The sequence below is a fragment of the Tachysurus vachellii genome, chromosome 10 (genome assembly GCF_030014155.1).
Source record: "Tachysurus vachellii isolate PV-2020 chromosome 10, HZAU_Pvac_v1, whole genome shotgun sequence".
Classification (NCBI taxonomy): domain Eukaryota; kingdom Metazoa; phylum Chordata; class Actinopteri; order Siluriformes; family Bagridae; genus Tachysurus; species Tachysurus vachellii.
Window position 1 is genome coordinate 24242080 of NC_083469.1, and position 115000 is coordinate 24357079.

At 40.6% G+C, this 115000-nt stretch overlaps 6 protein-coding genes across 13 annotated transcripts in view; 2 read left to right on the forward strand and 4 right to left on the reverse strand.

The window, feature by feature from the left end:
- Positions 1-10958: 10958 nt before the first annotated feature.
- cep295 (centrosomal protein 295) lies at positions 10959-22069 on the reverse strand. 4 transcript variants are annotated; one of them, XM_060880423.1, is made up of 25 exons: positions 21211-22069; positions 20827-21027; positions 20240-20364; positions 18898-18991; positions 18422-18535; positions 18066-18206; positions 17765-17948; positions 17437-17622; positions 17120-17344; positions 16942-17036; positions 16648-16845; positions 16473-16555; positions 15646-16327; positions 15412-15562; positions 15101-15274; positions 14822-15019; positions 14663-14697; positions 13417-13534; positions 13135-13263; positions 12542-12706; positions 12227-12441; positions 11657-11705; positions 11386-11479; positions 11194-11278; positions 10959-11105 (listed from the first exon to the last, which is right to left on the reverse strand). In XM_060880423.1, the coding sequence occupies exons 1-25, from the start codon at positions 21310-21312 to the stop codon at positions 11070-11072; spliced, it is 3879 nt and encodes a 1292-aa protein (XP_060736406.1). In that variant the 5' UTR covers positions 21313-22069; the 3' UTR covers positions 10959-11069. The 4 variants fall into 4 exon arrangements, with proteins under 4 accessions (XP_060736406.1, XP_060736408.1, XP_060736407.1 ...); XM_060880425.1 differs by having other exon boundaries at positions 14663-14691; positions 15412-15565; XM_060880424.1 differs by having other exon boundaries at positions 11386-11476; positions 15412-15565.
- A 3098-nt stretch (positions 22070-25167) lies between these two features.
- gjb9a (gap junction protein beta 9a) lies at positions 25168-33931 on the forward strand. 2 transcript variants are annotated; one of them, XM_060880427.1, is made up of 3 exons: positions 25168-25227; positions 29516-29594; positions 31863-33931. In XM_060880427.1, exon 3 carries the CDS (start codon positions 31882-31884, stop codon positions 32686-32688), a length of 807 nt encoding a protein of 268 aa, XP_060736410.1. In that variant the 5' UTR covers positions 25168-25227; positions 29516-29594; positions 31863-31881; the 3' UTR covers positions 32689-33931. The 2 variants fall into 2 exon arrangements, with proteins under 2 accessions (XP_060736410.1, XP_060736411.1); XM_060880428.1 differs by lacking the exon at positions 29516-29594 and having other exon boundaries at positions 25172-25227.
- A 1788-nt stretch (positions 33932-35719) lies between these two features.
- LOC132852908 (uncharacterized) lies at positions 35720-40550 on the reverse strand. The gene is made up of 2 exons (XM_060880426.1): positions 40291-40550; positions 35720-39718 (listed from the first exon to the last, which is right to left on the reverse strand). Exon 2 carries the CDS (start codon positions 38818-38820, stop codon positions 36211-36213), a length of 2610 nt encoding a protein of 869 aa, XP_060736409.1. The 5' UTR covers positions 38821-39718; positions 40291-40550; the 3' UTR covers positions 35720-36210.
- A 387-nt stretch (positions 40551-40937) lies between these two features.
- Positions 40938-65982, reverse strand: si:ch211-266o15.1 (zinc finger MYM-type protein 4). Of its 2 annotated transcripts, XM_060880429.1 has the most exons (29): positions 65583-65982; positions 64044-64356; positions 63266-63317; positions 62486-62677; positions 62326-62381; positions 62031-62198; positions 60765-60837; positions 60060-60666; positions 59771-59936; positions 58726-58932; positions 58392-58539; positions 58081-58196; positions 57304-57579; positions 57063-57213; positions 56230-56402; positions 55900-56044; positions 55672-55788; positions 55549-55592; positions 55318-55462; positions 54886-55016; positions 54625-54760; positions 54355-54546; positions 54172-54239; positions 44780-44909; positions 43801-43952; positions 43184-43298; positions 42690-42941; positions 42435-42558; positions 40938-41762 (listed from the first exon to the last, which is right to left on the reverse strand). In XM_060880429.1, the coding sequence occupies exons 1-29, from the start codon at positions 65588-65590 to the stop codon at positions 41555-41557; spliced, it is 4665 nt and encodes a 1554-aa protein (XP_060736412.1). In that variant the 5' UTR covers positions 65591-65982; the 3' UTR covers positions 40938-41554. The 2 variants fall into 2 exon arrangements, 1 of the variants encoding a protein (XP_060736412.1); XR_009649138.1 differs by lacking the exons at positions 40938-41762; positions 42435-42558; positions 42690-42941; ... (1 more) ...; positions 43801-43952; positions 64044-64356 and adding exons at positions 46506-46902; positions 47256-52215 and having other exon boundaries at positions 44797-44909.
- A 5892-nt stretch (positions 65983-71874) lies between these two features.
- rtraf (RNA transcription, translation and transport factor) lies at positions 71875-77840 on the forward strand. Its single transcript, XM_060880434.1, has 8 exons — positions 71875-72047; positions 72574-72698; positions 74144-74243; positions 75605-75688; positions 76468-76556; positions 76638-76706; positions 76824-76872; positions 77321-77840. Exons 1-8 carry the CDS (start codon positions 71987-71989, stop codon positions 77473-77475), a joined length of 732 nt encoding a protein of 243 aa, XP_060736417.1. The 5' UTR covers positions 71875-71986; the 3' UTR covers positions 77476-77840.
- Positions 77841-78292: 452 nt separating this feature from the next.
- The window catches only part of nid2a (nidogen 2a (osteonidogen)), a 39912-nt gene continuing 3204 nt past the window's right edge, over positions 78293-115000 (reverse strand). Inside the window, exons 2-30 of one of the 3 annotated variants that reach the window (XM_060880430.1) lie at positions 114261-114563; positions 111313-111554; positions 110659-111155; positions 109757-109906; positions 107798-108043; positions 106019-106219; positions 105075-105302; positions 100111-100257; positions 97922-98050; positions 96070-96195; positions 95721-95957; positions 94459-94695; positions 91069-91296; positions 90756-90977; positions 89465-89692; positions 88897-89124; positions 87523-87759; positions 87210-87431; positions 85297-85524; positions 84754-84981; positions 83893-84120; positions 83136-83366; positions 82803-82972; positions 82258-82387; positions 81949-82120; positions 81064-81221; positions 80756-80879; positions 79585-79697; positions 78293-78771 (exon numbers count right to left, since the gene is read on the reverse strand). In XM_060880430.1, coding sequence (XP_060736413.1) covers positions 79586-79697; positions 80756-80879; positions 81064-81221; positions 81949-82120; positions 82258-82387; positions 82803-82972; positions 83136-83366; positions 83893-84120; positions 84754-84981; positions 85297-85524; positions 87210-87431; positions 87523-87759; positions 88897-89124; positions 89465-89692; positions 90756-90977; positions 91069-91296; positions 94459-94695; positions 95721-95957; positions 96070-96195; positions 97922-98050; positions 100111-100257; positions 105075-105302; positions 106019-106219; positions 107798-108043; positions 109757-109906; positions 110659-111155; positions 111313-111554; positions 114261-114563 — 5889 coding nt within the window. In that variant the 3' untranslated portion in view covers positions 78293-78771; position 79585. The remainder of the gene's footprint in view (positions 78772-79584; positions 79698-80755; positions 80880-81063; positions 81222-81948; positions 82121-82257; positions 82388-82802; positions 82973-83135; positions 83367-83892; positions 84121-84753; positions 84982-85296; positions 85525-87209; positions 87432-87522; positions 87760-88896; positions 89125-89464; positions 89693-90755; positions 90978-91068; positions 91297-94458; positions 94696-95720; positions 95958-96069; positions 96196-97921; positions 98051-100110; positions 100258-105074; positions 105303-106018; positions 106220-107797; positions 108044-109756; positions 109907-110658; positions 111156-111312; positions 111555-114260; positions 114564-115000) is intronic. The other 2 variants (XM_060880431.1, XM_060880432.1) reach the window with 2 other exon arrangements.

Here is a 115000-nt window from a genome sequence, read left to right on the forward strand (position 1 = left end):
AGAAGGTCTGGGACTATTTTATTTTGTTTAAAGAAAATGCCGACTTCAGGCAGCAACAGGCTGGAATGTCTGTGATGTTACTCTGCTTACTGATAATTTGCAAGAATGCCAGAATCTTACAGTCAGTCCAATCACTTTATCAGGGTAAGGGTCATATTGGATTATTCCAGGAACACTAAGCATGAGGTGGTCCTGGAATTCACCCTGTGGTCATATGGACAATAGGTGAGAGGTTGGAAGAAACCAGATAACATGGAGAAAATCCACATGGGAATGGAGCTGACTTAAAGTCAACATTAAGTAAATAGAGCTCTAGGTTAAGTGGGGTTATCCTGGAGCTATGACGATGCAACAGTCCCATCTGTGAAAATGTGGTTGGTGTTGGACTAAATGAAGCTGACTTGATCAATATCTGCTTTGAGAGGAGAGAGTAAACCCACATTGGAATGGGGTAATATATAAAAGTCCACAAAAACAGTAACTAGAGATCAGGGTCCTGTCTGTCTGTCAGGTCTCCTGTCTGTGCCACTTTTGTTAGTGCTGTTCAAAATATCAGCTTTGCAGAGGTTCCTGAGTCTACAAGGTGATGCCTTGAGGATGTTAAAAGATTACGAACGCATGAATAACGAAAGTTTGAATAACTATTGAATAATGATGGGACTGTTGTTGAGTCCCTAAACACCATTCTTAAAAGGAAAACCCATGTGAGCAGATCCAGGAAAAAATATGAGGCTAGCAAGATTTATATAAAGGGTGCCTTCTCTGACCTTTTAAATCTTCCTCAAGAGCTGCTTGTATTTACCAGTAGGAGAAACCCCTGTTGAATAGTGCTTTCTGTTCTTCTCGATCAAACTCCAAGTGTGGACATCCACTAAGACCCTTCATTATCAGGGTTCAACATCAATTACACTCAAGAAAGAATGTATCTGGTTTGTCAGCATGGGCTGTAATCCTACACTGGGGAAAACAATATGCTTTCGAAAAAGCTTGTTTCAGTTTTGATATGGAGTAAGCTTTACTTTTTTTCTACTAAGGGATACAAAAGACCACAGACTTTTAGCTCAAGTCAAGTCAAGAAGCTTTTATTGTCATTTTAACCATATTTAGCTGACTCAGTACACAGTGAAATAAAACAACGTTTCTCCAGGACCCTGGCGCTACATAAAATGACATAAAGCTACATAAAACAACACAGCGCTTAGGACTTATGTCCTAGAGCACCATTTAGTATCTGGCATGGCCCCTGCGTGTGACTCTATCTTGGAATCTTACTCCAATCACTATACCAACCCAGCCAAAATGTCTAATATATACTGTTAGTGACAACTATTCATTTTATTCTGAATAAAAGGTTAAACATGGTCAGTTCCCACTAGTGTGTAACCAGCAAACTAGATTGCTAGCAGTTATCTATCTAGAGCTGGCAGGTGGATATGGGAGTGTTTGCAAATGTCTAAATTGTAACATGTGGAACGGGATGGTGTTTGCAGGTTTTCACTCCAAATGAGCAGAAGACGCACCTAAATCTACTGAAAGCCAAAATTAACATGAGGAATCAGATGTAGCTCCTGCAAGAAAACCTGCACCCACACCAGGCCTCACCACACGGATCATGTTAATGTTCATCATTGTTTGTCCTTCTAATGCAGTAAATGAGTTAGAAAGCTAATCTCATTAACCAGCATTGGCAGGTTTTAGCAATAACTTCTTCAAATATCATGCAAAAGACCTGGAACTCATCCAAACATTGCAGGTATTGGGAAAGGGAGATCCACTGCATAGAGAAGTGTGGAAAACCTCCTTCCTCCTTCTCTTTCTTCTTCTTCCTCTTCCTCCTTCCTCCTTCTTCCTTCTTCTTCTTCTTCTTCCTCTTCCTCCTCTTTCTACTTCTTACTCCTTCTTCCTCCTTCTTCTTCTTCTTCTTCTTCTTCTTCTTCTTCTTCCTCATTCTTCCTCCTCATTTTTCTTCTTCTTCTTCCTCTTCTTTCTAGGTTATCTAGAACAACCGATAAAAACCACAACACAACTTTTGTGTCCATGTGTCAAAAATGTAAAAACCTACACATTAAAGTCTAAATTCCATGGGTCAAGGTGAGTCCAATGCACCAGACGACATCCATTTTTTTATAGTAAGCTAATTAGATTTTCTGCCACCTTGAAGAGAAAAAAAATGTCCAAGAAAATTTTGGCTATTTCTACAAATTTTGTCTAATCATCACTAAATTGTACACGTCATCTTCAGATTGCACATGTTGAATACTCCAAATGGCCAATAAATCTGACCGCCAAGGACTTGACAGACTTGCATCTAACTTTTTTGCTGCTCATCCTAGATATTTCCTCCTACGGTCTTACGGAAACTACGATTCACTCTTCAATTTGTTTGCTTGCCAAATTTTGTGTGACTCCTTATGTCCATATTATATAAAACAGCCCTACATCTAACTTAGTAATTTAAGGGATGTGACTGAAAGCATATCTATTATTATTAATAATAATTCTTTGTAATAATTCTTTGAATATGAAAAATGTATAGTACCTGTATTTTTGAATGACAAATAAAACATACAGTAATAAAAGAGAATGTTAAAAAAATAAACTGGTTTTTCTATAAAGTGTATAATTTATTGCATGTACCAATAATTTATTATTATTGGTACATGCAAATAAAGCAAAGCCTGAAATGGATAGTTAATTATGTTATTGTTTTCCCACTCTTTTTTTTTTTTTTTTTTTTATCTGTTTATTTGTTTTCCGGGTATGAAACCCCAGATGAATACCGTAACGGATACAGTGTCCTGTGCTCTGTACATCATTCTGTTTTATCACTGTTTGGAGAGAACTGCAGATGAATTTCCATAGACGTGTGGCTTTCTAGTTTTATTCATCATCAGTTCTTTTTGTTGCTTTCTTTGCTTTCTTCTGTATCAATATGATGGCAGAGAGAGAGAGACACAATAGCCAAGGTTTTTAGCTAGAAGTTTTCTCCCGCATCCTGCCTTATCTTTACATCCTGTATTTTCAACATGTCTGCTTCTCTTTATGCTTCTTCTCTTTATCTCGATCATCTCTGCATTATTCAACATCCAACTGGAACTTTAAAGCTGCAGTACAAGAAGCCCTGCACCCTTTCATTTAGCACACTGTTCTCACGGAATAATCACGGAACACCGTGATTACAGGACCATAATGAATTCTGAAATATTGAATCCTTAACATATATTTTTCTTCTTTTTAATTCTATAGTCAGATCAGGGTATGTTAATAAATGTAAAAAAAAAACTAGACCCCAGGTGATAATCCTGCTAACGTATGATCCAAAGCAAAATGTTCTTCTAACTCTGGAGGATTCACACAAGCCAATGTTTAGTAACATTTCAGATGAGGAATTTTAAGGTGGATATAGAATTATATGAAATGAGGGTCCTAGCTATAGATGGAATGTTGGATGGGTGGGTGAGTGGGTGGACGGATGGACAGACTGATTGGGTGAGTGGATGTATGGGATGGGCGGATGGCTGGACAGATGGATGGGATGGACGGGTGGGTGGGTGGGTGGCTGGATGGGTGGGTGGCTGGATGGGTGAGCGATTGGACGGATGGATGGGTGAGCGAGTGGACGGATGGATGGGTGAGCGAGTGCACGGATGGATGGGTGAGCGAGTGGACGGATGGATGGGTGAGCGATTGGACGGATGGATGGGTGAGCAATTGGATGGGTGAGTGAATGGACGGATGGATGGGTGAGTGAATGGATGGGTGAGTGAATGGACGGATGGATGGATGGATGGATGGATGGATGGATGGATGGATGGATGGATGGGTGAGTGAATAGATGGATGGATAGTTGGTTGGGTTGGTGAATGGGTAAACAATAATAATCGAACAATGGATGGATTGAGATTATAGAACAATGGATAGATGGGAGGATAGATATAGTTTATGAAACAAGGTACTGTATATGCAACCAAATATTACTTTACTCCACTTCAAGATTCCTGTCAGATGTCCTCTATGTTTTATGTTGTTTAACAAATGTAGGTGTAAATACCAGGGAAAAAAATGCTGAAACACTAAACTCTTGTCTCATATCCATCTTTTATCTTCCATCCAAATGTTTTTGTTGTATCGAACAAACAAATGAATTGGCCTTGCTGTTCCAATAGTTTGGGAATGGACTCACTCACTCATTTTCTACCGCTTATCCGAACTACCTCGGGTCACGGGGAGCCTGTGCCTATCTCAGGCGTCATCGGGCATCAAGGCAGGATACACCCTGGACGGAGTGCCAACTCATCGCAGGGAGGGAATGGACTGTGTTTCGTATTAATATAAGATTGTGTAATTTGCTTTAAGTTTGAACTGATTTGAGCAAACTGATTCTAAGCAATTTTTCAGTAACGTGTGTAACAGCCGAATAGTCTGATCTTGAACTTGAGTCTGGTCTTGCTGGTCTTGATGATTTCTGTTTTGACTTGGACTTATTGACATTGTATTTGGACTTGTCTTGGCCTGATTTTTTTTTTGTCCTTTGTTTAAATCTTTAATTTCTGTAGTTAAAAGCCTCTTTAACTCTCGGATGACTTGTTGAACTCTTAACAGCGTCTTTATTAGCCTGGAATTTCTGAATGAGCAAATGGTGGAATTATAATCAGGCTACTCAGATCTGTGAAAGGACCAATAATGAGTGTTAAAGAGAGATAATGTGGTGCATCCAAAAATGACACTAATCGTATGAGTTAAAAAAAAAGTCTCGGTAGATTGATTGGTTATTAAGTGTGGGGATAAATAACACCCAATGGGATGTGCTCTTAAAGGGAAATAATCAATTCTAATTCCATAGCAAGTATTTTGTCACCTATTACAAAGCTTAATCTGTTAAGATTAATCTTTTATATATTTATTATTATTTGTTACCATGGTTACTAAACTTGGCTAACCTCGCACTTGTGGCGCTGATAGTTAGTGCTGCTTAAGGTACGAGTTATCTGGAAAACTTCATCAAAGAAAGCATTTCCTTTTGAAAATGTAGTGAAGTGCAATTCTTCCATGGTTAAATGTTTTTGTTTTTGTTTGTTTTTTTTAAAGAGATACTGTATTCTACATGTATTTGTGTTAAATATACAAAGTGTTACTAATTTAGTTCATTCTGTTTTCTTATTTTTTAATCTAAAAGAATAAACGTGTTCCATTAAATGCGACGATCTCACGGTTTCACCTTAAAGGAAATCAGGGTGGATCGTTTCACCCAAATAAACATTAAAAGTACTGTAAATGTTCAGTCCAATCATTCCTATTCATAGTCTAAGCAATGTCTGCATTAATTACTCTCATCACACCGGTTGTTTTCTCCACATGCTGATGATCTGAAAACAGAGAGGAGGCGTGAATAAAATGCTAAACTGAGATTTAAATCGTAGATCTGCAAAATTTTGTTTGAACAGAAAGGCACGGTCATGAGAAATGTGTTGGGTGACCCGTCTCCATGGTGATGTCACCAGCCACAGGGGTCCACCCTCCTCATGGTACCATCAGGCTTCAGGGTTATTTTTTTTTAATAGTTTAACTCGTTTTGAGTTTGTTTAGAGTTAATTAGCACATGATTTAGGAACATGTGAGGAAATAAATAAAAACACTGAAGGAAACTCAGAAGAAAAAAAAGGCAGACTAAGACTGTGTAATGCTCTTAGAGGTCACCAGAGGTCATATTAGAGGTCACCAGAGGTCAGCTTTCATGACTCGGAAAACAGCAGACAACACTATAAAATTAAATATTACGTAATCAAGTTGATCTTGGGTTCAACGCAGGCTGTCGGTGCTGTTTGGCGTGTTCTTGTGACAACACTGAATAATTTGGCCATCTGCGTGCACCATTGCACAGTCAATATTGTGTAATTCTCAGTGTATTGTGTAATATTGTATGTGGAATATATTGTATTACTTGTATATTTTGTATCACTTAAGTAAGATTCATGAAACAAATGAAGTCGGATAATTGGATAGATGTTACTTAGGCATCCAGAAGAGTCAGAGTCTAGTAGTAATGACAAGTTCAGAAAGTTCTAGAATCTCTAGACACTTTAGTAGCCACTTTATCACAGGGCTTATCTGGGATACACCCTGTGCAACACACACATGCATACTGTACATGTACACATTTAGGGGCAATTTAGTTTAGCTAATTACCAACCATCATGTATTGAGGAGCTAGGATTAAAAGAAAAAACTGAATTAAACCCATTAGTTCACATACAGAATTCTACTGTATATCATCCGTTTTCTGCATTATTTATCATACACAGGGTCACTGAAAACCTGAATCCTATTTCAGGGGCACAATTCAGAGGAAACCCTAGACATGGTACCAACCCACCACAGGCCACCAACCAACACACTACAGATATTTAAGAGATGCCAGTCAGCCCTCAGTCAATGTCTTTGTACTAGGGAAACACGGATGCTCTAAGGTAAATATTTATTTTACATCCTTACATTGAGAAGAAGACAAAGAAGCATTTATTTTATCACACAAACATTACAGCACACTGAAATTCTGTTCTTTGCATCAGCATCAGAGTGTAGGGTCAGAAGTGCACCTCTGAAGCAGAGCAGGTTAAGGGGCTTGATCAAAGGTCCCAACTGTGGTAGTATGGCAGTGCTGGGGCTTAAACCCCTAATCTTCTGATGAGTAAAACACACCACTTTAACCGTTGCTGGCATGGTGGCAAACGAGGTAGCATTGCTGCTTGAAATCTCCCGGGTCCATTATTTGCTCCTGAGCCAGAAGGTAGCTTGAGTCTGTTAAATTGCCATGTGTGTGTTTGTGGTGCTCTGGTAGAGCATCTAGGGTGTATTCAGACCTCATAAACAGCCTTCCAAAAATCCATTGTGACCAAATGGATATTTGCAGAGCAGATAATTAATTAATTCATTCATTTTCTACTGCTTATCCAAACTACCTCGGGTCATGGAGAGCCTGTGTCTCAGGCGTCATCGGGCATCAAGGCAGGATACACCCTGGATGGAGTGCCAACCCATCGCAGGGCACACACACACTCATTCACTCACGCAATCACACACTACGGACAATTTTCCAGAGATGCCAATCAACCTACCATGCATGTCTTTGGACTGGGGGAGGAAACCGGAGTACCCAGAGGAAACCCCCGAGGCATGGGGAGAACATGCAAACTCCACACACACAAGGCGGAGGCGGGAATCGAACCCCCAACCCTGGAGATGTGAGGCAAACGTGCTAACAACTAAGCCACTGTGCCCCCCAAGATAATTAATTAAAGGTGAATAATTACTGATGACAAAGTCACTTGAACTTCACTGTAAACTTTGTACTTATTTTATCTCCAGCTTCACTGATCCACCGGACGTTGTCTTTTGACATCTCGTATATACCCATAAAACACCTGAGTCCTGATTTAAGGTGCTGCTGAAGGTGTTTACCAGGTGATTATGATGATGAAGTATTATTGAAGTACCACCTTGTACTAAATGGTTTCTTCATTATCGCATATTCAAATCATTGTTGGCAGCCTTGAAAAAGTGTCTTTAAAATGAGCAAACGTGTTATCCTTTTATGAAAAAAGATGCTTAATTGTTAGTTAGGTGGTGATGATGATTAAATGGACCTCCGCTTTGTTAAATGGGTTGATTTGCTACACACACATTTACCATTCATGGCAATGTGAGATGAGAGAAGTCTCTGTAGTGAATGAAGTCATTCAGAGTCTGAGCATAGAGGAGCTACCGGAAAGCTCAGGGAGAGAGGAGGAAAAAACAGAGAATAAGAAGCTAATATTCCGAGAGAGAGAGAGAGAGAGAGAGAGAGAAAGAGGTAAAAAGAACAGAACGTGCTTGAATGCAGCTGTAAGAGAACGTGCAATTCTTCTGCCAGGGAAAATGCTAATTCCTGGGGGTTTTTTTCTTGTCTATAGGTAAATTTCCTTTTAATGCACCACCACCAGAATGTGAAAAGAAAACTATGATGCTGAGTTCTAGAAAATATTTTTGTTCTTTTTCTGCTAGCTTTTCCCCTTTAAGAAATCATATAGTAAATACTAAATATTTTATTAAAATTAGTATTATTTAATTTAGGCTAATTATTTCACAAATTGTTTTTTCCAGTGTAAATTAAGTGTACAAATACTAACATCATAATAATAAACATACGGTTCAGCTTGTATTCCTTCTGTATGAGGTTAGCATGAAGAGATCAATAGAGAAAATAGATAGATGATGAGCCTTGTGTTTAAACGCAGTCAGTGACTTTTACCTCAAGTGATGAGACCGACTGATGATGTGGACGAAGCAACAGCTCCTTCCCTTTTGTAGTTATCTTTAGATTTGCTCTGCATCATCTTTTTTTTTTTTTTAATTAGTTTATATGTGTAGAAGTAGATGTGTCTTTCAGTTGAGTTGAAATAAAAACTGAAACACGATTTTTCAGTTTTTCGGAGGGGGATTTTAAACGACTAGAACGAGATTTACTTGAGATCCTGAAATAGAAATGTATTACAGTTCAGAAAATTCTGTGTACTTTATGCAACATACTAATGTATCTTTACATGGTAGCTATTACACACACACAAGGATCAAGCAGGCTTTTGTTTCCGATTATGAATGTTGAGTGCCCTCTTGAGGAAGAAGCCAAGCTTGACAATTGTTGCTCTCAAGACCCGTCTCCATGGTGATGTCACCAGCCACAGGGGTCCACCCTCCTCATGGTACCATCTGGTCCAAAGCGGAGGTGGAACTAGGAACCCTGATGACCTCACACACACACACACACACACACACAAATGAAACAGGAATCCCATCTGTTTTCTCTTGCCTTAACCATATGACTCATCCATTACACTGATGACACACATTTATATAGGATTCCGTTCAAAATTCAAAAACACATTCATCCATCTTCATTGACACACCTGTGCACATTGGTGGATCTTTCATTTCGTCGCCGCCTCACAACTTCAGGGTGTTCGATTCAGTCCTGAGTTTGAGTTACTGTTTTTTGGGAGTCTCAAATGTTCTTCCAGTTTCTGTGTGACTTTCCTCTGCTATTCTCCTACCTCACACTAAAGATAAACACTGAAGACATATGATGTTTAAATTCGTATATCAGCCCAAGTAAAGTGCTGATCATCTCTCAAACTTGCCTTTCTATAAAAGCCATCATTTTGTCAAATTTGACTGAGAAAATATGCAAGGTAATAATTTTCTTTTCCTCAGAATAATCCCAAGGCTTCAGGTAGAAAGACTGTCGGTGCTAGTGCATGTTCAGCATGGTCCTGCTATCACACAAGCAGCGATCCAAATAAAATAAGGTAAATCTTCCTCAGAGGCAGAATGGAATTGAGAGACTAAATACGGCCTCAGAGGCAGAATGCCGTTCCACAATTTTAATAACCTGTTGCTTTGTATTGCATCGACTGAATGTTAGCAGCAAGCTAGAAAGACAAAAAGGTTCATAGCTAACAGCTAGATAGCTAGGAAGCTAACAAGCTTGCACTTTATTCATATATTTATACAATTATTTATACAAGGTTTCTTCATTACTTATGAGGTCCACTTTGCTCATAAATAAGTGTTTTGTTTCTTATTGGGTTTTCTTTTTAGTATAGAAATAGCAAGTCCACAATATATGGCTAATTAGCATCCTTGCTAATGGGATGAAGACATTAATGACATTCTAATGATTTTCTCTAAAATATAATCATCTCTCAGTGACTTTACCAATAGGTAATAAAAATGATTTCTGGAATGTAGCAGCTATTTTGCAGAGGGTGTTTGTCTTCAGGTTACAGGACAGGATGAATGTTACGATTGGAAACTGTTAATGAATAAGTGTGTGTGTGGTCCGACTCTTTCAGACTCATCAGGAACATTCTTCCTCTAGACTTATTTTTGTGCTCTCTGTCTCTCTTTTTCTTTCTCCTTCTGGCATGTAGAGCGAGGCAGTGAAGCACAGCGCAGCAAGTTTCTGTCTGTCACAATCACACGTTTCCCATTAATGTGACAAACACTGTTGACATCCAATTCCCCCCCTGTGCGTTCCTGCTTCGTACAAAATGGATGATGAAGCTGGGAACCAGTTCAGTGGAAAACCCTGTTTCTCTGTCTGTCGTTTGGGGACAAATCTACACCCATAACATCATCATGCACATGAATGACATCTCATTTGATAATAAGTGATAGACTACAAGCTATGATGAAGATAGAGAAAAATGTGCAATGGCAGGTTGTCACTGTGTACATGCTCTCTACTGTAGCCTCTCACACACACACACACACACACACAGAGCTACAATCTGTTGTTGTGAAACATCTTTACTTCCCGTCAGAATGATCAAAAATCACTTTTTGAGTCCTGAAATTCTCTCTGGGCTCTTTGGACTCTAACTTCTTGCAGGACTCATTTTATTTGGCTTGAATATGGAAATGTGACACTTTTTTTTTGCTGAACTGGATAGAGATGATGTACTAATACAAACACTGTGTGACCCACAGCAAAGTGGAAAAGCTTTATTTACTAGGAACCACTGCCATCTCCTGGATGGTGTCAATGGCATCACATATAAACACCAGTAGTGTTTACGCGTGTGCTATAGTATTCACTGATTTTGATATAAAGAGCCATCTAGCACAAGTAGCCTTCATTTTAAGTAAGGAATAAAACACTCAGGGTGTGAGGGTGTTAAGTAATAGGAATTTTACGTCCCAACATGTTTGATGTCTCTTGCACCTCCGCAGTTTGGGATATTGTGGTTAGGATGTTGGGTTACTGATTGGCAAGAAAAAAGAAAATCTTACATAACAGATTAAGAGTAAATAGAATTTTTTATTTTTTTTTTACAGATGTCTAAATTTCCCTAAGGTGTGAATGTGTGTTCATGCTGCCTTGAGATCCCCAGATAAACGGGTTTAACAGATCGCACACAATATGATGGTAAGTAGAACCTTTTAATATATAAATAAAAATTCATTTTAAAAAAAGTGTTAGCAGAACATAAACATTAACGATATTTTTCAAATAAAATCGACAGGAATGTGGATTATCTTCGTTTGGCCCTTAGTTTCTCCAGGGTTTTCTGTTGGAAAGAGAAAAAGATGTCGCACTTTAGCCTCTGCAGTCAGTACAGTTTAAATTCACACACAAGCAGTTCAGCTGCTCCTTACCGTTTTGAACTCTTTTGCTTTTTCTCGGTTCTTAGCATAAGCATCTTGGCAGCTGTGCTTCACTTCCTTCAACTGACTGCATGACCTGTATAAAGGGCACAGCGAAAACAGGCTCCAATTAAAAAAATCATTGGAGTACAAATGTAAAATTCTGCTTTACAACATTTCTAGTCCTAATTCTAGTCAATGTACCTAGTGGTAGACTGGGATAGCTCGGGTTCCTCAAAGCTTTTTTCTGGAAGTGCGCTAATCCTCTCAGCAACGTTCTCCAAACCGGACACTTCTACTGAAAGAGAAAAGGTGTGTCAAAAACACCTCTAAATTTGTTAGATTTTAAGATTAGCATGACTGCTAAGCAATGCTAATCTTAAAATCTAACAAATTAGGTTAAAACTGTGGCAACTAAACTTAAAGAAACTATACTTGAGGGTACTTTGAAATACTTCAGTCGTCTTGTTCTTACCTTTATGTGAGACGGAAGCTTCTAGAGTCCTTAATTCGCTGTTGCTGCCCTGCAAAGGTTATTCAAATGAGAAATTATCCTCAAAAAACGCACTCGCGGATGTTATCTTTACGTATAGAGCGTAGAGTAAAATAACATTTCCGACTTTCCAATTAAAATGAACTGTTTTTAGACAAAATACATTACATTTTTAAATGCCGATAAACAAATTTTAGAATATTCTAACTCTGGAGACTCCTTCAAAAACATAGCACACCAACAATTACGCAATTAAATACTGCATTAGACTTATTTTAGAGGACTAATAGAACATAAGAGGATATTTCTAAAAAAATGGACGTACTATTTGCATTCACAACACAAATGGGAATTTTCTCCATTTTATCGTACACAGAGTTGCAGGCAGCCTGGAGCCTGTCGCAGGGGACTCGGTACACAAGGACACTGGACAATTTAAAGATGCCAATCATGTCTTTGGACTGTGTGTGTTTTCCCCCAAACTATGAATCTAGCACCGTATCTATTACTGCTCAAGAATCTCATCAAACTTCTAGAAACTTTTGAATTTACCAGTGTCCATTCCCACTGTGGAAAGCCTGGAGACGATGACTGGTCATCTGTAGTGGAGACGTGTTGGGAAAGGCCACAATCGAGCCAATCTGAGGCAGTTGTCTCTGTGTTAGTGTTAGAGGTCTCGAGAGGTGGATTTAACCCAAGTTGGAGACTTACGGAACAGTCAGTCATGTCGTTGTTTGTGATCTCAGGAGAAAGAGACTGGAAAGTATCTGATTTGATGCAAGAAAGGAACAAAAAAAAAAAAAACGTGTCACAAACACACTGTACAAAATAATAAAAATAAAAGCTTATAGATGACAAAGTCCTAACCCTGCACAGTGGTGTTCATGGAATTGCTGTCCTCCAGGTTGCACTGTAATGGGAGCGTTGGTGGTTGTACTGTTTGGAGCGTTCCAGCGTCAGTGTTCTGTTCTGTACAGATGCTGAAAGCTGTGGTCCCGCAATCTGGAGCAGTTACTACAAAAACCCCGTCTCCTAGAGACAATATAAAAGAAGCACAAAGCTGAGGAGGCTAGCATCTATAAACACAGGCAAAACACCACACAATTTCAGAACACACCATTCTATCAATGCAAGGATCTGACTTACAAACATGCTATAAGTAGAGAAAACTTATATGTATGTATGTGTGTGTGTGTATATAAAATATATATATATATATATATATATATATATATATATATATATATATATATATATATATAAATATAAATATTATATATATATATATTTTATATACACACACATACATATATATACATACACACACAAACTGTCATTGGTGAGATTTGGCAAGTTTGTGGAAAACAAACTAAAACTTGGTTTCGCCTTGTCTGTGTTCACATCAGTGCTTATTTTAAATGTCCAAACCTACTCTAGATAAAATGGGTGGCTTCAATTACCTGTATGAACCGATCGGAGGGATTTATCCAGCTCTTCTGTGTATTTATCGATAATGTGCTGTAGACTGTTACTGCTGCTGGAGCAGGTGAGAGATGCTCCAGGCAACCCATTACTGAACAAAGAAGAATCTGAGAAAAGGGATGAGAAAAAAAAATGTGCAGTGTCTTAGATAAGGCTAAGAATAAATCCGTTTGGGAGGGAAATCTGAGATTTTGATATTTTAGCATGGTAGCAATAGTATCATAAGGGTTCTTTGGTTGTATAATTGATCATAAACATACCTGTAATGTTGAAGTTGGGATCAAGCTCGCTAGAGAAGTAGCTGCCTGTTGAGAGGGTGGTCGAGGAGAGAAAATCTTTCATACCAGATGCTCCATCATGTGGTAAGACCAGCTCCAGCTGAACACACATGTTAAATGAACCATTTGCTCACAGCATATATTAATTATTCATAAAATAAACACCCTCTAGTATGAAAATATTTCTACACCGTTACTATATACACAGCGTGCTTTCTCGTACATGAATACGTGCACAACATTTATCTAATAATCATACAGGGTCGATCTGTTACATAGCTGCAGGGTTTCTGCAGCGTTTAATCAGTCAAATTTAAGACTTTTTATGACAATTATGATTTGAATTTATGACCTACACGAATTACGATAAATAACTTCCTATAAATAACGATAAATAGTCTTTATTATTGACTTTCATTGAAAGTAACAAGTTTTATTATTTAAAGAGTAATTCTATTATTTTAAGTATTCAACACCCACAGGACCTCCGCTTTCAGTGTGGATGTTGATCCGAAACCACTGTGTGTGACACTGGATGCGACAGAAACGGAATCCCGCGCTGTACTTGGACCGGGTAACGTTAGTGACGGAGCCGAACAAAGCTGACGGATCGCCTGCACCCGCTGCAGGCCTTTTACAGCAACGATATGCTTTTCCGACTTTGCATGCGACTTCAAGGCTTTTATGCCTAAACTAGACAGCTCCAACGCTCTTCTTACACAGAGTGCAATAGGCTTGATACCGATTGTTAGCGACGGGCTTGAGCCAGCTACTAAACGCACCGTCTTCAAGCCACAGATCGTTAAAGGTACATTTTCCCATTGTGATAGTCAGGATGATTTAAATTAAACTAAGCAGTGACTCAGTATGATACAGTATGTTCGGAGTTCGCACGGGTTTCTGTGAAAGTCCTTCCGACAAGTCTGTATGCTGCCGCATGGACCTTGTAGTTCTGGAACGCTGTGATACCAGTGTGATACCACCCAGGTTCCTCATACAGAACTACAACAGGAGAAACAAATGAATGCCATTGCCGCCGCGAGCGCATTTTGATTGAAGAACAAATTAATGGACGAGCGGATCAATTTAAGACGTGGCTAAATGTTTTTTATGACCTTGTATGGAAAATCCGGACGTTTTTATGTCTTTTTATCTCCTTAAATTCTTATTGTTAAATTTATGACTTTTTAAGACCCCACGGAAACCCTGAGCTGGATGACGCACTCACCTCCTCTTCATGGTGCTGCTCTGTCGAGTCTGTTGCAGAGGAATGAAATCACAATTAAGACTGATTTGGGGAAAAAAGGCTCAATATCCAGAGTTATTCTGATAATATTGTTGATATGCTGATTTAGAGCATAGAAATCAGGTCGCTATAAGAGTTTACCAGTGGCCGATTCCAGCTGGAGCATCTCTTTCCATGACAGTTTGCTGGGTCTGTGTGTGCCGTCTTCTGACCTTATGACCTCTGAGCTTTGCCCCTGACTGCTCCCTGAGCCCAGGGTGGGTGAAGTCATAGACAGACTGTAGGAGACGGAGTAATCAGAGCTCTCGGCTGACGAGCTCTCCATACGCACCTCAGCAGCTGAAATGAAGCATAGAGACAACAGTCTTTACTTTTCATTAATAACAGCCTTGTTTGGAATAAATGTTCATGAGTACACACCTGTATCCATGGTAACATTAACTGGAGTATCAACCTCCTCAATGGTGCTGAGTTTGTGCTGCTCGAAGTCATGCAGAAGGATTTGGAGCGTCCGCGGTGGGCAAGAAACCGGTGGATTGACTCGAGCATCCCTTGTTGACTCGCACAAATAATGTTGTGTAGATCCAGAACTTGCTAAACAAATAATAAATACAGGATCAAGACCTGTGATACGCTATGAGGCGATGATGCAAAGGAAGCTGTTCATGGCAACAGCTCAGTGACGATTGTACCTAATAAACCAGCCGAAAGATAAAAACATAGTGTCTCACCAATAGACCCATACAAAGGAGTTTGTTGGGTATGGACATGGCTCTGACTCGGTGTTGTAGAGACCAGAATCGGTTCATTACTCCTCTCATGAGGCTTTACAGAAGCATCAATAACAGAACCGTCACTGTCATGCATTCCCAGTGGGACTGACTGCTAACACAACAGAGGAAAGAATATTTCAGGATCGTAAGACGTACCATATCTAAACATATCCAAGCTTTAATCCTGGTTACCTTTGCATGCTGTGCTCTTAGTAATGCGTGTAGGGCATCTTTTTGTTTGCGCAGCCGATCTCTGACCTGCTGATTGTTCTCCGCTTCCCGACACGGGTCGCTGTTCTCGAGCTTTTCCTGCAGCAAAACACCAAGATCTTTTGTGCCCTGCTGAGAGCCTGGAGGCAGGTGCGTGGGTGGTGCCTGAGAACGCCTGCTTCGCATATATTCCAGAAACACAGCAGGGGGGAGAAGAGGAACTTCATGACGCTCTGAAGTACCGTCTGAAGGTGTCTTGTCTAATAAAGTGCTGGCTGCTGGATGTGGAATCAGAGCCAAGCCGTCCTCGTGCACCGAGTGCGAGATAGGTTGATCCATTACATGGGTATCTGGGTGTGTAGATGTGGCGGAGCTGGGACCAGGTAGAGGAGGCTGAATAAGAAAAGCTGGGTCTGTTTGTACAATATTGTTGTGACTTTGCTTTATGTTCACCGCCGGGGCCTCACGAGAGGTTTGAAATTCAGTGTCGGTATTTAAAACGTGCGAGAGAGTCCTTCGAGGAAAATCTGCAAAAGCGCAAGTGCCTTCTGAAGGTGATGGCGTTTGTGCTGCTGTCATGGCAACAGGAGCATAGCGCATCTTCAATGTCTGCTTGTATTCCTCAAGATTCCGACGAGCTTCGTGAATAGTCTTCTGATGAAGTCTAAAACACACAGATAATTTGTGACATGCTACAGACTCATGTCAAATGACATAAAAGACAAGACGACTTCACAAATTATGTGAGTACTCAGAAAAAAAAAGAAAGAGAGAGAAATGGCAGTCAATTACCACATATACACACTAACCGGTTCTGCTTCAGGAGTCTTTGCTGATATTGTTGGAGTTTCTGTATGTGTACGCTGTCAGACACTGCGGCTGAAACCTTCACCTGGTCAAACACACAATACGATGATTTCCCTTTAATACCGGTATGAACAATACAATGAATCCAGTTTGCGCAGCCATCATTTTCAAACCCACCTCAGGAGAAGGTTCAGAAACCATTTCCTCCTGTGGTTTCGAGGTTTCCTGTACGCTACAGATCCCAGAAGACGCGTGTAAAGCATCCTGTAGCCTCTGCCTACACAGTTGTGCCTCCTCTAGCTGAAGCTCCAAACTCCGCTGTTGCTCCTGTAGCAGGTCAAACTCTTCCTCTTGCCTCATCTTCAGCTCTTCTTCCTGGACAAAAAAATGAATGGTTTCACTGTCCAGCTACAACCAAACCTGACTAAGTGTATGCACTAAAACAAGCCCAGTTTCCCCTCTTCCACTCACGCTGCTCTCTCTCAGGTCCATTTCTGTGGTCTGCTGGTCTGCTTCCAGCTTGGGTCCAGTTACAATAGAGTCTTCACTCATCTTGGAATCTGAACCTGAGAAAAAGCAAGTTAGATCCTTTAACAGCTTAAAATGTTAACACTAACAAGCCCAGGTGAAATAATACAAGCAGACTAACTGTTTTCTGCCAGCGATGAACCAACTGTTCCTTCCTCCAGACTAGATGCTTGCTGCCATTCCAGACCGCTCGGTGATCCATCTTTGTTGACGGCGTTCTCCAATCTGTCTCCTCCTTTCCCTTCTGCAGGATCCCTCCTGCTCCACTGATCCTTCTGTGTCCTGATGCGATCCAACAGCCTCCGCAGTGCCACCCTACTCGTACCCTCGGCAGGTACCGAAGAGCCTAAAAGCATTTCCAGAGAAAGAAAATAGTGCAAAGTTACGAGACCGAAATTTAGCATAAATATTAAAACTAAACAAACTTCATTTCCTCACCTTGAGAAGAAACAGGCTCCTGTCCTGCATCTTCATCTTCCTCCTCATATGGCGTCTCCTTGGGTTCAAGGGTCACGTCCAGGTCCACATGACTTTCAGGTCTACTGTCGGTTTTAGCAGACGGAACAGGAGGAGGAAGAGGAAGAGGCTCAGACACTAACCGCAGGACCAAGTCATCTCTGATCACTGAAAAAGACGAACCATTATTACAACCCGCTTTATTACATTTAACTAAAATGAATCCGATTTTCTTTGTATAGCGATTGTAGAACAGTGAACCTTGTCGCAAAGCAGCTTGAAAAGTGCGTTGGGGGAACGACAGGACTACCTTTATCTTCAGTGCACAAGTCCTGAAAGGCATTTTCCAGTTCTCTCTGCTGCTCAGCTCTCAGATCATCGTGCCTGTAAAGCGGCTGGAAGATCTGCGCTGGCACGTTATTCACCATGTGTCTTCGCCGCTGCAGCTCGGCCTGCTGCAGCCGCTCCAGCTCGCACATCAACCTCGCGTTGTCCTTCAAACACACGTTTTTATTCAGAATAACATTGCAAAACATCAGAAATTGGGAAATATGATATGCATATAAAGTAGATCTATGTACATATCTAGGAATACATCTCTCTTAGATCACCTGGATGCCTTTTTCCCTACAAAGAGCACGGTTTCCTCTAAGCCGTGCACGTTCAAGTTGCTCCTGCCTCCCGAGGGCTTCTTCTTTCTCCAGCTCCTCCGACCGCCGAGCCTCTGACGCTGCTGCCTCCTGAGCATCCGGCTGCAGGAACCGTGTGGGAACAAAAATCATCAGAGAAGTGATCTATATCCTTGTGATTTTGGGTGATGGTTCATGTTTTAAGTGAACGCTTGCCTTTTTTTTTTTTATTGCTGAATTTATGACCAATTAGAAAAAAATAAAGATTTAAAAAACTATTTTAAATCCCTCTGGCAAGATACTCGCTTGTTTGAGACGTACACAGATGCCCTGTTTACCTGCTCTGTATCTGCTTCTCTGTCCACTGCTGTCTCTGGGACGTGGTGGTGGGTGATGGAGTAATGCAGCACGTTGGATATCTTGGGTTGTAGTGGAGTCTGAACCGCAACACTCTGATGATAAAAAAAAAATAATAATAATAATTAAAAAAAATTTTAAATAAATAAATAATTTTTAAAAAAAAGGAAATTTCAGCTTCAAAATATTTTCCATTGTGTGTGTGTGTATATATATATATATATATTTCATTATTTATTTTTTTTCATCCAATGATGTGTGTGTGTGTGTATATATATATATTTTTTTTTTCATCCAATGATGTGTTTAAAAAAATAATTGAAAATTAAGGGATAATTTGGCTTTTGAAATATCAGATTATAAAGAGTCAGCATTAATTGTTAACCCCAGGTATGAAATAATATAGCGCAGGACTTTGAGGTTTTGAGGACAATACTGTAGACAGTTCAGGCCGTACCTCTATAGGGTCAGGGGCGGATTGAGGAAGGCCGGCGATTTTTGCTGCTCTCTCCTTCTCCACCGTCAGAGCCTTTTTCCGTGCCTCGATGTGTCTGTTAGAACGGAGCAGAGCAACAGCTGCTATTAACAGAGCTTTATTTATCACAGGACACATTACAGTGGGCTTCAGTCTCATCTGTCATGGGGAGAAACACACGTGCTGAACTCAACCATCATCGAATGGTGACGTGAATAGGTGAAAGAGACGTGAATGGGTGACGTGAATAGGTGAAAGAGACGTGAATGGGTGACGTGAATAGGTGAAAGAGACGTGAATAGGTGAAAGAGACGTGAATGGGTGACGTGAATAGGTGAAAGAGACGTGAATGGGTGACGTGAATAGGTGAAAGAGACGTGAATAGGTGAAAGAGACGTGAATGGGTGACGTGAATAGGTGAAAGAGACGTGAATAGGTGAAAGAGACGTGAATGGGTGACGTGAATAGGTGAAAGAGACGTGAATGGGTGACGTGAATAGGTGAAAGAGACGTGAATAGGTGAAAGAGACGTGAATGGGTGACGTGAATAGGTGAAAGAGACGTGAATAGGTGAAAGAGACGTGAATGGGTGACGTGAATAGGTGAAAGAGACGTGAATGGGTGACGTGAATAGGTGAAAGAGACGTGAATGGCAAATAAAAAGGAAATCTACCCACTACATGCCATTATGTAATATAAGGCTTTTTATTTTATTTTATTTTATTCAGGACTGTAAACCACATTAATGGACAAAGACCCAAAACAGCTCAAAATCAAGCTGCAAAACTCTGAACAGTTTTGTCTGTCTATCTGTCCATCCTTCTCTCCATCCATCCTTCTCTATAAAAAAATTCAGTTATCTATCTATCCATCGAATATGCTGAAGTTATCTATGTCTCCATCTATAAAGTTCATATATCTGTCTGTCTGTCCATCTGTATAGCTGTCTATCTGTCAAGCTGAGGTTATCTATCAATCCATCCATCCATCTAAAGTTCATATATCCATATATTTATCTCTCATATCTGTCTATCGATCAATCCATCTGTCTTGCTCATCTATCTATCTATCTATCTATCTATCTATCTATCTATCTATCTATCTATCTGTGCCTCTCTGGGGTGAATGATTGTTTTGTTATTTATGAGCTCTACCTTTTCTTTTACGTAACTTCTCTAGAGGACAAACTAAAACGCCCAAATGAGAAAACTTCTGGTAATTCACAGCCAGCAGCACCTTTGCGCCTCTGCAGTTATATAACCAAAGGCCATTATGTGTGATATCATATCAGATCCAAGCCCCATAGTCTTCATGAACATCTTACCGGTTGCGTTGATCTGCTTCAGCATGTCTTTGTGTGATGAGACTCTGAAGAGCCTTCTGATGCCTTTCTGCAGCTCGCAGGTCATTCTGTTCCTTTTTCAGAGCCAGCGCTTCTCGATTTGGCTCCTGTACACAAGTACATCACTAATACTGAGCAATGGTGGGTTAAGGGCCTTGCTCATGAGGATGTAATAGCCTAGTGGTTAAGGTGTTGGGCTACCGATCGGAAGGTTGTGAGCTCGATTCCCAGGTCCACCAAGCTGCCACTGCTAGGCCCTTAACCCTCAATAAAATAATAAAATAAAATAATATATGTAAATATCTATAGTAAGTCTTAGATTGTGGGATGTGGTAAAGGTGTTTGACTACTGATCGGAAGGTCATTGGTTCGAATCCCAGGTCCACCAAGTTGCCACTGCAGCGCCCCTGTGCAAGGCCCTCATGTATAAACTGAAATAAAAATGTGAGTCACTCTGAATAAGTGTGTCTGCTAAATGCTGTAAATGGAGATGCTCAGGGGCCCAGCTTTGGCAGAACTGGGATTCGAACCCATGACCGTCTGATCCAAGTCATCTCTTTCCCACTCACGTTTTCTTTGGCACTGCGGTGGCCCTGACCCACATCTCTGAGGTTTTCCTTGTAGACCCTCTCCAGGGTTTGGATCCTCTCTCCTCTGTGTTTCTGCCACTCATCCCTGAGACCTGTGGCGAGACTCTGCAGCTCTCTCTCTCTCCTCTCCTGCACCTCACGCCGTACGTGCAGCGCAATAGAGCGCTCTTGTTCCCGTACCTACATTTTTCAAAATAAAAGCACGTTTATTATAATTTTTCAACACTGTAAAAAAATAATAAAAAAATAATAACAAAATAAAAAATAAAAATACGCTAACACAATAATAAGTCTGTGATTTAAACCTGTAGAAGATTTGGGCTGGGTGAGATTTTTTTGTTTGAGTGCAGTATTTTAACTCACTTGCTGTAATCTCAGTTTTCTTCTTCTCTGCAGTTCTTCTCGCACCAGTTGCGCCTCCTCGTTAGGACTTAGTCGACTCACCTTTATGCTTTTTCCTTTCATACTCCAGTATTTTTCTGATTTAGCGACTCTTGTGATCAGAGTCGACTCAACTGTTCAACACCCAAAGTAATAAACCGATATTTAGCTAATCCACCGGATCACTAGTTTTATCTCCGTGGCTAATATCTGACTGGTGTAAACATGCATCAAGAGCACTGACTTATAATAAACACCTGAAAACTGTGTTCGATAAAATCCATGACAACGATTCAAGGGCGCTATTGAACGCGCCGCCAATCCAAGAAGAGCTTGACAGTTAAATAACTTGCGTAGATACCAGGGTTGCCAGATTTGCGAGACAAACCCCTAACTAGTGAACACATCAAACTGTATATTCACTTCAATATCGATAATAAATTCTACACAATATTTCATCATTCAACGTAGCATACACAGTCCGGATTTACACATTTATCACTCACTCACATGGTTTATCAAACGCATGAATAAAGTAAAACTCTCAGCAAACTGACACGCAATTCAACATTACAATCTGGCAACCCGAGTATCTCCTACAACGTATTAAGAATAGTTTGTTTATTTCCGGTCATCAGCTAACTAGCCAGTTAGCACAACGTATTTAATTCGCAGTAGCTCATCAATTACCAGTGTTAGATATAATCCATCATTTTGAAAAAGGTTTACAGTTTTACATTTGAATTTAGTCTTTGTCTATAATCCATATTAAGAACTAATAAACAAAGCAAACCGTTTTGAATAGACCGCCTAGTCTTGGCTCCAAGATGGCGGCTGCTAGAGCCGGAGCTGATTTCTTCTTCTTTGAGTTGCCAAAAAGATTTTTTTAGCGCCCCCCGGTGGACTGGATGATTGATGTTGTTGTATGACGGGCTTGTTGGAGATGGTTATGGTTTCATTAGAAATATCTGAAAAGGCACAAAGATGTCGCTTTAATTTAAATCCTAAACATTCGGGTCTCTTAAATGTTATTTTGAAGACCAACGATTTATAAATCATTTTTGAACATACAAAATGAACATAGACGCTGTTGATAAACCACAAAAATATAACTAAATAATCTTCCCACCAAAATAAATAAAATAATAATAATAATAATAATTATTATTATTATTATTATTATTATTTAAAAAAACAAGGCTTTCAAATGAATATGGCCAAAAAAAATATGAAATTGAAATATTTTTCTATATTTCTAATTTTCTGAATTTGTGTATGCAGAAAGCTAATAGAAGTTCATAACAGCAAATAATCTAGCCTAGAGAGTTAGAGTTTACAATAATGTTCTTTCTTTCTTTCTGTAAGTAAAAAAACATAGATGTAAGTGAAACATACATTTGAGTGAATCTTCTCTGCTTTTATATGTTAGCCTTTATAAGTATTAATTCACATATTAATATTTAAAATTTTTGTAATCTCCATTTTGATTTATAACAGGACCTTTATTTTGACAATGATTGTTTTCCTGTTGTGGCCAGTAGCACAATCTAGTGGCCTTAGCTGTTACTACAACCTTATTACAGCTGACAAATCGCAGCTTCCTTAATATTATTCTCTTATATTTAGTTTATATTTCATTGTTTTTTGTTTAAATTTGTACATTTTCAAACTTTTTAAAAGAACTTCTCGTTTTATCATCAATAACATTTTGAATACTTTCGAGCTTGTAGTTTGATTCCTAAAAATCCTAAATTCAGTTTTATTTGTAGAGCTTTTATTTCACAGAAATTCTAGTTTTAGATTTTGTTTTAGATTCTTAATGAAAATGCCAGAGGTACAGGGTGAGACCAGATTAAAGGGAAAATGAAACTAACTAAAGTATCCATGATGCACACAGGTATAAAGGAGTGCAAATAAATCATATTAAGAGTGTTGACAGTGTGTTCATTAAGCTGATTGTTAGTAAGAATCCTGAAATGAGTGCATGTATGATTACAGCAGCAGTGTTTAAGTACAAATCTGTAGTATTCAGGTGAGATTAAGATGTACACTACAATGTACAGTAGTGAGTGTACAGCTTGAATAACAGTGTACATTTGCTGTCCCCTCAAAATAACTCAACACACAGCCATTAATGTCTAAACCGCTGGCCACAAAAGTGAGTACACCCCTAAGTGAAAATGTCCAAATTGGGCACTGCCTTAACCCTCTTGGGCATGAAGTTCACCACAACGTCACATGTTGCCACTGGAGTCCTCTTCCACTCCTCCATGACAACATCCCGGAGCTGGTGGATGTTAGAGACCTTGCGCTCCTCCACCTTCCGTTTGAGGATGCCCCACAGATGCTCAATAGGGTTTAGGTCTGGAGACGTGCTTGGCCAGTCCATCACCTTTAACCTCAGCTTCTTTAGCAAGGCAGTGGTCGTCTTGGAGGTGTGTTTGGGGTTGTTATCATGTTGGATTACTGCCCTGCAGACCAGTCACTGATGGGAGGGGATCAAGCTCTGCTTCAGTATGTCACAGTACATGTTGCCATTCATGGTTCCCTCAATGAACTGTAGCTCCCCAGTGCCGGCAGCAATCATGCAGCTTCACACCATGACACTCTCACCACCATGCTTGACTGTAAGCAAGACACACTTGACTTTGTACTCCTCACCTGGTTGCCGCCACACACGCTTGACACCATCTGAAGCAAATAAGTTTATCTTGGTCTGATCATACCACAGGACATGGTTTCAGTAATCCATGTCCTTACTCTTTTCTTCACCAAAGAGTTTGCGGTCTATTTGATACAGTGTGCAGCATATGGTCTGAGCGCTGACAGGCTGACCCCCCTTCAAACCTCTCAGTGTCAGGGTCTTGGCAATCTTCTTATAGCCTACGCATCTTTATGTAGAGCAACAATTCCTTTGTTCAGAACCTCAGAAGTTCTTTGCCATGAGGTGCCATGATGAACTTCCAGTGACCAATATGAGAGAGTGAGAGCGATAACACCAAATGTAACACAACTGCTCCCCATTCACACCTGAGACCTTGTAACACTAACGAGTCACATGACACCAGGGAGAGAAAATGGATAATTGGGTCCAATTTGGACATTTTCACTTAGGGGTGTACTCACTTTTGTGGCCAGCGGTTTAGACATTAATGGCTGTGTGTTGTTATTTTGAGGGGAAAGCAAATGTACACTGTTATACAAGCTGTACACTCACTACTTTATATTGTAGCACAGTGTCATTTCTTCAGTGTTGTCACATGAAGATATAATACAATGTTTACAAAAATGTGAGGGGTGTATTCACTTCTGTAAAATTACTGTATAAAGTCTTCACACCCCTGATAAACTGGCAAAAACATGAGATCAAGATCGCAGCCTGCTTCAGATAAAGACATCCATTTTAATCTTAATAATTTTAAATACATTTATTTAATTATTTTACCTGTCTACACAATGCTCAGTACTCAATACTATCAACGATTGATAGCACTTAAAATATTTTACAGATACACCTTTTCTCTTTTTTTAATGCTTTGAAAATGGAAGACAACCGATTTTTGGACCTAAAAAAAAAAAACTAATTCTATTGCATATTATCCTCAAATGATCTAAACACAGTGACCATCACAGCAGTTGAAACAACACAGAATAAACTGCTCAAAGTTATTCTGTCTTGTGCAACCATTCACATTGCAAAGACATTTTTGTTAGAAAATTGCAGGTAAGAAATGCTTCGTTTTTGTAAATATCAATGATTGGCCTTTTAAACCCTGGTTACTGCTTATATATCAGTCAGTGTGAGATGAGATGGTGGTATGTTTGGTTTTGTAGGATCATCTACATCCTGTGTAAAACGATACCCAATACATACAAAGCACCGCCCTGTACTTAGGGCCGTGTGATTTTTATTTAGGTGTATGTTCAGATCAGGTTTGACAGGATTTTATGTCATACGCACTGATAGTCTGAGCTGTGTTTGATACTGTTTACGAGAAGGTAAGCTTCAGTTAAATAACTTTCCTTTTATATTTAATATATGTATTTAATTTATTAAATGAAGTTTTAGTATTTTTTGTACAGTATAGTAAATTTAGTAAATTTGTATATCAATAGCATTTATTTTTAGCTTAGTTTCACTTTACAGATGTGTGTGTATAAAACAAAGGGTACGCTTTCAGTATACCGTAAATGCTGTACATAAATGTAGTAAATAATCTCTAACATAAAAAAAAAATTCTCCAGATTTATTAAACACTTCATTTGTTTGCTGAAAACATAAACCATTGCCATTGAAATAATCATAAGCTAGTTTTAGAAAGTTTCGATTTTATTACAAGAATGTACGTGTTTATGTTCAGCTATGAATGACATCCGAGTAATTTGGAAGTTCAGAAGAGTTGGTCAGCTATGAGTCATACTGTTTATATGCAAATCTGTCTTTAATCATTGGTTGGGAAAAAACAACACTGCGCTGAAACTTGTGGATCACAGATAACACAGAGTGTGTATGTGTAGTTGTGTGTGTGTGTGAGAGACAGAGAGAGAGAGACAGAGGGGGCGAGAGAGAGTGAGAGAGACAGACAGAGAGAGGGGGTGAGAGGGGGTGAGAGAGAGACAGAGAGAGAGACAGACAGAGACAGAGAGAGAAATAGAGAGAGACATAGAGAGAGAAAAAGAGCATGAGAGAGAGAGAGAGAGAGAGGGCCAGAGAGAGAGAGAAAGTGAGAGAGAGAGAGAGAGAGAGAGAGAGAGAGAGAGAGAGAGAGAGAGACGAGACAGAGGGGGCGAGAGAGAGAGTGAGAGAGACAGACAGAGAGAGGGGGTGAGAGGGGGTGAGAGAGAGACAGAGAGAGAGACAGATAGAGACAGAGAGAGAAATAGAGAGAGACATAGAGAGAGAAAAAGAGCATGAGAGAGAGAGAGAGAGGGCCAGAGAGAGAGAGAAAGTGAGAGAGAGAGAGAGAGAGAGAGAGAGAGAGGGGGCGAGAGAGAGAGTGAGAGAGACAGAGAGAGAGGGTGAGAGGGGGTGAGGATGAGACAGAGAGAGAGACAGACAGAGACAGAGAGAGAAATAGAGAGAGAAAAAGAGCACGAGAGAGAGAGAGAGAGAGAGAGAGAGAGAGAGAGAGAGAGAGAGAGAGAGAGAGAGACGAGACAAAGTGAGAGAAATAGAGAGAGAGAAAGAGAGAGACAGAGAGAGAGAGAGAGAGAGAGAGCCAGAGAAAGAGAGACAGAGAAAGAGAGACAGAGAAGATACAGAGGTGCATTCCGTGTGTATTACATTAGAGAAAAAAGTTATAATGTTAGTCACAGCCACTGGATTTTTTAAAAAATTTTTTGCATCTGACAAAAAACATTCTATGACTAATTCATCCTTCTGGCTTTGATTCTGTGAAGCTCTGACAGGGTGTTATCTTCATTCCAATTCTTGTCTTGTGCTTTTCATTCTTATACATTTGCATATTCGACTGTCATCTGTCATTGTGTTTAATACAATCAACATAAAGCTAAGAAAAATAAAGCGTATTCTTTACAGACAAGGAACCTCTTTTAGTGTGTTATACCTGTTATACCTTTATAATACAGATAAAGATTATTCCAATATTATACAGTAGTATAAATGCTTTTTGGAGTCCAAATATAAACTAAACTAAAACATTTATCAAATGTTTATTATTATTATTATTATTATTATTATTATTATTATTATTATTATTATTATTATTATTGTTATTATTATTATGTATTAGTAGTATCAGTATTAATTAGTATTAATTATTAATTATTATTATGACCTTTTTTCAATCGTCTTATACTTCAAACACAAATAGTTTTTTATTAATATAAGAAAACCATTTGTGATGAAAAATGAGCTTGTAGGAAGCTGTGTTGTGCATTACTGAGTGCCTCACTTTGATTTTCTACCAAATGATTCATTGTCACATTATAGACATTTTCTAAAAAGCCCATTAATGTTTTGGGTTAATATTAGATTAAATTTATCATGCTAAATACCAGGAGACTGACTGACCCAAACTATGTCCTGTTTTTGTTTTCCCCAGTGAATTCATGACTCCATCATGACTCATGGTTTATTTAGTTCATCTTTGCAATGATGCTAATTAATATTTGATATACAAATCTCTATCGTAAAACAATCTTCTTGTATTTCATTATACATACATACATGCATGCATACATACATACATACATACATACATACATACATTACACACACCTTTTTTTTTCAGTAAATTTATTTCTAAAGGTTCTATTGACATGAAATTTTCACCAGATGTTGGTAACAACCCATTCAATACACACATGCAAAGAAATCAAACCATAGATGTCTGTGAATTAAGTTATGTTTAATAACTATGACAGCTTCAAGACAGTAATGACCGCTTCAAGACGCCTCCTGTATGGAGAAACGAGTTGTATGCATTGCAGAGGTGTGATTTTGGCCCATTCTTCTACACAAACAGTCTTCAAATCTTCTATGAACTCTGATCTTTAGTTCTTTCCATAGATTTTCAATTGGATTCAAGTCAGGTGATTGGCTGGGCCATTCTAGCAGCTTTATTTTCTTTCTCTGAAACCAATTGAGAATTTCCTTGGCTGTGTGTTTGGGATCATTGTCTTGCTGAAATGTCCACCCTCGTTTCATCGTCATCATCCTGGTAGATTTTTTATCAAGAATGTCTCTGTACATTTTCCCATTCATCCTTCCTTCAATTATATGAAGTTTGCCAGTACTGTATGCTGAAAAACAGCCCCACACCATGATGTTCCCACCTCCAAACTTTACAGTTGGTACAGTACTGTATGGTGTTTTTGGGGTGATGTGCAGTGCCATTTCTCCTCCAAACATGGTGTGTATTATCCAAAGAGTTCAATTTTGGTCCCATCTGACCAGACTATATTCTCCCAGGCTTGTCCAAATGTTGTGCAGCAAACTTTAAACGAGCTTCAGCATGTCTTTTCTTCAGCAGTGGAGTCTTGCGTGGTGAGCGTGCATACAGGCCATGGCGGTTGAGTGCGTTACTTATTGTTTTCTTTGAAACAACTGTACCTGCTGATTCCAGGTCTTTCCACAAGTGAAGCTTTCCACAAGTGATCCTTGGCTCTTGGACAACACTTCTGATAATTGTTTTCACTCCTCTGTCAGAAATCTTGCGAGGAGCACCTGGTCATGGCCTGTTTATGGTGAAATGATGTTCCTTCCACTTACGGATTATGGCCACAACAGTGCTCACTGGAACATTCAGAAGTTTTGAAATCCTTCTGTAACCATCAGAATGTTTTGCAACAATAAGGTTGCGAAGGTCTTGAGAGAGTTCTTTGCTTTTACCCATCATGAGATGTTTCTTGTGTGATACCGTGGTAACGAGACCTTTTAATAGGCCATCAGTTTGGACAGAACCAGCTGATATTAATTTGCATTGACAAGGGGCAGGATTGCTTTCTAATTCCTGATTGTCTTGGCTTTCCATGCCTTTGTGCACCTCCCTTTCTTCATGTGTTCAATACTTTTTCCCTGTGTCATTTAACATTACTAAACATAACTTAATTTATGGACATCTATGGTTTGATGGTATGGTTTCTTTGCATGTGTGGATTGAATGAGTTGTTACCAACATCTGGTGAAAATTTCATGTCAATAGCACTTTTAGAAATAAATTTACTGAGAAAAATGGTGGGGCACGGTGGCTTAGTGGTTAGCATATTCGCCTCACACCTCCAGGGTTGGGGGTTCGATTCCCACCTCCACCTTGTGTGTGTGGAGTTTGCATGTTCTCCCCGTGCCTCGAGGGTTTCCTCCGGGTACTCCGGTTTCCTCCCCCGGTCCAAAGACATGCATGGTAGGTTGATTGGCATCTCTGGAAAATTGTCTGTAGTGTGTGATTGTGTGAGTGAATGAGAGTGTGTGTGTGTGCCCTGTGATGGGTTGGCACTCCGTACAGGGTGTATCCTGCCTTGATGCCCGAGGATGCCTGAGATAGGCACAGGCTCCCCGTGACCCGAGGTAGTTTGGATAAGCGGTAGAAAATGAGTGAGTGAGTGAGTGAGAAAAATGGTGATGTGTTCAATACTTATTTTACCCGCTGTACATACATACATACATGTGTATTCCTGCAAGTTGGGCAGAAAATATTAATTTATATTTAGTTAGTTTGGTTTTAGTTTTATCTAAAAAACTACAAACTCAAGTCACTTGTAGCGTATGATCAATGATGAGGTTTACCAACCTGAACTTTATTATCCATCCATCCATCTTACACAGGGTCACGTGGAACCTGGACTCTATCCCAGGGGACTTGGGGCACAAGACAGGGGACACCTGGACGGGGTGATAAACCATTGTAAGGCACAATCTCTCTCACACACACACACACACACACACACACACACAATTTAGATTCGCTAGTCAACCTACAACATGTGTCTTTGGACTGGGCGAGGAATCCCTGAAGCACGGAGAGAATCAATCCCCCAAGCTTGATTATTTTATTTTAGACCGCAGATCTTGAAATGTTTTATTGCTTTCATACAACAGGAAGTTGCCAATGATACTTTTTGTCATTTAAGAATGACATATTGTACTTTTTGGCCATTTATAGTTAGGTTTAACGTTCCATAACATCCACCAAACAAGACCATTCCTATTATCAGTTATGTTAAGCTATTAAAAGTTATTTTTATCGCTTTCGTAAAGTTAATAAGGCAAAAAAAAAACAGCTTGCCATTTTACTGAGAAACCGTGAAGCCATCTGTCATGAAGACTTAGACAAGTTATTTTCATACGGAAGTTTCATATAGAAATCTGTTCAAGTACACTGAAAATTCAAGGCAAGCTTACATCCTTTTCACGAATTTGCTCACAAAACAGTAACTGATGTTTATACTGGTTAAACAGCAAGGGGAAATACTTTGTCCTTTTTTTCTGTGACTCCTGGATGATGATTTGACTCTCTGTAAACTGCTTCACAAATCATATACCTGTGTCAAGGCTATAAGAAAATAAAGGACAAATAATGATGATGTGGACTGACTGAGCCAAAAAAAAAAAGTCATTAGGCTTTGAGAAATTGCGTGGCTATTGATTATATCTACATCACCACACCAATGGCTCCAGTATGGCTTGTTCCAAGATTTAAGTAAAGTATAAATTTTTAAATGAACATAAAAATATGTGGGGGCAAAAAACCCTGATTGTAATCCATGGCATATGCACAAGTTTGTGAAGGAGTTAGTTATCTCATTATGCCTTAATTGACTCATTAGTACTCATTAAGATTCATTAGGCAGGTCAAGAATTGTCATTAGAAACACCAATTCCAGAACAAAATAAATTATTCTGCTTACCCTCAACATCCATGGGCTCCTTTACTGGGCAGCTGCACAAACATGGAAGACTGCATGGAAGAGTAATCAGAAGGAAACCTTACTTGCTAACCATACAAGCTGAATCTTTTGGAATGATCCTCACAGTCATCTGATTTCAACATCAGAAAGTCTTGGATCTTAGCGTTCTGAAGGAAGAGTGTGTGAAAATTCACCTCGATACAGAGGTTGTGTATACACTTGTTCACTTGGATAGGGATGCCTAAACTTTTGCATGCAACTATTAAAAAATAACCACCAGGTCACTTCAGAGGCTCCATATAAAACTTTGATTACCAAAATGGAAAAATATATATTTAGTGGAATTAAGGAATGTGGGAAATGCTGGAAAAAATAGATTTTATGTGCATTACCTTATGTTGGCCTACATAAGCAGCTTTTTGTCATCCTGAGTTGAATATATGACTGGTTAGACAGTAATAGGGTGTTTTGAAGAATAAGGGGTGTTGACATTAGGCAATGTGCTGAAAGAGTTCAGAAAAGTTGATCAGAACTGGAAAATGTGTTCAAAGCAGCGACAATGTTTATACTTGTCAAAGTAATCGTATTTACATGCAATCATATTGGCAAACATTTGAAATGAACTGATGTGCTTAGCTGTGTGTTTGTACTAGGGGTGTAATACAAGTATTATTATTCACAACAAACAGACAATAAGTTCTATACAGATCCAGACATTAATATTGTTGATTTTTTATTTTCAGAAGGTTTCACAGGGCACGTGGTTGAGGCTAGGGCAAGTAGGCTAGTAATCGCCTGGCGAAGGTCAGAACGGTTTAAATTATGCTACTAATTTAGTAATATTTTGGAAAATATTTCAAAAGTACAAACTGGTATGGGTGCAGGTTGTCAGTCTAATCAAGCAGGAGACACACTGGTTTGATCAGTTGGCTTTAAATAGACCAGATCAGATGTGGCTTCTGCTTGGATGGAATGAAATCCTGCTCCCATCGGACTTCCCTGTAGTAAACAGATACAAATACAGTGTATATCCAAGTAAAAAAAACAATAATGGCTACACCGCTTGACAACTTAAATCTTACTTCATAATAAGAGCTATTTATCAATACAGTATATCAAATACATGTCAATAAAAAGGATGGAGTACACACAAGTCATTCTGCTGTAATCTAGATGTTTGCACTAGCACAATTGCATGAGAAATTTATTTGCACATCTTAATATTTGTACTGATGCTTTGTTTGTCTGTGTTTGTGTGTTTTAAGGTATTGACACAAATTGGGAATGAACTGGTCAGCACTGCAGATCCTCCTCAGCGGGGTGAGCCAATACTCCACTGCTTTTGGTCGTGTTTGGCTGTCCGTGGTGTTTATTTTCAGGGTGTTGGTGTTTGTCGTAGCAGCACAGCGCGTTTGGGGCGACGAAAACAAAGACTTTGTGTGCAACACAATGCAGCCCGGCTGCACCACTGTGTGTTACGACAGCATCTTTCCCATCTCCCACGTTCGCATCTGGGCTTTGCAGCTTATCTTCGTCACCTGCCCATCCCTCTTAGTGGTGGCTCATGTCAAATTGAGAGAAGAGAAGGATAAAAAGTTCACAGAATTTCACAAGGGTGAACATCTATACGCCCACCCAGGGAAAAAGCGCGGTGGGCTTTGGTGGACCTACATGCTCAGCCTTTTCTTCAAAGCAGGATTTGATTGTGCCTTCGTCTACATCCTGCATCATATCTATAACGGCTTTGACATGCCACGTATCTCCAAGTGCTCACTGGATCCGTGTCCGAATACGGTGGACTGTTTCATCTCGCGGCCTACAGAAAAGAAAATCTTCACAATCTTTATGGTGGTTACGTCTGGATTTTGCATTGTGATGTGCCTGTTTGAAATGAGCTATTTGATCGGAAAGAAAATATTCAAAGCCATAATTAAGCGAAAGGGTCCTGGAAGGGTGCCTTGTGAGCACTACGATGCTACAGATCATGCAAATCAGAGACGGAAAGGTAGAATAGATCCTACACTCACCAGTGTGGAAAACCTCACGTTGTTAAAGAAAACAGACCAAACTCCTGAAAAAAGTGCCATTTAGTGAGGGGTTATTATCCTTCTGAGCAGTAAATCCACTCACTGAACATGAATGAATGAATCAGATGCTAAATTTTAAAGCTGGTATGATATATATGAATATACATACATGGATATACTAACACTGATGAACACATTATGGGGAATTGGTCAACACTTTCCAAAGAGTGTATAACATTTACGTCATGTAATTTGGTGAGAAGAGAGCTTGAAATGAAGCTTTTTCTAACCATGAAATTGATCACAAGCTTGTCAAGTTTCAAAGATAATGCACAAATAACTCTGTAAACGTATTATTGTAAAGTTTACAATACTTACAGCTTAACAGCCAAATGAGTTGGGGGTGAATACTTATGCAACCAACACATTTTTTCCCCTTTTCTTTAATTAAACTGTGGATCACAATGATGATATTTCGCAGCTTTAAATTTCAGACATATTGTGTAGATCAAATGGTTAAAAAAAAATACCAATAAGCCCGGGGTTGTAAACTGTAGAGAAGTTCTTGGGGGTGAATACTTCTGCATTCACTACGCATAGCACTTATAAAGCCTGAAATCTCTGAAATCATAAAAACTCAGGTAAGTTGTAAATAGACTTTCAGTGAAGTATTAAGATAATTTTTTGAAGAAATAAAATGAAGTTCATTGATGGCTTAAATCACGTTTTTAAGCGGTTCTGGAAAATGTTATTTATTATGCTTTTGTTACATTGAAAGAGATTACAGATACATTTGGAAGAGCAGAGCAAACCTTCTGCTGATGGTTCTGTTGTTGCATGAGGATAAGTGATTGTGGGACTGTGGGAGGTGCGACAACTGTTACGAAATCCTTGAAGAGCGCTGTGAACATAATAGGAAATATAAGCATAGTTTGTATCTCTTTACCCACAGTAACCTCAAACCTGATTATTTCTCACGGGTCAGTTTTTAATTCGACTTGTAATTGATGAAAGAATAAAAACCAGGGTCAGTGCAGTGACTATGATTTATTCAAATGAGACCTGTGGGATGTGGTAGCTCAGTGGTTAAGGTGTTCGGCTACTGATCGGAAGGTCATTGGTTCGAAACCCAGGTCCACCAAGCTGCCACTGCTGGGCAAGGCCCTTAACCCTCAATTGCTCAGATGTATAAACTCTTTATAAAGTCTTTGTGTTAATGCTGTAATGTAAATGTATGCATGGCTGTGTTCAGTGTGTACTATCTGAAATTTTCCTCTATGGTATGTTCCAATAAAAATCTATTGAAATTCCGTGTAGCGTGTTTAGTTTGTGGAGGCGGGGTGGAATGTACAGAGTTAACCTTCTATAAACAGGAGGCTGAAACCTAAACATTGAGCTCATAAACAGTGCCTGTCATTGTATGTTTCTAACAGACTTTCTGAAAGTCTTTGTCTTAGACACGGTTCAGTTCAACCCATTTTACTGTACATTACAGTCCTATCTTCAATATTTAATATATAAATAAAACTGTGCAGCATGAGAGACTTTATTTGTTACATAAAAGTCACCTCTTGATCTTTCAGTAACGATCAAATCCCTCCTACATGTTTTATGGTGCGCGCACAAACACACACACACAAGGGCCTTTTCACTTAATACTGACTACAAAAATTCATGCTCTCTCAATCAAAGATGCCCCTATTTCCAGGCAATATGAATATTTATAAGCAGCCTCAATAATCTCCTAATCAGTAGAGCTTTAGTGGAAGCACACAAAGAGTCATACAACAAATCAATACATCGCACTGACCAGAGAACACAAAAGCCAAAAAATAAAAATAAATAAATAAAAAGCCCACTCACTGAGTCACCCACTCAGCTCAGCTCCACCTACACATGTGCCCTAGCTTTGGCTCACACACACGAACACAGTGAAGCATCCCACACACACACACACAATCACAGAGCCAACATTTTCTTTCTGAACCGCTTTCTTTTGTTGTCTCCACAACATTCTGGCTTCTGGTAGGAAGGATATGCTTTGTTTATTTTACAACATATATATCTTCAACCAAAAATGCTCTCTAGTTTTTAAGCCATTTAGGTTTACAGCTCCATTTTCAATAAAACACATCACACATATAAGATGGAGATTCCTGTAAAGTAGTAACATTTCTTAGTAGAGGACACCTAAACATTACAGGGAGTTAAAAGTCTGACCTCAATCTGAAGTTGGTCTTAAACATAGCCGCAGGATTTGCTCTGAAAGCCAAAATAAATTAACGGTGCTCCCTGAGAATCATAGAACATAGTGTGGAACAGATGGGAGATACCATACTGAGTGCAATGTGGGTTGCTGTGAAGCAACAAAAGGTGCCAGAAAGTCATGGACAACGATAGCACAAACACAGGAGCATGATGTCATTTGTTCTGACCCATTTGTGTTTTATACTAGTGCACAATGCATTACAATTTCGGCCTCATTAAGACTGAGCTAATTAATTTGTCCTAAAATAGACCTATTTGGCCACCCATATTACCCACTCATGTCCTCCCTTCCTACAATACACATGAGAAATCATATATTTCTAGGGCATGAGACAGATGGAGAGAGAAGCTAAAGGCAGGAGGAGAGACCGAGAGGGAAGCTGAGGTGGAGTAAGGAAGAGGGGAGTTATAGCACACTCAAGATTTCCTGTCAGATTTTCAGCAAAAAATAGCTATAGGAAAAAGTCCAATGTATATTTCTGGTCTTTCACAGTTGCTTTATTGACAGCGGCTTACAATAATGCATTTCTATTGCCTTGCTGATATGCTTACAGGTAAAAACATATGACCCTGTAAATATTTGTGGCTGGCAAGTTGTGCAAAAATAACTCGGCTAACATCTCCAGCAGCAATGAATGTTGTCATTTATACTGTAATTAAAATAAATAATTAAGAAAAATGTTCTTCTGATCACTCATTCAGCACATTAACATAAAGCATTAACACTTGCCCTGCGCGCACATATTTTATATATATATATATATATATATATATATATATATATATATATATATATATATATATATATATATATATATATATATATCCTATATATAGCAAATATAGTATTGTTTTTATATTGCACTGATTTTGAGCTTGGAACAATTTTAAAACCCTCTGATGAAAACCCTTATAGTAAATATCATAATAATAATCACATAAAAACTGCCACTATAAATTGTTCAGTTAAATATGATCCACATAAGCAACAAAATTATCAAGCTAATAAATCTAAGCAACTCACAATCACATAGGTCTAGATAGTACAATTACTGCTTAAATAGGAGACCTATAATGTGCTTGTCCAGGGGTGGATTTTAAAACACTTCTTTCCCTGATTAATATTACCCAATCATTACCAAGAGGTCAAGTTTCTAAAATGAGTGCATCTGTTTTGTCTTTGTGAGCAGAGTTGTTTGGACAAAGATTCTATCTCCATGTGTGGCTCTGCCCCCTGCGTGTACTGTGAAGACACCCCAGCATTATCCTGCTCAACATTAGCAGCCAACTCTGCACGCTGGCAAGAAATCTGCCATGCTTACTTGTCATGGCACTCTTTGTCCATTTCAGATTGGTCTTCGCAGAAAAGCCCCTGAAGGACTTCCTGTTCCAGCTCTTCCCAGAGGTCCCATTCATGATCCGAATCGGTCAGATCAGAGTCCCAGTCACTGTCTCCAACTGTGGAGGCTTGGACAAAGTCTGCTCTAGAGCCACTGTCCTCAGAATCAGAGTCCTTTGAATCATATACAGAATGACCTTCGGCAACCAGCAGGTGACAATCTGGGGCAGCCAGGTAAACAAAACTGTCAGTGGAAAGGAAATCACACTCATCAGGATAAGGGCCTGGTTTTGGAATGGAGGCAGGGAGTAAGGGCTCTTTTCCAGTTGGAATGGATACACCTTCCTGATGTGGAATGGGGCGCTTGGTTTGGGGAGGTGGCAGGACTGAAACTGCGAGATAGACAAAGCTGTCGGTTGCAACAAAGGGATCCAAATCACCACTATCCAGTAAAGTTCCTCTGATATCATGTTTTGAAGGAGTCAGGGGTAAAAGGACATCAGTCTTTGATGTCCTCACAGTGTTACAGATCTCTTGCCCCAGAGATCCACTGTCCATGGATTTGGAACTGTTTATGCCTTTGGTTTGAACTTTTTTCAAATGAATGGCTTTGCTTAAATCTGTGGTGACAGATGTTTGCTTTCTGTCAAGAGTTGAACATTTACGGTCAATTATTTCTGGTTTAGATGCCCCAGTCACTCTTGCAATAGCTTGATCATTGTGTCCTTTATGAGGTAAAGCCGCAATTGCCATTTCTAATTGATACACAGATCTGTCACCATCATAGTTAATGTCCTCTTTACTGGTCTGGCTGGTATTAGACATAAAAACCCCACTGGAGTCTGAGTCCAAAGTAAGATTGGAATCTGGTGATTGAGCATCATTATTTTTCAGTTGAGCCCCAACAGTACCAAGATCCAGTACGGTTGGAATGCTAGTTTGATGAAGATGTCCCATTGGTTGTGTGACAATAACATTGCTTTTGTATTCATTGAGCTGTGATTCAGACTGTGAGTGGAGTAGGTCACTGAGCTCAGAATCTATAGAGTCCTCTCTACATATCCTTTCAAGCTCCAGTAGATCTTCAGCTCCTAACTCTGAACTTGTACCAGAGGGAGCCTGTGAGCCACCAAAACCTGAAGGAGGATTCAAGAGTGGCCAGTGTCTCAAAGAGCCTAAATTCTGGGAATCTGAGTCTTTCCATGTTTCATCCCAAAGCGAGTTGACCATCTCAAGCACAGCCTCCCAGTTTTCAACCTCACATTCAGATGTGACATTTTCATCAACACTTTCCTCAGGTTTCTCTTGAAGAGGTGACATTTTACCGGAGTCCTCCATGAATTCCATAGTTTGTAGATCATATTTAGTTGATCCAGCTTTACGCTCTTCTATTTCCCTCAAAATCTTCCAGTCTTGCAAAGAACAATCCTTCAGTTCGTTTTTTAGCATAGATTTACTGAGATGTCCCTCCACTTTTCCTTGGTGCTCAAGAAAGGGGGAAAGTCGGGGTGTTGGCTTTTTATCTGAGACACTCCTTATGAGCAGAGAGGGCAATGGAGGAAGAATGGGAAGGTTGTGAACTGCCCCACCTTGTCTCACTGTCCTCCTCCTACCAATGAGCCTCCGTGGCCAGGTAGACTCCATTGAAGTTTTGCAGATTGTTGACACTTTAGGAACCACAGGGTGCAAAAGAGGTGCAGTATCATGTTCAGGTTCTGGTGTGGAGGGCTGTTGCTCATTGATGGGCTCAATAGGCTTGGGTTTAAAAGTCTCAAAATGTCTCTGCCCTTTTATGACATTCTCATGTCCCCTTATCTCCTGCTCTTTCTCAATTACCTTGTGTATATCTTGGCCACCCATGAGAGCACTAACTGATAGTTCAGAAAGAGGTGGTCTCGGAGATGAGGGCTGAGTAGGCAAAGACTGTCTGTGGAATTGCTGACTGTAAGGAAGGGGAGAAGGGGAAAAAAAGACAGATGGAGTGTGTGTGCCAGTTGAGAAGGGGGATCCAGAAAATGGGGATATCTGTGGAGAGGCTATGCTGCTTGGAAAGAACGCCACTCCTGGATTTAAGAAGTTCTTTTCTCCTGGAGAAAGCTCCAAAGGCTCAGGAAACTTGGGAGGCGTAAGAACCTTCCACGAGTGCCGACACAGACTGTCCTTCTTACCATTATCCTGATGGAGATGCCTCTTGTTCATTGACCCACCAGGTGCTGAAGAACATGAAACGCTTGGGGAAGCTGACCTAACAAACCCTCCCGGTGATCTTAGTTCATCATTAGCCAGTTTCAGCGAGTCAAAAATGAACCGCTCGTCCAGTCTTCTTCCACCAGATAGAATCACAGAAGATCTGGTGTCAAACATGTCTCCACCCAGGGAGCCATTACTGGAGAAATCAGTCTCACGACCTCTCCTCGACCCCAAAGTGCTGTGTGCTGAGCTATGGTCAATCTGCTCATTGATGCACATTGTATCATAGATGGAGCGTTGAGGGATATATCCATCTTCATTGTAGCCTTCTCTGTCATTTTTCTTTGAGCAACAAGGACTCTGGCGCAGGCAACCTGGTCGACTCAGTGTTTTGCCCATTGTAGAAAAAAAATGCAAACAATTTCAAAATAAGCTTCCACAGAAAAAATGTTTATGGTTTAAAAATTTCCAAGTCACAGGTTTTGCGTGTCAAGTCATTTTCACTACTTCAAAAAAAAAACAACATCCATAACTTTGTACATTACAGCAGTAATTAAAGGTAGAAGTGCAAGCAACTTCTTGAAATAGACAGAATCACACTCAGGTAAGTGCAAGACCGTATCTTTGGAAATCGATATAAATAGATGTGTACCTCTCTTCACTGCACATCCCTTCACTGCGCTCTGTATTACCTATTCACCATCTGCTTTGATCGGCAAACAGAGCTGATATTTGTGACGCGTTCACCATACCTTTACAGTATGTTTAGTTGTTTGAATGTTAAAAAGAAATGTGTAACAAGATAAAAAAAAACTCACTGCTGATCCAAATTTGGCTAAATTGGAGTCTCTGCCTACTTTGCCCCTTCGTAGTGATAATCATTTCCATCACTTCTATTAGTGGGGATGAGAATCCCCCATCCAGAAATCATAGCATCACTGCCAAGGACAGATGGACAGCCCCAGTTTCTCATGCTTCCTTGGTCCGAGCGTAAAAACTGTCCAGGAAACGCGAGTATAGTCCACATTCAAGAATGAGAACTCGGTCTTCAGAATATCATCCTATTTTATAGAGAAACACTGACGGCCTCTTATTTCCACACCATCTCTCTCTCTCTCTCTCTCTCTCTCTTTCCAGCTCCCTCCTCTCACACACTCTCTCTCTGACTCTCTCAATCACTGATTCCCCTCCCCCAAGTACTGATGCTGCTTCAGGGCTTTCGTACTTATCAGGACTTTTTTTGCCCCTTGCTTCTTTCACCTGATTTTAGTCATTTTCATCTCAGTGTGGTTTCGATCTGTAAAAATATCCAATAACTCCAATTACACAATAGTAAATTACAGCTTTATGCATCATAACCTTTATAGACATTGTAAAATGTTTGAATGATTAAGTTGTGTAATGCTTAAGTAACGATAATTTAAAACGAGTGTGGTCTTGGCCTTGATAAAACCAACCGTTTAATACTGTCAAAACTAGCCTCGTTTTGTTAGCTGGCCTTAGATTCCCACTCTGCACCCACACACACACACACACACATACTCAAAAGCTCTCAACTGACAACTCTTGTGCCCTGTGCACACACCCACACACACTTCTGGTGAACACAAAACGTGATTAGGTTATGAGTTATTCCATTTTGTTCTAGTATATCGTGACAAGTCAGGAAAACAGAAACACATACATCTCTAAATAATTGAGCATCTTTGCAGATAAGAGAAGAAAAAATCACCACCAGATCAAAGTACAACTTATCCAAGATATCCTTGTCTGACTTTACAAGCTAAGAAATCGAAATGTCACATTATTAAATAAAGCAAGTTTTCACACTTTTAATACTGTAATCATGATGATTGTCTGCATCCTTACCACTTTTGTTGCTCGTGTCTCAAAACCTGCAGAATCCAGCACAGCGCTCAAGCAAAAGCCTTCCACTCGGTTACCATGGTAGCAAATGACAATTGGCCTCACATCGTAGGCAGGCACTGGATATATCTTGTGCAAATATCTGCATAATCTCGTGGATAAACATTGCAGAACTAATTTGGCCTCTCTTGTGACCGTGTGGTCCTTTGCTGCTTAAAACTAAAACAAAGTATGTGTGCCACATATTTAATCTTTTGGCAGTTATGTAAAAAAAAAAAATATATATATATATATATATATATATATATAAAACGACAGGCAGGCTGACATAACTAAGTAAGAATAAATATGAATGAATAAAAAAAGAACTAAGAACATGAGGCCATTAATTTAAGGAAGCAATAATAATAATAATAAGAAGAAGAAGAAGAAGAAGAATTATGAATTATGATGTGTGTGAATAGTCTGTAGAACTGTTCAAAGCTCATGACAGTGCAGTGTTGGCAAAAATAAAATTTAAAATAAAAACCTTTCCACAATCGAGCCACGGTTTAGAAAGAATTCTTCCTAAGCCTCTCTGCCAAAGAGACACGAGACACAATATACAAGATTTGGTCAGAATGGGTCCAAAGAAACACACATACACCTGCTTCATTATTTAGTGTTATGAAATAAAATATATTTCTCCTCATGGTCTCTCTCTGGATCTTTCTCATCTCCTCAATACTAAATCACACCATGGAGACATCTAAATCAGGTTATGTTAAATAGGTGGAAGTTTCAAATAATGGGAGAAATAATCAGATTTTGGATGAATTGGACTGCATGAGAGTTTCAATTATCCTTATATTCTGAATGAATGACACAAATGCATTACAAACTAATCCAATATGTAATCATGTTTTGCCATTTTTTATAATACAGACTTTTCCACAACACACGTTTTTCCACATGGAGTCTGCACTTATTAAAGAGTGACATGAACTCAACAGCTTTAGAATTAAAGTCCAATTAAAAGAGAAAAAATTATATATGATCGCAAACTAGAAATCTTTTACTAGAGCATGCATTCGTAACATCATTGTAAGATCATGACTTTAAGCAAAAGAATAAAACCGATCCATGAACGTTGAGATCTGTCGCTCAGCGTCCTCCGGAACCCATGCAGCGTGTAGGCGTTTGATTAGTCACATTTCACCCCCGTTCATTGTTTCATTGTGAAGAACAGCAGCGCATGTGTGACGTCTCACAATTTTCAGTGTGTAATTTACGAGGTGTCTTCGTCTGAAGAGCTCAGCTGCTGCTGCTGCTTAGGTTCCAAATGGACGTCCCGAACGGCAAGGATGCGTGATAGCATGCTGTCCAAAATGATGCCATCCAGAGACTGGGAAGAATACCAGACGGAGCTGCCTGGGTGGCAGGAGCTCTCAGGCTGCAGGTAGAAAACATCTGGACTTTCCTTTACAGAATCCGGACTGTGGGTTAAAGAAAGCGGCAGAAATACATTTTTTTTTTAGTATGTTAACTTACAGCACCTAAAGTTAGGGGGCGTGGTTGCTCATTTCACTACTGAGGCAACCGCCCAATCAGAACAGAGTAACAAAAACATCCTGCTTATTCCTGAAAGGTTGGAAAATTATGTGAAATGTAATTACAAATGTTCAAATTAGATTTAAAGGGGGAATTAATTACATATTAAATAAATATATAAAGGCGTATGATAAAAGAAGAAAACAGTAAGAATGTCGGACACACCGCTATACTTAATGCCATAAAATAGCACTTGATCCAGTATTTCCTATTATTTTGCATTTTCTTTCAAATCATGCACTGATGTATTTGTGAAATGTGTGTATGACTTAATATGGAGACAAAATACCAAATCAAGCTCATGAATTTATAACGTGTGTAAGGCAGGCCTCTGCTTGATGTCAGCACAGCAGCAATATTTTGGCATTAAATCCTTACTACATGCAAAAAAATAAAAAATAAATAATCTAATCTGACTTCTGCTCGGTTGGACCGAAAGCCTGCAGCTACATTGGAAGCCCTTTGTGGACAAGATTGTAGTCTTGTACTCTTATGACTGGGAGCAGATGTGCAGATGTTGACTAACTGTGTGAGTAGTAATGATCGCTGTGGCTCACCATTTAGAAAGGTAGAACTCATACAGTCTGACAGGACAATGTAAAGGGTCGTCTGTATTCTCAGGCATCTCACCGTACTCCACATTCTCCTCTGCATCTTCTCTCTTCCTTTTACCAAGTAAAACTGGAAATTATGAAAAAAAAAATAATCAAAACACATTGAGTGGTCTATTGCATGGCTGACGTACAATTAATACAACGTGTATTTAACAACGCTGACAGAAATGTGCAAGTCCTCAAAATATCCGTCCTCACCTCGCTTCTCATTTTCCGCTTCGTCTTTGCCAGCAAGTCTGAACTTGAGGTAGGAGGACTTGCCGTGCTTGGTGCTCCTCGAGCAGCAGGTGATATCGGTAAAGGAAAGATGCTGATGCTGTTCTGCAGTTTTTAGGTTGAGATGTTTAACCACGAAAAAGATCAGAGTGTTGAGCAGCACAAATGGAGATAAAGCGCCCAACTGCTTACATTCCCACAGGAAACTCTCCTCGATGCGGGACTGCAAGAAACCTGCATACACACACCAACGCAGGCAGCATCATTTGGCTTGGAGCCTAGGCCACTTAAACAGTTTAATAAAGTAAGGAATCTTAATTGCCTCATTTCATATCTCTAATAAGCACTCAATGAAGTAAATAAAGTGACTGCTATATTGGGCTGTGTCCCAATCCTCTTGTTGACACACTCTTTTCTACTTGGTATAACCATTTCCTCTGTGTGTGTATACTGTAAGTTTTAGACAAGTGTATTACCAATTGGTGTTAAGGTGCATTCCCAGTCTTTTATCATCTTGGTCATATCTGTGGTAAACTTGTTATAAAGAGGATCCATGAAGATGTTCTCCAGGCGACCATTTTCAAGAAGGTGCTGTTTTTAGAGAAAAAACAAAAACAAAACGTAAGCACATACAAATATATTATACGTCATAATAATCTAATATAATATAATATAATATAATATAATATAATATAATATAATATAATATAATATAATGATTGAATGTTTACTTTCAGTCTTTTACTGCAATGAAACATGAAAAACACATTGTCCAACTTTAAGAAAAAAAACAACAACAGATGAATCATTAGACAGATCAAGCACCATGCTAGAAAGACAATGAGCCTCGATCGATATTGATCTGTTAAATGGAGTTCTACAGTCTGGGGGCAAGAACGCTGAACGATCTGGTCTTAGAGAGCAGTAGAGCAGAACCAAATGGCTCAAAGCTGTGAGCTGAATGGACTGTCGATGCCATGAAGACCCTAGCAGCTGAGTTATAAATGTACATACATCTAACACACACACACACACACACATTCACAGGAGCTTGATGGATTTGTCAAAAGTCAAATGATTCCAAAAAGCAGACCTGCTGGATGCCCAAGCAGAGATAGTAGACGCTGTCAGGTGCATAAGTTTGGCCATTTGGTCTGCGAACTTCACTGATGAAACGACACAAAGCATCACCAAGATCTTCAGAGCTGCAATCCAACATATCCTCCTGCACAGTGAGAGCGCTCCCTAAAATAAATAAATAAACAAACAAACAAAGGCAGAGATGGAGATGATAGTAAATGTCAGAAACGCACACAGTGGGTCACTGAGACAGTGACATTTAGTATTGACACATTCCTCTACAAAGAAAGAGGAAAAAAAAAAATGCAGAGGTCAGGAAAGAAACCCAGAGGCTTACGGAGTACTTAATAAATGTACAAATATTTTCATTTTGCTTTAAAGTAATGAAGTAAAGGTCAAAGTCATATAAGATGTTTATCTTCTATGGAAGGAGTCTGCAGTTTCAGTGCTTTGCATCATTCAGTAACTTTACACTTTCTTAACACAACAAACAGTTTTCTGTTATTTTTTCTTCTGTTTTTTTTTTAACTTCAAAACAGATAATTAAATGAAATAATATTTAATTAAATATTAACGGTAACTATAAAGTGACAAAGGCTTGAAATGTAATAATAAATACAATTCTACAATAGGAATTGTCAAAAAGTACAAATTTCTGCATCATGCCGCTGTCGATTTTTCCCCCTACATCAAAACAGAAACTTCAGAAACCTGTGTTTTGATCGTTGTAATGACGAAAGATTTCCCTCAATAGGAAATAAAAATATAGAATAACTGTGGAATAATAGTTAAAGAAATAATCTTTTAGAACGAGCCGTCAGAGACAAAAAGAAAAAAAAAAAATATTCATGTTTCTTCACACTCAAGCACTTTGTACCAAGACTGTTGCTTAGCAACATCGCTGTTGGAGACAGCAGGCTAGGTGCCGCACATAACAAGAGCATAAAATAAGAATACAAAGTGTTAAGCAGCAGCACGTGGGTGAAGCTCACCATCAGTGTGTTGAGTCCTCCACTGCACCCAGCTGGCCCAGGCTTTCACACCATACATTTGGTGGAGTTTGGAGCTGGGTGGAGTAGAAACCATGCCGCTCGCCACATCTGTTACCGAACGCCTTCTTCCCTGAAAGAAAGGCAGAAAGGCGCCGGTTAGTGTTTATACAAACGGTGTTTTATTTCAAACCAATACTGAGTCATTTAATTACAACCTTGAAAGCATTTAAAATTGACATTTAGTCTTCTGATGATGCCAATATTAGCATGAATAAGTGAAGAAGTCAAAAAGGTAGACAACATTTAAATTGTGCATTTGTTTTAATATAATCTCCATGAAAAGAAAAAGAAGGAAAAAAAAAAAAAACACACACTGCAACAAAGGTAAGTCCAACATTACAATGTGATGATGAACTAAACGTTGAAGTCAGTCTTAATTTCAGCGACGATCCAACACTCAAAAAGATAAATAGCAACTAAGCATAAAATAAAAAAAAAAATAAAAAAAACATTACATATCATATGAATAAAGAGCCAAAATTGTCCTCAGTTGTACCTAAACAAAATTTACGCATATTGTTAAATTGATGGTCTTTAAGAGTTCGCACAACGGAATGATAACGTCAAAAAAGCAAGTCATTAATCACATCACAGCAGGATGTGAACAGACGAACAGATTATTATGAAAGAGCTAAATATATCATCTGGAATATCTTTCTTAATAAATACAACACACATCTGTTCCTGATGTCATCAATGCCTCAACTGAAGAAAATGACAAATGATGAAGAATATCAGGGCTTATTAATCGACTTAATAAAGTAACGAAGGAATTAATTTTGTACTTAAAGTGTTGTAGTGCTGCGTGTAATTCGAATCGAAGCTTTTCATCTTAATACTTTCTCGTTTAATAAAACGAGATATGGTTGCAGCTTCATGTATATAAGTTTTATGCTTATTTTTATTAATTCATTTTCATTTTATTAAGTTGCTGTCATTTAACTTCAGAACAACAAAATAACTGTTGCTCTGGTGAAGCTTACTCTAAGATGTTTGGTTAACATTTATGGGAATTTTCATCATCATTAAAAAAAAAAAAAAAATTATAACAAAAATTTTCACAGACGTTCTTCAATAGTAAATGTAAAATACATAAAGTGTCTCTTTTGTTTAATAAATGAAAAGCCTTAAAAGTGCCATGGTATAAGAGAAATGTAATACTTATATACTCTTTTGTCTTTGAAAAAAAAAATCAATTCCGAGGCCCCAAAGTACCATGAGTGCAGTAAGAAGGTTATAACAACATCAGTGTTATATATTACATCCAAGTATAATCCTATCGAATTGCAATCTAATCTAATGCAATACATAGATATATTAAATATCAAAACAACAAGCTGCATACTGCATGTTTAAATGCCAGGAATAAAAGACAATCCAACAGCAAGCTGAGATGCTCATCTACAGAGCTGGTGACTGAGGGGGAAAATAAACGTTGGCCTCATACAAGAAAGTGCTCTCAGCTTCTGAGACTTATGCAATTCATTAGCAGTCAGGTGCTGACAAAATCAATAGAGGAATGAAAAATGTGAACTAAGGCTGTCTTCTAGCTCTAATATCATCCCTCTGGTTCACACAGGAAAATGTTGTCTGACATTAAACTGTCAGATCTGTAATATCCATTGTGATTTTCTTAGTAAGCTCAAACTGTTACCATCAAATTCACCTCCAAACGTGCAAATGTGGCCCAATACAACGTGCATATCGGTTGTGTTATGTTCACATACGCCGTCTTCGCCTTCTTTTACGACGAGGTCTTTTTGTGGCAGGCTCCATGGCAACAGCTTCACTGAGATCATCTTTGTCGCTTTCACTGTCCATCTGCCTCGAACGCTTTCTCTTCCTTTTCTTTGACATTATAGTGTTATGGACGTAATTTTTGACGTCCCGCCACGTTCTTGTCCTGAGAGCCTCCGGATCGGTCCCAATGCAGTCCAGACAGTCCTTTTTGCCTGGCACTTTATTGATGGATATATAATTTCCCAGATGCTTCCTCACAGCTTGTTGTTCCTCCTTGTTCCATTTTTGTCTTTTGCATCTCAGTGCAGGAGCATCGCCAAGACCTAATGTACAATAAAGAGCAATGAAATTAAAGGAAAGTTATTTGTGCTGCATTAACACTGAGGTTAGTAGAACTCATGAAGTAATATTCTCAAATTCTGTTCGCTTCTATAGGCCTGAAAACCCTGAAGATGACTCACTTGTCTAAAGTAGAAGCTGGACTGTGAGCATACAGTATATGGCGTTTTACAGTGACCCTAAGGCGCTTGGGCAGCGGAGGAAGGAGAGAAATTATAATCAATGTGGGAAGTTTTTAATTGGGTGGACGGGATACTGTACGTATTCTTGATTCTGCTTTGCTTTTAAATCCTCTACAAATAACATGTATAAGAAAATACATTAAAAAAGAACCCACCTGTGTCCTTGTATGCACCAGGTCCATCGTCCATTGTTTGCAACAGGTCGCAGACCTTTGCCAACTGTGTCAAGTTTTCATCCAGTGTTTGAAGTTCAAAACTGCTGTCGCCCACAAGTGCAGATACCAGCTGCTTTTCACTGCCGCTAAGGCTCCGTAGTTGGAAAATAGTAGCCACATACTTATGCGTATGAACTTCAAGCTTGCTTACACCACATTTTTGGGCAAAGATCCTTATGCAGTCGTGTGATCTTATGTGAGCATCAGCTGTCATTTGAGGAAACATGTAAGGGTTGTCCGCGAGAACACCTACATCCTCACGGTATTTGATAAGAATGTCCAGAGAAGATGCCATCCTTACAGTAAACAAAACAGGAACCCAACTTCCATCTTTATTAGTGACTCCCACACTTAGTAACGCACTGCTAAGAGCCTGTTCAAGCTTTGATAGGGGTTCACACATTTTTCCATGGATAGGCTCTTTGTGCCTCTGTATGTACTCCTCAAGCAGCATTTTCTCAGCTATGCTCCTCCGTCCTCTGTTAAATAGTGTCAGTTCAGCCAGAAGGATTTCACGTAGCATTTTCCATGATTTATGATTAGGATGCTCCGTAAGTTCCAAAATGACTTTGTCTCCGGTATTTTTCAGGAACTTCTGTAGTTTGACAACATCATCTATCAGATGTATTATATCCGATTCAGTTTGCTTACAGGTATTTGAAGGTTCATAAGAAAGCCAATCTGTTCCCAGCAGTTCAATGAATTTTTTGGCATGATTTCTAGCTTCATCAGCCATATCATTTTTTTCCAAAGCAACTTCAATTGCACATTTCAAGGAATAACCCATTTTCGATGCCCCCGATTTTTTACATTTGTTAGAATGCGAGTCAAAACAGCCAATCTTCTTGAGAGCTTCCAAAGCCAAGCTGAACCTGGATTCAGTACATACTTGATACAGATCCTCAACATTGCGATCCAAATCCCTCACGGCCAACATAAATCTACCTAGTGCTCTCATTTTTTGTGAAATGTATTCGTGTCCTTCCTTTTCGTGTCCATGTTTTTCATAAAGTCTATTTCCAAATTGGCAGATTAAGGTATCGTTCCTTAAATATTTTGAGATGTCATCGTCTCTCATGTTGCGGACAACATTTTTGCAGCCCTCGGAAAGACAGTCGTGCAAAACAAAATCCTTAAATAAGGCTGACCGAGACCTCCTTCTACGAGGGGCATTTTTATCATCCGTCTTCAAGTTGCATGATCTTTGATGTCTCCACAATTCACGTTGGAGGAAATAACCCAGACAGTGAGTGCAAGGTTGGTAGGAATTCAACGAATTGTCCTTTTTTTGGCGTCTCAGGGGGACAATTTCCCCATTTCCAGTTTGCTGAACTTTGATGTTATGCTGGTAATTACCTCTATTACGAAGCTGTTTAAGCAAGCAATGGCGAGTTTTGGATCCCTTTGGGTGGCTGAAGGCATGGGCTACGTCCTTTTCTTTCGCATGAGTCCGAGACAAGTGCCTTGCTAATTTGATGAAGGGTTTCCTACAATAGACACAGAAGTGTTTTTTCCCACCTTTTGCTGTCCTTAGTAAAGGTAACACTTCTGAATAAGACTTTCGAGACATTGGAGATGGTAGACGGTGGTGTGCTCCAGGGTTGGTAGACGGCACTACGACATTAGTGCTGCAAAGTAAATTCTCATTACCATCCACATATTTGCCTTCATCTTGACTACGGATTGGGGCGCACAACTCAGGCTTGAGATTTTCCCTGGAGTTGCGTGACACTGGAGATTTCTCTTGACATGCAGACAGTGCTGCGGTATGCTTGCCTAAGCAACTGTGGACCACAGTGCTATCAGGATCGACTAGGTCGGCGTTTCTAGCACAAATCCAATTTTTCTCGAGAAGCCCAATAAACTCTTTAACATTAGCAACGGTCTCTGTATCCCCCTCCATAATATTCTCACCACAAATAATTTCAGCTGCTTGTCTTATGGAATTGCCAATTTTGAACGCCAGAGATGGCTTTTCAAATTTGCTCAACGTTTCATCAAACCCACTAACTACCTTTGCACCTTTAATGACTAAATCAAGCCTGGATGGAGTGCAGACGTGATGCAGATACTGAACACTTCCGTCTAACTCTTTTACGGCTAGCATAAATCTCGCCAATTCCCTCATCTTCTGTGTTACATATATTTGATGCTTTTTACCATGTCCAAGCTTTACAAAAAGCCTAGCACCATACTTGCAAATCAGAGTATCGGCTCTTATATGATTCAGGACACTGTCTTGCTTCATACTATGAATAGCTTCTTCCAAGTCTCCAGAAACACCACCCTGCAATGGAAGCAACATTGATGATGCAGTCCTTTTAAGGCAAACATTCGTTCTCACTTTGCAACGTTTTTCATGCCGCCACAGATCATGGCGGATATAAAACGCCAGGCAATACTGACAAGGCAGGTACACACCCACAGAATGATCTTTAGTTGCTCGTTTACAGGTGATCAGCTCTCCACTTCCGTTTTTAAGAACTTCAACGTTATGCTGATAATTCCCTTTCTTTCGAAGCTGTTCGAACAGAAGGAGCCGTTTTTTAGACCCCATTCTAAAAGTAAGTGCATGTGCTACATCCATTTCCTTTGCATGCTTCTGGCTCAGATGCCGTGATATTTTGACGTAGGGCTTTTTACAGTAAAGACAGAACTGCTTTTTCACCCCTAACCTTCTACCATCTGACGTTTTGTTTAAACTTATCTGTTTGGACAGCTCTGGTTCAGATGAGGTGTTACAGATCGAACTGGAATTGGAACTAGATTGTGGACTCGACTTCAGGCTTGAAAGTGAACCAGAACACTTTATGTGCTTTAGAGTGGATGCTGTCCCACACTGTGAACTGGTGTTCGTGATAGACGATGAGTCAAAAGTGGAGTCTCCGTCAACAATTTCAATAGAATTCTTTTGATACGTCAAGCTTTCTGCAGGAGACATGACTGGGCTATCAGCATTAATCAAATTGCACTCAAGCCCACTTGAGGCATCGGAGTCCAGGCAGTGGGAGCTGGCACTGAGGATCTGTGGTATAGATTCTGTATTACCCTCAGGACTGCTGGGTGTAGGTCTGCTGCACTTCACACCGGATGTGAAACAAGGCTCAATAGTAGGTTTCATGTTCGACTCAACCCCTTGGTAGTGCGAAGATTCAGGAGCAGGAAAGAGACTGGTCTCAGAACTAGACTGGAAAACGGTCTCAAAGCAGGACTCAAAAATAATCTCAGGACTATCATCTGATGTTTCAGGGCTATTTTCATGGCTGGAGGAGAGGCACAATTCAAAACTGGACTGACTGGGATCTGGGCTGCAATCATCACTTGGATCATCACTGCAATCATGGCTTGCTTGGTGGTGAGATTTAGGACTACAATATGGACTTGTTTTCAGGCTTGATTTCTCAGCGTGTGTGCAAGATTCAAAGTTTGATTGGATGGTAGATTCATGACTCAAAATGAACGTGGTTTGATTAGACAATTCCAGACTAGGTGGTGGCCTAAGATCACATCCCAAACTGGTTAGAAAGCAGGACTTCACACTTGGTTGAGTAGGATGCAGGCTGGACATTTGACTGGCAGTGGTCTGATGAAATGATTCAGCATTCAGATTTGCACTGCTAGATGCATCAGTGTACAACATACTGGGTACAAGACACGATTCTAGAGTAGATTTTATGCTGGATTCATTGATGCTGCAATATTCAGAAATACTTGGGAGACTGGTTTCAGGACTGGTCCTCAAAACCTCTTCAAAGCACAAGTCAACGCTTAAATGACTAGGACTTGATTCAGGATAAGGCAGTGAGAGAGGTTCAGGAGTGGATGGTAGGCACTCAAAACTCTCTCTGTTACTTTCAGCAGTGGTTAGAAGGCTACTATGTTCGCAATGTTTGGGACTAGGATGACTGTTTGCAGTACTTGATAACTCTTTGGACTGTAAGTGGGATTCAAAACTAGAATGAAGGCTAGGTTCATTACTAGATGTTATGGTGCATTCATCAGAAATGTTTGCCCGATCAGGAAACAGTCTAAGGTCAGAACTGGTTGAAAGGAAGGGTTCGGGACTAGACTGAGTAAACATGTTACTTGGTCCAAGGCCAGGTTTTAGATCCGTCTGATCAGAAAATTCAGGACTTAATTGAGCACTTGAGAAAGAGCAGGTTTCAGTATTATGGATGGCTGATTCTGGATTAAGATGTTCAGAGCTGGAACCTGGGATTTGCAAATGCACCAAGTTGACAAGTGGTGGCGCATTTAGCTCTGTAGTGGACTGGAAGCAGGAATCATTTTTAGAGGCCATTTGCTCCAAAGACTCTGAACAAGATTGTGAAAGCATTTTTCTCCTGCATGAGTATTCGTGTTTCTCCAACCCTTCCCGTAGAAAGAAAGCTAGGCAATACTGGCAAGGTAAGTACTCCCTCACAGATCTTTTTCTTTTTGTTTGTTTTTGCATAACAATATCCCCACTTCCGTTTCGAATAACTTCAATGTTATGCTGATAATTGCCTTTCTTGCGAAGCTGTTCAAGTAGCATATGTCTTCTTTTAGATTTTTTAGGAAAACTGAGGGCATATGCTACATCTGTTTCATTTGAATGCAATCGCTCCAAGTGCCTTGCTATTTTGGTATTTGATTTTTGACAGTAAACACAGAACTGTTTTTTGGTACATGACGTCTGAGCTCTAACTGTTTTACTCGCTGTTTTCCGACTTGTCCTCGTAAGCTCTTCCAGCTCATCTTCAACTGGAGCGCATTCTGAGCTAATGAAAATACTTTTCCCCGGTGTTCTACCATTTTGGCAAGAATCCGCAGTGAACTGCTTGGTATCAGTGTCCAATATGGACTTTGCAGCTATGTCCAGTTCTTCTTTGAAACTCTTCAGTTCTTCAACATCAGATCTCTGATCGAGACGGGAAAGAACACCAGTATTTAAAATAAATGAACTTTATTAAATTTAAAATAATGTAATTTATATTTTTTTTTTGCAAGGTCACATTTTGGACAGTTGCGAACAAGGGCAAAAAATACATTAAGGTGCCTGATAGAGCCGTATATTACTTCTTTTACTTAATACATGAATGGGTCATTATAGCTTGTCAAATGAGTATAAAATAACACTAAACAACAGCTCCTTTCACTAAAAAGTGTGCAAAACATGGTGAATTTAGTAATCTATGCAGATACGTCAATATAGCTAAGAACTGAGTAAGAATTAAGGTACAAGTGTGCCTTATGGCGGGTATTAAATGCATGAGAAAATAAGAAATTTTAATATAATAATAATAATAATTCAGTATATATGAACATTCATACTATAATTACATATATATTTATATGATAAAACATCCCCTCCAAAACTATAAAAAAGTATAAGAACAGCAAGCCCCCCGTTTTTTTTTTCCTTCCATTGTTTGCTACACACTGTAGACATTTTGGTTTGAGGTCAATAGATGAAAACGACACAATAGATCAGAATCTCAGCTTTAATCTCCTGATAGTTACACCTTGATATGATCAACAACTTCGAGCATGCAACCTTTTGATCAAAAATGTTGAAACGTGTCTGTAAGGTGTTTCCTTTTGCTCAGGTGTTTCTTCTTAGACTGACTGTTTAAACAGTTATTAGCTCGAAACGTCTTATCTTGGTTTGAGCCCTGGGGATCTTCTGTGAAGACTGCATTTACTGTTAACAAGGACTAACATGAAGACCAGAGTGCTGTCTAGGGAAAAAATGCAAGCTATTCTGAAGCTTAGAAAAGAGGAGAAATTGATCTGAGCCATTGCACAAGCACTGGTCACAGCTAATATAACAATGTCCTGAAAAAGAAAGAAACCACTGGTGTGCTAACAAGTCGGCATCAAACTGTTATAGAAGACCAAGACATAAGTAGTAAGAATTTTGTATTCGTCTCTTGATGAAACAAACCCAGTCTTCAGTGTATAGCAAAACAAGTAGTCTTGTCGTTCCAATACTTTTGGATGACTGAGTGTATTTCATATTATTGTATATTTTCAAAAACCAAATCATTAACCGGACGCCCAATGGACTAATTCATTAAATGCAGGAAATTCTAAACATGCACTAAGAAATATTCTGGATTAAAACAACAGAACTGTTATATAAAGAAAATAGAAAGTTTTGAAACAGGTTAATCTTACCTTAGGATGATAATGAGTCCTTGTGGTAAAAAACTTGCGCAGCGCAACGTCATCGGCGGTTTACGTGAAGCTTTTGGTAATTTAATTTGACAATTTTGACGTAAAAATATTTAATGAAATAAATTAGCTTGAGTCGTGTTTATACCGTTGTTCGCAACTTCCACTGCTTTAAACTCTTCGAACTGAGCACATTTGTATAGACATCTTAAAGTAAAACCATATCAAAATATAGCACAGAGAAGAACTACTTGTAAAGCATGTACAAGATTAAATCTGGATAAGATGTCCTCCTATGTGTAATAGAGAGATTAAGTGAGAAAGACAAATTTATTATAAATTAGAGCAGGCTTTGATAAAATCTCTAAACCCTCAGCTCTAATGGTCAGCATGTGCTGTGCATTACACATAGTTTGCATAAAAAACAACAACAAAAAAAAACAACAAAAACAAAGAGATTTTAGTAAACATCATTTTGGATCCAACATCGAAAACGTTAACGTTCATGTTTCTCTTTCCTCCACCCTTACACAGCCAAAAATACAGATGCACACCCACATCCGGACTGTCCAAACAATGATGCCAGATGGGGGTGTATATGAGTCACACTTTCTCTTGCCTCCCTTTAACAGGGGAAAGTTCATATACACTGTATGCAATAAACCTAGGGTAAATGCAAACATACAACTATAAAACATACCTTCTTTCCTCTCTTGCGCCGTTTTACTGATGATTTCTGCTCTTTTGTTGCTTCCTGATCATTTGATGCTAACAAAATAAAAATGAGCAATGAGCATCCTGCAGCTTAAAGGGTATTCATTTTTCATGGTATGCTTCAAATTACTTAAATAAATACTTCTATTTCTGAGAACTGACAACTAACCAAGAGGAATGTCCTTTTCCAAATCTATTAATGTGGACGCTGTGGATTTAATAGGAGCATCTTTAGGTCCCTCTATTTCAGATAAAGGGACTGATGGCTTAAGATTGTGTGAAGAATCTTCAGGATCTGCCCAACTGAAGGGAGTAGACCTGGCCTCTGATTCCAAATCTCCACTGTATGTACTGCCTTGGTCTGAACAGACAGAAAAGCTACATTAATCCGTGCACAAATATGATCTACTGATTGTTCTTATAATGGTCATTCACGTACCTCCATGGGACAGGGGCCTGCTCTTGCCCTTTTCCGCATCTTCGTCCTCCACTGAGCTTTGTGATGGGACGCTGCCTTTAGTGGAAGTTGGCTGTGCGGATTCCTGAGAAGCTGGCACGACCAGTGGAACAGGTATCTACAAATAACAACAAGAAATAGGAACATCCCAATGACCAGTGTCACTACAATACCCAATATTGTAGAGATGTCAGAAAAACAAGTAAAGTTTAGGTATGAAAGAGCGAGGATTTAAATACACACAGGAACAGGAAATCCCAGCGGAAATGGTGTGTACTGAGTGTACAGATGCATGGGCACGGGAATGTACATGGGTGTTGGAATAAATATAGGCACAGGGATCAGTTTCACTTTCTCTCCGTTTTCATCAATAACTGTGGAGATAAAGAGAGAAAAAAAAAAAACAGCATTTGCCAAAATCCATCATGGTGCATACGAGAATAATTAAATGCTTAAAAATCCTCAGTATGTTTCAAAGGAATGCAATTTTGCCAAGAACCTGGACACAGATCACAGGTGTATTTTAATGTGCCGTTCTAGCAAATAATTACAGCAGAAACAGCTCATTCACATGGGTGTTAATGATCGGCACTTCATATAGCCTAAGCAGAATAATAAAAGAATTGATAATGGGTCATCACTTCACAAAGATGACGTGGTAAAATAGAAACAAACCGGTGTCTGACAGTAGTCTTGGAGGCTCGAGATCACACTGGATGCTCTGCTCATCGTTGATAGGTTTGCACATGACGGCTTTATTCTTCAGCATCCGTCGCTGCTGAGGATCGCCGTTCACCGCGGCATCCGTTTGGGTGCTTGCCTAGAGACATGCAGGATAAAGGTTAGCAGAAGTAAATTGAAAAGTTAAGAATTCTCATCAGAGATCTGGTAGATGCTTGCACTCACGTCGCCTATGATCTTGGAGCTGGCGTTTGAGGTAGGCAGCGCTCCTGTGAACAGAAAGTTAACTGCAAGGTTACACTTAACATTAACATTTCATTTCTGTAAAGTCATTAAAAAGTGAGTTACCTGTGAGTGCAGTGTTGGCAGCCAGCGCAGAGGCTAATGACACAACACCCCCAATTACAGGCATGTCTTTGGATAGAGTCAGTGGGGCCTGGGCCGGGGTGACAGCAGTGTTAATACCTGGTGTAGTGAGAGGAAAAAGGAAATTAAATAAATCATTTCTCTATGGTTTTTAAATGGTCCGAAATGCGATTTAATATAAAAATATAATGAATATAAAAAGTGTTGTACCATTGCTGTTTGGCTGATCAGGGATGATGCTCTTGGAGCAAAAATGCAACAGACAGTGCAGGTTGCAGAAGTGTCGGACAGTTTCATCCCATCTGATGCTCTCCTTAAGTGGTCCCTGATTCTTACAAGCATGACACTTTGCCATCTATCGACAGAAACAAGCAGAACAAATAAGAATGTGTGTGGAGATGGCACATTCCTGCAGTTATCCAATCAGCTAATCATATGGCATCAGCAGCAGATACAGGTCCAGATTACTGTATATACGTCGAGCATGACAACTATCGCACGTGTCAGGACGCCGTAAACGTCGCAGTATGCGGCTCTGACCTCGTAGAAGAGAACGGTGTAGAGAGACATGCACTCTTCTGAGCAGAACTCTTCCAGCTTGCCTCCAAAGTGATTCTGGATGGTTTTGTGGGTCACGTTATAGCAGAAAGCACAAACTCTGCACTGACCCCCGTGCTGCTTGGCGTAGTCGTGTTTGTAGAGCAGTTTGCAGCCTGTTCGAGAAAAGCAGGTGAATGTAATCATTGCCAGGACAGCAAAGAAAATGAATTTTATTTATTTAAAAATAAATCATTTATTTAAAATCTTTTTATGATGTTAAGGTAATTGCTGATATTAAATATTTACAATTATTTTTTTATTTTATTTATTACTTTTTCTAGTATTATTAGCGATAAATATTTGTGTATTTTATTGTAATCCTTTTAAATAAAATGAATTTATTAGAGTAATAAATAACTAAAAAGAAATAATGGAATAAATGTTTAAATTAACAATAGAATTTTTTTAGAACATAATTTTATATATATAAAATTGGCCTTTCATTATTTTTAACATTATCTTTTTTAGATTACCTTTAGAAAGCAATTTTAACACATTTTAATGATTTTATAATTTACATCATGAATTCAATTAATACAGATTTGTTGTCACCCTCAGCCATCTGAGGTGTTAAGAAGTAAAACCGTTTAAAAGTCTTTTTGCTTTTAAATATTTCCTCAATCGAATAATTAAACCCGGCACCGATGACGCAGTGTTACTTGATTCAAAACGATGCTTTGTTAAAATCAACGTGAAGTAACAAACAAACAAACAAACAAACAGTGATGTGCCTCTGAAAAATCAGCTGAAATGAAAAGAAAGCTAGACCCGACCTTCGCAACAGAAGGTCCGCGGCTGCTTCTCGTAGATGACAATTTCCTTGGCCACTTTTTCTTCTTTGCAGTACCTGCACACTGCTTTGACATCTCTTTCCCTTTTATACATGTCACAACAGAGGCGGGAGCAGAAGAGGCCCGCGTGATTCTGACAGACGGAAACAGGAACCCGAGTCTATTTCAAATACGCATTTGGCATCAAACAAAACAAGTGCATTGCTCGGTGACCGATCTCTACCTTAAACTGTAGGACCTCGGGTTTCGAGCTGAACTGCTTCTGGCACTGTTTACAGGTGAGTTTGACAGGGCCGAGAGCTTCTAGCTGCTGCTGGGGGTCTTGTGGGTTTGTCGGTCGGCAAGATGGCAAGACGGTGTTTTGATTCGAAGCAGGCACTGCGTTAGAAGGTGGATTAAATCCTTGAGCAGACGGATGATGAGGTACAGGAGGATGTGGGCCTGTGTTTGGACTGTGATAGTATCCACCGTTCATTTGAACTGACCTCTGCAGCCTCTCCTGGAAAAGATTTATAAAGAAATATCTTTGCCTTATTTATATTTACACAGCAACAGACTTTGCCAATTTGTACGAAGATGACACGCATCACCAGTTAAGGGCAGAACACACCAGAAGTATGGAGTGAAATGATGTGAGAAGATATCCAGGAAAACAGGTTTAAAAAAGTTCTTGCAGGAATAAAAAAATTCTTGCAGCCAAAAATATTTGATTCTATTGTGATTTTTTTCATAATTTGAGATTTGCAGAGCTTTTTGTGCTTTTTTCTGCAGAAAACTACTTAAACATGTGAAAATGCACCCACAGGATTCTTTATTTAAAACTCCTTCCAGTGAATACACATAGTATGTCATACAATGCATTTTGGCCCAGATCTGTGATCAATTTGAAAAACTGCGAGCTCTGATTCTGGACAGACTGCCAATAGATTTGACAAACAGAATTAATAAGTGTGAAAGTAGTATTTTCTTCTGACTGGATATTGGGCTTTATGTGAAGTACCTGGAATCTGCCAACACAGTCGTACGAGCAGAAGTTCCTAATGGCTCCGTCGGGCATCACCAAGTGATACTGAGGAACAGCTAACGTCTGGCAATTTGTGCACGGGAATGAAGCGCCTGCGTTAAACACAAAACGTATTACATTTGAATTCACGACTGACGATTTTGCAATTTAACTTAATTCATATTCAGATACCTTGACGGACAAATATTATGACTCCGGTTACTGTTTCAATCCGAATAAACTGGGACATAAGTTAGAGTCACGTTTAAGACCAATTTGACCGCGAGGGACCCCGGAATCAAACCTACCTGACAAAGTGCAGGACGCCTGGCTATTAGCCACACATCTGGAGGAGCAGTAGAACTCTATGACTCCTTGAGTGTTTGTGCCTTCCAACATCTGATCCATAGGTTTTAAATCTTGACAGCAGGGGCAGTAGACCCTCTTACCACTTTTCTGTAAGAAGCATGTAAGCAACATGTTAGTAATTCAGAGAGGAGACAAGAGGAGCTAACCTGTTTCTCATATTAAGGAACAAGCGCAGTTCAGGTTCAGGTTCAAGACAATTTTATTCTAAAACTCTACGCAGCCTTAGGTCAAGACATACAAATAAAATAAGCCGAGTGAATCAGCAGCGCCGACCTGTTTAAAAGCACTGATGCAGGCTGGGCTGCAGAATTTCTTAACAGCGTCCTCTATCTGTACGAGGTGGTAGTTTCCTGTCACGGTACAGTTGCCGCAGCTCTCGCAGCAGCTCATGGACAACCGTTTGGAGGATCGGAAACGTGAGAAGCACTCGTCGCTGCAGAGACGGTGCAGAACGCCCTGGTGATTCACTTCGTGTTGGATCTGAGAAAGAGAGAGAATGCGCACAAATAGGAACTCGTCTGGTTCTGCAGAATATAAATAAGAATTGGAAATTGATGAGAGATTTTATGTGAGAGCTCACTGTACAAACTGTTCTGATAACCAATCGAAATTTATCTAAAGCATATATACCTCTATGACAAAGACACTGAGATTCCCTAACTTTGGTCAAGAATTTGCGCCTCTCCTTCTAAAGTTTTTTCATTTTTTTAAAGCCCTCTGTATATGTATTCTTTTAATATAAACTATTCAGGGACGGACGCTTGCTGGGAGCACATTAAGGAAATGAGTTTATGGTTTAATTTCCCAGGAGAAATTTGCGGTGAATTTCTCCTGGAGCATTCAGCATTTATAAGTCCATTTTGGGACAAGACACCAAAGCACAAAAAAGCACAGTCCTCTAGTGGATAAAACAAGACCTGCGTGTATGAGGCTAAGCCAGATTAGGACACCTAATCTGTTGACCGCATGTGTTATGTCATCATGTAGAGCACAGGTCCCCAATCCTGTCCTGCATAATTAAATGTCTTCCCTGGCACCGACACAACTAATTCAACACATCGCCTGTTTAAGATTAAGACCCTTCACTAATGTGTGGTAGAGCAAGAAAAAAAAAAAAGGAGATATTATGTAGATTATTTTAACAATAGGTACTTTTCATGTTTCTGACAACCCTCTCTAATACTGCTGCGGAAACTCTCAAGGTCGAATCCTAGTGTGTTTCAGTTCTGTATGTAGGTTGAATTGGTGTTTTATATAATACTTAAATTTCATAGCACACATTTCCATACTGTAGATATCCCGACTCCTTGAAGCTTACCTCACTGGAATTTCTGCACACGGAGCATTTAACGACGGCATCCTTTTCGGTTAAGCCTTCAACTCTGGACTTGTAAATGCTCAGACAAGACTGGCTACAAAACTCCTTCAAGGTGTTCGCTGCGTCGACCGGAACTGTTATCAAGTCTTTGAGATTCCCAATTACCCTTGAAATAAAGAATAAAAATGTTTAAAAAACAACAACAGATCTTTAATTCCTGACAAATTGAAAGCTAGAGTGTATAAGCAGAGAGGGGTGATAATGGGATCAGACATCATATGTGACTCACTTGAGACAGAGGTGGCAGGTTTTCTTTGGGGCGATATTGGGGGCTGGAGGCAGGTTGAATCCAGTCAGACACACAGTAGAGCAGAAGAGCTGATTGGAGCCTTTCTTTTGAAACGCGGTCTGACCTTTCTGAAGAACCTTAGAGCAGCCTGAGCAGCAGATCCGCACAGGAGCAGGAGGTGGGTGATGCTGTGGTGGGGGCTGAGCCTGGAGGAGGGGTGGCGGTTGTGTCTGAAGCTGAGGTGGGGTCTGTGGTTGGAGCTGAGGTGGGAGCTGGGGCTGGAGCTGGGGCGAGAGCTGCGGCTGGAGCTGCGGTGGGAGCTGATGTGAGAGTTGTGGTTGTAGTTGGTGTGGGAGCTGCGGTTGAAGCTGCGTTTGAAGATGTGCTTGAAGCTGCGCTTGGAGTTGAAGTTGAGGTTGGAGATGAGTTTGAAGCTGTGCCTGAAGATGAGTTTGCAGATGCGGTTGGAGCTGGGCCAAGGTCTTGGGTTGAAGCTGGAGGTGTGCATGAAAATGAGGCTGCATTTGGGCCTGCAGGACTATAGGAGGTGGTCTGATGGGCTGAGTTACAGCAGAGAACGGGAGCGGTTGTGGGGCTGCCACAGGAGCTGGAAACGGTCATTCAGACAGAGTAGCTCATTTAGTAGCTTTTCAGTTAAATCATCATCAAATCATCCACTTCACTCAGATCCACTCACTTACTCACCAGTAATGGCATCACTGCTTCCTCTAACAGAAAAGACAGAGCTGATCCTCAATTCATCCAGAGGAACAGACGACTGAAATAAAATAAAGCACCCAAAGCAAAAAAATAAAAAAAGATTTACAGAATGTACAGGATAAAGTGCATTTCAGCAAAGCATGGAATAAAAATGTTCAAATGTTTAATCATTAACATGATGTGTCCTGGGGAGAGCACAGTCGCCTCCAGCTAACTAAACCTCACAATCCTATTACACTAGGCCTAACTTACGACAAAGAAACAAGGCCTAAAGGCGAGTACACACATGCTTCGGCGGATAGCTTAAGCTTTGTCACATATAAAATAACTATTTTCTTGTTTGATAACAGTAGAATTCTGTTCAAAGAAAAGTGCCAAGTACGACAGCCGAATGATTTAACAAGACCTCTTCCAGGAAATGAGGATGAGTGACAGACCCACATCCTTCATCTTCGCTAAACTGGTCAAATTATAGCTAATTTTAGCAATGTGTACAGTTACAAGCAATAAATATTGATAAGCTATCACATCCATGGTCTATCTATGGCTACTTTCCCGACGCACGTCCAGATCTTACCCAACATTGTTTTGAGCAATTGTTAAAAGGTCATAACAGAGACTTCTCCTTGAGCATGCCTGCACCCTGATTTAGAAATCACATGAGACACCTTAACACGGTGTCAGACTGCATACCCACTTAAAGCAAAAGATGGGAAATTTCACCCATGATGCTTTATGGCTAACTGGCTAAATGAAAATATAGGACCTCTTCAAATGGAGGGTGGGTTTAAAAAAGTTACTCGAATAGAAGCCACACCGGTTCGCAGAATGAAGTATTCCTTAACATCATTAACTGTAAATAGGAAGGAGAACACATTTGTTAAAGATTTTTGGTGTTTGCCTGTAAGACTTGAAGCAGCATCCGCCTCAGCAAGTTCTTTTGGTTCCGCAGAACGGAAGGGGCCGAGGAACCGAGAGTTCTGTAAGAATGGAGAGAAGATCTGGCAAAAGTGACAGCCTACATGTCCCTGTAGTGCATTAGGTACTGTAGTGCTCTAGTGTCTAGGGGTTTAGGTGTTATGATGACGGGCCCATGTGTGTAACTGTGGGGAGCCAATAATTCTGATCGCGCTGCATGCTACGTTTCACAATCCACACCTAACAACACTTTTTCCGGAGCTGTCATTTCTCGTTCCCATATATTGCCGTTTGGCTCTGCAAGAAGCTGTATATAAAATAAACAAACCTTACCTCATGATCTCCGTTCTCGAGCTCCTCTTTAACACGGCTGATGTCCGAGTGCGAAGAGCTGATGAGGGCTTTATCGTAATCCTCGTCTATGGGTTCGTCTTTTATTTTCTTCAACGGAGAACACGGGATTTCCTCCCTGGTTCTTTCACCCTTTTCCTGTGATGATGCCTGGTCAAGGGAAAATAGATGTGCGATCATTCAGTGTCTTTGAAAAACACATTCAAATAATAATAAATGTTTAAGGGGGAAAAAAAAAAGGGTTAAAGCAGTAAAAGAAGCTTGTTTTATAACTTACACTGCCTTCATTTTGTGAGGGTCCAACCTCCTGCTGAGAGCTCTGCACACCTTCACCTGGAATAAACCACAGAAAACATTGATCACATTTAACAGTTATATCACATGAAAGAAACATCAGGTTATCTACACCATCGACACCAACATCTGCAGCAACTCGCCTGCTTCGTTATCTTTAGGCGAGACACTGTATCTGTTTCCGTTCTCGCCCGTTTCATCAGCCTGCTTGTCTTTGTGAGTGGAGCCGCTCTCCGGCTCACCCTCTTCATCATCCGCTCCAAAAACAGGAAGTCCGTCCAGCTCGTCTTCCTCGATGCCTTGCTTGGACGGATCGCATTTCGAAATCTCCGCACCTGGGAACGAACAATGAACAAAGCATCGGTTATCGGTCGTACTGACAGAAAAAAAAAAAAAACTGCCATGTCCTGAAAGGGTCATGTGGTGTGACCAGGAATAGGCGTACAAAAAGACATTTCCTTTCGTTTTAATCTGAATTATTACTGCTTATTATACACAACACTTGCATTTAATAATAAAAAAAAACAGGTATTTTTTATGATTATTTTGATCGGAAGGGAATAGTTGTTTCTCTGACTTCTCTGTATGACGTATAAAAATTATTAATACATACTTTTAAACTATAATGAATCTACATGACAGGGAGCATTTTGTCTTTAATCATTTTCGATATCTAACTGCTGCAGTTGAATATTTAAAGCGGTCATCATTTGGCTAATACGGTAATGATGACTACAGTCTGTCGATCCGGATGGTTTTAGAAGCAGTCCTTCGTTTCGTGAACAGGAAGTAATATTGTGCAGACATGCCTCAATTTTGTGGTTCAGTAGCCACTGGGACCAAGAAAACATGTTCCCACCCAAATGCGCCAAACGTTTGTTAATTTCTAGTCATTTTTTATAGTTCGCCTTGTAATCGCTTACCTGATGACGACTCTGTCTCATTCTGTCTTTCTTCTGTCACGCTACAGATGCTCTGGAATTAAGAAAACAGTTTAAAAAAAAAATTATCAAGTATTGTTGTTGACATTAACGAGAAAGTGTTAAGCTAAATGTCACAGGAAAACTTAAGACCCAGATTCCGGGTTAAACTGAAAGAGCCAATTGTTTGTTTCCAGATTCTGCATGCAGACTGATATTCGAAGGTACGGCGGATATAAGAAGTCTGAGCACCCCTGTTAAAGGTGTAGGGTTTTTGGGATGTAAAAGAAACGAAACCAAGATAAATGATTTAAGATTTTTTTCCACATTTAGTGTGATATAGAAAACCAACAGAATAGAAGAAAAAAAATCATACATTTAAAGAGGTAAAAAAAAAAAAAAAAGAATAAAAATGTTGTGCTTTAGGTCATTATTGTCCAGGAAGGGGAAATCTTTCCTCATCTTCAGCTGCTTAAATTGGTTCTTGGAGCTATCCGTGATCCTGACTAGAGCCCCAGTCCCAGCTGAAGAGAAACAGCCACACAGCATGATGCTGCCACCACCATGCTTCAATGTAAGTATGGTGTACTTTGCATGACAAGCTACGTTTATGGCCAAATGGATCAATAACACATTTCTCCACATGGTTTGCCAAAATTTAAATGTATGTTGTTTATATTTTTTCCTGAGACAGCGCTTCCATTTATCCACCCTAACAAACAGCCCAGACATGTGAAGAATATAATAGACGTATCACATGCAGGGAGTGACCAGTACTTGCCAGATATTCCTGCAGCTCCTTTAATGTTGCCGTCGGCCTCTCGGCAGTCCCCCTGATACGTATTTGTCTTGTCCTTTTGTCAATTTTGGAGGGACGTCCTGTTCTCGGTAACGTCACTGTAGTGCCCCACTTCTTCCACTTGTTGATGATGGCCCTCACAGTGCTCGACGGTATATTTAATAACTTGGAGATTCTTTTGTAACCCTCTCCTAATAGATACCTTTCGACAACGAGGTCCCGCACGTGCTTTGTAAGCTCTTTGCGAACCATGGCTTCAGCAGTCCGGTGAAGCAGAGAAGATGGGAAGGAAATCCTATAGAAACAGCTGATCTTTATTTGCGGTTCACGGACGGCGGGTGTGCGATAATTAATAATAATCGGGACATGATTAGTTCATTCTGAGCACCGTATTATTAAGGGATGCACAAACTTATGTAACCAGGCAATTTTTTTCTTTTTCTTCCTAAAAGGTTTCTGTTTCTTTCAGTTGCTATTTGGCATTAAAGGTGTAGACAGATGCGACATGACGGAACTTCGTATTTTCATATCACAAGCAAATTTTAACAGGGGTGTGTAGACTTTTTATATCCACCGTAGCAGTGTGAAAATTAGGAGAGCGAGTTGTTCGGACAGAAGAATAAAGCAGAATTGAGTTGTGAACGTGTTTGAACAGTGTTTCACAATAACATGCCGTCTGCATTTTCACATTAGAGGAAAACTCCCACCCTGAAACAACCTACATAGTAAAAGTTAGATCATAAACATGTGATCCATGACGTCTAAGATTTAATATAGGACGAAATTCCCAGTTGCCTTTTTTTAACTGCTTTAAATTAATCTCCATCATGTTAACAATTACCCACAATGCCTTTCAGCTACCTGCTGTTCATGGCACAAATCGGTCCACGCGGCATGTGCGTAAACTCATCAATGCAGCGGTGCTTTAGTATTTTAATCTATCCGTACTATCATGACCTGTTGGCATGTACACCCTTTTCAAACACTTCCAAATCTTCAACTTTTATGTTCTTTTATTTTCTCTCGCTCTCAAACACCCCCCCCCACCCCAATTAGTTTTAGCCACGCCCCCTCATTTAACCATAGTCACCTGATGACGTCAGAGCGACACCAAAGCTTTCCTTCTCACAGCAATAACAAAAACATCAGCAGCTAAAAACAAACAGCAGCAGAATCCATCGAGACGTCACAAATAACAGAGAATAAACACGTTTCATGCGTTTCAGGGTGGATTTTTCCTTTAATAGCACAAACAACTCGGTGTTCTCAAAAGCATGCAAAATACCAAACAGCAGCAAAAGGGAAATATTTGGATGTTTTCTGCATGAACGAATGAATAACTGTCATTCTACTGAAACTTTAACTGACGTTAAAACAAATACCTCTTGGAGTCATTAACACTTTAGCTGTAAAAAAAAAAAACAAAAAAAAAACAGCTGCACTGGGGTTCATTAATTTCCTGTCAGTTAACGAGGCGTGTGTTGTTTTTCAGGGGTTTGTGCGCGAGCGGTTGTTTCTTACCTCTGCATTGTTTTCCGCCATGTTAATAACGCTGAAAGTACAAACTCACTTAAACTGAGAAAACCAGAGAGGACGTCAACATCCAAACAGGCTTTAAACCTAATACATCTACACGACTAATTATTTCAACACGTTATATTATAATGCTGCTCATGTAGCATCGGCTAACTGCTAACGGCTAACATGCTAGCAGACAAAGTCGGGGGGGGGCAAAATAACAAAGGACTATTTTTTCCAGAATAAGCAATAACAACATGTAAAACTACACCAGCTTGCATGCAAGTGCTTTGTGGGTATTTGTGAAAATAACCGCTTCCAAAAAAAAGTATATAGAAGTATTAGAGTAGAAATATTTAGTGTTATCGAGCTCACAGAGCATCTATCCGCAGTGCCTTTCTCTATCTTATTCCGACACCACGCTCCACCCTCGTGTGCGCTGATTGGCTGCTTGGTCAGACTGACAAACAAGTGGCCAATTAGAATAATGTAGGATTGGGTATTAGCCAATCCTAGAAGGAGAGGCGGGATTTCTCTGAATATGGGTGGGAGAAAAAATAACGCGCGGATGAGATTATGGAGCACTTCTTCCACGCGTGCAGTTTTTAGTTAAGGGTTTTAATGCATCCGCCCTCTAGCGAAGTGGAGGGTTAATGACATCTGCCTCGTCGAACGCAACTGCTCAGGGGTCTCATTTATAAAACTGTGCGTAGGATCCCTACTAAAAGTTTACGTACACCCAAAAGCCAAAAATGGCGTACGCCAAAAAAAATCCGATTTATAAAACCGTATATCCGTATATAAAAGATCACCCGTAGATGTGCGTACGTGAAATCCCGCCCTGTACACGCCCATTTTTAACCATAAATAGTCAATGCAAATCACTGCGCGTGCACGAGAGTGGACCTCGTTATAATGAGTTTCCTCTGCGCTCTGCGGGTTTAAAAATGGGGTGAGGAGTCAGGAGTCTCAGGGGGTAGCCACTGTCACCTGCAGGTTATAATTATATTAAAAACAAAATTGTTACAGTTTCTACTTTTTAATATAGTTAAACTCACCAAGCCATCACGTACTGCGCCTGCATTTAGTCTGTTCCCTACACTGCTATGTGTCAAGATAAAGGAATCATGTGTTGAACCATGCCAGCGTGCCACAATGTTTGTGAGAGTCATGTTGGAGTCACATATGATTTAAGTATATCACCGTAAGTATACCATTCAAAACGACAGATATTATGGCACTCAGGGGCGGCTGTGATATACCAGACCTATAGGGTGAGATGATAGATTCCAATAGAATTATTTCATATACAAAAAGGTCTTAGAGACAAAGTTGAGGATTACTTATAGTTTTTTTTTTTTTATATAAATAATTTACCTGTCTGCCGATTCCCACTGGAAACAGCCGGTTGCAAAGAACCCCATTGTGGTGAGGACTTGTATTTGGACTGGGATGGCATGGTTCCGGCGTGTTGCCCTCTCTAATACTGGACCCAATTCAGCACATAGATCTAAGAGCACAGCTCTAGGGAATCATAATGGGCCAGGATATCATCATGGTCCCTGAAAACTCGTTCTCTCCTTATTCTGCCATTGGCGTCATCCTCCAACAGTGCCAGCAGTGCCATCATGAAGCATTACATACCCAGGTCACCGGAGGATTTATATGTTTCTAGCAATTAGACTGATCGTTAACATTCATTCATTCATTCATTCATCTTCTACCGCTTATCCGAACTACCTCGGGTCACGGGGAGCCTGTGCCTATCTCAGGCGTCATTGGGCATCAAGGCAGGATACACCCTGGACGGAGTGCCAACCCATCGCAGGGCACACACACACTCTCATTCACTCACGCACTCACACACTACGGACAATTTTCCAGAGATGCCAATCAACCTACCATGCATGTCTTTGGACCGGGGGAGGAAACCGGAGTACCCGGAGGAAACCCCCGAGGCACGGGGAGAACATGCAAACTCCACACACACAAGGTGGAGGCGGGAATCGAACCCCCAACCCTGGAGGTGTGAGGCGAACGTGCTAACCACTAAGCCACCGTGCCCCCTCCTGATCGTTAACACCTTGACAAAATCACAGAATTAATTTGTGGGCGAAAATTTAAGACGAAAATGTTATAGTGAACACATGCTTCTTCATGACGGTTTTGTAATGAACACCGTAGGACCGATGATGAGTAGCGATTGTGCTTCATGACTGTATTTGCAGACTTTGACATTTTATGATAGCTATAATGTACATTAAGGAAAATATTTCGTTTTTACCCTGTGTTCTGCAGTTCTCTAATAAAAGGGTATTTCATGCTATTTTGTATCACATGTAGTCGCGCCATCTCCTCCTGCGCTCCCGTTGTGGACAATGTGACTGTAAGGCAGCGCTGATTATTCATTCATTCATTCATTCATTCATTCATTCATTCATCTTCTACCGCTTATCCGAACTACTCGGGTCACGGGGAGCCTGTGCCTATCCTCAGGCGTCATTGGGCATCAAGGCAGGATACACCCTGGACGGAGTAGCGCTGATTATTATTATTATTATTTTATTTTTAATACATTTTGAATTACGTTTGGATTTTACTAGATGTATATAGCCTAAAACAATCGGCACAAATAACACTGTTGGATTTAATCTTCATGATAATGTAAATATAACGTATGAAATGGAGTGAAAATTAAATGTCATTAATTCTTATAATAGGGCGCACGGTGGCTTAGTGGTTAGCACGTTCGCCTCACACCTCCAGGGTCGGGGTTCGATTCCCGCCTCCACCTTGTGTGTGTGGAGTTTGCATGTTCTCCCCGTGCCTCGGGGGTTTCCTCCGGGTACTCCGGTTTCCTCCCCCGGTCCAAAGACATGCATGGTAGGTTGATTGGCATCTCTGGAAAATTGTCCCTAGTGTGTGATTGTGTGAGTGAATGAGAGTGTGTGTGTGTGCCCTGCGATGGGTTGGCACTCCATCCAGGGTGAATCCTGCCTTGATGCCCGATGACGCCTGAGATAGGCACAGGCTCCCTGTGACCCGAGGTAGTTCGGATAAGCGGTAGAAGATGAATGAATGAATAATTTTTATAATCGTTCTTCTTACATGTATTTTCTACAATCTAACTTCAGTTCACGACCTCACCATCTGTGTCGCCAATTCCCTTAGTCTCCAGAATGTGCGTACGCACGTCTCAAAGTTTGCTTAAAGGTGCGCACATTCTCCCGTCAAGTTTGATTTTTATAGATCACAACCTTGGCGCGAAAACTGGCGTACGCACGTTTCCAGCCCCGTTTTGTGCGTACGCACGGTTTATAAATGAGACCCCAGGTCAGTGATGGCGAACTGAAGCTTTCTTGAAGCAGTGAAGCTTTCAACCCAATTGTATCGGAAAAAAGGTTCATTACTCGAAGCTTTTCAAATCAGCGCTCGATGAGGACCTCTGCTGGTGAAAGTGCTATCACAGAACGTTCCACAACCAAACAACGTATTCATTTTAGAAGCAAAAATTAATGGATTGACAAATTAAGGATAGATTAATAAATAAATAAATAAATAAATATATTAAATACAATAATGTACGTTCTTATTGTATTTCTATAATTTACTATTTTACTTTTAATTATGCACAATGTACTTTGTATAAATTTAACTTTTTGTACTATTTGTATGCAGCACGGCTGCAAATGCTTTGGTAATACAAATGTGCAGTTTTTGTCATGCCAATAAAGCACACTTAAATTGAAATTAAGAGAGAGAGAGAGAGAGAGAGAGAGAGAGAGAGAGAGAGAGAGAGACTTTGTTCCTATTTTGATAATAATAAAATAACAGCATCAACCTGGATGATGTATTATTATTATTATAGGCCAGCTGCTGGGAGCAAATCAAACACTGGACCTAAAAACAGATTAAGGATAGACCTTGTCTCAAAAGTATAAAGTGTGAACCATTTTCATTTTTCAACTTATTACTACCATCCAATATATAATGACAAAATATACGACATTAAATGTTACACTGAATCGTATAATTGCCCAATGATGAGGCTTTAGTTATAAATATAGGCTTCACTACAAAACCATATATATCCACCTTATTGGGCGAAATCAAATGAAAGTGTTCCCACATTTCAGAACGCGATATTTTTGTAACAGGCTCCATTGACAACTCGCAACAATAAGCTCTCCTATACAGTAATAGATTCCATGTAATACTCCAATACAACACACGAGGGCGCGCCGCGTGTCGCGCACAATTTTAAAACCTTTGAATCAGACAACGAATCAGTCACGTGGGTGTGTGTGAAATGAAGCTTCGGACATCATTGTTCACGTGATTTTACCAGAATGAATCAAGCTTCGATACAAAGCTTCAATGAAAATCGGTTCATTTTTTTGACACACGCCTCGGAGCTTCAGTGTCACTGGTAACATCACTAGCTCAGGTGTATAAAATGAGATAATATTCCTTAAAGATGCCCTGCCACACTTATTTCATTACTTTTGTGGTAATGTCTGAAGTTTACCATGGACTCTGTAACATTTTTTTGTGGAACAAATGCCTTGGTTACCTTATTTCAAGCCATTCTAGTGTGGTATAGAAAGCCTGCAGGAAGACTCAGCTCGATTTGCGCCAGTTCTCATGAATATTCAAATGAGCTATGCTGCTTGGCTCCGATTGGCTAACCGCTAGGATATGAGAGCATGACTATTCATTCACCCAGCGCAATAAGTAGCCTACTGTACAGTAGGCTTGGCAACCGCTGTTATCAACTAATTTTAGCTTTATGGGATGAACTTAGCTTGGCTAGAGAGTGCTAGTATTGTCCAAATGAACGTAAAACATGCTAGGCTAGCGAGTGCATTAAACCTTTATAACATAGCATTTCCTATGTTAATTGTTTTACTTACGGACTGGGCACTGGCCGTAGACTGGCGCGATGGTACTGCACCAGGCTTCAACCTCAACCGTTTCCTGTAGCCTCTGCTGTACTCCCCAAAGTTGATGAAGTCACTCTCTTCAAAATGCGTTGAACAGAGAACTAATTTGGAATTATCCTTTGGTGGCATTGTTCCAAAAATGAAATGAAGCCATTTCACCCTCAACTCTGGGTTCTTGGGCAACTTGTGCATTGTTGCACTTCTATCCTTGCATAGAACACAAGCCCGTTGACGTTCAGCCATCCTTGCTGTATAGGAAACTCACTGAGCTACACGAATTCTGGGGGCGCGGTCTCAAGTGGGAGAGCTCATGAATAGTAATGAGCTCAGTCACTCTGACGTCAGAGTGACCAGCTTTTCCAACTGACCTGATTTCTCCCCTTATTTCTTTTAAGTAGCTAGAACTGACCGGGGAGGTAGGAGTTCGTTTTCACATTCACGACACAACACAAACACATATGGACCTAACACATATCAAAAAATCCAAGTAAAACGGTTTTGTGTGGAAGGGCACCTTTAATAAAGCAACACACCTACAATATATCTATAGATTAAATGGTGAAGCTTTTTTTAAGATGTTTGTTTAACAAATATGGAAGGAGTCTGACAGTTTAAAGGTGCCCTTCCACACATATGTGTCTGACGTCAGAGTGACTGAGCTCATTACTATTCATGAGCTCTCCCACTTGAGACCGCGCCCCCAGAATTCGTGTAGCTCAGTGAGTTTCCTATACAGCAAGGATGGCTGAACGTCAACGGGCTTGTGAAGAAGCCGTTCTGCCGCAATTCAAGGTGATTGTAAACAAATTTCCTCTAGCCTAGGCTACTTATTGCGCTGGGTGAATGAATAGTCATGCTCTCATATCCTAGCGGTTAGCCAATCGGAGCCAAGCAGCAGAGCTCATTTGAATATATTAATGAGAACTGGCGCAAATCGAGCTGAGTCTTCCTGCAGGCTTTCTATACCACACTAGAATGGCTTGAAACAAGGTAACCAAGGCATTTTTTCCTACAAAAAAATGTTACAGAGTCCATGGTAAACTTCAGACATTAGACATGGCAGGGCACCTTTAATACCTTTATTAAACACAGTGGACAAATACAGAAACTGCACACCTGCAGTTTAATACACATTTAATACTAATAAGATTATTTAATACTAAATATGCTGTTCACATAGTAATGAGGTTTACAAATACAGACAATGCTAAGAAGAAGAAGAAGAAGAAGAAGAAGAAACAGAACAAAAAGAAGAGGCAAATGTGAAACCTTTATTTTGATATAAAGTTTTTTTCAGCACCTTTATTTTGAAATCCATCCGGCGTGATAAACCGGAAGTCAGCTACAGAACGTAGCAATCGTTTGCTTGTTGTAGCTCGCTTCACACAACTAGCTTAGCAATTCCTACGTAGCCGCTTATTACAGCTTATAACTCTTTACTTAAAGCGTTCGGTGGGACATAAAATGTTCCGTAGGAAGCTTACGGCTTTAGATTATCATAATCCTTCGGGCTTTGACTGCACAGGTAAGAATTTTAATAAATAAACGTCTTGAATAAAAGTCCATGCGTCACTGAGCAGAATATTTTAAAACGAGTCAAAATGTCGAAAGTGTCAATCGACACAGAATCGTTTTAAATCTCTGAACTTGAGCGGTTTAATAAATTATAAAAAAAAAAAAAAAATTATTGAACTCGATTTATTTGTAGATTGACATACGGTTTAACTTCAACTGGATTAATTAAGGTTTAAATTATTAACGCTGGTAAAATTGTCGAAAGTGCTAATGAGTTTTGTGACCCAGTGTTTTAGGGCAATGACACGAATCCCAGGTTAATATCAATTCTCTAATATATCATTAACACCTACATGGACATGACAACATTTATAAGCTAGAATCATCAATTGTTCTAAACAAAAGCAGGATCCCCTGATTGTGAAGGTTTGATCAATATATTACAGATTGATTGATTGATTGATTGATTGATTGATTGATTAGTCTATGGGATTATGACTCTCTTAATTTATTTATTTATTTATTTTCTCATCCAGATGAAACTGAGTTCAGAAATTTCATTGTTTGGCTGGAAGATCAGAAAATCAGACATTATAAAATTGAGGATCGTGGAAACCTCAGGAACATCTCAAGCTCCGAATGGTCAAAGTCATTTGAAAAGGTGAGCTGTTTTATGACGAGACACAAAACCTGTGACACCGTGATGAGCTGATGTGAATGTGTAGGGTCCTAATAATAACTCTTTACATCCGTGCTGCGAGAAAAGCATCTCAAAATGCACCACGTGTTGAACCTTGAGGTGTATGAGCTACATCAGCAAAAAAAAAAAAAAACTAAATCAGGCTTCACTTTTCTCAGCCGAGAACAAGAATATGAGGATATTATCAATGAAACTGGATAGTTGTAGATAAGTTAAAGTCTTAACGTATATCTAGCTATTTGGAAGTTAAAGTCTAAGCTATTTTGGATATTATCTAGAACTAGCACAACACACACGCACATCAACTATACTGACCGCACAGACCTACACCATACACACACACTTACGATATACATCCATCCAACTGTTTACATGCTGTTTTACACACTGCTTTTTGCTCTTTACACATGCTGTCGCACATTTCAGTCATTTGCTGTTGTACACAATACTTTACAATATCTCACGCAACTGCTGCTGTAATACTGTGTTCATTCCAGTATTTCTGCACACGCAGTATTGTTTAAACATACAGTATTTACACTGGTGCTGTTTCTGTTTGTCTTTTTGTATTGTCTTGTAATTTTTGTCCTGAACTGTCTTTTTTGTCTTTTGTCCTGCACTGTTTGCACCAGGTTGCACAGATGCACTTTATGTATCTAGGACTAACTTACTAAGTCCTTATAGCGCTGTCTTGTTTTATGTAGCACCATGATCCTGGGGAAACGTCTCATTTCACTGTGTACTGCAACAGCTATATATGGTTGTAATGACAATAAAAGCTTCTTGATTGGAACACAGGTCTGTGGTCTGGCACAACAAAGTATTCAAATAAATTGAAAAAATATAATTATATTTTACAGGATTCTTGTTCAAGTTTGTTCAGATATCAACCGTTTAAATATATATAAATTTTTAAACTCAAGTCAGCTGGTCGAAAAAGGGACCTCAAGAAAGTTCTGGCTTTAGTTTAAAATGGAAACGTGAAGCAAATATAATATCACCACAGTCTTGTCCTGTTGTACTCAAGAGTGCTTTGGTTCGATGAGCTTTGTGATGTCACACGACGCGCCTCGTCCCAAAACTGCAGTCATTTTAAACAATTGCAAACTCCTCCGAATATTTTGCTTGATATTTCGTCCGTTCTTGCAAACGCGAAATAGTAGAGGCTCTGATGTTTAACCGTGAAGTGATCGTTAATCATTCACTGATATTTATAACCATGAAGTGGTTATAAACAAGGAGCATAGTCATGCTTGTTGTTGTATCATCTGAGTCATTAGGTGAACATCCTTTTCTTGACTTTCACTGCTCCTTTGACATAAAGTAAACATTTATGGTTATTTTCAGATTACTCGTATAATAATGTTTTCTCCTGTTCTTTATTGTTTTTCCTCACGCGTTGCTAGTATCTACAAGACGTGAGCTGCCCGTTCGGCGCTCAGGAAAGGTGTGAGGCCATCGACTGGCTGCTGGGACTCGCAGTTCGGTTTGAATACGCTGACAATGGTACGTTTTTTTTTTTTTTTTATTATTATTATAAAAGTATCCAAATAACAAGAGTCTCATGAGTGTAGATTTGGTTTTGACATTATGGGGTTAAACCTGAACATCTAGTCAGCTCTTCTCTGCACTGTTATATTTTTTATCTAATTAATTTTGACAAACTCACAATTAATTAATTTAATTAAATAAATGGCCGGGGGGCACGGTGGCTTAGTGGTTAGCACGTTCGCCTCACACCTCCAGGGTCGGGGTTTGATTCCCACCTCCACCTTGTGTGTGTGGAGTTTGCATGTTCTCCCCGTGCCTCGGGGGTTTCCTCCGGGTACTCCGGTTTCCTCCTCCGGTCCAAAGACATGCATGGTAGGTTGATTGGCATCTCTGGAAAACTGTCCCTAGTGCGTGAGTGAATGAATGAGTGTGTGTGTGTGTGTGTGTGTGTGTGTGCCCTGTGATGGGTTGGCACTCCGTCCAGGGTGTATCCTGCCTTGATGCCCAATGACGCCTGAGATAGGCACAGGCTCCCCGTGACCCGAGGTAGTTCGGATAAGCGGTAGAAGATGGATGAATTAATTAATTAATTAATTAAATGACATCTGCACATGTTTAATTTGATCATGGTATAAATATTGTAAGGAATGTGTATTATAATTGGCCAGGTTTATTATAGGTTATTGATTATCTGCCTCTGATGAATCTACAATATATCATTAGGGCTATAAGCAAAATAATGTCTGATGGTTGAATATGATGTTTTGGTAGTAATGATTCAGGCCACTAGATGGCAGTATTGCCTTAGATTTCACAACTTGGAAGTGCAAGTCCACTACAGTAAAGGAGTGTCCACTACAGTAAAGGAGTGTCCACTACAGTAAAGGAGTGTCCACTACAGTAAAGGAGTGTCCACTACAGTAAAGGAGTGTCCACTACAGTAAAGGAGTGTCCACTACAGTAAAGGAGTGTCCACTACAGTAAAGGAGTGTCCTCTACAGTAAAGTTCTCTACACATTGTTCCTTGAATTTAGTGCAGATTTCAGCTCACAGGGTGATGCATGAACACAAGTGGACACAGGCTTTACATGTATTATTACTTTTTCCTACACTTTTAATCCTCCAATAGTATTAAGAACTTGGATTGGAATGCATACTATAAATTAGGGTCCTGAAATTGAGTTTAAATCACCAGGTTTAAAGTGGATTTGTTGGGGGGTTTTTACCCCCTTTCACCAATGGCAATGATTCAGGATGGCAGTTCTTCATTTCTAAGATAACACGGCGGTAACCAGTGACCTGCTGAGCGTGTTTTTTCTTTTCTTTTCTCGTTACATTAGTATGTGAGGTTATATGAAGTGTGTTTCTTTTCTCAGTGGACAAATACAGAAACTGCACACCTGCAGCTGAGGTGAACAATGCAACACAAAAACCTGCCGACCCGCTCATTAATCTAGACGGTGAGTGTTTTCTTCTTTTACCTCTTCTTTAATCATAGTATCATAGTCTTCTCTCTCTCTCTCTCTCCCCCGTCTCTCTCTCTCTCTCTCTCTCTCTCTCTCACCCCCCGTCTCTCTCTCTCTCTCTCTCTCTCTCTCTCTCCCCCCGTCTCTCTGTCCACCCTCTCTGTCGTCTCTCTCTCTCTCTCTCTCTCTCTCTCTCTGTCCTCTTTTTCTCTCTCTCTCTCCCCGTCTCTCTCTCTCTCTCCCCGTCTCTCTCTCTCTCTCTCTCTCCCCGTCTCTCTCTCTCTCTCTCCCCGTCTCTCTGTCCACTCTCTCTCTCTCTCTCTCTCTCTCTCTCTCTCTCTCTCTCTCTCTCTCTCTGTCCTCTTTTTCTCTCTCTCTCTCCCCGTCTCTCTGTCCACTCTCTCTGTCGTCTCTCTCTCTCTGTCCTCTCTCTCTGTCCTCTTTTTCTCTCTCTCTCTCCCCGTCTCTCTCTCTCTCTTTGTCTCTCTGTCCACTCTCTCTGTCGTCTCTCTCTCTCTCTCTCTCTCTGTTCTCTCTCTCTCTCACTCTGTCCTCTTTTTGTCTCTGTTCTCTGTGCTCTCTCTCTCTCTCTCTCTCTCTCTCTCTCTGTCCTCTCTGTCTGTCTCTCTGTCTCTCTGTCTGTCTGTCTCTCTCGCTCTCTCGCTCTCTCTCTCTCTCTCTCTCTCTCTCTCTCTCTCTCTCTCTCTCTCTCTCTAACTAGTAATAGTAATATCAAATGGCTAAACCCAAACCATGATCATGTTTTCCACCAGTTAACAATCCTGATTTTAAGGCTGGAGTCATGGCCTTGGCAAACCTTCTCAAAATTCAGAGACACGATGACTACCTGATGATGCTCAAGGTGAGTAATACATAATTTCCCAAATCTGTTCAAATTCTGATTTAAAACTATTTTATTGACTTGTTTTTCTTTATCCAATAGGCTGTTAGGATCCTCGTCCAAGAACGCTTGAGTCCTGAAGCCATCGCTAAAGCCAGCAAGTCCAAAGAGGTCCGTAAATAAACCACACAGCAGGCGTTTGTAGAATTGTAGAACTAGTTCATGGATTGATTTTCTTCCCTCAAATTAAATATTTTTTTAATATGTGATTCTTTGTTGCTTGTTTAGGGTTTGCCAGTCGCTTTGGACAAACATATCCTAGGCTTCGACACTGGAGGTACGTATAGAACAACTGAGCAGTCGAGGGTTAGGGGCCCAAGAGCCCAGCAGTGGCAGCTTGGTGATACCAGTCTGTGTGAACTCTAGTGTGGTTCAGTCGCGATTCGACTTGCAGGAAGTGGCATGCTGTGTTTCAGGTTACTGCGTTTAGGTTGCTCAAAAATATAATTAAAGGTTGAAGAGTGGCCCTTAAGATTCAATTATGTACCATAAATCATTTTTAATGGTACGCTACACTGACAATACCTTGTAATAGGTACAAAGGATGACTTCTGCAACACCTTGAGGGTACTACAGTAGTAAAGGGTAAAGTTTACAGCAAATAGCCAACTAACCTTAAAGAGAGTGAAATTAAAGCCCTGTTTGCATGAGCGTTCAGGTCCTGGCATGTCCAGTCCTGTATTAAACTAGATGATTAACGGCAGACGTTTTCTTTTCACCCCTAGACGCCACTCTGAACGAAGCAGCTCGTATCCTCCGGCTCCTGCACATCGAGGAGCTGCGTGAGCTCCAGACAAGAATCAACGAGGCCATCGTCGCCGTGCAGGCCATCATCGCCGACCCAAAGACCGATCACCGCCTGGGAAAAGTGGGAAGATGATCACGCACTCCGTGGGCAGTGTGTATTGGAATGGGACGATTGGTATATAAGTGTGTGCCATGATTGTGGACATAGTCAAGGGTTTTGGTTGGGTTTTTTTTTTTTTTTTTGCATTTTGCTGTAGGCCTAAAAAAAACGTGGAGAAATTATGAGTTGCACCATTACATTAATAGTTTGTTCACTTCTTCAAAGCACTGTGTTCCATGTAACCGATCAATTTCTTTACAAATCAAGAAGAGGCTTTCGGACAGCAAGTTCTTGTGTGCGTGTGATTTTTTGAGACTTGCGTTTTCTTTCAAGGGGGAAAAAAAACATTCACCTGCAAAGGCATGTATGCAAACATATAAATGACATTAATGCCGTGATGGTTGTGGTGGTGTTTTTGTTTTTTTAAAGGCACAAAGAAACTTTAACACAACATAAATGTGGTTTTGCTTTGGCAGTAACCCGAGCTCAGCGTTGCTCAACTCCCCAATCCAGCTGTGTCAAATAGTCCAGTTCATTTCATTAAAGCAGCAGTTCAGCCAAAATGCAAAATGGAGCCCATTTCCTCCTCAGTACAGATGTAGTACTTGGCCAAGACATGCTTAGTATTTGACGTTCAGAAGTAGAAATCTAATGTATCTGACAAGTATGAGAATTATATAGTTAAATCACACCATTCTGATGACGTGCTCTTTCCCCATTTAGTTGTCATTTTCAGCTCACGGTGAACTTCTCCTTTTATGGAGTTTAGTGGGCGTCGGCAAATGCAAATCAGCTGTGTCATATCAGACAAAAATCAACTTTTACGTAATAATGATTAGAAACATGGTCATATTGTGAAGCACCTTTTATTGTTATAAATACACACATTTTACAAAAGATTTAAAAAAAAGGATATAAAAAGGAACTTTAGTAAAAGAAAATGTCGGCGATGTTCAGCGCAGTTCCGTGCGTCGGCTCCTTGTTAGTGCGCCGAGGGCTCCGACGATGCACACGTGTATAAATATATTTATACACAAGAACATTTTGCACAAAAAATTGACTATAATTTGACCTCTTTGGCATTTTTTTTATTATTTAAAAATAAAAAAACACAAAAATACAGTAGAAAGAAATGAGGTATTAAACAAATGTACAAATCTAAACAAGGAGAAGTGTGACTTTTGTGTGTGTGGGGGGGTGGGGTATTAAAGACGCAGTGGCTTTGGTAACGGCTGAGCGAGGCGTGCGTTTCCCAACGTGTGAAAAAAAAAAAAAAAAAATCCCAGAAAAATAGCACCATTTAACAGTGACTCTGTTATTACGTCCTCCCTGAAACACAAAAAACAGCATGTTAGGTCATCGGAAATCCTTCTCAGAGGTGACTCGCTCTCAGCAATTGTTGCACTTCTGAAGGAAACACACTTTTATCTTCTATGCATTGAAGCTGTTGTGTCCAATTTTTTTTCAACAGTTTTTGTCCCAAATACAGTCATTTGGCTTTAGGCACCCTTTGTGTGTGTGTCCGTGTGTGTGTGTGTGTGTGTGATTCTGGTCTGTCATTTTCCGTCACTCACCCTTATTTAACATGTCAACACACACACACACACACACAGGATGAACTGTGTGTCTCACAATTAGGCTTTGAGAATACACGGTATAATAAAAGTCTGATTATTTTTTTAGTTTATTTTACTTTTATGAAACATCTACAAACGTCAACACAATTCAACTGTATTTTGGTCACTGGCACAAAGCAGCTTTACAGAAATATATCAAATTAAAGTGTATAAATTGATCCATTTTTTTATTCCGATATTCTGTCTGACACGTAATACAAACAAACACTGTATTGTTTCCATTAGTGACCTGTGGAAAACTTTCCACACTGTAAAGCAATGTTCTTTCTTTGCTTTCTTATTTTGCTTGATCCTTTCAGGAGGACAGAGGCAAATGTAATGCCCAAGATGCTCTGCTTTTTCTTGTGTTTTACTTTCTTCAGTGTGTTGCAGTCGTGCCACAATGAAAAGCACAACTGTTACTATCCAGTCACAGCTTTTAATATTATTTCAACATTTAAGGGACAATGAGAAAGCGCTCAAGTACTAAACCAGATAGAAAAGTAATAAAATGCATAAACTGTACCCTATAAACAGCTGGAAGGGGCGACAGTGATGCCATACAGATGTGAACGCTGATCCGGCAGATACTCATCTGTAAAATGACTCGAGTCTCGACTTAAACCGATGACTCCATCCCTGAAAAAAAACAAGGACCTTTGTGAGAGTAAGAAGATCAGGAACTACTCATGTAGTTCATTCAGTTTATTTCATTTTGTAATATAGTTTTAAATATGGGGGGCACGGTGTCTTAGTGGTTAGCACGTTCGCCTCACACCTCCAGGGTCGGGGTTCGATTCCCGCCTCCACCTTGTGTGTGTGGAGTTTGCATGTTCTCCCCGTGCCTCGGGGGTTTCCTCCGGGTACTCCGGTTTCCTCCCCCGGTCCAAAGACATGCATGGTAGGTTGATTGGCATCTCTGGAAAACTGTCCCTAGTGCGTGAGTGAATGAGTGTGTGTGTGTGCCCTGCGATGGGTTGGCACTCCGTCCAGGGTGTATCCTGCCTTGATGCCCGATGACGCCTGAGATAGGCACAGGCTCCCTGTGACCCGAGGTAGTTCAGATAAGCGGTAGAAAATGAGTGAGTGAGTGAGTTTTAAATATTATCTAGTCTCCTTCTTTCAGCTTTTCCCTTTAGGGGTCGCCACGACGAATCATCAGTTTCCACCTAACTCTACCCTCTGCATCTTCTACTCTCAGACCAATTACCTTCATGTCCTAATTTAACACATCCATATATCTCCTCTATGAACTTCCTCTTGACCTCTTACCTGGCAGCTCCATCTCCAACATCCTTCTACCAATATAACCATCTCCCTCCTCTGTACATGTCCAAATCATCTCAATCTATCCTCTCTGACCTGTCCTCAAAACAGCCAACCTGAGCCGTCCCTCTGATGTGCTCGTTCCTAATCCTAATCCTGTCCAACACGCCTGCTAGAGCTTTCTCAATGCATCAACAATGTGCTGTTGGTAACAATAAATGAACAACTTGCCAGATCTTGATCTATGGTAACGAGATCGGGTTATGAGTGTTTCTCATCGTTTACGCTTATTTTAGGTTTTAAATCAGATCACATTGCATCATTTATTATTATACGTACGACTCTTATGACTCGTTCTGATATTGATCTGTGGATAAGGTCGACCCTGCTTTACTGTTCCTGCATGATCGACGCTGGATCTTTATTCTTACCTCCTCCAGTCTGTGTAGTAGAAGTGATTGGCGTACAACACCATGCTGAACGGATAATTCAGTTCGCTGTGAATCACGCGTCGTCCCGTCCCGTCGGGCGCGATACACTCCAAACGCTTGGTTCCTTTTTCAACACAAAACCAGAGGTGTTGTTTTAAACTGCGTAATTATGTATTATTATCTGTACATCTATATTCTGTTTATATTTGTGAGTTTATTGTCCTGCTTGTGATGTGACACCAGATTTCCTCTTGGGCATTAATAAAGTAGTCTCTACTCGACTCTACTAAATATGGTTTATAGAGTACCTGCATCAGCCCAGCAGATACGGCGTGTTGTGGGGTCAATCGTTAAAGCATTTGGAAGCCCGATCCCATCCCGTACTAGTATCCTTCTGTTCTGCCCTTCCACGGTGGAGGTCTCGATTTTCGGGGCTTCCCGGTTCCAGTCGGTCCAGTACAGAGTTCTTTAATGGAGCAAACACACTTGTTCATGTCTATACAGAGATATTATATCAATAGTATAAACTCCAGTTCCTGTGTTTCAGTAAAGCTGTTTTTTTTCATGGACGATTTCAGGACAGAGGAGTTTATACGTCTACATGTGTAGTTAACTAATTTCCACTGCATCATTGATTATTTTCTTATATGTCTTACATATCTCCTGCATCACTGCGGATACCTGGATACTACTGTACAAAAAATGATGCAAAAGGACTCATTTTGAGTGGTAAGAAGTTCGCTGGTGAAGAATATTCATGCTTGGCGGCTTTACTAAGCATCGCTTCAGTGTATAAGGGATGGAATTTAAATACACAGCCTTTGAAGACATAAACTTAGAAGATTAACGTAAACTACTACGACACACACTTATACACATGTGCATGCTCGCATGCTGGTCGGATTGCACATGAGGTTTGAGTTACATTGTTACACATGGTACAGATGGAAGTGTGTGTGTGTGTGTGTGTGTGTGTGTGTGTGTGTGTGTGTGTTGAGTGGGAGTAATTTTCTGGACTTCCCATAAGACACGACACTCACATCTGCAAGCTCGACTCAGCTTTTGATCTACTTTCTCACACATCATTTCCTTCACACTGGAATTTTGTTCTTATTCATCGAACATGAAATGAAAGACGTTTTGACAAGTACTGACCGAGGAAAAGTGTGTAGAAAGTGTATTAAAGCACTAACCCTGAGAGCGAGTCCACTACGATGGCTCTCGGGTTAACCAAATCCGAGCTGAACAGAACACGCCGGTCGCTTCCGTCCAGTTTGGCCGTCTCAATTTTATCTGGCGTGCTGTCCACCCAGAACATCCTCCTGCGTACCTCATCCACTGCTAAACCCTCTGGGCTCATCAGGCCTTAAAAACAAGAGCATTAAACTAGACATTAGCCAGATTAGCCAGATACTGATCCTTCGGAATCAGATCTGTGGTGTTTTTACGGATATTTTAGCTTTTAACTACAGTAATGCATGTGTTCATTCATTTTTCATTACCAGAACTAATGAGGATCTCAGGCTCTGATCCAGGCTCCAGAGCGGCTCTGCTGATCGTTCTTCCAGCAAGATCGGTCCAATAAACCTTGCGTTCTCTGCAGTCGTAGTCAATCCCGACCACTATGGAGCCCTAATGATCACACACATTCAAAAAATGGTTCAGTAGATGGTTTACAACTAAAATCTGAGCGATATAATAGCATATAACATTCCCTGTACAGAACAACACTAAAGGCATGAAGTCATTTCTGCATGTAATGAAATATTACGGAATAAAAAATAGGGATAAAGAAATAAATAATATTTTATGCCACTTTTTTTTAAACTACTGGAGGCAGAACGTGTTAAATAAGTCTGTCTGTATTTACACGGGGAAAGTTATTTGTATTCCGAGTCGAGTTACGCAGCTGCTTAAGCCATTGATCGTATTCAGCTTAGACAAATTTGTTGTTTTATTAAATAGCCCTAGGTGTAACTATCACATTAATCACTACTGGGGTTAGTTTAATACAACAGTAAGGCCAAACACAGCGTAAGAATCTTACATGCAGAGCAAGAAGCACTGAGGATCTCTCCTTGTCCATACGTGTACCGTTGAGAGGAAGCGCTCCAATCTGCTGGCCTTGAGCATAGAGCAAAGTAGTGCCTGATGGGGGAGGAGTCACGTCTGGGCGGGGCAATGGACGCACGGTGGGCGGGGGAACAGTTGGAATACCTAAACAACATACATTACATATGTTTAGTAGGGAGTCAAAAAATAAACATAATATAAAATGACAAAATTAAACATAATATAAATAACCATATTAACAGATATTCAACATGAAAAAATCTGGAAGCTATATTAAAATGCAGTGAAAATAATATGCAGCACTGACAGGCAGGTTTGACTTTGTCGTGTGAGCGGGTCCCGGGAACTTCTCGGCCATCTCTGTCCACACACCAGCAGTAATTGGTATCGCCGTAACACTGCACTGGGGTGAACTCGCCTGACGCGTCACACTGGGGAAGAAAATGCTCTGGACCCGGACGACCTCCATACTGCTGTATCAGACTGGCTCGCCAGCGCTCACACACAGTCTCCGAACGCTGTGTAGGGACCACCTCCACTGCATGACGGGGAAATAAAAACAAGTCAAGCCCAGTATAGTGTCACGGGGAGCCTGTCCCTATCTCAGGCGTCATCGGGCATCAAGGCAGGATACACCCTGGACGGAGTGCCAACCCATCACAGGGCACACACACACACACTCTCATTCACTCACACAATCACACACTACAGACAATTTTCCAGAGATGCCAATCAACCTACCATGCATGTCTTTGGACCGGGGGAGGAAACCGGAGTACCCGGAGGAAACCCCCGAGGCACGGGGAGAACATGCAAACTCCACACACACAAGGCGGAGGCGGGGATCGAACCCCCAACCCTGGAGGTGTGAGGCAAACGTGCTAACCACTAAGCCACCGTGCCCCCCCATCTAATAAATTGATATATATATAAATATATACATTTATTGTGCCTTCTATACAACAGAGTTTCTCTTCTGGATAAAGCATCAGATAAATTACTAACTGTAACAGTATTAAATGAAGAATGAATGAAGAATGAAGTCCTGGAAATGGTGCGTTTACCTGGAGCGTCACAGTTCCTCTGTGGGGAGCCAGGTGGCGTACGGGTGCCCGATCTCTCCTGCCCCCTACTGTCCACACACCAGCAGTGTCCTGTAGAGCCATGGCACTGTAAAGGCATGTAGTGTCCCTCCTGGTCACATTGAGGAATGAAGGCTCCCACCCCAGGTGACCCGTGTGCTCGGCTCTGTGCCCTGTCTCTGTGCTGTTCACACAGAGTCTTAGGACGCGCTTCATGACGTGAAAAATACAGACCAAGAATTTAGTGTAAAAAATCTCCTGCGCTGCTCGTCCATACATGCAGTATGAAGTGGATTGATAAGAATAATTCATCATGAACACATTTAGTGAAATCCAATATTGTTATCTGTATCAATGCGTTATTAATTATTAAAAACTTTACGGTGCTAGCGAGCCGAAACATACAGCTGAAACCAAGAAAGCTGCAAAATCTTTCAAGAATTTTGATTTGTTTCTCGCCGAAGTTTCTTTGATTCCGATCTGTTCCTCTTTAAGTCAATTAAATGTTCTGTTTGCAGAACAACCACAAAAAAACATTTCATCATCTGGGAGTTCAGCCAAGTCACGATGAACATACAGGAAAATGTTCAGGAAGAAATTCAAACACAAAACAAACAGGCATTAAAGTCAGGTCCTTCATAACTCTGTCATTATGTAACCCAATCTGGATAAGAACTAAGATCTTCCATCAATTAACACGCTCCATGTTACCAGATGTACAAAATATTAAACCGCACACTTAAGCCTTAAGTTCAAAATGTTAGTGTTTACACTAATCTGTTGGCCAGTGAGATGATCTATGATGATATAAAGATGAGATAATGCACCATAAAATCTGTTTACCTGGAGCGTCACAGTCGACATTCGGTGTACCAGGCGGCGTGCGGGTGCCCGCTCTCTCCCGCCCCGTACTGTCCACACACCAGCAGTGTCCTGTAGAGCCGTGGCACTGTTCTGACTTGTAACGCCCCTCCTCATCACACTGAGGGACGAAGGCTCCCACCAAAGGTAAACCATCGCCTCTGCCATGTATGCTGTCTCTGTGCTGCTCACACTGAGTCTTAGGACGTTCTACATAAAATTGTGACAGAAAGACAAACAGAGATTAGAAGAAGGATTATCACATCCCACCATTAAAAAAGAATGGCTAGGTTGCATTATTGTATGTGTGTGTGTGCATGTGTGTGTATGTGTGTGCATGATAGTACATAAATATGAACCTAAACATGTTTACAGCACAAATTTTTTAAGTCTGCATGCAGGTTTATTAGAATCACATGGTCCTGCTGTGGGAAAGAACCCTACTGCTGTCTTCAATTGGACCTTTACAGAAAACAGACAACAGATCTGTACATTCTGAGATAATGCACCATAAAATCTGTTTACCTGGAGCGTCACAGTCGACATTCGGTGTACCAGGCGGCGTGCGGGTGCCCGCTCTCTCCCGCCCCGTACTGTCCACACACCAGCAGTGTCCTGTAGAGCCGTGGCACTGTTCTGACTTGTAACGCCCCTCCTCATCACACTGAGGGACGAAGGCTCCCACCAAAGGTAAACCATCGCCTCTGCCATGTATGCTGTCTCTGTGCTGCTCACACTGAGTCTTAGGACGTTCTGTGTGAAAATTGAGAGAGAAAGAGAAAAAAGGTTTAGAAGAATATGTCTGTATGTGTGTCTGTATGACTGTCTGTCTGTCTATGTGTGCTAATAAAAAAAATATAGACCCAAACATGTTTACAACAAGCTGCAGACCTTCAGCCCAGGAGACTGACCACATCTGAGATCAAATGAAGTACAGATCAAATTGATTCTCCTTACAATCCTAAAATCGTTTAGGAAATTATGTTGAACTTGTGTCACCTGGAGAATCACAGTTGGTATTCGGTCTGCCAGGTGGTGAACGGGTTCCTGCTCTCTCTTGCCCCTTATTATAGACTCACCCACATGAAGAACTCAAGACATGCAATGTTACATTAAAATGATTTGCATCCTTACAGTAGTGTTAATTTCGTCACCTATTTTTAATTTAGTCTTAGTCTTGTGCCAAATGTCCTTGTTAGTTTTAGTCATATTTAGTCATTCACATATCTTTTTTTGTTAGTCAAGTTTTAGTCGACTAAAAGTCTTTTAATTTTAGTCTAGTTTTAGTCAAAAATTTTAGTCTTTTTTTTAAAATAACACATTATTACTGAGATTATTACTGATAAAAAAAGTGTTTCACACATGTTTCACTTAAACTTGACTGCACATCACATTTTTTACTTTATTGATACTGCTTTTAATCGTAATGCAAAGACCGGTCATCGGGACATAAGCTGTCATGTACAATAAAAGAGCCTGTGCAGCGACAGGAAATATAATTTAACACAAAAAGCCTGCCTGGACGGTGGACTTGCGCTCGGACGAATTCTTTCTACGCACACACTAAACAGCGCGAAGCCGCGAACTCGTCGTGAATATTTTAAAGGCGTAACAGCTGATGAAAAAGCAGAGACAATTGTAGACGAAAATGAAGAGAGATTTTATCTTAGTTTTTATTTTATACAAAACATTTTCGTCTCGTCTTTTTTCGTCAACAATAAGGCACGTTAATTTAGTCTTAGTCAGCGTTTTTGGACAGTGGTGCAGTGGTGCTTGTCATCGTCTCGTCTTAGTCATGAAAAAAAAGGTTGTTGACGAACATATTTCGTCTCGTCTCGTCTGACGAAATTAACACTACCTTACAGGTTGTCCAGAAGTGTCTGACAGTGTCTCCTAGTCGAGTGCTTCCAGAATGGTGCCACGGCCCAATTAGTATGCCTGCTTCTGCAATCTGCTTGCCGTTGCCCCTTGTGTTTGAGGCCCTAACAAAGACAGCCTTTTCCTCCACTGACCTTTGCTGATGTAGAACCTTTCAGCATCCATGGAGCCCACAATGCTATGAAGACATTTTATGGGTGGACCATGATAGGTACAATAGAAAAAGATACTAGACAGACTCCTAGAAGGTAACCTTACCGCTATCCTCTAAAGAACGTCATCTTGGGACACCAATAAAATACATATAAGTGACTAATTAAAGGGAAAAACCTACATAGAGTTTCTTAGAATGGTGTTGGGACAATTAATGAAGAATAGCAGCCTCTGGAATTATTTTCTAAGTCACTTACAAGCTTTTTCCCATGCCATCCTGATCCAGTATTAAGGTCAACTGGGAATGGTTTGCAATTTTATACATGAAACATGGCATGGAAAGATGTTATTCGCTTCCCTGAGAAGATTCACCTGCAAGTTGTGGACTTCATACAACTAGCCTTTACCTGGAGCGTCACAGTCGGTAGGTTGGGTACCAGGTGGTGTGCGAGTGCCCACTCTTTCCTGTCCCCTATTGTCCACACACCAGCAGTGTCCTGTAGAGCCATGGCACTGTAAGGACCTGTAGCGACCTTCCTCATCACACTCAGGGATGTAGGCTCCCAACGCACTGTCTGCTCCATGCTGTGCGCTGTGTCTGTGCTGCTCGCACTGAGTCTTGGGACGTCCTACAAATCATGAGACAAAGACAAAGAACTTGAGGTAAAACTACATGTGCTGCTCTTCCATACATGCATTCTGCTAAACTGGTGTGTTTACCTGGAGTATCACAGTTGATTGGTGGTGTACCAGGCGGGGTACGGGTTCCTGCTCTCTCTTGCCCCTTACTGTCCACACACCAGCAGTGTCCTGTAGAACCATGGCACTGCTGAGGTCTATAGTGACCCTCCTGGTCACATTGAGGGATGTAGGCACCCACGATATCCAAACGATTCACTCGAGACTTTTCAGCTTCTCTGTGCTGTTCACAATGAGTATTAGGACGTTCAGGATGAACTATAGAATGAGACAGAGAGAAAGAGAGACAGACAGACAGAGAGTAAACCACATTGATTCTCCTAGTGCTTCTCCACAGAACAATGCAGCTCATCAGGAACGACTTTAATATTTAGTGACAATAAAGAACAGACAAAAATTGACACATGGAGCCATACTTAAGATGAATGGGATTTCTGTGTGGAAACCAAATTCCTTCTGAATACTTAATGTGGAGGATTATATGTAATTTGCGGAGTTGCTGCTCGTTTGGACAGGGTGTATGACCGTCAATGATCTACTGATAAATAAAGTTTAAAAAAAAAAAAAAAAAGCAAGAACAGGAACTCAATCATTAAAGACATGAAAATGTGTGGAGATGTACTATATAAAACAGATGTTAAAGTACAAGTCCCCATGCGGAAATACATGAACAAACCCAAAAGTACAGCTTCTAGTATTTCTAACTCTGTTGGATGCAAGCTGAGGCCAACCTTTCCCTGGACAGCAGCCAGCAAAGAATAAGCTGCTTGTTCCCAGGCTTGAGGGAGGATGGGCCACCTAAAAGTCCCTACTTCTTAGACTGACATTATAAAGTGGGCTCCAATCATGTAACTGCAGGTTAAAAACAATGCCAATTGTTCTGATATGCCATTATGCAGCAGGGGGGTGGCTCTGGCAGGTGGGATTTCGGTCATTATAGAAGTAAATTTGGGCTGTTCTAATGTGCACCATAATGACTATGAGGACAACGAGACTTTCTCTACCCAGTCTCACCCATAGGAATCCCTGAAACCCAAGGATGATGACGCCATAATTATAGACTCACCCACATGAAGAACTCAAGACATGCAATGTTACATTAAAATGATTTGAGTCCTTACAGGTTGTCCAGAAGTGTCTGACAGTGTCTCCTAGTCGAGTGCTGCCAGAATGGTGCCACGGCCCAATCAGTATTCCTGCTTCTGCAATGACTCCAAAAGCTAATCAAGTTCAACCTTAAACTCATGGACTGGCTAATCACATGGTCCTGCTGTGGGAAAGAACCCTACTGCTGGAAAGCCATGATTTTCTCCTCTCTGTCTTCAATTGGACCTTTACAGAAAACAGACAACAGATCTGTACATTCTGATATAATGCACCATAAAATCTGTTTACCTGGAGCGTCACAGTCGACATTCGGTGTACCAGGCGGCGTGCGGGTGCCCGCTCTCTCCCGCCCCGTACTGTCCACACACCAGCAGTGTCCTGTAGAGCCGTGGCACTGTTCTGACTTGTAACGCCCCTCCTCATCACACTGAGGGACGAAGGCTCCCACCAAAGGTAAACCATCGCCTCTGCCATGTATGCTGTCTCTGTGCTGCTCACACTGAGTCTTAGGACGTTCTACATAAAATTGTGACAGAAAGACAAACAGAGATTAAAAGAAGGATTATCACATCCCACCATTAAAAAAGAATGGCTAGGTTGCATTATTGTATGTGTGTGTGTGCATGTGTGTGTATGTGTGTGCATGATAGTACATAAATATGAACCTAAACATGTTTACAGCACAAATTTTTTAAGTCTGCATGCAGGTTTATTAGAATCACATGGTCCTGCTGTGGGAAAGAACCCTACTGCTGGAAAGCCATGATTTTCTCCTCTCTGTCTTCAATTGGACCTTTACAGAAAACAGACAACAGATCTGTACATTCTGATATAATGCACCATAAAATCTGTTTACCTGGAGCGTCACAGTCGACATTCGGTGTACCAGGCGGCGTGCGGGTGCCCGCTCTCTCCCGCCCCGTACTGTCCACACACCAGCAGTGTCCTGTAGAGCCGTGGCACTGTTCTGACTTGTAACGCCCCTCCTCATCACACTGAGGGACGAAGGCTCCCACCAAAGGTAAACCATCGCCTCTGCCATGTATGCTGTCTCTGTGCTGCTCACACTGAGTCTTAGGACGTTCTGTGTGAAAATTGAGAGAGAAAGAGAAAAAAGGTTTAGAAGAATATGTCTGTATGTGTGTCTGTATGACTGTCTGTCTGTCTATGTGTGCTAATAAAAAAATATAAACCCAAACATGTTTACAACAAGCTGCAGACCTTCAGCCCAGGAGACTGACCACATCTGAGATCAAATGAAGTACAGATCAAATTGATTCTCCTTACAATCCTAAAATCGTTTAGGAAATTATGATGAACTTGTGTCACCTGGAGAATCACAGTTGGTATTCGGTCTGCCAGGTGGTGAACGGGTTCCTGCTCTCTCTTGCCCCTTATTATAGACTCACCCACATGAAGAACTGAAGACATGCAATGTTACATTAAAATGATTTGAGTCCTTACAGGTTGTCCAGAAGTGTCTGACAGTGTCTCCTAGTCGAGTGCTGCCATAATGGTGCCACGGCCCAATCAGTATTCCTGCTTCTGCAATGACTCAAAAAGCTGATCCAGTTCAACCTTAAACTCATGGACTGGCTAAATGCCATTAAATAGTAACTAGGACTAGGTTGTGTATATCGACACACATCCTGAAAAAGGATGCCATGTTAGGGCCCCTTGTGTTTGAGGCCCTAACAAAGACAGCCTTTTCCTCCACTGACCTTTGCTGATGTAGAACCTTTCAGCATCCATGGAGCCCACAATGCTCAGAAGACATTTTATGGGTGGACCATGATAGGTACAATAGAAAAATATACTAGACAGACTCCTAGAAGGTAACCTTACCGCTATCCTCTAAAGAACGTCATCTTGGGACACCAATAAAATACATACAAGTGACTAATTAAAGGGAAAAACCTACATAAAGTTTCTTAGAATGGTGTTGGGACAATTAATGAAGAATAGCAGCCTCTGGAATTATTTTCTAAGTCACTTACAAGCTTTTTCCCATGCCATCCTGATCCAGTATTAAGGTCAACTGGGAATGGTTTGCAATTTTATACATGAAACATGGCATGGAAAGATGTTATTCGCTTCCCTGAGAAGATTCACCTGCAAGTTGTGGACTTCATACAACTAGCCTTTACCTGGAGCGTCACAGTCGGTAGGTTGGGTACCAGGTGGTGTGCGAGTGCCCACTCTTTCCTGTCCCCTATTGTCCACACACCAGCAGTGTCCTGTAGAGCCATGGCACTGTAAGGACCTGTAGCGACCTTCCTCATCACACTCAGGGATGTAGGCTCCCAACGCACTGTCTGCTCCATGCTGTGCGCTGTGTCTGTGCTGCTCGCACTGAGTCTTGGGACGTCCTACAAATCATGAGACAAAGACAAAGAACTTGAGGTAAAACTACATGTGCTGCTCTTCCATACATGCATTCTGCTAAACTGGTGTGTTTACCTGGAGTATCACAGTTGATTGGTGGTGTACCAGGTAGGGTACGAGTATCTGCTCTTTCTTGCCCCTTACTGTCCACACACCAGCAGTGTCCTGTAGAACCGTCGCATTGCCGAGGCCTGTAGTTCCCTTCTTCATCACAGTCAGGAATAAACTCTCCTGCCAGTGGCGAACCACCAGGTCTTCCCTGGATGTCGTGTCTGTGCTGTTCACACTGAGTCTTAAGACGCTCTGCATGAACAGTGACATAAGAGAAAGACAAAAATAAAAGGAACAAGAAAGTGAAATTGGATTCGTGGATCACTATATGAATTTTAAAATGCATATATTGGTCTTTTCATCAGCCTCACTAAGCAAAGATAAGCAAAAACTGTTTAATACTGAACCAGGGTCATGAGAATCCATCATGGTCTTGTTAAAGTTTATATATACGGTGGATCTAATCAGAGCCTGCAGTTTTTGTGTAGTTTTGACTGTTAACAATCCTACTAATGTGCCTAATTAATGTGCCTTTCATACAAAAAAATAAAAACATAATCAGGATTTAAGGAAAAATGTTCATAGATCTAGGAAAAAACTGTCAGAGTCAGAATCCACATAGCAAGCTGGCAATGCTGCCATTTCTACCTCTGAGTTTTTCCACATCTGATTTAAATCTGGTTAAAGATACAGTACAGATATTTGGAGCACTAAACAGATAGCGATCGAGTTACTGCATTACATCATTAGTATGTTATGGAATAGCATGTTCATACTGTATGTAGCTGCTCCACTTATACAGATGCGTCCATATACTGTAGCTACAGTAGTCCACAGTAAACGACGTCCAGTCTGCAGTATCATCTTTAAACAGAGTTGGCTGCAGCTTTTGGAAAGGAGATTGTGTGTCTGTTATGAGAACCTTTCTACCATAAGCCTAAAACTGGTCAGGACTATCACAGAGACTGTAATGCTCTATCATCAGTGCAAGACTCAGTGCAGGACTTCCCATAATTCAGACACTATACTGAAGACTAGACTCCACCCTGTTAACGCTTTGCTCTGTCTGTCATAGCTCTGAATCAGCTAAAATCCAAAAAACAGCAAAAACAGACAATAATTCTGATTCATTTGTAGCCAAAGATTCCATGGTCTCACCAAAACGGTCCCAGTTGTAGGAAAGATCTGTGCTTCTTTGAGTTTGATGGATCTCATCCTAGTATGACAGTAATTTGAGTCAAACATATGGAATAATTCCACCCTCTGTAACCTCTGGCCTGTTCCGCCTGCACCAAAGGCTAAAAAAGGACCTACAAAGAAGCGATGGATGTTCTGCACATGGTGGTGCACTAGCATAATGTAGTGTGTATGTCTTGTGTATGTCCCTATGCAATCCTTTACAAGGAGACAGACTGCGTGAGATATGATATAAAGAATCGGATGACGCACACAATGGTCTAACTAATCAGTACAGCTATGAAACTTTCATTGTAATGTGTATGGACTGCTTATATCATGTTGTTTCATTTGTCTTTTGTGTATGATTTTAGCATCTTTTGCCATAGTGTACTACTGTGTCTGAAAACACACAGGAATGTGATGTTTGTTGAGAATCCCCTGGGGTTTCTTAGAAACATGGAACAACGCTGTTCTTTTTACTCTTGTTCTGAAGTTCTTGCATGACTAAGTTGCTATTTTTACTTAGTTTATCTAAGAGGCTTTGCAAGTCTACTATACAGACAACAGTGCTGTTGAATTATCATTATCGTTGTAGCTTGTTTCCATAGTAACATCCCATTTGCATGGACTTGTACAGTGAATGCGTGTACAATTTTTCATAGCGAATAAGATATGTGTTATTTCACAAAGAAAATGCATAGTTGTTGGTATGGAGAAGCCTTTTCTATTTGGCTGATGAGGTTTATAGCTGAACAATATAGCTTTCTGTAGCATTCGATACAGCCTGGTTGGAGAACACCAGATAAATGTCTTGTACACCTTCCTTCCAGAGTGAACTTCCAATATCTGTACCGCTGTACAACATCAAGGTGTTGAGGGATAGTGGATATCATTGAAATTCAAAGAATGTATAGTTCAGATATTGTTCAGGCAAAGAATATCTTGAGTTTTTTTATGCTACTGTAGAGTTTCAACTTCCTCTGTACATGGTGCATAAGAGCACAATGATGAGACAGTGTGGGACACCTGATAGACCCTATCACTAAGTTTATTTAACGCTAATCTTAGAGCTGTTTCTCTCTAGGGCAAAAATAGCCATACATGGTGTTAGTGATTGCTTAGCACATTGTTGTTAGATGCTGTATGTCATGGGGCCCCTTCTTATGGTGTTGTTTTACGTCTATTGGCATGACTATGCAGCACAGGTACTGCGTCACCACTGTGTTACTTCTAAAGCTTGGCTGTATGACATATTTTTGGACATGCTATATTTAAACAACACCATACAGGACCCAAAACAGCTACTTCCTCGTTATGAAAAAATTCAAGCTTCTCGTTTCTTTAAAAAAAACAACCAACAAAAAAATTTTTTTTTTGAATCGCTCAATTATAACGCACATAGACACAAAATAGCTAAACTATTTCAAGTCAGAAATGTCAGAAACATCTTCTGCTGGAAGCCTAATTAAGCGTTTATTATTTACGGCATAGATACTGTTACTGTTGTGAAAGTACATGCTAGAAAAGTTAAAAGTGCCAAAGACAAATTTGTGCTTTGTTTAAACCGTTTAATCAAAGTTATGGACATTAATTGAACCTGAGATCTAAAAGCATACAAATCCTTTGCATAAAATGTCTCCAATCCTACTTTTTTGGCTGTGGTTGTGAATGTGGAAAGCTAAAATAAGAAGGTATTTCTGACTGTGGTGAGAAAAGTACACAGAGACCTGCCAAGCATGACCAAGTTACTAAGTGTCTTCATCTTCTACCGTATAATCTCCAAAAAAACAGAGCACAGGGACCAATCTTTTAATCAGGTCCATACTTTTACTATTAAAGCAGTTACTCAAATGGCTAATTAGGAAATGAGAATATAAGAGTGCGCTACAAAATACTGCTGATGGTTGGCCAAGAGCTAAAGACTGACTTTTTGAAAGGGATGTCCTCAATTTTACACTTAGAATCCACACATAAGGCAATTGCTCAAATTAGAGGAGTCTAACTGGAAAAGTAGCTTTCAGGGTTACAGTATGTCTCAGATTGGTGCAACCAATATAACAGGACATGAAGCATAACATTGAAATGGACAGCGCTGTGTTTTCTATAACAGCACAGCTAAGACAGTTTACATTAATGTGCTTATGCTGTTATCGTGAAGTGACTGGCAAATGGATGGGTGCACAAACAACCCGAAAAATAATTTAATGCCTCAAAACATGACATTTTTTTTTTTACCTGGAGCATCACAATTGGTAAGCGGGGACCCAGGTGGGGTCTGGGTTCCTGCTCTCTCCCGCCCCTCACTGTCCACACACCAGCAGTATCCTGTAGAGTCATGGCACTGTTGAGACCTGTAGTGACCCTTCTCGTCACACTGTGGGACGTACGCTCCCAGCATAGGTACACCATCCACTCCTCTTTCTGCACTGTCTCTGTGGTGCTCACACCGAGTCTTGGGATGCACTTCATCAACTGAATAAAATAAGAAGAAAGAAACAGACTCAAGTACAATTACTTAAATAAGTCAAAAGGCCAAAAGGCAAAAGTTGGCATGCTTGAAGACGCTTGATTTCTGCCGGTGAGGTGGATCTCGTCACATTCTGGCAGCTACATGACGGCTGTTTCGACCTCCCCGTCTACATTTAATTAGGACCTACAGAGTTTAAACATCTGGAAGTTGTAGCCGTGGTCCGTTCCACTAAATGGAGCAATTACCGCCCCTGTGAGACGGATAATCTTGTCGAAGTGGTGATTCATCAAAAAAGCAACAACTCGTGGGTTTGTTTCGAGAGTCACGTAAACAGGAATATCCAAAAACCACTTTATCCAATTTACTAGGGGGAAAAATTAATAATATTTACATTGCTTTTACATCTACAGAGGTACTTTGTATCTCCATTTAAAAAAACACCTTCCTGCAAACGTACATGTACTGTAAGTTATATACGTACACTAAGTATTGTCTTATACCGTTAAAAGAGAGTGAAGACAATGTGTGAATAAAGCAAAAGAAACTAACAAGCCGAGTTATATGAGTGGTCCTAAGTGCTTAGTGAAGAGACATAGAGACTTAGTGTTCAGACATCCAAAGGAAGTCCATTCCACCACTTGCATGCCAAAACAGAGAAGAGTCTTCCATGTATCTTGACGGATAAGGGTCAAAAGAGGTTTAAAGGGAATGTGCTACAGAACTGGGGTTTGATAAATCTTTAAAGATGTTCTTCATTTAGAGGTTTAATAAATCTATGTAAAGAGAAGTACGTTTTTGTGTCATGACATACAATGATACACCTCAAGGTTCAATCATTGGCCCGTCAAAGTCTCCTCAATGGGTAAGGTACATATTGCCATAACATTTCTGTATTACTGAAATGTTTCTAAAGATATAAGAGGTAAAACCTGTTGCAAAGATACTTATAGAGAAAGAGTATACTCTATACATAGTATATATATAGTGTTTCGTTCCAGGAGAAGGAGTCATGTATCAAGACGTTTACCTGGAGTGTCACAGTTGTGAGCTGGTGTACCAGGTGGGGTGCGGGTTCCTGCTCTCTCCTGCCCTCTACTGTCCACACACCAGCAGTAACCTGTAGAGCCATGGCACTGTTGAGACCTGTAGTGACCCTGCTCGTCACACTGAGGGACATACGCTCCCCACACAGGAACGCTGTCCACTCCACTCTGTGCGCTGTCTCTGTGGTGCTCACACTGCGTCTTGGGACGCTCTTCATCAACTGAGTAGGGTGAGAAGAAAGATAGGGATATAAGCTAGATCTAGACACCAAGGAAATCTCATAGTTGGAATGTTTAAAAATCGTCAAAAGTAATAGACTTTTAAGCACGAACTCTGCTGACGGTGACACTGGAAGCCATCCCCGTGGAATCCAGGCTGGCATTGGCAATGGAAGGAGCCCACGACGTTGGTGCAGGAAGCATGAGGGTGGCACGGATGTCTTTGGCACTCATCAACATCTGCTTTCAGAAAGTAAAACACACCTCGTATGCAAGCTATAACATTTATACACTTGTCTAACGAACACCTTTCACACGTGCACTTTTCTATACAGTACGAATACACTGCAAATCAATCAGGAATGGTTAAATACGAATTTAAATCCAAGCATTTGATTAGGATCTGTCCTGTAATCCTTGGGAAATTATCTGGAAATTACAAGTGTGAACATTACCACAAATATCTGGAATAAGTCTTTATGGTATTTCTATTCTACAATATCTATAAGAAGTCGCATATTTAAATATTAGATGATTAACATGCGGACCAAGAAAAAGACAAAGAAGGAGAGTAGAAATGTCTGGGGAAAAAAAAAAGAAAAAAAAAGGAGTTTTTGGCTGTTTTGCCGAGAATTGATTTCTTGGTGAATAGCCCAGTATGGAATGCATTATTTAGAGAGAATAATAAGTATTTGTAAGCAGGCACATGCAATGTAACACAGATGCGCTGAGTTACAGAAGAATTCAGCTCAGCCAGGTATACGATAGGGGGGCATCGGTGGCTTTAGTTAGAGGGTAGATCTCAGTTTTTTTACCATATCGCCAGCATTGTACTGTAGGAATGTAAAACTGACCAGCTTGTGGATGAAAGAAGGTTAAAATATGTACTTCAAATTTCATTACAAAACAAATTAATTAAAATGAAGCTTTATCTGAGGAAAGTTTCCAGGCAAGAGCTGACATATTCTTCCACCGGGATTCTCCTACACACATTCCCCAGAACCAGCACATTAGACCATTGTTTCAAAAGTACCCTTCCCCCTTTTTCTGGTCCCCTTGCCTCAAGCTACACCTCGATCCCTTTCACCTACAGACCTTCGTTCGCTGTTGCTCGGCTTTGGGCTCTTGTCCAGAAAATGAGTGTCTGAATATACACAGAACATCTGTAACACACTAACCCTTTTCTGAGAACACACACCTCACACTGACATTAACATGTGCGATCCTGATACATCTATTAGTCCAACAAACATGTACTATCACGGCACTTACTCATATATCCAAAATCCAGGTGGATGTACAGGAAATAAAGCAGCTGGTTTTACATTTGAGCTGAGAATCCAAATCATACACTGAACAGAAAACATTTTTTTAAACATTATGTTGCGAGAGGTTTTTAGAAATCTTGAGCGCAAATAAAGACTTGATTGCATATGGCAAGGAAATCTGATTATTTCCAGTTACCTAGAGGATAACTGGGACTATACACATATGTGTAAAAAAAATAAATAAAACCCTGCCTCACATATTTAGCCAATTAAAACCCGTTGGTTTTTCACTATTTACCTCACGGTAATGTCTAACATGACAGACATGATGGCCTGTAAGTGCTTAACACATTAGATTAATTTGCCTTCGATTGGTTGACTATTGTGTACTGGCTAAGATAAAACTCATTAAGATTGAAGTGTTTCCATGTTTTCCATTTTTCATCTTGTAGACACTTTTATGTAGTAGCTCTCAGGCATTTCAGAGATTTAAACTTCCAACCTTCTGTCACTATTTTAGAGCCTTGATCAACGAGTCGCGACTTTTCCTCAATGTTTCCTAATAGAGGTTCAAGCGTCCAAGCCGTTATTTCCGTTGGGTCCAATTTGGAGTCGATTGCAAAAGCTATACAGCTGGTTCATTTAGTACTAGAAACCAACTTGTCCACAGAATCGGTGTATATCGAGGTGTGTGTTACCTATACAGGTGCGACTGTCATGTCCGTATTCAAAACCACTCTGGCACTGGCATCTGTGACTTCCAGGCAGGTTCACACACTCAGCATGTCTCCCACAGGAGCTCAGACCTTCTGTACACTCATCCACATCTAAAAGAGAAAGAAAAGAGAATAATAAGAGATAGAAAGAGTGTGTAGTTCAATAAAGTACTGGAAACGAATTCTCAGTAACAGGGTGAGATCAATTAAACTAATAAAAAATAAAAAAACATTTTTTTTTTTGGTTCCTGCAGGTTTTATGAAGATTGCACTTTTTTGTACTCGTGCAAACCTTCAGTCCTGCGTATGTTAAAAGTATGTCCTGTTCTGGTATGTTCATGTCTTCTGTCAATCTGGTGGTGGAGAGAAACCACGGCATGCCGTGTCTGACGAGTGAAGGAGGCCAGAGGAGGACCACATCTCTGTGGGAATGTGTGGGAACAAGTCGGAGCTGACGCTGACCAAAGAGGCCTGGTTTTAATCACTCTTAATACCTCTATGTGTAAGACCCCCCCCCGACATGTCTCACACTCTATTTTTCGTCTGTTCTATGTATTAATCTTCTCGCTCTCTCTCACGACCTGATACTTCAATCCATCTGAGGAGTGTTATGGAGCTGTAGCAGGTGGTGAAATTACACTCTTCCGCAAACAAGTTGCCCCGAAAACACACACAAACATCTGTTTCTCTATCTTTGTCAAACATTATTATTATTAGCACCGTAGCTGAATAATACTAGGTCTTAACTGTAACTTAACCCCAGTGAACAGGGAGAATATTTCTTTGAATGTCCTCTTTTATCTAGTCATGAGCTCCACTTCTTTTAAACCTTTTTTCTAGACATAACATTACCACTATTATGGTAAATTCTTGTTTGTTTATGTGACCCCGCTTTCTGTAAGTATTGTGATGATCACGTAAGTCTATTGATTCAGGAGCTTTAACGCATCTGACATAAAGAACGCGTTGGCACGTTCTGTTACAGAATTTTTATGATGATCCTGTTGTACTACAAGGTATAATCATTGTAAAAGCAGGTTTAGGAGCCTTTATTAGCTGGATATCAGCTCTACCTCCTTCGGTGAAAGAGGGAGCAGATGGTATAAGGTGTTAGACTGATAAAGGAGACAGATGTGTTTAGGACACCATGACACTGTTTTCAGAAGGGATGTGTGAAGCCCTGGTTTTCACTCCTCTTCAAACAAGCTCATTGCTCCAACAACTCACCCCCTACTGCAAGCCAACAGCTGTGGAGAGAACACCCTCTTCCTCCTCTTGTGAGTTGCACTACTACACAAAATACTTACATGTTCACCATTTCCACACATTGTCTAATATGTCTGTTTGGTAACTGATTCTCCCACCTTAAGTTTCTTATGGATTTATCAACATTTTAAAAAAATACCAGTAAGTCAAGAGTTAACACTGTTTTCCAATTATTTCCACTGGTTGGTGAACTGTTGTTATTAATAAATTCTTGTATCAATACTAATATTCCTAGAGCCAGCAAAGATGTCTGCGTTTGATTACTTAATCATTGGTGGAACTGAAAAAACTCTGGAACTGAGGAAAATACACACACTGGATCTGCTTCTTCTCAGTGTGGCCATTGAAGCAACACTGGTAATGAACTATCTTTTAAATGGTCTGCAATGTTAATATAAGGCATATGTGGTCCTCCTGAGAGGAATTAAGGATGAGCCTGGATAGACAGGGCAAAAGCCGATAAATCGTTCCAGATACTCCACAGCGTAAACAGAATGTCAAAACTTTGGCTCAGCCACCCAGGAGTGGATTAATGCTGCACTTCATTACGAAAGCTTGAACCTTGTAGCTTGTAACTCTCAACTGGATTTCCTGTTCGAAAACCTTTTGTCAATGTGACGTCACACAGACCGATATATCATGAACATTGACATTACTAATGCTAGCTGGATAACAGAGCAAACAAAAAGAGAAGCTTTTAAGTAGGCGTCCCACTTTGAAGCTTGTAGATTGATGGACGACTAGAGTGATGGATGGGTGGGTGGGATGACAAACAAACAGACATTCAAACAGATAGATAGAAAGACAGATACACAGAGACAAATACTAATTATTCTACCATTATCAATATTATCTGTACTGACCCTGAACCGAACTGAGCCGAAGAACCTTCTCTTCTCCCTTACCATAGCAATTGCGTCCATCTCCGGTGTATCCAGTAGCACACACACAGGTAAAGTGTTGTCCTTCTCCTGGGACACACTGTGCTGTGGTGTCACAATCATGGCTTCCTAAGTAGCAGGGGTTCACCTTCACAGGGTCCGGGACGTAACCTGTACAGACAGGAAGTCTATGAAATGAAATTCTAATCCCGTTTTCATTGGGAAAACATTTTCGGCTTTGCAGCAGGATTTAAGAAAGTCGTTTTCAAAAAGCAAATGACAAAATGAAATATATATATTTTGAGATGGTGCACGAGAAGGTGTTAGTTTACAGCTCCTACAGCTTGTCTCCTTCACACTCTCCCTAAATAACACTGAGGGTCAAAGTACCCAAAAAGTGCAACACTTTAAAATAATCTAACAGACCAAAACCAAACCTAAACGCGGACCTTTCTTAAAAACGACAAGACGCTCTTGTGTTGCGGTCGCTAAAATGACGCAGTGTCGTGGGCTGAAACCCTGGCAGACATTAAAACCAGCTTGATTTCCTCACCCAAGGCCAGAGACCAATTTGGACAATTATCAAAGGCAGACAGGAAGACTTTTGTTTGAAGTGAGAGACTGAGACAGTCTGTTTTCAAAGCGACTCCACAGGGGACAGAGAAAAGCAGAGAGAGAAAAAACAGAAGACGAGCATTTGCTAATGAGGAGGGGGTATCCTCGGGTCTTTTTAACTCAGTCTTAATTAAAGGGACGAGACAGAGCTTAGGGCTTTTAGGGGGATAAATGACGTTAAAACGCCAGGTGGAAAAACCCTTTCGTACACATTTCCATGTGTGATGGGGATGGATTCATTAGGATTGCACTTACTACCAACTAACAATTACCATATAATGAATAGTGAATGAAATTTAAAGGAAAGAAATGAAACATTTTGTATTGCAGTATTTGTGATGTGTTTAGCAATTCTGGGGAATTCAGCTATTAAACACAGATGAGTTACAGCTGAGATTAGGCTCATCTCTTTAGCGTTCTACAAAATGAACATGATGTGTTTAGTGGTATTAGCATAGTGTACAGATGTAGAGACCTGGATAGACTAAAGGATTAAAAAGCTGTGGCTATTTACTCTTTGTAAGTGTATGAGGTGCAGTTTAATAACAACAACAATCACTTTTTTCCCCAATGACCGATCCCTGATCACACTGGTTCCCAGTGACCAATCACTAATCGCCATTGTTCCCGACGACTGTTCACTGGTCACCCTTGTTCCCAATAACCAGTCACTAATCATTGTTGTTCCCAGTCACCAATCACTAATCACAATTCTTCTTAACGAACAATCACTATTGTTCCCAGTAACTTGTCACTGATCACTATTGTTCACAGTTGCCTTTCACGAATCACTATTGTTCCTAAAACAGTAACTATCCATTGATCCGTTGATTTAAATGTCTAAGCAGTGATCACTATCATTCCCAACTATTAATAATCACCCTTGTTCCTAATGACTCATCCAAACTCACCAATCTTCCCAATGACCGATCATTAACTACCATTGTTTCCAGTGACCAATCACTAATCACCATTGTTTCCAAAGACCTACGACTGATCAGCCCTAATCACCACTGTTAATTTATAGTATATTTTAAATACGTAACTTGCTCATTTGTGGTGAAATTAAAAAAAGACTCCTTATTTCTATAAGAAACATTTTCTGTCTATTATTTTGTTTCTTGTAATGCTACATTATTTATGTAGCATGTTCAGAATAATTAAGAAAATTGCACTAGCTATTTTCCCCTGTAAAGACAAAACTAGCCGCTTGCAAGAAATAACACAACATTTCACCAACAGTGGCTACTTCTCAGCAACCCCAAATCACTCAGCTGTTGCACAATGCAATACTCTGAGGTCAGATATAGGTCTGATGCAGGGCTCTCAAGTTTTGAAGACAGGCAAGCGACCACCCCAAAAAAAAAAGTTTCACCAAGATCACTGACCACATTTTAACCAAATACAAAGTACTTGTTCAATTTCCATTTATTAATTTGAGTGTATGTGTGTGTGAGAGAGAGAAAGAGAGAGAGAAAGAGAGAGAGAGAGAGAGAGAGAGAGAGAGATTATGACTGGTGTTGTTTATTGTAAGTGTTTGTTGCCTTTTTGGACTCCTTTATCATTTGTAATGTTGCTCCCATATAAAACAGTTCGGCTCAAGCCCAGACATTTTTAGGGTCATGACTAAGGACAATGTCCCGCCCAGAGACAAGCTGTTTCGTGTTGAGGTTTTGTTCAAACCGACCATCGAAAATACCCTCTCTAATGGATGTGTTTTTTTTTTTCATTAGTTGTTGCGTTAAATCTTACCCAGATACAATAGTGCTATTTTCTGATTGGCTATTGTGTAGCCTCTTTTTTTGATTGGATGATAAGTGTCAGGCTCGACTAAGAACTCCAGGGGAGACGCGCTTGATTCCTGCCCGGTTCTATAAAGACAGCGGTGCGGACTGATACGTTTTGGGCGCTGCGGCATATTAAATATATGATAAATAGTCAAAAGGTTTTTCTGCGTCAGAAATACGATGAACACTTGATAGCCCTGCTGATGAATGAGTAGCACTGGACACGAGTTGCCGTAGGACCAAGCACACTCATGTATGACTTATCTGTTAAACATCAGGCTGTTGCTGTAATTATTGTGTTTAAGTCTAGCCTTGTTAAAACAGACAGCATCAGCTGCGTTTTCAGACCAATACTGAAGCCGATGAAGGACGCCAGGCTCTGAATCTGGGTATTTCTCTACTCCCATGATATCACCACACAATTATTCGTCCAAGTCTGTAAATCTGTCAATGAGGGATACTGTTTCCAAGCTGGCAGCATAATAATAATGTTCTGAAAGCTCTGGCAATCATGTGCAAGCATCTCTCGGCAGCTGGAGCAGCTCCTCCTCTCCTAACGAAATCCTACTGACGCTTTTTTGCTAGCAACCCCTGGCAACATGGTGTTGGCTTCATCATGTTATCTAAAAAATGTAGAAGGAAAATCTTCTCGGATATATGTTTGTGCTGAGAACTGCAATGCAACATGGACATCTGCTTGAATCCATCACTCTACTCATCTCATTAAGTATGTAAGAAGTTGTGAAACATCTGCCTTCACTTGGCATTGAGCCAAACACACGACATGACCGATAAAATCGCAGGAAGTGGAATGAAAAAGAAAAAAGATAAACAAAACTGGTTCCTCCTTCATACAAATCTATAATCTGATAACGTATTAGAATTTGCGTATTAATAAACCTTGTACGCCTTGTTGCAGGAACTACTGTCAGCGCCGCTCTTTTAGAAAAATAATCAACTATTTCTATCACTCTAAATAAGTCTTTCTTAAGCCATGAACCTATGATGTTTAACATACAGCACAAAAAACCCCACAGGATCAGAGATGTCCTAATAAGACCGTTTCACTGCACAAAGTTATAGCCGTATAAGGGGGTGAGGTTTCAAGCTAGGGTTGATTTAGAACAAGAGGATGCTTGCAGAGAGATAGCAAGTTCACACCACACACAAAGACCCATTGCAAACCTTTGCAAATGTTTTACAGCACCCCGATTCCCAGCACTGTATCAGGAGTTATCCGTCTATGTCAGCTGACTCAGGGCTCTGAACCCTGGCCACAAGAGAAACTCACGCCTACGCAAGCGTGCATGCAAGACACGAGGATTCCTCCATTTGGCTTCTGTCAGCGAGTTAATAAAGGAACCGTTTCAGATATAAGGACATGCTGAAGGACAGAGGGAAGGAGTCCGGCTTAAAAATGACCTAGAAGAGCTTTGTGCTTGAGAAACCTACAGAACTTGACTTAATGTATAATTTTGATCATAGATATGTATATAAGAAAGACGGATATCTGGTGTAACTCATTAGTTAGGGAGTGAGGAAAGAACAGACCATGTACAGAAGGCCATTCACACACACACACACACACACACACATGCGCACACACACACACACACACACGCACACACTTATTCAGTCCTAGGAAAAATTCAGCATAGGCAATTCATCTCCCGGAATGTTTTTAGGAGTCTCAAAGCAAACCTACACATGCTGGTAGAACATGAACAGAAAGGCCTCACAGACAGCAACCTGAGCTCGGGATCGAACCTGAAATCCTGGAGTGAGGCGGAAACGCTACCCCCTTCACCACTGAACCTCTCGCAGACATCAGATCTAAATCTAGATCAGGGAACTAGAGGTCCAAGTGTATTCTGAGCTAAGACGTTTGAAAAGAACAAAGGAAAACACTGGTTTCCGGCGTGTATTTTTGTGGGGTTAAAAATAACTGAAATCAGTGTGTATGTGTGTGTTTGACCTGCATTTCACTTGTATTTGGCAACGAAAGGGAAGAAAATCACATTTTATTTGTTTCTTAAAGCAGCTAATCGGATTTATGTCCATTTCAAGACGCAGCAGGCAGCTACACAACACACTGATTTGTTAAACTGGCTTCGTACCCAACTTAATATATGCAGGATGATATCCAGGGTATAATTAAAATAAACATTTCCACATACTTTTGGTGAAATATCTTTATGCTTTATTACATTTCGTGTGTCGATGTATGTTACAGGAAGGTGACCCAATTCTGACCAGAGCTATTAATATATATTTTTCTGTTTCTTAATACCGAGTATTTTTTTCTGCTTAGATCCCATGCAGTATCCCGACTCGCCTTATACTATATATTTTTATTGACTATTTCCTTGGTTTACTTTAAATGTCAAAAAAGCTGGTGAAGCAAACCTCACAGAACTCCAGCTCCATCACACAAGGTGTATGAAAATCTACCATAAATACTGTAATAGACCCTCCAGGTATCTTTGGTCATTTCAACATAGCTTGACTCACTAACATAGTATACTATTTAGAACGAGAATTAGGATTAGGACGAGGCCATAACAGGAGCAGTTTTCACAAGCTTACCTCCAACGTGGCCGATCTTGTTGGTGATGGCGTATCTGAGAACGCGCTCTTCTTTGACGTACATAGCAAAGACGCGCTCGACATTGAGCTGCAGCGTCTCAGCTCCGGCATGCTGCGTGTGCCTGCAGTCCCTGTACGTGATGTTCTGTCTCAGCTGGTAGGTGAATTTTTCCGCTCCGCTCGATGCTGACACGATGGTAAACTCCCGTACCGAGTTGGATGTGATCACTACAGAAACAAACCAGAGATTAATCTGTGGTCACCCAAAAAGTTAACCCCAAAGAGCACTTCCTCTACGTGACCTATGAAGACCTGATGAAAGAACCAGGACTGAACTTTAATCCCATCCGTTAGCAAGACGTCTGCATGAAAACCGGTTTGGGCTCGTCAGAATGAGACACAACTTCCTCTAGGAGGAAGGTGGGAGGGTTTTTATCTTCTCTATTTAAATAGACTCCTCTGACTCCTTGATCCCTGGCGCCAATAACCGAGGACTCCACAAATTTGAAGACGTTAAAAAAAAAAAAAAAGCATCAAAAAATTAAAACATTATACTGAAAGATGAAATTCTGCCTTCAACAGCGTTAAACAGTCAAGTGTTATTGCATCATAAACTATTACAGCCAATCAGGTCCTAGTATGCAAATGGACTCTCAAGCAACAGTTTATCTTTTTTGCATTTTATACCACAACTAGTATGGATTCTCAGATTTTTTTGGAAAGTAAAAGCAAGGAAATTGCTTTATAGCTGCTAATTTAAATGATATCATATTTATAGCAAATCATATTTGGGTGTTTGACAAAGATAAATGTGACAACAAATGGAGTAAGTAAGTAATACACATATGCGGTTCTTGAATAAAAATAAAAATTGCAATGCCGTATTATAGTCTAGGACCACTTTTCACAAATATGTCTGCATAATTGCAATTGGGAGATCTTACATGATGGGTAATACTGGTACGTCTCTGAAAAAGGCTCCATCTGTATGCTGGCACCGGGGGGTACGAACGGCACGCTGCCCTCCAGACGAGTTTCAACGTTTAGGTAGTTCTGGCTGTCCAATCCTCTGCCGGTCTGAACGATGGTGAGCCGCTGGTTGCCGGGGGAAAATGTCACATCGGCGTGGCGTGTAAACTCAGCACCTGAAGGACAAGACCAGAGGAGTTGATGATGTTTATAGCACTTCCCCGAGCAGTCGTGTTTATCAGTAATACATAAAAACCTGCTCTTTTTTTTTTAACCGTAATTTTTAAATCAGACCCATATGAGGGTCACAACCCTTGTGATAAAAACTTGAGTGATTTCAGAGCCGGCTATTTATTTATTCTTATTTTTCCCAACACAGCTGTTTAACCACCTGACTTGAATTAAGCTGAGAAGTAGAGTAGAGTGGGTCTTAATCAAACTTTGACTATCAGCCCTCCGGAGGAAGGTCTCAAGAGAAACCGCAGCTGTGAGGCACTCAGTTTATATTAGTGAGAGAGAAAATGCTTTGGACCTTAAGAGTCTCCCAGCGGGAGAGCAAATGTTAAACAAACACACAGTACAATAAAACTGCCAATGAGCAGCAGGGTTTCCTCACTGGTGTTTAGGGGTGGAACGGTATGGCAACCGTCTAAGGCAACAGCACAGCTCGCAGCACTGGCCTACAACTTTACAAGGTTAAAACATTATAAATAAAACCCTGTAAAACTAAAACATACAACTTTTTTAAAATAGACGTTATGTCAAAATGGCTGTCTGCAGTCTTGAATAGTTTTTTCAAACGACACTGACGTATATTTTCCTCTAATATTCTACTCTTTAAAATGATTGAGGTCCAAGGACCAATTTTCCTTTCAGGCAGAAAACAGAAGCAACTGGATGCATTGGATACATTGGATATTACCCCTTTTCCACCAAAAAGTACCGGGTGCTGGTTCAGAGCTAGTGCTGGTGCTGGTTCAAAGTTGGTTCCACTGGCAAACCTTCTAAGAACCGGTTTGCCTTTCCATCGTTTAGAGAGCCGTCACAGAGCCGAGTCTGACGTCACTGTATACGTGTCACTAACGTTAGCGCAGCAGCGGCAAACACAAACACATCAACAATGGCGGATGTTGCTTTACTGTTAATGCTCATGGCTTTGTGAACTTACATTAACATCCAAACGCGGCGAATCCAACGTGTACGTGCAGCTTCATGTAATTTGTATAAACGGTAATTTGTTGTAATTGAGAAAATACATAACATTATTTTATCATTAACACAGAAAAAAGTTAGCCTTAGCATGTAGCTACCTACTATCATGTGTGCTGATAATTGATCATATTGCGGTAACGTAAAAGTGCATTAAACTAATTTACATTAGTTAAGGTACATTACCAAATGCGCTAACACTAGCCCCGCCCACAGCCCCGCCCACAGCTCCTGACACAAGCGGTTCTTAAGTCTAGACCAGCGACGTTTTGGTGCTACTTAAGAACCACTTTTCCTGGTTCAGAGCCGGTGCTTTGGCTGTCGAAAAAGAAAGAACTGGTTCTAAATTGGGCTCCGAACCAGCACTCAAACTGCCTCGGTGGAAAAGGGGCATTTGTGTCATCAATATGTTGCTCTTAGTTCCACTCAAGAAGGACATCTTATATAATTGTATTATTTCAAAATTTATTGTGGAAGGCCATTATGTTGGTGTGATGGTCCGGACAAACAATTTGACCTACATCGTAATATTGTCACTTCCTTACCAGTAACGTTGAAGCCATTATGGCTGTTGGGAAGCTTGAGAGCAAAGAGCCACCCGAAAAGGCCGCCGATGGGCGTGATAGGCATTAGTGCCCACCCCAAAGGCTCTGGGACTTCACTGATGGCAGTGTACGCTCGACCGTCACCCACTACGATGTAAACATGGAGATCGATGCTGTCCAATCCCACTGGGGTCGAACCTACTGAGACTATCCCGATGACCTTTCCATTCACGCGTTGAGGAGCACCTGTTAAAAAGAATTCTGTTATTGCTAATTAAAGATTAAAAGCAAATGTTTAAGTGTTTAAATAAATGAACCATTCTAAGTATAGTTTAGAAAACGTGACAAATGTGAGGGGGGCACGGTGGCTTAGTGGTTAGCACGTTCGTCTCACACCTCCAGGGTTGGGGGTTCGATTCCCACCTCAGCCTTGTGTGTGTGGAGTTTGCATGTTCTCCCCGTGCCTCGGGGGTTTCATCCGGGTACTCCGGTTTCCTCCCCCGGTCCAAAGACATGCATGGTAGGTTGATTGGCATCTCTGGAAAATTGTCCTTAGTGTGTGATTGCGTGAGTGAATGAGAGTGTGTGTGTGCCCTGCGATGGGTTGGCACTCCGTCCAGGGTGTATCCTGCCTTGATGCCCGATGACGCCTGAGACAGGCACAGGCTCCCTGTGACCCGAGGTAGTTCAGATAAGCGGTAGAAGATGAATGAATGAATGAATGAATGACAAATGTGAATGTCTGCATTACTGTCTGAATATTTCATCCACATCTTTAACATTTTCCCTGAGTCATTTGTCTGTATCATTTCATTTCATTTTATTTTTCTCACCTCCAAAGAGTCTTTGGTATGAGAAATGGTTTCCTACACATAAAAACGTAACGAGTGCTGAACAACTGTTTCCGTCCAGAAAGAGTGGCAGGTTTGTGTTTGGTGACAAAACTGTGCTGTATGTGCTTTTGCTCCTCACAATCAACCCACACGCTCCCAAAGAGCGCACAAAGCTCCTTCTGTACACACACATAACCCACTGCCAAGTAAGAATTTCCCCAGCACAGATGTCATTCAGCAAAGCCCAAACACTTCTTGACTGGGTTTCAGAATATATGATCATCAGAAGTAGAGAACCTCAGTACAGGTTTAATACGGAGTTGTGAGGATGAGAACGAAGGAAGGAAGTTTTAGTTACATTCTGAAAATCTACTAGATTCATTTGGCATTAAACCTCAAAAAAAAAAAAAGCTCAGGGCCCCTTGTACCAGAGGTGGGAGTAGGTCACACATGTGCAAGTCACAAGCAAGCCTCAAGTCATGAATGTCAAGTCAAAGTCAAGTCGAGTCTTTTTTTAATATTTGTCAAGCAAGTCTCAAATTTGCGACTTAAGTCTGACTCGAGTCAAGTCACATGACTCGTCTGTCACTGAAAAAAATCACTGAACAGAATCTGTCTACGAAATAACAAAACCAAATTTGTTATTCAAACAAACACAAGTCATGTTGTCTCCAAACATCACTTGACTTTGGGATTTCATCTTTCTTTACCCAAAACAAACCAAAACCCAGATTACAAACGGTGGCTTAGCGGTTAGCACGTTCGCCTCACACCTCCAGGGTCGGGGTTCGATTCCCGCCTCCACCTTGTGTGTGTGGAGTTTGCATGTTCTCCCCGTGCCTCGGGGGTTTCCTCCGGGTACTCCGGTTTCCTCCCCCGGTCCAAAGACATGCACGGTAGGTTGATTGGCATCTCTGGAAAATTGTCCGTAGTGTGTGATTGCGTGAGTGAATGAGTGTGTGTGTGTGTGTGCGTGCCCTGTGATGGGTTGGCACTCCGTCCAGGGTGTAACCTGCCTTGATGCCCAATGACGCCTGAGATAGGCACAGGCTCCCCGTGACCCGAGGTAGTTCGGATAAGCGGTAGAAAATGAATGATAAATCCCTACCGCTGTATAAAAACTCACCGTCAGGAAGGCAATGACGTCCATTTCCATAGAAACCGGCAAGGCAGTGGCAGCAGTAGCCTGATGGGTAATCGGCGCAGTAAGCGTTCTGGCTACAGGTTTGCTGGAATCGATCACACGTCTCCTTGTTTTCAGTGGAATAGTGAAACACTAAAGAGAAAGAGAGAGAGAAAGAAAGAGAGGTGAAACCGATCGAGAAACAATAGAGAGAGACAGAAACGAGAGTATCGTGTTTAAGCATGTAAACACAAAGAATAAAATAAGCCTCCACGCATGAACCTTACTAAGAGCTATAATCATATGTTTAGGATGAGGAATTCTACTTGGCACCGATTTTACGTCCCATAACCTGCCGACGAAGACAGATGTTGCTTGCGCTCGAGTGCTGTTAAGCAGAAGACATCTGTCATCCAAAAGAGAGATGAGAAACACTCCTGTCATCTGCTCCTGCTGCAAACAGTGATTTAGAGAGAAGCTGCTGGCCCCTGGCCAAATATAAGGCTCATGTCATACTAGACATCTGGATGCATGTTTCGCTGCAGTTGTTCACGGTCACAGCTCACATTCACTCGTTTTGGCAGGACAGCAGGCACATGGAGCAAGACATGTTTCATCTACCTACTGTACCATGCTGAAGCTTCAGGAGAGCATCTAAAAGCTGAGTGACAGGTTGCACCCTAACCTAGAGGCCTTGCTTATTATTATTATTATTATTATTATTATTTCCTACTTCTTTCTGGGTTGTATTTAAGATAATGAAAAAGAGAGGGAGTGACTGAGGGGGAGGATGAACAGCTGTTAGATTTTAAGAGTGCTTGGAATTTTAAGACATCTGAAGAAAATAATAGAAAGAAGTGTAAGAAGAGCATAGCCTTTTTTTTCCCCCACTGTTTCAGCCTCACCTCCAGTGTCAAAGTTCACATCTTCTTCCACATTAACCACTTCACCCTCAGGGTGGATGGGATACGCCTCCAGAAGAGTGTGCCCTGGTGCCGGATGCACAGAATCCTCTGGAGGAACATTTGTAGGAGCAGTGTGTTCTGTCTGAAGGTCAGGGCTCAGAGTGGCTTCCGCTTCGTAGAGGTCAAGCGGGGACGGATTTGAGTCAGCTTCCTGGTTCTGACCACTCGTCCGAGAAACATCGTGGCCTGGCTGAGGGAATTCTGTGACGTCTGTGTTCGGGAAATCTCGATCGAATCTGTATTCTTGTTCGTCCTCGAAAGATTCGTCGTCTGTCTCGTATTCTCCTAGAGGGTAAGCGGGGGTGGTTTGGAACGATTGCTTCTGAGCGACTGCGGCGGGTAAAAGGCCTGAAACTGCTGCTGGAATCACGTTGCGGAAATAGTGTGCGTTTCCGATGTGGAAGAGCCAAACTCCAGGCACGTCGGTGTTGCTCGTCCTGAAGGGACATTATTAATCAGTATTAGCAAAGAGAAATGAATAATGGACAAAGATGATATTCAGATCAATCAAAAGAATTCATGGATATAAACCAGAAAAGGTTTCAGACATCTATTACTACAGATAAAGCTATAATTAAGGCTTGAATTGCTTACTGGTACAAGTTCTTGATAGACTGCTCATTGGTGGTGAGGCTATAGTAAGGCCCCTCGGTTCGTGCGAATAACAGATACGAGATTTCTCCCCTGGTGAAGCCGACACGCGCAGGAAGCTCGATCGCCACATTGAACATCTCTTTGGGACGAGTTCCAAAGAACTGAAGTCCATCTTCTGGGTAGAGGAACAGAGCGTAGGTGTTCTCCTCGTCATAAGCCACCACCGCTTGGAATGTGTTAACCTGCCAAAGCATTAGGAAGAAGATCGGCATCAGACCGTATTTCAAATGTAAACGTCCGTGCCTTATCTTATCCTCGGGGTTGAACTGACGTTGCTTGAGAAACAAAAGCTCTGCGTTTATCTATGAGCTAATGAATAGTTCACACAACAGCACGTTTCATTGGGTACCACAAAGTTTATCCAGACTGTAAACGCTCATGTCTTTTATTACTTGTTTTACGATTGTTTCAAAGCAATCCCGCTAAGACTTTCTGCCAGGACTAGGCCCTTATGTGGTCTTTTCTCCAAGTTCACATTTGGACCGTTGATTTTATTTGGTCTGGGATCCTGGCAAACATGTCCCCTCTGGTTTCCTGTCCTCGTTTTTTCCCCTGCTCTGCTTTTTTCACACCCTCTTAACAGACCATTTTAGACCTCTGTTTGAAGTGCTGTCTCATCCTCGCCTGTGTGTCTTTTTCAAGATCATGCTGTTAAATTCTCTGAGATCAGACACATGGCTCCGTCCTGATCCGTGGCCACAGACGGCTTGAAGTGACCACCCACTACTTCCAGAGTGGTGGCTATGCTAATTTTCAAGTTGATAACAAAACAAAAAAAGTGTTGTTTTAACAAGGATTCAACATTCACTCTTTGACCGGTTGCCCCCCCCCTCCTTCTTCTTCCGTTCTCTCACACACATTAGTGCGGGATCTGTGAAACACCTCACAACCTTCTTTGGTATTTCACCTCCATTATCACCATCACAAAAGAATTTGCAAAAGACCCCCCACAACTACTGCATATGGCTTTGAAAGTGCCCCAGGCTACCTAATTCCATAGCATACACCTCTCCATCCCCCAGAAAAAAAAAAAGCCCCAACCCTCAGCCCTGAATTGTTAATTACAAGACCACACTGCTTCCAAGCTCTGCAGGAACACACCCATAAACAAGATTGTTTAAAGATGTTATTGTAAATAATTAGGCACCCACTTGTGGCAAGACAGAGACATGCCCAGGATGATACCACAGGGCACGGCACCGTAATTTGCAGACAGAAAGCTCAACCCGGCTTGATCTGCACTTCCACTGCTTATTTGTTCAAGGAATAACACCTCCATATGGCTTCCCACTTCCATCTCTTTGCATCTGCGACAGACTTGAGACGGACGTTCGGGGGCCCGGAAACTGCAGCTACGATAAAAAAGGACTGAGTCCCGAAAGGAAACACGAGAGACCGTCTAGATTTGCCGCCCCCACACCCCTAAAGAAAAAAGCATCCGAAAAAAGCTTACTCTCAGCAAAGCGGACACCCGTTGAATTAAGAGGAGGATGTGCTTTCTTTAAACATCCCCCATGGCTCGAGGAAGTTATACTGTAATCTATTGTCGAGTGCCGAGCAAACAGTGTCAGCAATCGTAAACATATCCGAGTCAGCCTAGAACGGTAGGACAGCCGGCGCAAGAGAAACCATTCTCACCTGTTTATGCCTCGAAAGATGACCGCACTTTATGACATACTTTAAAATGATGTTAAGGATTACATGCTATTACTGTCCGGTACATAGTACGGTCCTTCTAAACATCGGCCGAGTAATTCCTCAAGTACTGTGTATGTACTCTCTGAGGTCTTGACCGTATTTTGGATATATACATACCAGGAAAAGCCGGGCTGTTATATGAACCAGTAAATAACCAAAAGCAAATGTTTAAGCTGCTACACAGCTGTTTCTCCCTGTTGGCCAGAGCCCAACAGAACAGATAACAGAATAACCCGCTTAATCCAGGATGCTGGAAAGATGCACCACATTTCCATGTTTCTTATGGTTTCTCATTATACCGGAGCTGACATCAATATTTATTTATACACTAGGCCTCTTGGCCACAGGGGATGTGAAACTGTTGCCAAATGCGTTTTTGCACAACGGACAAAAGACGTTCATAAACAGCGCGTGGCATTCGAAAAACTCGAAACTCTTCGAAATGCAGACCTTCGGTGCTACACGGCTTCTCGAGAGAAAAGAGCTGATAATCCCTAGCTATTAGAGACAGAGAAAGAGTACACGCGAGTCATCATGTCGTCTTCTTTCCCACCACTTTTTCTTCCAGGAAATTAGAGGCTGCAGGGATTTCGGGACAGATTAGTAGTTAGTGCGGAGCAGCAATGTGTGCACAGGTGCCCCGTGGGCCTGCAATTACAGCAGAGGAGGGGGAATTAAGCTGGAGGAGATGAGTGACGGCCAACGGTGATAACCTACACCTTTAAGAGGTTAGAGCTAAGCTTGGATCTTTGGGGTCGCATAGTTCACCCCGCCCGATAAGATTCCCACTGAGTGTAGATGTAATCTGAGCAGCTTTTGTTCATTATTCGACTGCTGTTAAACTTTAGCATTCGGTGTAATGAATCTATTGTGGGGGCTACAGTTACTTACGACACGCACAGATGTTTTGTAGCACGGTTTATTCGAATGTGCTTTGACAAATTATAATTAATTAATTAATTTAAAAAAAAAAAACAGCTAGTGCTTTCTGTTATAGCTATAACCACTATAGCACAAAGCAGGGGACAGCCTGGACAGGGCGCTAGTCATATATCTATTCATCTTTGGACTAGGGAAGGAAACCAGAGTACCTGAAAGAAACTCTCAAAGCACTTCTCAAGGATAAGTAAGAGCTGAACCCCAACCTCGGGGTGTGAGCCGCATCCACTACGCAACAGATTCCTCCTCACCTGTCTGGATGAATCAGCAGTGCGTGTGTCCTCTTTGTAAGCAGCTACGTTTTCCCATGTGGCAATGACGGCATGAGTTGGTGTAAACTGACTTCCTGGGAACCCTTTCTGGACCTCAGCAGCTACTCGATTCAAGACAGCAGGAGATTCAGTTTGCCGGTAGTAAATGGCTCCTTTTCCGTTACTGGTGTCTATGTCAGCGAGGAAGGGAGCGATAACTGGGAATTCGGTGGGAAAGCCATCATCAACGTACTGCTTCTCCATAGGAAGGTCATGAGGTGAGATGATGCCATTGGTGGCGACCTGGAATGGCAAGACACGATTAGTGCACTCGTTTTAAGGAAAATCATTCATTACACTCATTCCAATAGATTTATTTCCTCTCATTCTTCAAGCATTTTTTTTTTCACTAAACAAGAGTGGCCACATTATTAAATGTAAAATTTACATCTGGAGATGCTTTTCCAGCATCTTTGGAAACTTTTTAAGCTCTGTAACAAATTCTCCAAAAGTAAATGTAGTCTATTCAAAGTTTCTGGTTTCCTTTCTGGATCCTTATACAAACAAATTGAGGGTGATGATTTACGGAAAAAATCTCCATGCTATTAATCTCCAAGCCCTTTTATTTTTAGCAAGTCTAAAAAAAAAAACGATCTGACCCAAAAACCAAGTGTCTAACCTCAATATACCGATCTTACTAAAGCGTGATTAAAAACTAAGTTTTCATGCACAGTCACGGT

Excerpts from the sequence above, each read along its gene's own strand:
- cep295 (XM_060880422.1), bottom strand. The coding sequence starts at position 21,312 with ATGAAAGGAAAAAGCATAAAGGTGAGTCGACTAAGTCCTAACGAGGAG. Across the intron at positions 17,949-18,065 it reads GTAGGGAAAAAGGCATCCAG|GACAACGCGAGGTTGATGTG; the intron begins GTGATCTAAGAG and ends GTGTGTTTGAAG. Across the intron at positions 11,480-11,656 it reads AGCTTCCGTCTCACATAAAG|TAGAAGTGTCCGGTTTGGAG; the intron begins GTAAGAACAAGA and ends TTTCTCTTTCAG.
- gjb9a (XM_060880427.1), top strand. The coding sequence starts at position 31,882 with ATGAACTGGTCAGCACTGCAGATCCTCCTCAGCGGGGTGAGCCAATAC.
- LOC132852908 (XM_060880426.1), bottom strand. The coding sequence starts at position 38,820 with ATGGGCAAAACACTGAGTCGACCAGGTTGCCTGCGCCAGAGTCCTTGT.
- si:ch211-266o15.1 (XM_060880429.1), bottom strand. Across the intron at positions 63,318-64,043 it reads AGGAGCTGCAGGAATATCTG|AGCATCTGTAGCGTGACAGA; the intron begins GCAAGTACTGGT and ends TCTTAATTCCAG. Across the intron at positions 55,789-55,899 it reads TGATCAGCCAAACAGCAATG|GTATTAACACTGCTGTCACC; the intron begins GTACAACACTTT and ends TCACTACACCAG.
- rtraf (XM_060880434.1), top strand. The coding sequence starts at position 71,987 with ATGTTCCGTAGGAAGCTTACGGCTTTAGATTATCATAATCCTTCGGGC. Across the intron at positions 75,689-76,467 it reads CCCGCTCATTAATCTAGACG|TTAACAATCCTGATTTTAAG; the intron begins GTGAGTGTTTTC and ends GTTTTCCACCAG. Across the intron at positions 76,707-76,823 it reads AAGCCAGCAAGTCCAAAGAG|GGTTTGCCAGTCGCTTTGGA; the intron begins GTCCGTAAATAA and ends TTGCTTGTTTAG.